The 144,179-nt window shown below is 42.5% G+C and overlaps 1 protein-coding gene across 3 annotated transcripts; it reads right to left on the bottom strand.

Moving 5' to 3' along the window:
• Positions 1–29,520: 29,520 nt before the first annotated feature.
• INSYN1 (inhibitory synaptic factor 1) lies at positions 29,521–141,031 on the bottom strand. 3 transcript variants are annotated; one of them, XM_042471620.1, is made up of 4 exons: positions 140,776–141,031; positions 139,843–140,625; positions 138,307–139,264; positions 29,521–30,204 (listed from the first exon to the last, which is right to left on the bottom strand). In XM_042471620.1, the coding sequence occupies exons 3-4, from the start codon at positions 138,466–138,468 to the stop codon at positions 29,530–29,532; spliced, it is 837 nt and encodes a 278-aa protein (XP_042327554.1). In that variant the 5' UTR covers positions 138,469–139,264; positions 139,843–140,625; positions 140,776–141,031; the 3' UTR covers positions 29,521–29,529. The 3 variants fall into 3 exon arrangements, with proteins under 3 accessions (XP_042327554.1, XP_042327555.1, XP_042327553.1); XM_042471621.1 differs by having other exon boundaries at positions 140,855–141,031; XM_042471619.1 differs by having other exon boundaries at positions 139,843–141,031.
• Positions 141,032–144,179: the final 3,148 nt, after the last annotated feature.

Here is a 144,179-nt window from a genome sequence, read left to right as displayed (position 1 = left end):
CGCTCTAGTCTGTCTCTGAGACGCAAGGCTTGGAAATCTCCTCTGGATTTGGTTCAGCAGCAGATCTCAGCATGTCCACTGCTTCAGTTCTTGAGTCAGAGACCATGTCCATGTTCTGGAAGCAGGGCACAACAGGTGACCATCAACAGAAGGAGGAAGCATGCCTCCTCAGCAGGTCCTCTGTTCTCTTATCTTCCTGCTTCTACATACTCTCCAACATGTCACAGATGAAAACCAGGACATATGTGGCCAAGCAACATGCGAACACAGTAAAGATGGCAAAAGTTACTAATCAGGATGCTCACACAAGCAAGGAGAGGCTACCACTGTTTGTATTTGCATGAAACTTGGGAAGTTTCTGCCAGATTATGTTCCCTTCTTTTACTTACTTACTTACCTGGTTTTGCACTTGGAATTCGGTTTACAGCAACTGAATTAAGACAAGAGGGAAAGTGAGAGGAAGAGAGAAACTGGGACATTTTAAAAGCACCTGAAAAAGCAGGATGATAGAGAATTAATGGGGATTCTGTCTGCCAGATTGAGACACTTGAAAGGTTTGTTCTGCTACATTTTCTTGGCATAACTATCCTTATTCACTGGAGAAAAAGAAGAGCTATTCTGCTTCTATCCCTAGATGTTATTACCAGCAGAAGTGATGCTGGATAGTCCATCTCTGCCATGGCTTCTAAACCAAGATCTTGCCCCATGAATGGTCCTTTGCAGGAGTTCCTTCTTTTTCCCCTGCAGCATTCAAAACCTTCTCAAGCGTTCTTCTTCACTGAACACTGAGAACTGCTATCCCATACCATGCAGAATAAAACAGTCTCCCCCCCCCCTGCACTTTCTCTCTATCCTGGAGAGAGATAACGGCTTTGAGATCCACAGCATCTTATTGCCTCCATCTCTCTTCCTCTCCTATTTTACCTTGCTACCAAAAATGGAAAAACAGACCTCCAAAATAAAATAAAATACCCCCCTCCCAATTCCCTAGCATTTTCCCTTTCCACCGGCAGCTCAGTACTGCCTAGATGTATGTGTATGTGTATTTTATGTTATTTTATATTATTTTACTTTTGGCCTTTAAAAAAGAGAGAGAAACTATTGATCTACACAAAGCTTGGGATTTTTTAATCATCAAAACTGCCTGGAGGGAAAATGCAACAGAAAGCTTAGAATGGGTGTTGTGTAGTTGCTGGTGAGCAGGACGGCAAAGGGGGTTGGTAGTACACGGTTTGTGCATTTCTGATGCAAGGGAGATGATGGATAGATGGACTAGACAGGTGGAAAAGGGCCCAGTAGAGGAGCTGAAATTCTGCTGAGGAGGACTGGGTTCCCTTAGTGAGTCTATGCAAAAAAGTCCTGCTAGCTGTTTAGAAGTGCTGTAAAGGGCGTATATATGTGTGTATGGGTTCTGTGCCTATGTTATATTGTTTCCATAGAATCACAGAATCTTCAAGTTGGAAGGGGGTCTCCAAGGCCTTATTGTCCAACTCCCTGCCACAAAGCAATAAACAACTAATGCACTCTTAAGAAATGCCCCTCCAGCCTCTATTTAAAGACCTTCAGAGAAACAAAGTCTAACCCCTCTGCCAGCAATCTGTTCTGCTGTCAAACACTGATTGCAATAAACGTTCTTCCTAACATTTAGGTGGACCTTCTTTTCTTGTAATTTTAACCTACAGTTGGCCCTCCTTATCCATGGATTTTTTCAATCCATGGATTCAAGTATGCACAAATTGAAAATATTTAAAAAAAAAGTATAAATTCCAAATAGCAAATCTTGATTTTCCACCTTATATAAAGAACACCATTTTGCTATGCCATTATATTTAATGGGACTTGTGCATTCACAGATTTTGTTATCCACAGTGGATCCTGGAACCAAACCCTAATGGAGGGCCCCCTGTTCATTCATGTTCAAGCCTTTAGAATAGCAGAAAACAAGCTTGCTCCATCTTCTACGTGACATCAGATAGTAATGATAGCCATCATGTCAACTCTTGATCTTTTCTTCTCCAAGATAAACATAGTTTTTGTTATGTGCCTTCAAGTCATTTCCTATTTATGGCCACCCAAAGGTGATCCTATCATGCTGTTTTCTTGGCAAGATTCTTCAGAGGGGGTTTATTATTGCCAACTCATGAGGCTGAGAGCATGTGACTTCCTTAAGGTCTCCCAGTGAGTTTCAAGGTGGAGTGGGGGATCAAATCCTGGTCTCCAGAGTTGTAGTCCAACACGCAAACTACTACTCCACACTAGCTCTCTCAGAGACTGAGGCTGATGTACTGTTTTAAAATGATCCGCTTTGAATATTATTTTATCTTGTTAATGGCATTTTATCTTTTTAAGTCCAAATTTTGGGAGAAATGGGGGGGTGCCAACAACAACAACAGTAGTAGTAGCAGCAGCAGTTGTAGTAATAGGCAATCCTCTTACAAGTAGGACTCATATTTTCCTCACTGTTTGTCAAAGAGCCCTTCATAGCTTGTTCTTAAAAATGCAGGTTGAAAAAAGAAATCACTGCATTGCACCACACTCTTTATAATTAGGTAACTAATTAAATATCAACACATTGTCCCCAGTGTATATCCCTGTCCTTCTGTATTTATTTTGGGTAAATGATATTGATTGTATTTACAAATGCAAACACAATTGTATTTACTGTGGATAAATACAATAGCAGCTGGCTTGCAACCACTGTATTTACCCAGTGAATGGATTCAATTCCTTATTTAGGAAGAGACTGGCAGGACTTGTAGTTGACTGTCTTTAAAAGAGAGATCAAGAAGGAGTCTGCCATTACATCTGGGGGCAGAGCTTGGAAAAGTACCTTTTTTGGATAGCCCCCCATCAACACCAATACGTCTGCAGCTATAGACATTCAAAGATGTTGACATGTTGTTGGATGACTTGTTGTTGTTGTGCTGTTGGACGACTAACAACACATTGTTAGACGTGTTGCTAGATGACTCTTGAACATCGTAGAACATCTCCCTGGATGGAGGCAGGTTTGACACAAGGCCATACATGAGTTACATTATATTAGGCTCAGTCTCAGTTTAGGATCTAGTTTATCACAGTGGGGAAATCCCAGGCAAAAATGGGATTTAAAAGGTAGAAAAAAAATCTGCAAAAGCAGGTTGATTTTTACACATATTGTTGTTTACTAATGGAAAGTAAACAAAAGCCACTCCTTTTTTACTTTCAGGATTTTCTGAAAGTAAAAAGGAGCAGTTTTTGTCTACTTTCCCTCCACTTTCCGTTTGGGTTAACATTAGTTTAACAATGATGTTGTGTGAAAATCGCAGCCCTGGTAGCGCAATGGTTAAATGCCTGTACTGCAGCCACTCACACACAAATTATAAGGTTGCGAGTTTAATACACCAGCAAAAGGGCTCAAGCTTGACTCAGGCTTGCATCCTTATCTAGGTCGCTAAAATGAGTACCCAGATTGTTGGGGACAATTAGCTTACACTTTGTAAACCGCATAGGGAGTGCTTAAGTGCACTGATAAGTGGTATAGAAATGTATTTGCTATTGCTAAAATCAACTCACGTTTGCAGTTTTTTTCCCAATTTAAACCCTCATTTTTGCATGGGATTTCCTCCATTTGATAAACTCCCCTGTTTAATTGCTGGACTACAACTTACCAAACCATACAGTCTCTGTTGAAAAACACTGGTTGTCATTTTCTGCCAACAGAGGACACTTTCTGTATATGTGTGCAGGTGCATGTCATCCAAGTGTCCCACCTTGTTAGCAAAATCATAATTAACCCTGTGCCATCCCACTTTTTCAGCTGCTTTTCAAATGCCCTAGCTTCTCACTGCCTCTCCCACTTCCCCCCTTTGTCCTCAGCTTCCTTAAATGCTGCAAATAGAGTTCAAAGTGAAAATGCAGGGCAGGAGGAAGGAAAAGGAGAGGGCAGAATCTTTGCCTTCCCAGTAGATTCAGGCAGAAGCAAACTGTTGCAGCCTCTCCTAGCTTGTTTGTTCTTCCTCATTAATAATTTTTCCCATCTTGATTGCACTCTGATGTTGTTTGGCTATTCATTCCCAGTTTGGGAATGTGTTGGGAAGTGTTGGAGGGTAGGTGTGTCTCTCTTTGCACATGTAAGTGTGTGTGTGTGTGTGTGTGTGTTAGGGAGGTGAAGCCACAAATTCTCAAGTTTCCAGAGATTTCTGTTTGCCCTTTTCAGAGACCCTATCATAATTCCATCAGACCAAAAAGGTTGCTTTTATTCATGGTATCAAACCAGTGAAGACCACAAACTACATTTACTCCATATAAAGTACAAAATTGATTCTTTTGTGTTATGATTAAATTGAGAACTTATCATCAAGACTTTTTTAAAAAGTCCTTTCATATAATTGTTTTTCCTGGTTCATATTTTTTCTTTTCTTTTTATTTCTTTGTTTCTTTTTATTATTTTAAAAAATCAGTTTTAAACCTGGTGGACTGATGCCTCCAGCAAAATGTTGGGTATTCCTTTTTCTCACTGCTGTTAGTTTCCAATTGTGAAAATTAATATTTAAATTGATTTAAGGCTCTCTCCTCCCTTAATCTGTTTTTCCTTTGCTTTTTAATTTCATTGCTTTCATTTTGGTTTGGATTCTATGTATGTTATTTTGTTTTTTAACAATTGTATTATGTTGTTAATAAAAAGAACACCCCATTCTGGCAGGGTTTTGTTTTTGTTTTGTTTTTGCTTGCTTGCTTGAACTGATTCATTTTTAACTTTCTTGTGAGGTGTGTGTGCATGTACTGGATTGCTCTTTTTAATGATGACCAAACAATTGGACCAAATTAAGTCTTACAGCAAACATGCTTAGAAACCAGCTTTTCCCATCCTGGTTTCTTCCTGATGTTTTAGACTAAGGAGGTTATGACATGAGTATGGGATAAGGATGGGATTGCTTCCCTGTTCTTATCCTATTTTTGACTGGGATCCTTGCAAAAGGCTTTCACTATTGTCCCATCTTTGAAGCAGCATTGCATTAACTCAAACTCCCATTAATGCAAAATGCTGGGCAATGCTGCTTCAATGAGAGAACAATGACAGGATCTGCACAACGTTGTTTGAAAGTCTTTCACATGATGGTCAATCAAGCTTTCCAGATGGGATCATGTCCGGATAAGCACGATGGCTTATGAAAATCTTCTCGTGATCATGCTATAAGAATGGGAAAAGGACAGGGCAAGGATATTTCATCCCCTGTCTGATAATCTCCTCTAACCCCCATCAATCCAGTCAGAATTTGGACAAGGAGCATGGGTGTTGAAATCGAGAGCATTTGGTTCATTTCTAAGTGCTCATGTTTGTCCTTGTGCACCGTTGTCACTATTGGCCACTGCAACACAATGTTGAATCATGTTTAGCTTGTGGTCTATTAACATCCCTCACCCCCCGATCCTTTTCACACATACTGTTTTCAAACCAGGTGTCATAATAATGTGCAAAATCTGAAATCCTCTGTCAAGATTTTGGGCTGATCCACCCACCTAAGACTCCAGAGATCATGGTTCTGATTCCTTGCTCAGCCATGAAACCCTCTAGGTGACCTCAGGCAAGTCATATGCCCTCAGGGGAAGGTAATAGCAAAACCTCCTCTGAACAAATTTTGCCAAGAAACCCCCATGATAGGTTCATCTTAGAGACGCTGTAAGCTGGAAATGGCTTGAAGGCACATGAGACACACAGTACCAGATACTGCTCCTAGGTTGCTCCCACAGGTTGCCAAATGAGGTGGCCTGACTATGGGAGCAACAGAGCTAGGCTACAGTCTATTCAGAAACCAGAGATTTTTCACTGTTTCCCTTATCCAAGACACAAAACCTCCATCTCACTCTTCCTCTTGTCCATCTGTCCACTTTCCTTGCCACTGAGAATGCTGCAGGTAAGCTACAAGAAGATGCCTTGGGCAGCCGGTCTCCAGAGGTGGACGTAGTGGAGGGAAAGGGGAAAAAAACAACATCTTTGGATCCCTCCTTGTTATGCACAGCTGGGAACCCTTTCCTATTTGGCCCAAAGCTACCTCCCTAACCCTTACTCTGCAAATTGGCCAGCTAGCAGTTACCCACTGGTGGCCCAAATCCATTGTGCAAAATCTGCTGGTGGTGGAGGACTGGGAGACCCACTCCCAACGTTTTATTACTGGGTCCTGAAGTCACTCTCAGTAGCCCTGGGAACTGAGGCTGTGTCTGCACTGAAAGGAAATCCTGGCTTACAGTTGGGGCATCTGGATTTTCACAATTGGCACCCAGAATGAGCCAATACTGGCAGCCTTGTCCCAGGAAACCTCTCTCCCTCTTTTCTCCCTCCATGTGGAACTAATGGCTATCCTAGAGAGCATCGGGTGCACTAGACTAATGCATTGTTGTGCTGATGTGCCCTTGTGCAATCAGTGTGCAACATCTGCAGAAGGAATGGTGCCAGAGGAACTGTGAGAACATGAAAGTGATGTGGCACGAAATTAGAAATTTTGAGTAGGAAGAGGTTTCTGGCTCGCTGGCTCCTCTCTCCATCTCCACACCAGCACATAGTCTGCATGTCCAGGGGATTCTCCAGAGTCTCTGCCCTGATCCAGAGCAAAGGATGATTCTTGTTACTCTGGAGAATTATTATGGAATGCAGTTTGGGCTTATTCTTTGCCTATTGTGGCACTGTGCATCATCTGAACAGGTTAGTGTTGGAACTGGGTGGGAATGTTTCTTTTTCTCCATGTGGGCACCACCTGTGGCACATCCAGAATGATGATGTGAGTTGTGCAACCTAGCAGAAGACTCGCATAAGATGGTCTCAAAGACTGCCTTATGCAAGCAGGCAAAATGTCCAGCAAGTTCTGTAACTGGCCAATTATTCAAGCCTAAATCTCCAGGAGGATTTCATCCAAAAAGAATGTTTGGGCAGACCAGCCATTCACAGAGAATGGCTGCGCATCCTGCATTGTCTCTGAAAGGTTTTATACTTTGTTGACATTAATTGGGGTGTACAGGTCATGACTTCACTGTGGCCAAGTCACTCATTAAAAGAACGCTGCAGAACTCTTCTATTATTTTGTTTGTTTGCTCTGTTGTAATAAGCAGCATGTTGTTGGTCTGCAGTTCCTTTTAGGGTCAAAATGTCATTTGCAGAGAAGTTCCACAAACAAAGGGAAGCCTCACAGCTTCAGGTCTGCTCAGACATCAGCCTGTGCTGGGTTCAATGGGATTTACTCCCCGGGAAAATGGTATAGGCCCGTAGCCTTTGAGGAGGAAAATAAGAAGATGGAGAAAACAGGACATACCTTCTCTAACAAACAAACAACACTCTTTCCCATATAGAACTGAAGTACAATAACTGGACCTCTGCCACTTTGCATGGGCCTGGATTTGCTCAAATTGAACAAACAAAACATCCTGTATGATGAAGACAGCCCCACACCGAGCCAAGCAGCCAAGGCAAACCCAATTGTTTATTTCAAGCATCCAAGTAATTCAGCTGTAGTATCCAGAGCAGCTTGTAAACACGACAACTACAATTACCACCACACATCTTTTGGAAAAGACAGCAAGCCAAAAGCCCAAACCACTTGTCAGTGTTAAAGATACTGTTTCACCCAACTGTAGTATCATTAGCTCGCTTGTTCCAGACTAACTGTTGTCTTAATTGTATTTTCTCTCATTCTGGTTGGGCTATTCAAATAAACATGGGGGTTTACTATTACAAAGACACAGCATCACAATTTAGGATTAGTTCACTGAGGGCCAACCAGTCAGCCTCAAAGCAATGATATTTGCACCCCCTCTTTAAAGTAAAAACTTTTGTAAAACCAAGAGCCAAATCATTATGATCATGATCATGACCATGACCACCACCACCACCACCATCATCATCATCAGTAATTTTGTAATTTTTTTCTTGTACTATTTCAGGTAGTTGCATGAGTGGGCCATAATCCATTTGGGCACTTACAGGCTCTTGGCCTGACCTCATGTTAGCCTACCCTACACCCAACCTGCTGGATATGTTCTAAGGCCACAATGACCTGCGGAAGCTAGGAAATAGACATGTCTAGTAGTAGTAGTAGTAGTAGTAATAATAATAATAATAATAATAATAATAATAATAATTTATTTATAGCCCATCCAATCACAAGGAACCTGGGTGAGTTACAGCAATAAAAATACACACAGAATACAATAAAAATTCAAAATTAGCCCCTTCCCACCCCCTCACTCCCTCTAGGCTGGACGATGTGTAGGAGTCACACTGACCTAAAGTGTGAGACCTAGATATGAGGAATTTTAAATGCCCTGTCCTAAACTATAAATTCCACAGGAGGCAGCCATAGCAGTAAAAGCAAAAGAATCGCACTGTAACAGGGTAGTTTGATATTTGACTCCAATAGATCAAGGTGCAAATCCTTGCTTAGCCTTGGAAACCCATTGGGTAACCTTACACAAGTCACACTCTCTCTGCCTCTGAGGAAGGCAAAGGCTAACCTTTTCTGAATCAACTTTGCCAAGGTAACCCTAGAATAGGGTAGCTTTAAATCAGAGTTAACTTGAAGGCACATACGATCCAAGAGCACATCTATTTTCTAAGTCTCTAAGCAGATATTTAAACCATGCTAATATTCTGGATCCCTCTGCATAGATGGCCCTTTCAGTGGCTGTTGGTGGCTTCCAGGACAGTGGGATGAAGGTGATTCCACTCTGAGTTTTAATCTAAACTTTCTAAAATATGTGTTACAGCTTCAGTTGAAGTTTAGACTAAAGCATATGGCAGATTCGCTGCTTGGTTCCTTTTCTGGCTGTTTCCCCACTACAGCAGTCTTTTGCCGATTGAGTATCTGCTGTTTTATGTAAACCTTTTGTTTTATCTGTGGTCTCTGCTTTGCTGCATTTTCCAAAGGTATTGGTGCTGTACTATATTGTACAGTATTTTAATGTATTGTGTTGCATTTTGGAATGTTGTGATTTTAAAGCTGCTCTGCATAGTGTCAAAACCCAGAACTCTTTCTGTAAATAAAATGAAGTAAAATAAAATATATATTTTTAAAAGATGAGAAATTTCCCATATAACCATGAACAGTTAATAATTGCTGCTTTTTTAGTATAAAGAAACCGGGCTCTGTTTTTTGCAAGAAGCAACAGATGAGGTGACACAAGAGGGATTCAATTGTTTGCGATGTGAAACCACAGCCATGTAGATTTGGAGTTCCAGTTTCATAAAATGTTTTGTTCCTCACATTGCTGGGCGATCGATAATGTGGCGGCAAAGTGCTGTGCAATTGTGATGTGACTATGACTCCATCGCACTGCTGAACAAACAGTAATTAAATTGGAAAAAGGGCAATGCAGAGGACTTAGTGGGTTCAATTTCCCCCCAGCCAAGAGAACCGGAGGGTGTCCTCTTAGGCCAACAGATATGATTCTCTATCCATCTCTGGAAGGACCTTTGTGCATTCATTCCCTCTGTTCCTGAATGATTTTGCTAGTCCTGGGAGTTAATAAAGGAATCCTTTATAGTCCATTACAAAGCCTGTTTTAATGGATCTGTTGGGAGGCCAGCCTGTGGCTTTCCTCAGGAGCAAATGCCCAAATGTTAGAGCCACTACGGAATAGCACAGAGCTTGCAGACATTTCCTTTTTGATTGCAACTCCCAGACAGCAATAGAAAGAATAATGAAAAATATCCCCCCTAAAATGTGTGAAAAATGCTTTTCTCAAGTGTTGGGAAATCCTGGCAAGGAGAATCCTATAAGGGCAAGAGATTTCACAGGTTGGGATCTATTCCGTGCCTCTTTGGGTCACATTACTGGGAGAAAGGGATATAAAAATTGAGATATATGTGAATAAAATAATAATATGACATAAATATGTATTTCGGTCAATGTGTAGCAAAGAAATTTGCTTTCGGCATAGAAATTTTGTTTTTGGTGCAGAAAACCTTTTTCCTGCTTCCCAACCTTAGGGACATAGCCAGATGCTTCTCTGATCCTCTCCATTCTCCATCTGCAATGGAATGGCCATGGAAGATGCTTTTGCATTGCAACAGTGAGTCTTGCGATTGGTGACAGGGAAGCCATTACAGCGTCCTGCATGTGGAACTGTTATGATATACTCAAACTTGTAGAGTCACTGTCCCTTTCCCCTTCTATCCTAGCACTATCTACTTTGACTGGGAGTGCATCCACACTGAACAATTATAGCAATTTGATTGCCATGGCACCATCTTGTGGAGTCCCAGGACTTGTAGTTTGGTAAGGGACTCAGAAGATTTTTCTTGCATGAGCCCTGTTCCCACAACAGTCATGCTGGGGGAAAAAAGTAGATAGTGCTAGGAACATACCAATTTCAAGTCAGCCATCACTGCATTTCCTCTCAATGACACAACCAGGGCGACTGCTCCCATTGAGCTCTGATTCTTTTTCTACATCACCTCCCTGCCTTATACCCTATCGAGCATGTGTTTCCCCTAGTTTTTTTCCAAGCAATTTCAGAGTTATGCTACTGTGATTGAAGTTAGGTCTTTGACAGGTTTCCCCCATCAATGGAAAGGCACAGGTTGGAGACAGAGCAGCTACAGATTGGAGGTATCGTCATGCAATTGCACTTCCTCCTAGTGCAATTGTGGTTTAAAAGCTGTGTGTAGTAATGTCTAGAGATGTAGTAATGTCTAGAGAGTGTGGATGCACCCAGGGTCTCAGGCAGAGAAGAGTCTTTCCCAGCACTTGCTTTCAGGTCCTTCTATAACTGGCAATGCCAGAGGTTAAACCTGTGGTCTCCTGGAAACAAAGCTGAGGCTCTGTCACTGTGCTAGGGCTTGTCTTTAAGAGACAAATAAAATGTTCCTTCCCTCCATCCTCACTGCAACCTGTCTGCACAATGCAGGGCCAAATCCCTCATTCTAGTGTGGACTGTCTATGACATGAAGCCAGTTCCACACCAAATCTGCCCTATTATTCCCTTTAACCACTGTAAAAAAACCTACCTTTTGCAGCAGATTTTTCAGGAAAACCAAGAGTAACCTGTAGCAATGCTGGGCAGCTGTCTACACACCTGTCCCACTGTGTTGCTGCAACCTCTGGTGCAAGTCGCTCCCTCTGAAGTCACAATAAAGCCCCCAGCCATGAGATCAACTGCAGCAAGTGCAGAAAAGTGGGAGGAGGAGAGAGAAACTGAGATGTTTTAAAAGCAACTGAATAAGTGGAAAGACAGAATTAAATAATACAGTCCCTGTCAGATATAGACAGTTGGGGGGTATGGAACTGTGGACAGAGAAAACTCACAAAAAAGTTGCTCTGGACTAGAGTGTAAGCAATTCTGTTCCCAGATCAACTCTCCTGGGTCATTCCCTAAAGTCTATCGGACAATGTTCACGTGCCAATTTCTTCATGAATTGTCCTGAGCCAAGGTTTTCTTTTATACCAACCATCTCTTCCTCCAGTTCACCTTGGGGTGGGGAAGGCACAGAGAACAGAGAGAAAACAGATGTTGGAAAAGAAATCTCCAAGGCTTGATTTATATCTGACTCCTGCCCAGAGGGCAGGGATGAATGAATGCACAAGGATAATAGTTCCTCCAGCATCCTTTCCCCCATGTTTCTATTAAGAACATATTTACAACTCTGTGAGCTTTATTTCATGCTCTCCAATAAATCCAGGCAATGGTGGCAGTAAGAGTGGTATTAACCTTTACGATCAGTGCAAGGAAAGCTGTCATAAGGCTGGGGTAAACAACTCAAAAGGAGAGGCAACAGCTCCTCTGCCATGTATAGACCACAGCTTCTGTGTGCACAGTTGGAGTGCCCGTCAGAAAAAAAGTGATGGCAACTGTCAGACCACACCATAAGCATAAGCAAGGGACTAACAGGCCAGTTTCTATGTCAAAGGATAAATTGACATAGATCTATACTCAAAAACCGGTTGCATAACATTTAGTTCTTCCTAAACATTCCATTCTAAAATATTCCAGGGAGGCCCAGAGACATATACTATACTGGTACAGACTAACATGGATGCGTTGTGACATAAGCATTGTCAGTAAACCTAGTCCAGTTGGGATGAATTAGCCAAAGGTACCTTGCAGGGCTGCACCTTTCACCATACCCCCTACTACTTCATTGACTTGGTTGCTTTTGGTTTTGCTTTTAGTTTGCTTTTGCCTGAGCCTGTGTGAAGCAAGGCTTCACACAGCCCCTTCTGTTTCTGTCTTCCCAGTTAAATGAGTGGAAATGACTTTTGCACTTTGAACTCAGTTTTCACCATGTGAAATAAGCCGAGGACAAAGGGAAAAAGTGGGAGGAGGAAAGGGAAACTGGGGCATTTTAAAAGCAGCTGAAAAACAGGACAGGCTTGTCAGTGACAACCTGAGAGAGTTGGGAAGGCATGCTTCTTGTTGGAGGAGAGCCTTCCCTGGGCCTAAACTGAGCGCGCAATACCAAAAATATGCTAAAAAGCTGACATCTGGATCACTTCCAAATTTTAAAAAAGGCTTCTCCTCTGCATGAAGTGGCCTAGCAGCAGAGCCCAAAACATGCAAAAATGCCTCCCAAAACTTGTATGGGCATTTCTATTGTGCTCTTTCCCCATCCTTTTGGCATTAATCTACAGTTTTACAGGGCAGGGAAAGAGCAGGACATCCTATCCTATAATCTCCCTTTCCCTTTCCCTTTCTGTATTCCTTCCCACCCCACTCTCCCTGGGAGTTGCGAACCATATTTTCTCATCACTTTTCTCAGCAGTGTTCAGCTGAGGCAGACACATCCCTCCGATGTACTTTTTGATAAGGTATCTGGAAGGGAAAGGAGAGGCAAAATTTATCCTCCAGCGTACACACAGGAGCTGTGAATTTCCTGCCCTTGCTGCATCTGTCATTCCAGTCTCACCTCCTCTTGCAAAGGGGAATTAAAACCTCAACATCACAAATACAAATAATTAACCAAAGACAAGAACTGGCTAAAAGCGGAACCAGCACTCAAATCCCAAATGCTGGGTGCGAGGGAAACATGAAATAAATCAATTACAACTTCTGCGAATGTATGCTGTGTATATGCCTATGTTCACTTATTATTTAATTTATCTATGTGCCATCTATTGCTGGGAGATGTTAGGCATTATTTGCTTCAAGTTCTTCTTTTCTTTTAAGAGGATGGATACAGAAGGGCCATGGACCAAGCAATGCACAGCAACTAATTTGGCAGGGACAGTCCCAACTAATGCTCTATCATCCTATTTTTTTTAACTGCTCTGAAAATGTCCAAGGTTCTCTGTCCTCCTCCCACTTTTTCCTTTTCTCCTTGGCTTACTTGAGTTGTAGCAAGTAGTAAATTCAAAGTGCAAAAGTAGTTCACACTCAGCTAACTCAGTGGGGAAGAGGAGATGAAGGGGAAGAATCCTGCCGTTCCCAGGAGGCTTGGGCAAAAGCAAACCTCTGCAGCCTCTCCTAGTTTGTGTGTTGTTGTTGTTTGCAAACATGGCCATATTCTGATGCTTCTTGACCTGGTTTATCTCTGTGAAATGTTGGAGGCTATGCTAGCAATGGAAAGCTATGCAAAACACTCACCGCACCATTTTACCCTTCAAAATCCCTACTGGGTCTTGAAATGGACAAGTGGATATGCCAGATGTTGAATTCAGTAAAGCGTGCCTGGTCCTCCCTGCTGATTGTTAAATATAAACCTCCAGACAGGAATGTAGAAAATAAAACCAGTGAAGATTTATTGTATAACAAACATACAGGTTGAGTCTCCCTTATCTCGAATTCTGAAATCTGAAGCATTCCCTCACCATTAGTGGTCTTTCAAAATGCATACCTTCCACCTGTTCTGATTTGTTAGAGAAATCTTCTTTGCTCCCACTTTTCAATCTTCTTTGAAAATGTCCCAGTTTTTCTCTCCTCCTCCCACTTTTGGTTTACGTCAGTCACTGCAAACTAAATTCAAAGGGCGAGTTAGTCTGGATTCATTTAACTCGGCAGAGGAAGAAGAGAGAAGGGGATGGGGTCTTGCCCTCCAGGGACGTAGCCAGGATTTTGGGAAGGGGGGGTCCAGACTAAGTGCCACCATTATAATGGGGCTTGGATGCGGTGGCACGGCAGCACACACCATTCATTTTATCTAACAGAAGGGGGAGGGGTCCTTGGGGTCCCCCTCTTGGCTACGTCCCTGTACCCTCCCTAAGCCCTTGGCATCTGCTGGGGTTTGGTTCCAGGACAACCAATTGGTACCAAAATCTGTGGATGCTCAAGTTAAATACAATGGTGTAGTAAAATGGTGTCACTTGTACGAAATGACAAAATCAAGGTTTGCTTTTTGTAATTTAAAAAAAAATCAAGCCATGGATGGTTGGATCTGTGGATGCAGAAACCATGGATACAGAGGGCTGACTACACATCATCTCTATAGTTTCTTTGCCTTTTCAAGTACTTTTGGGCATTCTTAATAACGTTTGTTTCTTGTTTTGCCTGGCTGCACTCCTTTGATGTAGCCCAGCCTTACATATTTTTTCTATGTGAAATGTTGGACAGTGTGTATTCGGGAGTGGGCTTGAACAAAACACTCAGTGGGATCTGTTTTTTTTCCTAACTAGGCCTCTTCTTCTGCCATTTTCATTGCCTGATGATGATGTCCTTTACCCCCAGGTTCAGCCTCCAATATAGCTTAGAACTGAAGTCAAGTTATATGTGGTTGCCCCACATCCCTTCCTTGTTCTCTTGCCATCATTCATACAGAAGTGTATATCACAGGAATACGCTCATCTCAGGAACCTCCTAACTTCATCTTGGGAGTATCATCCTGGCAGTATGAAGTACTCTGACTGTATCTGAACCACATTAGTTATAGATGTTTGATGTCACTTCAGCTGTCATGGCACCCTGTGATGGATCTCCTATCCATGTTGGACCTGCCATTCAATCCTTTGGGCTCCTATCACTCACCTTGCCCTTTCACTCTTCAAAACTGTTACTGGGTCTTGAAATGGACAAGAGGACATGCAGGTTATTGGATTTGGTAGCGTGTGCCTGGTCCTCCTTGATAATTCTTATATATAAATGCCCAGACAAGAACATAGAAAATAAAACCAGTAAAGATTTATTGTATAACAAACATACAGGTTGAGTCTCCCTTATCTGGAATTCTGAAATCTGAAACACACCAGGGGACGTTAAATGGGAAGACGTTATGAGGAATGCTGGGGACTCCCTGATTTGGAATGGAATTTGGGCCTGATTCCCACAGCTTTTAAACCGGATCGCAAATCGATTTGAACAGGTTCAAATGACCCTGGCTCCCACTTGAACCGAATCGCTAAAGTGATTCGAAGGGGGGGGGGGCATGTGCTACATCCATTTAGCCCGCATCTTTTTGATGATGATTTTTTCCCACGTCTTTTTGGATAAATCGATTCTGTGCAAGTGTGAACCAGATGTGGATCGGAATCGATTTAAATTTGGCCTTCGACCAGCTGGAGCAGCTCCATTTTGAATCCATTCATTCAGGAATGTGAATCACAAGTGGGTTATTTTACAGGTAAAAAATGCGATCAGGGCAAATGTAGTGTGAACCACGCTGCACTGTCGAATCGATCCATCGCTTCAGATCGCAAACCGATTTATTTGGAAGTGGGAATGTGGCCTTAGATAGCAATTTTAAATGTTATTAATATTGTAAAATTATTCAGTGTGAGGTGGCTTTTGATAGATTCATTAAGAGCCAGGAGAAAGGAAAATGAAGAAGAAAGACAGTGCGTAAGAAAATAAACAATAATGCAGCCAACAGCCAAGGGAAACAGCTCTGCCTTTAAGGCAGCAGTCCTAAATAAACATACTAGGGAATAACTTAAGGCCTATTAAACTCCGGGGGTCATGATTTGAGTAAACATGCATAGGATTTGGCTGTAAGGCAATCAATGATACTAGATTTTTTGAAATCTTCCTGACAGCCCTTTGGGCTTGTAAATCAATTTGAATGAGAAGGCAATGGGTCTATTGATTTAGGCATTGAACTGTATGATGTTAATCAGATTCATTACCTCCTCTCTGGAACTGTGATCCGCCCCAGGTGGAGCGCTTGGGAAAATATATTTTTATTTTGGACTAAACAGTTCAGAAAGCCTCCTGGGCCAGTGGCCATGATGGCTGGGAGATTCTGGGGCCTTGAGTCGCTATCATCTACTTAGTTATGAATGCATAAGTAAGGAACGTCTCTTGGCTTAACTCCCACACCCCCAAACCTACTTTTAAAGCAGCAGCCAACCAAGAGAAGGCGATCCATTCAGCTGGCAGGGACGTAGCCAAGGGGGGGGGTTCTTGGGGTCCGGACCCCCCCTTCCGTTAGATGAAATGAATGATGCGTGCTGCCGCGCCACTGCACCCAACTCCCATTATAATGGTGGCACTTAGTCTGGTCCCCCCCTTCCCAAAATCCTGGCTACATCCCTGCAGCTGGTGATCAGGGCATAGGAAGAGGATGTCTCCTACCCCCTCCAACCCATGGGCAAGACTGCAACAATCAGAAAGCAAGATCGCCGTCACAATTTCTTGCTGCAACTTTGCTCACTGATGCAAGGGATGGTGGTTGAAACACCTTCTTCTTCTACCCCGATTACCAGCTAAGCAGACCCTCATTCCTCGGTGTGGATGCTGCCTGGTAAAGTAGGCTTGGGAAGGCATTTATGATCATGGCAATAGTGGCATGATTGTATCTAAGCTGTCTCAGTGAGTATGCAGCAGTTACAGAACTGTGATTCTGAGTTATGAATCCATAACTGCAGTACAGAATGCGAATCACGGAGTTTAAATATTTGAAGGGATGTCATACTGAGGAGAGAGCAAGCTTGTTTTCTGCTGCTCCAGAGAATAGGACCAGGAACAATGGATGCAAGCTACAGGGAAAGAGATTCCACCTCAGCATTAGGAGGAACTTCCTGAGAGTAAGGGCTGTTTGACAGTGAAACACACTCTTTCCTCGGAGTATAGTGGAGTCAGTGGAGTCTCTTTCCTTAGAGTTGTTAAACAGGGGCTGGATGGCTATCTGTCGGGGATGCTTTGATTGAGAGTTCCTGCATGGCAGAATGGGGGCAGACTGGATGGCCTTTGTGGTCTCTTCCAACTCTATGATTCTATTAATTGGATTCCAAAAAACAAGCTTTCTCAAGCATCGCCTAGGAGGATGTAAAGAATAGCTTCTTTTCTGGGGTCCACAACAACTTTGTGATGAAAAATAGCAGCTAATGGCTTCCATGCCACTGTGGTGGTGAATCTGTTCTGAGGTTTCAGTCCAAACTTTCAAGATGTCAACCCAATTGAGGGCTGGGGGGATAGACTCTAGCATCTTGGGTTGCTTCTTTAAATCTCAGATGAAAACCCAGAGACAATTCATTTCCCCATTTACGTGGACGCTTGATAGAGGACATTATATTTTAAACAGGCAATGGGAGAGATACTATTGAATACCAAAGTCAGGATTGACTTAGCCATTGTACTTCCAGTTTCTATGTATGGTTAAGAAAGCTGGACAGTGAAGAAAACTGATAAGAAAAGAATAGACTCATGGAAGCTAAGCAGGGTCACTCCTGGTCAGTACTTAGATAGGAGATTCCCAATGAATATCAGGTGCTGATATTCTGGTTTTACCATCTCTGCATATTACTTGCCTAAGAAAACCCTATAAAATTCATGGGGTCACTATAAGTCAACAGACAACAGGAAGAAATACACACACACACACACACACACACACACACACACACACACACACAGAAATGTGATCATGGGTATAATACCTCCTCTGCTTTTATCCTTACTTTCTTGCAAAGGTGAAGCCGAAGGCTTTCATGGCTGGCATCCATCGTTTTTTGTGGGTTTTTTGGGCTATGTGGCCATGTTCTAGAATAGATTCTTCCTGATGTTTCGTCAGCTTCCTGAAGATGCTAGCCACAGATGCTGGTGAAACGTCAGGAAGAAACTCTTCTAGAACATGGACACATAGCCTGAAAAACCCACAAAAAACTTTGCTTGCAAAGGGTTTGCTTTGATCCTTTGACTTCTGTATATTCCTTGCTTAAGAAACCCTATGAAATTCATGGCATCTCCACAAGTCCAGCTGTGACTGGAAGGCACATTTCTCCCCGCATACACTATAAGAATACTTTGGGTTCTTTATCAATGCAGTAACGTAGCTTCCTGCAGGGCTTGATGCTCATGTTTAGTAGTTAACTCATTAATTGAGACTGATAAGAAGTCCTGGCAGTTTCCCAAAGTATCCTCCATACTGAACAGCACTTTCACTGCCAAAATCTAGCAGGGCCTTGGTTGATATCCCTGGCTGAGTATAGGATTAGTATCTGTCCAGATACTTTATGCTGCAAATAAAATGCTTGATTTAATATTGTGATCAATTGTAATGCCTTCCAGAGCTGAAGCCAAATGTTTCTTCTTCTGTTTCGGCTCCTGCGAAAGTTTGATTTTCTTCCTTTTCACGATAAAGTCTAGTCTCAGTTGCTACAGCTATATAACCTTGGTTTGCCATGGGGCTGAGCATTTAGAAGAGATACTTTCTCTTCTAAAGAAACTGAAAAATGAAAATAAATGTGGAATTGGAGGATATAAAGAAGTTTGGAAATTATTGATTAATGATAAATTAACATGTACACTGGAAGTAAAAAAAGGTTTCTGGAAAAGAAATGATTTTGACGAAATATGGAAAAAATGTATTGAAAAAGTATTAAGAAAAGAAGATGGGAAATTACCTTCACAAGATGAATTAAAATTTTGGATGGAGTATAAGGATGGAAATGGCTCCTGGTGAGGGGTGCACCAAGGTGATATTTAGTTATAGAACAAGAAGAATGTAAAAGTGTGTGTGTGTGTGTGTGTGTGTGTGTGTGTGTGTGTATATATATATATATATATATGAAGAAAATGTGATGGTTGTATTGTAAAACTTTGAAAATATTAATTAAAAAAAGAAGAAGAGATGTTTTCTTTTTGATCTGGATCCATGGGGAGAAAAACCTGTGTTTTCTCAGGGGTATAGTGATGGGGAAGGAGGAAAAGTGGTCATTGCCTCCAGTAATGATTCTGATCCCCCCCCCAAATGAAATTGTATTTCATTCCCCAAATTTCTAGCATTTCTGAGAGTAAGACACTGAAAATTGTTCACCCTTAAAACTCTCCTATTTGCGGTGTTCACATTCCTATAGTAACGTTACCTCCTCTTTTTATTGCATGGATAAACTGGATTTCTAAATGTTCATCTGAAGGTTTAAATGCCAGAAATTTGGGGGGGTGGGGGCGGGAAAAAAATCCATAAGGAACAGATTTTTTACTCTTATAGTTACACCTCATGGATCTCATTTATTCTTTACATTTTGTGGTAATGTGGAATGAATTGTTATATCATTGTTATATCATTTCATCACTTATTACCCTTCCATATGGTGGACATTTGGAACTTAACTTCACTGTCCTGTCCTCTGCATCCACAGTGCTTTCATGGATAGAAAGTATTAAACAATTAAATTAATCTACGGTGAGAAAGAATATTTAGAAATATTTGAACAATGAATGGGGAAAAATGTGTTTCTAGAGCCTCAAAAAAACCCCATGAGAAAAATCCTGATTGATGAAAAACCTGCACATGGAATTTTTTTTGAGCAGAAGTCAGCATTTTCTGCCCAGAAAATGTTATTTCCTGCACCGAAAATGCTGTTTTCTGAGAGAAAAAAATACAACATGCAAATTTTATGCAGAATAAGCAGTTAAGAGTGTGAATAATCTTCAAAAACTGTGAGGATTTCAGTGACCTTTCATTTAATGCAGCAGCAGATAGAAAATTGCTAAAATTCCTCACTGCTTCCTGTAGAACTAATATAGTGAAGAATTACATCTCTGTTTGGTGCAAGAGGGGGATATAGTCCTTTCTCTGTCAATTTCAATTGATATTGGGAGTTACTGTTGCTGTCTTTCAAATTAAAAATATGCCTCCTGGGGAGGGAAACACTTGTGGCCTTCTTTCCTTAATATTTTAAGCTGTGTAATGGGACATTGACAAGAGTTTCCCAAGGTGTATTGGTACTCTACTAATGTGCATTGGCACTCCCTACCTAGTGTCCCAATGGATAATGGAACTGATGTGCATTGGTCCTCTTGTGCATCGGTCACTTTGCCCACTCCCATACGTTAGTACCATAACAACAGCCCCTTCTTGGATAATGAAAATGTCCAAAATCCCCAAGACATAAGTCCACTTATGAAGATGTAAGTCCCCAACAGGATTCCAGCTAATGTTATTATTGTACCTGTTGTTAGTGGGGACAGGGACGTTATCCATCACCGCATCAGACTGCCCTGTTCTTTTTAAGCTTAGGTGCAACCCTTAAAAACTTGTTCCCTCTCCCATTGTCTCTCTGGCTTTTCCTAGAAAGATCACAGAGAGAAGATGGGGATCAATACAAGTGCAGTAAATGCATTTTTGGACTCTCCTTGGGAATGTGGACTATTACACTACTGTCCGTAAGTCTCTTTTTCCTTTACTTTCTTTTTTTTCTTCACACCTTGGCCCATTTTATTCCATCTGTTTTAGGTGAGGAAGGAACAGCTTCAAGCATGTTTCATTTTCATTGACATTATTTTTGATCTGTCAAATACCGCTGTCAGAAGCTCCTCTGCTAAGTGCTGAGGAAGGAAGGCTCTCCACCAATTTGTTCCTCTGACAAGCCAGCCTGCCAAGAGATGACTCTTTTGACATGTTAGTTGTTTGGAGACTGCATCTTTTTTAAAACTATAAAGACAATCACAGCCTTCAGCCCCATTCCATCAGCCTCTGCTTGTCAACATGGCTTTGCTTCAGCTGATTCCTTCCAGTCCCTCTCAAGGCACAGAGAGAACAGGGCTAGTTTCTTCAACCTTTCTCCTTGGGTCTTTCTTAACTTGCCTTAAAAATGCTCTGCCATACATCTTCACTGTCAGTAAACAATATTGGCTAGACTCCTGTTGGATTCTTACATTTTTGCAAGTGGACTTATGTCGGCGGGAATTAGAAGCAGAATCATGGAATTAGTTCATGAGCATTTATTCGGTTAAGCTGGAGTTTTGTGTGAATTTGCAGATAAGGTCAAGGAGGAATTTAGGGCAGAAGAGCAATTCAAGGTCTATATTTCATCTTTTGAGGAGCTCTCCCCAAAGCCACGCTTGCCAACTTCTGCAATTTTACTGTAGGTTGTGTAGGTTTATCGGTATTGGAAAAGCCACAATGGGAGAAAATTTGCATGTTCCTCATACTCTTAAGACATTCTCCAATTGCCAGTGTTGAGGAGAAAAGTCAATGGGGTCCGCCAAAACAAAACAAAACAACCACAACACAAAATCAAAATGGAAACTTTGCTTTTTTAAAACAACAACAAAGCACTCTAATTATTGTTGTACTATTGATGATTTTTTTTAAAGAGTTAAAATTAGATTTGGTTTAATTTGTGAGCATGTTTAATATACTTTTATGTAAAGAGATTTTGTAGCATCTTTGTGACCAATGGAAGAAGTCAGGCTGAAGAAGTAGACTTATGGTACCAACTTCTTTCATTCTCTCAGTTAGTCTCAAAGGTGCTACGAGACCCGTTTGAGTACTGATCCAGAATTAACATGGCTATGTCTTTGAATTCTACTACAGCCAGCCCTCTGTATCTATGGATTCTTTATCCACCGATTCTGCCATCCAAATATTCTAATAAGGTATAAATATTCTAATAAGACATAAATTTCAAAAAGCAAACCTCAGCTTTGCTATTTTATATAAGGGACACCATTTCACAATGCAAGTGTATTTAACGGGACTTGAGCATCCACAGATTTTGGTATCCATGGGAGGTCCTAGAAAGAAGTATCAGTGGATATCCAGAGCTCACTGTAGTATGCTTTCAGCCTATTTAAATGACTTTTATTGTTTTAAACAATTTAAAACAATTGAATAATTTAAAGTCGTTGAGAGATTCTGCACCTATGGATTCAACCATCCACAGCTTAAAAATACTAAAAAATAGCAGTTCCCCAAAGCAAATCTTGATTTTGCCATTTTACATAAGGGACACCATTTTACTGTGCCATTGCATTTAATGGGATTTGAGCATCCATGGATTTTGGTATCTATGGTGGATCCTGGAACCAAATCCCAGCAGATACCAAGGGCCCATTGTATTTAATTATATTCTAAACATTTGTATGATGTAATTTTTAAGCAGCTATATGTGCTTTCACTTTTGTAAGCCACCTGGAGTTCCAAATGGGAAAAAGGTGGGATATAAATTTACAGCACTTTATAAATAAAAGATAATAATAATAATAATAATAATAATAATAATAATATAAATAAAACATCAGCACCACCCTCAACAGAATCCCTATATAGTTTCCTGAGCTAGCCCCAATGGGTACATTAAGATTGATTTTAAAGGACAGGCCAACTGAAGATTTTTTTTTTGAAAGACTGGAACTCATTTATGTACTTTTTGAATAATAAGGCACTTAACAGATTTCAATAAAATCCAAAATTCTCTGCCTAACAAAGGGATTTGTATCCTCACAAAGGACAGAGACATCCTGGATCTCAAAGGAAGTACCTTTATGTGTTGCTGATGTTATCTGCTGGACTTTAATATTTACATGGCCAGAAGGAAAAGGGCCTACATGGATATCTCTCCATATCATCTTATCTGAGAACAACATCTTGACAAAGTGCAGGCCTGTGACTAACATTGTTACATTTTATTTCCTCCTGTATGATTTTTAACACCTTTACCTGATGAAGAAGCCAGTGGAACTTCAGGAGCTTGCGATTTGTATTTTTTGCATTTTTGGTTGGTCCAATAAAGGCATCTCTGTTTTGTGGATTTTAGATGTTATTGTACTAGTGTGGCGGAGTGGCTTGAGCACTGGACTATGACTCCCGAGAATGGGGTTCAAATCCCCGTTTGGCCATGAAACCTGCTGAGTGACCCTGGGCAAGGCACACTCTCTCAACCTCATAGGATGGCAATGGCAAACCCTCTCTGTAGAAACTTGCCAAGAAAACCTCTTGATAGGTTCATCATAGAGTTACCTTAAGTCGGAGTAAAGGCACACAACAGCAACACCAACATATTTTCTTTGACTCATCTTGCATCGACCAGCATATAGGTTCTCTGAAAGGCCTCTGTAATGAAGAGAAGCAGTTGGTGTCTTCCATGTCTGCTTAGATGGTGAATCCAGTCCAGGTTTTCAGCTCTAAAGGAGTTCTCCAAAGTGCTGATCTTACTATTACTATTATTAATTGCATTTATACCCACTCTTTAGAAATGCTCTTTGGAAATGCCGATAGGGCTGGGTAGAGTTCAGGTACCCTGGACAGCTCCTTTTAAGGTGAAAATAAAACATGGAATGGATTCACTGCCCCACAGACATAGAAGCCACCATTTTCTATGGATCTGAGGAAGAAGAGTGAAAGTCTTTACACAATGAACGACATAATACAATCCATTTTTGGGTCTCCGTACACTGCAATAACTGAATTGCATCCAGAACATGAAAATGTCTCTCTATCACTGTATATGTGTGTGATGATCCCAGTAAAAACTGGCTGGAGGATTCTAGGAGTTGCAGTCCAATAAAGTAACTTTTCCAAGCTCTGTTTCTGTTCCCCCGTCATCTTTAATGGGAGCTCCACTGTACTGCAACACATAACCAAGATAGTTCATTTGATCCTGGAACTTGGAGATTTCTTTTTGCTCAATGTATTTTTTTTTTTAATGGCCGTTTTTCTAATCTCCAAAATAGGGATAAAAACTTTATTGGTTTTTTATGGGAATGACAGGAACAAAAAAAAGTTTGGCAGAGGTGTGGAGAAAATTAAGTACTGCTTTTCTTAATTACTAGCTGCACTCCTGTTGTCCTGTGTTTTCCCTTTAGGGTTTCTCTACCTGGCTCATTTTAAACCAGCCTCTTTTTATGATTCTTTTCCTCCTCCCACCACCTGGAAAGGTTTTGTTTTGGGTCAGCTGCAAATAAATATGCCAGATGTCCTTATTTATTTATACGTATTAAAAACGGAGAACATTTGTTGTCTAAAAGGATTGCCATTTCTTGAAGATCATTGCATCTTTCATCTTGGCTCGTCTTAAAACTGTGATTTCTGTGTATCACATTAAACGGTGATAGTACTTGCAACCCATGGTGACTGGTGATACCTGGTGGATTCTGTATTACAGTGCACCCGCGCCATACATGGGCGCGCCATACGCGGACTTGAGCGTATGTGCTTAAGCCGCGGCACGCGTGCGGGACGGAAGGGGCAGCGCGTCCCATTCAATTGAATGGGCGCTTGCGCCCCGCGCGCACCTGCGCTGCCACGCCGCTGCGCATGAGCCCCATTGTTTCCAATCGGGCTCGAGCATACGCGGAATTCGCCTTACGCGGCGGGATCCAGAACGGATTCCCCGCGTAAGGCGAGGACGCACTGTAGTGGTGGAGTGATTCTGTTCTGGGTTTTAATCCAGACTTTAGAAGAGCTATCCACACGTGACACTAAATTTGGTAGCTAATACCCCAGAGGAGAGGATCAGAATTCAAAATGACCTTAAGAGATTAGGAAACTGGGTCAAAACTAACAAAATGAATTTCAACAGGAAGAAATGTAAGGTATGTATTTAGGCAGAAAAAAAACCAAAATGCATAGACATAGGATGGGGTTCACCTGGCTTAACAAAACTACACGTGAAAGGGATCTAGGAGTCCTTGTAGACCACAATTTGAACATGAGTCAACAGTATGACACAGCAGCTAAAAAAGCGAATGTGATTGTAGGCTGCATCAATAGGAATGTAATGTCTAGATCAAGGGAAATAATAATACCACTCTCTACTGCTTTGGTCAGACCTCACCTGGAATACTGTGTTTAGTTCTGTGCACTACAATCCAAAAAAGACAAGCTGGAGAATGTCCAGAGGAGGGTGACCAAAATGGCGAAAGGTCTGGAAACCATGCCCTATGAGAAGCATCTTAGGGAGCCGGGTATGTTTAGAGATGAGAAGGTTAAAAGGTGGCATGATATAACTTTTAAATATTTGAAAGGATGTCATATTGAGGATGGAGCAAGCTTGTTTTCTGCTGATCCAGAGATGAGGACATGGAGCAATGGATTCAAGCTACCGGTAAAGAGATTCCACCTTAGAAAGAACGTCTTGAGTGTAAGCTGTTCGACAGTGGAACATGCTGACTTGGTGTGTGGTGGAGCCTCCATCTTTGGAGGTCTTTAAACAGAGGCTGGATGGCCATCTGTCTGGGGTGCTTTGATGGTATGTTTCTGCCTGGCAGAATGGAGTTGGACTGAATGGGCCTGAGGCCTCTTCCAATTCTATGATTCTATGATTTGTTTTAATCTCAACCCCCCCCCCCCCCCCAAAAAATGATTCAACACCCTGGATAGTGTCTTCAGACTGGATTGATCAGACCACTAACATGGAAACCACCTGCTGTCTCTGATGGCGTCCTTCCTTCACATCTTGTAGTCTCAGAAACATATGAAGGAAACTTCTGGAGGAACGATCTGGAAGGAAATAGGTTTCATGGAGTCAATCTGATGGATTTTGCTGTATACAGCAGTGTCAGTCTTTCTGCTCTCCATGCTTATAGCCATTGTTGCAGATGATTGGTCATGAGATGAGAAAAATGTTAACTCTACGGTTAGTGGACCAAATGGTAGTGAGGATCTCCACCCATCATTCTGAGGGGAGTCTATTTAGTTCTTTCCCAGGAAAACCACTCAAAATGGACTCTTGGGCTGCACCTGCACTGCAGAAATAGTGCATTTTGACCGCACTTTAAGTGTCATGGCTCAGTGCTACAGAATCCTGGGATTTGTAGTTTGTTGTGGCACTGAGGGAGAAGGCTAAGTATTTCACAAAATTGCAAATTGTGAAATTCCATAGCATTGAGCCATGGCAGCTTGGACCCGAGGTGTCAAACTGCACTATTTCTGCAATGTAGATGCAAATGTTGCAGATGCATCTCCCTACTCGGTTATCCCAGCTTACTTTAGAGGGCTCTTGTGAGATAAATCCATGTAAGACAGAGGCACCATCCCAACAATAGCAGCCAGGTCTATGCAGCCCTGCAGGCTTTGACATGAGAGCGCTTCAGATCACTTCCTACAGCCCCAAATCAATTCCTGTATACGAAAAGCCTGACAAGAAACATTGCTTTATTATTGCTGTTTTATGGTTGTTATTAGAAAAGCCAGAATCATCTCTCTTGTGAGATTTCCCTTCCTCTTTCTTTCTCCCAATTTGTTCTTTACAGCATTTGAGAATGATGCAAGCACTTTAGCTATTTCAGAAACAGATAATAGGAATAAAATTCACTTTGGCAAGCTGGGATGGCTAAGGATGTTTCTATTCCAGTCTCCCAGCCCCACCTGTTCTGAGATAAAAATTCCACTGCAGATGTAAATATAATGGCTTGTTCTCTTCTTTGAGATATGAGATGAGAAGAACTGGTGTCCTTTGGTGAAAGAAAAAGGTTGTTTTATGTAAGTTTTAGCTTTGTGTCCTGGATGGAAGGTGAAAACATACATTGGAGCCCACATTGTACAGGTTGAGTCTCCCTTACCTAGAATTCTGAAATCCAAAGTACTCCAAAATCCAAAACATTTTTCATGGGTGGCTGAGATAGTAACACCTTTGTTACCTAATGGTTCAGTGTATACAAACTTTGTTTCATCAACAAAATTATTAAAAATAATATGCATAAAATTACTTTCAGGCTAAATCTACCAGAAAATGTACATGAAACATACATGAATGTTGTGTTTAGATTTGGGTCCCACTCCCACTTCCAAGATTTCTTATTATATATGAGTGCAAATATTACAAAATGTGAAACAATTCCAAAATCCAAAACACTTGTAGTCCTAAGCATTTTGGATAACGGAGACTCAGCCAGTATTGGAGTCATTGTGACTGGTCTTCTGAATTCTCTATCCTTTGTCCTGGGGACCATTCACACTACAGAATTATAACACTGTGATTCCATTTTAACTGCCATAGCACTCTTCTATTCTGGGATTGGATGTTTAGGGAGGGACACTTAGAATTCTCATCCAGAGAGTTCTAGTGCTTCACCAAACTACAAATCCCAGAATTCCAGAGAATAGAACCATGGCAGTTAAAATGGAATCATAGTGCTATAACTGAATAGTGTATATATGCCTCAGCTCTGAACCTGGAAAAGTTTTGGGTTCTTTTTTGTTTGTTTGTTTGTTTTGCTACAGCTCCCAGAATCCATCTGTCCCCATGGCCATGGTTGCTGAGTGGCGGTGTTGGTGTTCTGAGTTCTAGTCCACAAAAAGCAATTTCCATGCTGTGTTTGAGATCCTTGAATGACCTAGACCATAAAAGTTTCCAACTATGCATTAAATTTGCTTCTCCCTATCTGTTTTGGGGAGAAGGTAATTATTCTGCCATGCATGAGCCTTCCCAAGGGTTGAGGTGGCCTTCCTATTGGGAATGGTGAGGATGCAGATTTGGGGCATCATGCAAAGGTGTCTGGTGAAAATCATTCCAGAGCTAGTGATTCCTTTCTGAGGTCTGAACTTTAAAGGAGCTGAACCCTACCACTCCAAATAGGTTCAGAAGTATCTTATCAAAATCCATGGTGACCAGTGATGTTGGTGTTAGACATGTTGGAGAAGTGGTGGGTCTGCCCTGGCTTTTCGACCACATTTTAAAGGTGCCATCCAAGGTGCTGAATGCTGCCAAAGAGGTTCAGGTCAGTCACTCACTTTTGTTGGCCCTCAATAAGAATTCTGCCCTCCCACAATTTTTTTCCCTTCAGTCCCCAAATTGCTAGCATTGCAGAAATTTAAAATGTCAGTTGAACATTTATAAATATAGGACAAGGTCTTGCATCACATCCATTACTACATAAATGGAGCAATGCATGACTTGGCCCCTGAAACCCACCTTAAACTCGTGGGTTGCTCCGACTGACAGAGATCTATAGTACAGGTAAGTGTAGTGCTTTGGATGATACAGCAAGTACAATTCTGCCCCACTCCCTGAGCCATAGACATCTGTTGCTTGGAGTGGTTGCTTGGAGTTTAAGGTGGCTTTGGGAGGATTTATAATCATGGCAATAGTGCCACTATCATGCATAAGGAGTATATAGTGGACCATCCATACCAATGGGTTGGCAATCTGAAGATCTGACCACCTGCAGATTGCCACAATCCACATTATTCAAAGGAGGTGCATGCTCATAGATGTGCTTATGTATCTGCATGCATGTTGCTGCCAGTAAATAATATGCACCATGGTTGTCTGCACTTTTTGCTATCCATGAGGTGAGAGGACTGGATCCACACACATACCACTATAGCTGAAGAAGGAGTAGTTATGAATTAATCTAGGTTATGAATTTGTAAGTGCAATGTAGGAATCATAGAATCATAGAGTTGGAAGAGACCACAGTCCAATCTTCTGCCATGCAGGAACACAGAATCAAAGCACTCCCACCAGATGGTCATGCAGCCTCTGTTTAAAAGCCTCCAAAGAAGGAGACTCTACCATACTCTGAGGCAGCATCTTCCATTGTCAAACAGCTCTGACCATCAGGAAGTTCCTCTTGAGATTTAGGTGGAATCTCTTTTCCTGTAGTTTGAAACCATTGTTCTTTGTCCTAGTCTCTGGAGCCATGGAAACCAAGCTTGTTCCCTCTTCAATATGACATCCCTTCAAATATTTAAATATGATTATCATGTCCCCTCTTAACCTTCTTTTCATCAGGCTAAACATTCCCAGCTCCCCAAGCCACTCCTCATAGGGCAAGGTTTCCAGACCTATGGCGGAAGCCATCCATCATTTAGACAACCAAAGAAAAGGGGTCGATAAAGTTCCCAATGGAATGCAAACAAAGAAAAGTCAGACTTCTATTCCCTGAATGCTAGAAATTGGTGTACAGAACAAAAATTGAGGAGGGAAGAATTTCTATTGGGTGGCCTTCACTGTGTCCCCCTTTAGCTATACCTTCCCTCTGCCCCATGGGAGGGCCAGTACTGGTTGGTCTGGTCTCACTTCTCCAATACCAGCTTTCTCCCCACCACCCTGAGATAAACCTTGTTCCCCAAGATGCTTTGGGAAAGGTTGCTTCACTTTGTCAACATCCCCCCTCCAGATAATTTCATGAAACAAGTTCTCTTTTTAAACTCCCCATATTTTTCTCAGGCAAGAGGTGGGGTATGTGTTTCTTTGTATTTCTGGCTGAGCACGGCATTTATTAAGCTAGAAAACAAAGCGCCATTCAGTAAAACAAAACAATTGAAATTCCCTGAGTCTTGACAATTATGGATAGGTAGTTTCATGATGATATCTTGTCACCATGGTGGGATTTTTTTTCAATCATATCATTATTATTTATTGACTTAAATATATAGAGAGATTTATATATTTATATATATCTGAAGCTTTCCCCCCCTGCTGTTCCCACCCGACCCCAAGCACACCCCCACCCCGTTAGTCCTCAGTTTTTGCTCTTGATTTTCTGTTTGCTCGAGATATAAGGCAGCACTGTCTGAGTGCTTTTGTCCGACACTGTCTGGGTGCTGCTGTTCCTCATCAGCTTTTGTTGCTGAGCACTACTGAGGTGAGGGGACCGCCGTGGCATTGTCTTGCTGACAGGTCCCATTTTGTGTGCCGTCTCACTGGGTTCCTCTGGAGGGTCCTCTGGGAGTGGGCTGTTGTCTACTTCCTCATCATCATCACAACACAAAGCATGGTAGAGGACTTTGTCACTGAACCGCACCCGCTCCCTGGTGCCCGGCGTCCGCGAGTGCTGGGCTTTGTGGCTTGGGACTGAACTGAAGGCCTCCTCGCTGGAAGAATCTGGCGTTCCCACCCGGGGTCCATTGGGGATCAGCACCCCACCGTTCATGAGTCGGTAGTCGGGCTGGCGTCCCTGTTGTTGCTGCTGTTCTGAGCCATCGCCGGAGTCTGATGGCGTGGAGGCCTCCAGAAAGGAACAGAACTCCCAGCTGTCAGAGAGAATATCTGAGGTCATGAAATCCAGGTTCCCAAGGTCAAACATGCCACCTCCTTTATCGCTACTGGATGTGCTGCTCACCGTCGCTGTTGTCCAATCATCTGGCTCCAGCTCAAACTCAAAGTCTGAAGTCAACTTGTCAATCTGGCTGACCACCTGGGGAAAAAAGAAAGAGCCAGTGAGACAGAGACCTGAGGCAATGTTGGTTGTCTCCACTAGAATTTCTCCATTCTTTGGAGGACATGTCATGAATCCATCCATGAATGGGAAGATGAGGAAATGGTCAGGGAGAGGTGTAGACTGGTCTCCTCAAGCTTGGTGGCCTCTTGTGGTGTTGAGCTACAATGGCTAGCATCACACTAAGGCCCCCTACCTCTTATTCCATGTCATTCCATGTTAATGGTGGAAAAAGGGGAGCTGGACACCTCTGAAAGTGAAGATATTGAGTATTACTAGAAAGACATGGCACAATGTTTAGAGGTCCCTCTGAAGGACAGAATCCCTCAGGTGGCCTGGTCAGTGGCTTTTGGTAGCTGAGATTTTTTTTTTGGGGGGGGGGGGGTTGTAGTATATATAAAAAAGAATTTTCTCAAACTCTGGTTGAAGTTAGGGTACATCGAGAGGTCATATAATCAAAGCCTTTATTAATGCTACAATTGCCCATCGACTAGCTTCTAACAAAAACCACAGTCTTTCCAATCCAAAATTTAGTGTATTACCATGAAAGAGCAAATAGCGCCATGTAATTCAGACAAACAACCTCAACCTCAATGAACAATGATCTCTTTACCTAACTTATGGTTCTAGTTGGATTAGAATTTGTCTGGACTGGTTGAGTGTTGAACTAGGACTTGAATATGCTCTGCCAGGAAGCTAATTCCATGTTTTTGGGTCAGTTACTACCTCTTTAGTCTAACTCACTTAATGTGACAATTCTGAAGACAGAAAGAGGTACTTGTGGCAGTAACTATGAACACCACCTTGACTTCTTTGGAGGAAATTTAGAAAACGAAAACAATCACCTTCATTATTTCTAAATTTATTAATCATGAATAAAAATAGTTTACAGTAGCATTGGTTAAACTGTGGCCCTCCAGATACTGTTGGGCTGAAATTGCTATCAGTCCCAGCCATTATAGGCAGTGGTTGGGGTGATGGAAGCTGTGGTTCAGCAACGTCTGGAATACCACACCTTCTCTGTCCATGGTTTGGTGAAACAGATGCTTTACTAAGATCTTATAATCAAATGATGGTCACAATGCAAATATTGCACAGGCATCAGGGGTGCACTAGAGAGAACAGCAATGATCGGGCTTAACCCTGTCACTTATTTCTCATGTCATCACAATCCCCTTATGACCTGCTGTAACTGTTACTTTTATAAAAGATAGATTGACAAAAGAAACAAAACAAAATTAAACAAACAAACAAAAAACAAGCCCAGAAACCACAGATGCATATCAGTCCTCAGGACAACTTCTAAACAACATTCCTTAAAATGCCCAGTAGATGGAGACATGGTTATGACAAGTCAAGCAATGCTGATGATGGCTTCCTGAAGAGGAACAAAAGCTTTCTAAACCCAAATCAAGTACACTTTGAACAAATCCATTTGGGCGGTGAAGCATTCCTTTCACACGTCATGTATCCTGTAAAAGGAAGATCATGGAGCAGGCCTGCAGTCTGAGCATCCTGATCAGTGTTCTTAATGTGGTGAAATTGAACCCCTCACCACAGGGATTTATGGGAAAGGCAGAGGTACAAGTTCAATGTAATGAAGAAAACTGCAAATGAATCCTATAATCAGGAGAAGGGGCATATCTTTCTGCACTTGGAGTTACACAGCAGTTGCAAGACAACTGATGAACTGCAATGTTGCACAGCCAATGTGTAACTGAATCTATGTGTGCATGTATGTGTACCTATGTGCACCCATGCACAATTGCACCACATGCAGAACTCATACTTCTGTGACCCTGAGCCAGTAGAACATTGAACCCTGAACTTGTGGAACAACCATTCAGCAAAAATGTCCACCGGTTTCCATAGAGGAACTTACATATACCAAAGATACTAGTCACAGTTGTTGGCCTGTTCTATGGGTGATATTCAGAGCCAGCCCAAAACATATTTCTGCCTGAGGTGGAGGAGCAAATCATGTCATTCCCTACACAAGCCACCTAAGTTATTTTGCCACATGAGGCAAAAAAAGCCCACAAACGTCTCTTCAGGTTCCCAGCAGTAAAAATATAATAGCATACTAAATAATGAGCCAGTTGCTTTTATGACACTCAGGTTGGTGTCCTGCTGGCTATCCCAAGTACAGTGGACCAATTCATTCAATTGTTCAACCATGAGTCAACATGTAGATGAATCCAGCTGATTCAATGGGTCTACTTCTGTTGTTGTGTGTCTTCAAGTCATTCCCAACCAATGGCAACCCTAAAGTGAACCTTTCTTGGCAAGATTTGTTCAGATGGGATTGGCCTCTGCCATCCTATGGGTCTGAGAGAGTACAACTTGCCCAAGGTCACCCAGTGGGTTTCCATGGCCAAGCGGGGATTCAAACCCTGGACTCCAGAGTCCAGCACTCAAACCATTACACCACTTTGGCTGTCTCTACTTTATTTAGGACCAAAAAAGGATTGAGGCCCCAGTCTACTACCTTAATTTTGTTCTCTAAGGAAGCAGCAATGGGTAATTTTAGCAAATTTCTCTTAGTGGCAAGAAAGTCTTCAAAAACCATTGTTTCCAGAGACTATTCAGTTTGCGACTTATTCTGTGCAAAAACAAAAATAGCCTACTTCTTCTTTTTTTTTTTTTTTTTTTTTGCACAGAAAACAGCACGGACATATAATATGTGAAATTTGCACAAAATTAGTCATGATTTGCAAATATTCCCCTTAGTCTAGGATGCTCCTTGTGAGAGTTTCCTGATGCTTGAGAAAGATATTTTAAAACCATTTTTTGGACTATTTCCCCTATCCTTACAAATCACACTGTCTAATGGTAGAGCTGGCCCCAGATATTTATTCAGAAAAGCTCAGAGGCACTGATGCATCCAGAGGCACCATATCTTCAAGAAAAGCTAAAAAGAACGCACAGGAAAATCAATTGCATCCGATCTGCCACACAATGAGTGCACTAGGGTTCCATGTTAACTGGCACAATTGCATTCTATGGAATCCTGGGACCTGAAGGGAGTTAGACTTGTCATCCAGAGAGCTCTAGTGCTTCACCAGACTACAAGCCCCCAGGACTGTGCAGAGTGTAGCTATTGCAGAGAAAGTGGGATCAAGTCCCTGTAATTGTGTAGTCTGAATGGGCCCGTGGTGACTAGCTTCTAATAGACAGTCTCTCTCTTTCTCTCTTGTATTGCTACAAGATGAAAGGGAGATGAGCACGGGAGATGCAGTTTATGAGTTTTTGCTCTTATGCAGAATGCATGGTTATGCAATTAACTGAGCAGGCAATCCATGGTAATTTAAATCAAACAGCGCACAAGTCAATGAGGAGCATGCTGACAAGATGGAGTTTAATGAGAGTTACTCCCTAGCCATTACGGTCTCTACCAGAGTAGACAGTTGTTCCCGTGGCAAGTTTCCCAAAGCTACTATGAACAGTCCTCTTATTTATTGCACCAGTTCTGAACTGGTGGGTAGGAACCACATGTGATCCACACAGTGGCAGTTGGTGGCTTCTGTCTCAAAGGGGCAAACCTTCTCTGGCTTTTAGTCTGAACATTAAAGGGGGTAGACAATTTGTAGGGGGAGATGGACCAATTTATCCTCTGGCCCACCCTCCCAATGGGTGACACCCAGCCGTTCACTTAATCAAAATTTCTTTTTATCATTCATATATTGGTCAAACTGGAAGCAGCAAAATATTGCTATTTGGGCTGATATATGGTCAAAAGGAGGCAAAGGGTGGTGATGGATCTGGGGATCTGTCGGAGGGTATTTGCACATGCCCCCCCCCCTTTGAAGAAATCTTTTGATGTGTTTTTCTGGAAAAATAGCAAAAATAAAAAATAAAATAAAAAAGAGGGTAGGGACTTGTAGGGGGAATCAGGAGCCACAGAACCCAGCTTTGGGGCCTTCACTTTCCCCACTCCTTTATGCAAGGAATTCTCCACGATGCTGAAGCTATTAGGGAAATGTGCCCCTTATTATTTTGCTCCAGTACAAGCAGACAAATGCATGGGAAAGAATGGGTACAAAGTATATAAATAGCTGCTTTTCAGGGTTGCAGTGTCTAGATCAGCTTGTGTGCTTCCCCCTTACCATGCATCTATACTGTCATCCTTTCTTCTATTTCAGTATTCAGGCTACAAGGACAATTATATTACTTGCATTATCAAAATAGTACCAGATGCACACAGACATGCATACATACACACACAAGAGGGAGTTATATGTAGCCAAAGCGATATCTCATGCTTTTTAGAGGTACAAAACATTTTTTTTGGGGGGGGGGAAGAGGGAGGATAATTCTTGCTAGAAGAGGATTATTGCCTCTGTGTAATCTTGGCTGTATGTGTGAGCACTGGGAAGCAGAAAATAGGGATAGTGGCCAAATGGAGTCACTGGAATCCCAAGCATCAGCATTTTACCCTGCAATATTCCCTGCAGGAGTTTCCCAGTGGAATTCCAGTTTGGGAGGTGTATCAGGGCCACATTTCAAAAGCTGGTGAGGCCAAAGGTGGAGGATAAGGCTAAAGTAAAATTAGTGCAGCCAGGTGTACATCTTACAACAGATTTCAGACATTCAGAGCATTGCCAGTCTGCAAACTTGAACTGCTATTGCAGTGGACAATCTCCAAACCAGTGCTCCTGTGTCATGTGAAACTTTGCTAGGCTTCAAAGCTGAGTTCCTATGCCATGAAAGAAACATTATCAATACAGTTCAGTAGACCCTTGGGTCTACTGGGGTTTGGTTCCAAGATCCCCTCTGTATGTTCAAGTCCCATTAAATATTATGACATAGCAAAATGGTGTCCCTTATAAAAATTGGAAAATCAAGGTTTGATATTTGAAATTTATACTTTTTTGGAACATTTTCAAACCGTGGATGCTTGAATCCATGTATAAAAAAAATCTGTGTATAAGAATGGCCGACTTTAATACAATAAACATTATTTGTATCCCACCTACTCCAGTTAGGATCAGTCTTATCAGTCTGCAGATTTGAGCACCTGTGCCACATAAAACATTATCAGTCTGCAATCTGCAAACCTGAGGTCTTGGGGCATGAAGAGCTTTGCTAATCTGCAAACCTGAGTTTCTTGACCTTGTACAGACTTCCCTCTCAGCTTGGTGCAGATACACACCACCAGATACGGAAAACTTGCAGTGTCACAGTATAGCACTGCAATCCTGGAAGAGTCAGTCCAGATGTTCAAGGGGCAGTTGGAGGGTCTAATGCCAGTGGGGTACTGAATCCACTCTGGGTTTTAACCCAGACTTTAATGGGGTTCTCCAAGAGGCTAAGCCCTATCCACCAAATAAGCTCAGCATCTTGGGTAGTACCTTTAAAATTTGGACTAAAAACTTGGAGCTGTGGCATTTACATCAGACCCACCAGCTCTCACTGGCTCAAGGAGAAAGGCAATGGTAAAATAACAGCGCTATTAGACAGCCCTCCAGAAGTCACTTCCCTTTTGTGACTCTTTGAGATTTAGTAGGGCCATGTTTGGCTTGAGGATAAACCTTTGGAACACCCTGGCTAATAACCATCCAAGGGTGATTGCTTGTCCTCCATGAACGTGACTAATCCTCTTTGAAAACTCAATTATCCTGTTGGCCTTCATAGCATGGCACTGAGCACTGCAGGTATGTGCGGCTGTGTGAGCACAATATGAAAATGCAGTAGAGTAACTTATAGGTGCCTTGTGAATTCTGCTCCTCCTTGTATATTTTACTGAGTTATTCATAAGTCTATTTTTATGGAAGGAAGGAAATACCAGCTCCCTTTTCGCCAACTAGCAGTACCACTAATGATATTCTTATACCTCCAAAAGCATCCTTATTTTACATGTAACCTTTCAAAGGAACAATTGTTCTTATCTATCTATCTATCTATCTATCTATCTATCTATCATCTATCTATCAATCATCTTTTCCTTCTTTCTTTCTTTTCTTTCTTTATGAAAGCTGTGCCACTTCTACAATCATTTTTGTCTCTCCCATCTTCACACCACTCCTATAGTCTTCTAGAAAACTGCTGAAGTTTAGGATTGCTGGATTTCAAGCATCATTCACCTTTGTCCAGGGCTACTGCCATGCTCCAGAATTAATGCAGTTTGACATTGCTTTAACTGTCATGGCTCTATCCTATGGGATGCTGGGGTTTGCAGTTTATTGTGGCTCCAGAGCTCTTTGACAAGAGGAGGCTAAATATCTCACAAACTACACATCCCAGAATTCCACAGTGTTTAGCCATGGCCATTAAAGGGATGTCAAAGCACATTAATTCTGCACTGTAGATGCACTCCACTAGCTTCAAGCAAGCAATGATTATCTCAAGCATTAAGATACAGAAAGGTTCTCTTCATAGGATCTGTCCCTTGATTTGCCATCACAGCAAACCAGAGCCTTCATATTCAAAAGCAGTTGACCCCCTAAATATCAGTTGTGTCAAGGGGAAAGCAGAGGAAAGGTTATAATCTTAAAGCAGTGATTCCCAAAGTAATCCTCCCCAGGGGGTAGTTAGTGGAAACGTCCAAGGGGGCTTTGAGGGGAAAGGGGGCAGCTGGGAGACAGTGAGAGAGAGAAAGTGGGGGGGGTCTTCAGTCAAAGTATTGGTGTGCAAGAAAGACAAGGGAACTAGGGGCCTTAAGGACCATGATGAGGGTGAGAGCTCTATGAAACATCCTTCCTTTAAAATCACCACACAGCCTTGCAGATCATTTGTGTGGTGGTGTCTCTCACTCTTCACCTTCTGACACAAGCTCACTCTCTGAGCCGTATCTTTTGCTAGCAGTGGTGGTTGGGTGCAGGGCATGGTTTCTGCAGCTATAAGCAGCACTATTTTGGGACAGACACACTGATTGACTGGAGCAAGGAGTTAGAGCACATTGTGCAAATCAGTGCTATATAAATAAAGAACAACAACAACAACAACAACAATAATTGTGGCATGGGAGGAGTGAAAAAAAGGAATGGCTTTCAAATATGGGACCCTGTTTAAGCTTTGTGAGGTTTGCCAGGATTTGGCTGGCAAGTTGGAGGTGGTGCTGCTCAGTGGTGTCCCTGCTCCCAGTGTCACCCACTGTGAGGAGTGGGGCTTGCAAGCAGGGGTTGGGGCTCCAGGTGGGGCAGGGTTTTCAGGGGGCAGCTGTGCCTTCGCCCCGTCTCCACTGCTGCTGCTGCCATGGGCTGCTCTCCTCAGGAGGACAATGACGCCACAGCAGCGAGGTAGAAGGGTTGTGCCCAGCCCTATCCTTCAGTGCTGTGGCATTGTTCTCCTCAGGAGGAAAGTGGAGCTGTGGCAGAGTGGTGCATGGCAGTTAGGTCCAGAAAGCCATGGTGCCGCGGTGCCATGACAGTGAGGTCCAGAGGGACAGACTGACTGACAGTGAGGTTTGGAGGGCTGGGCTGCTGTGGTGCCACAACAGCAAGGTTTGGAAGGCTGTGCCCAGCCTTGTCCTTTGCTGCTGTGGACTGCTTAGGAGGAAAGTGGCACTACAGCAGTGTGGCACCATGACAGTGACTGGGTGGCAAAGGGAGCAGTGACCCAAATTAGCTGCTTTGAATTTGCAGTAGAACAGTAGACTTAATATCTAAAGATGGGGGCATGCTAAGGTTGTCACTAAAGAGGAAAGGGGGTGGTAGCCCAAAAAAGTTTGGGGACCACTTTCTTAAAGCCTTAAAACCTGCATAGTGGTTTTAGAGTTGGACTGTGATTCTGAAGACCAGGGTTTGAATCAGACATGGAAACCAACTGGGTGAACTTGGGCAAGTCACACTCTCTTAGCCTTAGGGGAAGGCAATGGCAAAATCCCTCTGAACAAATCTTGCCAGGAAAACCCTATGGTGGGTTTGCCTTACGCTCGCCATAAGTTGGAAACAACGTGAAGGCACACAACAACAACATAGCTAGAATCCCAGTAACCATACTGGTTGGGCAATTCTGGGAACTGTAGTCCAAACTCTGTGAGGCTCTTGGAATCTCCCAATCTGAATTGGCAGGGCTCATAGCTTTTCACATTTAGGTGCTGAAGATTCACACACCCACATAAATCCATGAGTGGGGAGACACAAGAAAAGAGATACGAGCCACCTAGGAATGGCTTTTGATTACAAGCAATTGCACGCTGGCCCTATTACTTTGACACGCATTCCCTAGTGCAGACTGAACCTTTCAAACCACTCAGCCACTTCTTACTGCTGTTCAGCCAGTCTCTTCTCAAAACACAAGGACTCTGATAATGAGACCTGAGTGTGCTTGACTTCTATTTCAGCAATAAGTGGGAAGCTGAATCTTTGTTTAAAGTGACCAGGCATAGTGCTGATGCATTGCTCATAATGGGTCAGATCAAAGGTCTGTGCAGTCCAGCAACCTGATTCTTGGCTAATTTCCAAGCCAACTCCAGCAGACAAAGAGATGGTGCTAGGGAGTTTGCAAGTGCAACATGAAGACAATAGCCCATCTCTTATTATGTCTCCTCCCCTATGTCTGTTTTTAGTTACAGCACATATCACACTTTCTCAGCCCCAGGAACCCTTAAGTTACAAATGACCTGAAGGCACACAACAATAACAGCTGTATCAAAGATACATCAGAAATGCTACCTCTGAAGCTGGAGGTTTCAACAACAACAATATGACCATCATCAGCATGTATATTTCATATTTCCACCAAATGAGCTCATGTGTGACTCTCCTCACCTCTCACTCTATCCTCATAACACAAGGGAAAGACTCAAAACCACCCTGTGAGGTAGGCCAGGCTGACAAAGTGACTGGCTCCAGGTGGCTCCATGTGTGTTGTGGCTCAGCGTGAATTTTAGGCTGGATGTTCCAAGTCTTAGAGTTCATCTACACTCTGGAAATCTACACTATTATGCATCTAAGGAAGTAGACTTTAGTCTACGAAAGCTCATGCTGACAATTTCTTTCAATTAGTCTCAAAGGTGCTACAAGATCTCTCTACATACTGTAGAGATAATAGTTTGACACCACTTTAATTGTCCTGGCTCCATCCTACAGAATCCTGGGATTTGTAGCTTGGTGAGGCACAAGCCCTTTTTGGCAGAGAAGACTCAAGACGTTGCAAAATGACAAATCCCAGGATGCCATAAGATGGAGCTGCAGCCCTGAAAGTTGTTCAAAGTGCATTACCTCTACAGGATAGACTGACCCTCAGTTCAGTTGCGTAGCACAAAAAGGACTGAGATACTAAATGACTGAGTGTAGCATAAGAATTCCACATGTGGGAATTCTACTATGGCTCCCCTGGACTCACCATTGGAGGTGAGGGAATTGACGAAGCATCTGCTCATACAGGTGGCTCTTTCTACCCATGGGTTTTTTGTTCTAGATCCCCCTCCCACACACAGATAGCAAAATCCATGGGACATGAAGTCCTGTTGTTCCCGTTGTGAGCATGTGACACTGGGAACAATGGAGCGGGGCAATCCACGGATGCTCCAATCCACAGATGGCAAGGCTATGGAAGGGGAGAGTCAACTGTATCCCCATATTTAGTTAAAGTATTTCTGTATTGCATCCCAGTCCATAAGGGCTCCTAAGGTTACTACAAAAGGCTTCGGACCTGCCCCACATATCCATTCTGTGCTTTGTGGCATTAAGCAGGCACCCCTAAAACACTGACTGAGCAGACTAATGCTCAGAATTATTCCCACATGTGGAATTCTTATGATTCCAGGACCCCCCGTGGATATCAAAATCCAAGGATGCTCAAGTCCCATTAATTACAATGGCACAGTAAAATGGAACTCCCACATGTGGAATTATTGATGGAACTAATGCACCATCAATGTAGGTGTGCACTTGTGAGCAACACAGAATGCACATCTGTATGAAGTGCCTTCTGTGTGCCTCTATGTGCTACATACAATGTACCTTGTACATGTGTAATGGCACTGCATGCCCAACTCTGCTCCCACAACCTTGCAATGAGTGTGGTTGTTTTGCATCCAATAAAAATGTCCAATTGTTTATGTAGGGGAATTTACTCATGCATAAGATACCAAAAGGATTCTAGCATCTGACTCCCTGTCCAAAAGCTTCAGCCCATTATATCTGGATGACAACTCCCAGAACCCATTAGCCAGCACCATTCTCTTTCCTTTCTCCTTTCTGATGACATGTTCCACCCATTGAGGCTATCAAATCTCAGAAAGAAGCAATGTTCTTTCAATCCCAACTTATCCCGTATTCTGTGCAGGAGGGCTTGGTTTGACCTTCCTGTACAGAGCTGCAAGACAAATCACAATGTGTAAAAGGTTGGCAGGGATTTAATTTCCTGTTCTTTAATAAGCAAAGTGATTAGAAGGCACAAGGACAGTCTCCTGGGGACAGATAAGGGAGATCGGTTTCATCCTCTTCTTTCAGAACAGCGAGCTCAAAAGGTGCTGGACAAGATCTTGCAGAGATCACATGGCAATGAGGATCCAGCTTAAGGGAAGCTCCTTCCACGGCTTCATCCACACTGCAGAAATAATCCAGTCTGACAGCACTTTAACTGCTCAATGCTATGGGATCCTGGAAATTGTAGTCTTGTGAGACATTTAGCCGTCTCTGTCAGAGAGCTCTGGTGCCACAACAAATCCAAGTCTCCAAAATTCCATAGCATTGAGCCATGACAGTTAAAGTAGTGTGAAACTGGATTATTTCTGCAGTGCAGATGCAGCCCAAGTAGCCAAGGCTGAGTTAAAAGAGGGCAGGACTCAAGGTAGTCTCCCAAGGTGTGATGCAAGTTGCTTTGGCAAAGGTCTGAGATCAATAGAGCACTCATATTATGAAGCACCCATATTATGAATTCATCAAACGTTCACCTTAGGGTGTATGTACCTTAAACAGTTATAGCATATTGATACCTCATCAGCTGTCAAGGCTATATCTTATGAACTCTTGGGAATGTAGTTTGGTGAGACACCTAGAATTCCGTTAGGGAGCTAGGGTGCACTCTCCTAAACTACAGGACTAAGGTCTCTGACAAAGAACTCTTAAGTATATCACCAAACTACAAATTCCAAGGTTCCATAGGATGGATGGATGGATGGATGGATGGATGGATGGATTTATTTATTTATTTATTTATTTCCATACCTTATTCATGATGGCTCAGAACATAGATTAAAACAAAATGCCACTTTAAAAAATCATCATAGTGAAAAGAAGTTTTAAAATAATTAAAGAAACCTATTAAAGGCAGCACTGATTTAAAACAGATTAAAGGTTAGAGTCAGCCCTCCATATTTACTGATTTTTTAAAATCCAAGATTCAAGCATCCCCAGCTTGAAAATATATATATTTTCCAAAAAGCAAACCTTGATTTTGCCATTTTATATACAGGACATCACTTTACTATGTCATTATATGTAATGGGACTTGAGCATCCATGGATTTTGGCAGCCATGGGGGCTCCTGGAACCAAACCCCAGTGGATACCAAGGACCCACTGTATTTAAAATATAATGAAAATAAAAGTAGAACCTCCCCATTAAAAATCCCTTCCTCAGCAACCAGTTATTACCCCAAAGCCCATCTACCTGCTGGTAAAATGAGACCAGGGAGGGAGCCAGGTTAGCTTCCCATAGGAGGAAGTTCCACAACCTCACCCCGTTCCATGGTCTCTACGCATGGTGAGGGCTGAACATCCATACGCTTGAAGCCCTTACCGAGCCGCCTGGACACCATTTTGGTGCATGCCTGTCCACACGGCATGCGCTATGATGATGGCACAGCTTGGAAGAGGTGTCATCATGGTGCATTGGCTTCTTTTTGCTTCTTCCAGAGGCCGCAGTGTGTGGTTGCCACGACATGAATCTGGGGCAAATAGGGGCAGCATCCAGGTGCCCGTCTGTACAGCCTCATAGTCTGGCAGTAAGCCATGCAGATCTTTATAGTTCACAACCAGCACTTTGAACTGTGCCCAGAAATGGAGTGCAGCTGTTACAGTTACAGTTATCATCCTGTTAAAACCATGTAATGTATATAGATGCATTCATGGTTTTGGTTAGCATGCTCTGCTGCAGAGCCCAGCAGATATAGTTCAGGAGGATAAAGTAGAACTCACTAGAAAAGAATTCTAATAACTGCATGAAAACTACAAATCCTAGGATTTCCACAGGACAGAACCATGATCAGGTGGTATCAAAGAGTATTAACTATGCAGTGCAAGTATATTCTTCTAATCCATTTTCATAGGATACTGGGTTCTATGTTTTCAGCAGAAAGTTTAGATGTGGGCAAAACTCAGAAGAATCCTGCCATACCTGAAGCTGCCATATTTATTACACCATGAAGCTCCAGGGGAAAAACGGGGGTATTTGATATAGACATGTTCCAAAGGATGGAGAATACAGTGGCTTCCAACAAGTGATACAATTTCCATGCTAGAATGAGCCTAGGTATGAAGTAGTGCCATGATGAAGCCCTTGAAATGCACCCCTCTCTTAAGACTAATCCAGGCAGAACATTTTGTAGCGTTACAAATGGGGTTGTGAAATTGAAAGAGCTATGTTCACTCAGATTTAATTTTTAGTACAAGAATTCCTGAAACAATGTGAAATAATGCAGAAAAGGAAGAGCCAGTGTGCTGCAGTGGCTTGAGTGTTGGCTTAAGACTCTAAGGATCAGGATTTGAATCCTTGCTTGGCCAAGGAAACCCAGTGAGTGGCCTTGGGCAAGTCACACATTCTCAGCTTCAGAGGAAGGCAATGGCAACTCCCTTCTGAACCAATCTCACCAAGATAGCCCCATGATAAGGTCTCCTTAGAGTCACCAAAAGCAGAAATGACTTGAAAGCAATGCAGAAAAGGATCTCTGGGCCTGTGCAGTTCTGTTGTGAGCAGTTGTCTTGTTCCTATCCCCACTGCCAGTTTCCTGAATTATTGGACTCAACCTTAAAAAAAGCATCCTTATTTCTGTCCATGAAATGTGGGATGATCTTTAACAACCATCTGAATGTTGCATAAATTATAATGCATGTGCGTGTGTATGTGTATCCCTGCTGTACATTCCCCATTAATTCTCCATTGTGTTTTCACTTTAGTAGTACAACATTTACTGCCAATCACATTACTGTCAAAGTGCTTTATTGGAGTGTATCTGTTTTATTGCAGAAATTTAAGGTAGGGAAGGGTTTGGCAATTCAGAAGCGCAGAATCTGAATGTGACTAGAAATGCTTAGAGAATGTTTGGAAGCATTCTCTGCTGAACTGGTGCATGACTGTAGCCCTCCAGATGTTGCTTAACATCAGCTCCTATGATTGCTGTCAAGATCATGGATCCTGCCATGCTTGATTGGCATATGCTTTGTATGTGCTTTATAATATTGGATGATCTGTTATACAGATGGTGATGCTGGGTAGAAGTACTGTTTATTGTTCAGGTGTAATAAGGTAGAGGTGAATGAGGAGAGAGTTGGGGGAGGAGAGAGCGATCAGGTGGAGGAAATAAGGGAAAGAAGCCCAGGGGTGGAACCAGAAGAAAGGAAGGAGGAGCCATGGGAAAGTATAAAGAGGCAGGAGCAGCCGTGTGCGAGAAGAGGGTCGACGTGGAAGAGGTGGGTGTGGTGAGGCGGTCGAGTTAGGGACGCTAGGGATCCATAGCCTCAGCGGGTTGGGGACCCGTGTCCCTACAGACTAAACCAAGCCCTAGACCTCCAGGCCCCCATGAGGCTCTGAGTTAAGAGACCCAAGGGAGGAGGTGACTTCCCTTATCCAGAGGAGGACGTTGGGGAAAGGCTGATACGAAGGGTTTGGTGAGTGAATGGTGGGACAGTAAAGGCAGAGGTGGGGCAAGGGCCCGAACCCAAGGATTGGGAGAAGCGGGACCGGGAGCCCCTGGAGAAACATTCGGGCAGAAGAGCCCCGAATCTAATTGGACTCACAGGTCTCCAGACCTAACTTTCTCGGACGGAGGAATTGGACAGAGTCTTCAGTTATTCGAGACTGAGCTGTGGTCTGTTAGACCTTGTTGGTTAACTGTTGCCAATAAAGGCACCATGTTGCAGCATTGCGGTTGGAGAAAGTTTGTTACACCACGTGTTTAAGGGCAGTAGGGAACTACAACTCCCATCATGCAACCCGCTGCCCCGGCTCTGCCCACATCAGGGCATTGGATAATGAACAGATGTGTAGGGAGGAAACACAGAGCTATGAGCTATCAAGGTTAGTTCCATGAGAATATCTGGCATGAAAGAGAAAGGAAGGATAGTACTAGGCTGCATCTGCACTGCAGAAGTAATGCAGATTGACACCATTGTAATTATCACGGCCGAGTGCTATAGAGTTCTGGGATTTGTAGTTTGTTGTGGCCCCAGAGCTCACAGACAAAGAAGGCCACATAGTTCACAAAACTACAAACCCCAGAATTCCATAGCATTGAGCTATGGCAGTTAAAGTGATGTCAAACGGCATTAATTTGGTAGTGCAGATGCAGGCCTAGAAAAAGAAAATGTTTTGGTTTGTTGGCAAATAGATTATAAGCCTGCAGAAATGTTTAAATTGCTATGTGCTTCTAATATACTATGGCGCGTTACAGACGGCCCAGAAGGGGCAGTCTCGCGCCGCTGCTGGTTGCTGCATCCAGGAACCGCACCATCCAAACCGCGCGGTTCCCGGACGCAGCAAAGAAGGAGCGCAAAAATCGCGCTCCTCCCTCGGCCCCAGAAGAGACGCTGCGAGGCGCTAGTCGTGCACTCGCGGTGTCACTTCCGCCACACAACGTGCGGACGCAGAGCATCCGCTACATCAAAATGGCGGCACCGTGTGGAAAGGCCACTGCCATTTTGACGTAGTCATTACGTGCGAGGGGCAAGGCGTGTCAGGAAGCACCGCCCCTCGCGCGTAATGACAGTGCAATGACGGCGCCTCATGGGCCCGTCTGTAATGCGCCCCAATAACCCAAAATGCTTTAGTCCTGACAACATTGTTATGCTGTGAATAACTCAGCTTTCTCAGTAAAGCTTTCTGATTCTGATGTGGAGTTGAAGGCTTTCATGGCCGACATCCATAGTTTTTTGTGGGTTTTTGGGACTAGAACAGTTTCTTCCTGACGTTTCGACAGCATCTGTGGCTGGCATCTTTCTGATTCTGTTGAGGCTTATACTTCTGAACCCAAGCTAGCCAGTACATGACAATTCCACTGGTTCTGATAGCTGGGGCTGATGGGAGTTAAGGCTCTGCCTGCAGGGACAAAATAAAGCGTCTTCCCCCATCCTCTCAATGGGGAACCCAAATGTCACAAATCATGTTTCTGACATGAACAGGTGCTTTGAGTTGTGTGGCATCCTGTCGCCCATCCAGACAGGGCTTTAAACCATCCATTGAGCATTATAAATACAGTTTTTATCAGCACTAGAACTGGGATATACCTGCCTTATAACAGAGTAAAACAATTTTTGCTCCAGATCTTCTTAGCAGATCCAGAGCTCTCTGTTCTGATGCCAGGTACTTGTTTAAAACGTGTCTAACTGAGCTGCCCAATGCCACTGCTGCTGCTGCCAATCACTTACTATGATATCTGAATGAGATGCCCAGCCTTGTGACCATAACTGGGTGCCTTGTTCTGACCTCAGAGTGAAGCGACTCATGGTGGCAGCAGATGGGCTGGGCAACACAGTGGGACACCCATGCAAATAACTGGCCAGAGTTGGAACAGAGGGCCTTTGTAACAGGAGAGGTTTGAGGTAGCTCTGGGGCTAGGAATACTCTGGGCTGCCCTCAGAGTATCCTTGCCCATGTAGACAGGGCCCTGGTTACTGCAATGCTGTCCTGTTCCCATACTGCAACAGAATGCAGAGAATGCCAAAGGTGCAGTAGCTGAAGGAACAAGCGGCATCAGTATCTGATAACAAACAGAGTCAGGAGCCGTAAATCAAAGCAGCGGAGTAGCAAGATATCAGAGTTAAGAAACAGTCCAGGGTGATAAATCATAGGGCTGTATCTCACAATAGATGCAGGCTGAGAGAGGAACCAAGTTTGTTCCCAGCAGAAGAAATGGGGAAAGGCTTCTGACTTATAAAGCCTACTGACTCAGTCCCACACCACCTTGCAGAGCATATTTCAAGAGGGCATTTCCCAGCTGCGTGTGTTCCTCGCCCGTAGTGGGGAGGAACTGGGGTTGTGCCAAATGCTGATGCCTTCACCTTTCCTGAGGACTTGGAGCTCTCTCTCTCCTACCTTCTCCTCTGGAGAATTCAGATGGCTGTCAGGCTGAGCTGGAGGAGGGCCAAGATGCGGTAGGTCTGTTTTGTCTTCTGAAACTGAACTCTCAGGGTGTGGTGGGGGCATGACAAATGCTAGAAATTTGGAGATTGAAATTTTTTCAGGGGGGGAGCAGAATTCTTATTTGAGGAGCCAATGTCCTCATTCCTGCCCTTGTAGCAAAAATCAGCCAGATGTTGCTCTTCCCTCCTCTCCTGTCAATATAGCCTTATTCTCTGTTTTGTGTTTCCTGACTGCATCATGCTGAGCATCAGATTGTGCAAAGTCCCCGTGAGTTACATCTATGTGGAGGCAAAGTTTTAAAATTTCACACTTAGGGTCAAACTACATGTGATATTAAATGTGCAGGCAATGGCGTGTTAAATGTGCAGGCTTAGTGTCACTTTTTAGAAGGGATGTCCCTTATCTGAGGGTTGGAAAGTTTGTCCCTTATAGGACTGCAGGAGTGCCTTATTATGAAGGATGTCCCCAGTTTTTACCATTTTTATACACTAAACAAGATGCCAAAAATCTCATATTTTTTGTACATGGATCCTTCATAAAGACTGAACACGTTTGCAATATATAATGTGGAGAATATGGTAATTTTACAGAGAAACACATGGCTACATTAACTAAAACCAATACTTTGATTTGGTATTTACACAGAGCATCAACTTGCTAACATCTCCTTTCTAATTGTCATGAATTTCAACTGTCCTTTATTGCTGTTTTGAAAACCTGAGGACACTATCTCCACATCAATCAGCAGCTTGAGGAGGCAAAAGAGAAGATAGGAATCACACAGACTTCCAGAGTTGCTGTTGGCCTGTAAAACCAAGCATCCTTAGTCATCATGGCCAATGGCAAGAAATGATGGAAGGTGCAGTCTAAATGTCTCGTATATATCAATGAACTGCATCTTTAACAGCATACCTATTGGGATTTCTGTGAATTCCATTACAATGACTCCATTTCAGTCAAAGTACTCTACACAGAATAGATGGGAGATGAATTGCTGTTGTTGTTGTTGTTGTTTTGAGTATTTATATCCCACTCTTCAGCAAAAAGTCTCTGACAAAGACCTGTGAAAGAGATGACCAGATGTCACTGGACTATAGCTCCCATTAGCCACAACCTATGGTATGGCTGGAGTTGTAGTTGATCAGCTCCTGGGGAAAGGCTCACATTCCCCATTGCTAGCACAGATCATGCAACTAGGAATTCTGATTTAACTTCGTTTTGGGATCAAAACAGGTGGGGGCTCACTTGAGCATCCTAAATTCAGGAGCAATGGCAGTTTCATTGCCTAGGAGAAGACAGACAGAAGGGAACAGCTGGAGTCTTCAACACTTCTGAATGAAGTCAAGAATCTTTTGCCTGCCAGTTGGAGAGTCTCTCTGGGCCTTAGAGCAACGTTCAAAACAGATTAACAACAATAAACAAAATGTTGGCACATGGAAGGCTCTTATTCAGGGTTCCAGCCCTTCCACCAGCCAGCCAATCCTTTTTTCAGAGCACTCCATTCCACCCCCCTTTTTTCTCAGAGCACTGTTTCCCTCTTCTAAATAGACAGCATTTTATGTCCGAGAGCTTCATCCATTTTTACTGGAATGGTTTTGAGACTTTATCACATTCCCCCCTATAATTTTTTCTTTTTAAATTTCTGTAGGCTTTAGTGATTTCCCTTAGGTCTGTTAAGAACATAGGAGAGAGCCCTGACTGGGATTCCCTTGCCAGTTTGAGTGTTGGAATAGCACTCTGGGAGACTGGGGTTCAGTCCTCACTCATTCCATGGAAACTGTCAGAGTGCCCCTCAGCCAGTCACACTCTCTGAGCCTCTGTACAAATGCTGCCAAGAAAGCCCTGTGATAAGTTCCTTAGGGTGAATGACTTGAAAATGAAAGCACACAACAACCAACTTTTATATCAACAGGATTTGAGCTCTGTCTTGTTCTAACCTTGTTGTAAGCCACCTTGGCCTCCATGTCAGGATGCTGATGCTGATGATGCTGATGATGATGATGATGATGATGATGATGATGATGATGATAATAATAATAATAATAATAATAATAATAATAATATCCTATAGGTGTGCAAAAGATTGGCACTTGGAGAACTAAGGTAGTAATATAATGGGGTGGTTAACTATCTTGGGCCCAGGAGGGGATCACATTTTTGCTCTGGGACCTTTTGAGAGCCACAGTATCTGCCCAAAATGCCCCAAAGGAAGTGTCTGGGGGGGGGTGTCCATTCCTGAGGACCACTTCTGGGTTTGACATTGAGTGTTTTGTTATATGAAACAGTGCAGGCTCACCCCTGCAACCTAATTCAAAAGTGAATTGCTGCTTCAAGCAGCTTCCAGGAAAGGCAGTCCAGCATTTTTTTTAAAAAAGAGATTTTTTGCCTGGTGGAAAGACAGTTTTTGATTTCTGGATGGGTCATGGTGAGATTTGGCCCAGCCCTGCTATATGGGTAATGTGATGATATTGTATCATACTGCTGTATAGGAAATGTGATGAATCTGTACTGACTGACAGAAGGAGAGAGTGTGTTTATAGTGATAATATTTTAGTAGTGGATAGAGCCTGGAGCCAGCATAGCCTGGTGGTTTGAGTACCAGACCAGGTTTTGAACTTCACTCAGCTATGGATGACCTTAGGCAAGTCACACTCTTTCAGCCTTAGAGGAAAGACATTGCAAACTCCTCTGAATAAATCTTGCTAAGAAATCCCTATAATAGGGATTTAATGTCATCTTGAAGTCACACAACAACAACAGCAACAACAACGAGAGCTACCATGCAACAGCTTCCTAGATTGCAAACCAGAGATCAGTTCCATGCAACTGAATTCCAAGCATTTAAATAGCTTCTTATATACAATCACAGCCAAAGCAGATTGGAGGCCAGCTGGGAAAACTGTGTGGGCCACATCTGGCCCACGGGCTAGAGATTTCTCATCTTAACTCTATGTCTTAAAATATGGCATTATAGCACCTCAATGTTCTTCAGGAGTGCAGCACAGAATACCAATTGTGGGGATTAACAAGGAAAGGGTTCAATTCCCTCTGTGCCCCAGTTGACCTTTCTGGAAGCATCTGTTCAGCCACTGTGGGAAACAGAATGCAAGATTAGAGGGACTTTTGATCTGATCCAGAGGGCCTCTTCCTTCTGTTCCCATTCTGGCCTTGATGCTTTTTCGGTTTTGTTGTTTTCAATACCTGTAAACTCAAAACGACACCCTACCTCTGCTTATTTTTAAAATAACACATAGAGGGCAATTGGTGACAGAAAAAAGGTCCTCCCTCTGGAATCAGCAGCTTGAAGCAAGCACTTCATCTCACTTCAAGGTAAGGCAAGGTCAATGTTGCTGGCAGGCTGTCTCAGGCCATTTGCAGGTGACTTCTAAAGTTTAGAGGGCTTCTAAAGAACCTCACACTTTACCCTCTCAGCTGCATAGCAGAGATGACAACAATACTTTGGTTTAGTTTGATTTGTTTTGGTACCCCCTGCAGCTCCTTCCAAGTTCAGATTTACCGTTTGCCTTTATTAAATGCTACATCCAGCCCTCTCCAAATCATACATTTTACCGCAAGGTTGTGGGTGGAGCTCATGGCCTTCTAGATGTTGTTCGACTGTAGCTTCTATATGCTAAGGGTGGATGAACTGATGCCCAATGACTTTATGTGCCCTCCTGTTCCCCCCTGGACCGCTCTTCCCAATATCTTGACAACTCTCCGATTTTGGTTGTGAATCTGAAAATTGCGCCTCCAGAGCAGCAATTGCCACTCCTGGAGACCTTTAAGAGTGGCACAGTGGTAGTGGTACAAGGGACAAAGTAATGTCTGTCTGTCTGTCTGTGCAAAGGGATTATGTTAGCGCCTTTGAGACTAACTGTGCAAAAGACGTTGTAGCTTATGCTTTCGAAGACTTAGTCTACTTGCTCAGATGCATGCTTCTGGGGATGTAGACCAAGTCTATGAAAGCTTATGCTACAACTTCTTTTGCACAGTTAGTCTCAAAAGTGCTACAAGATCCTTTGCATACTGATATTCCCGACTAAAATGGCCATGTCTCTGAATTCTGTGTCTCCCTGTGTCACCAACAGGATGGCAGCCATTTGTGATTTCTCCCCAAAACAACCCGAAACAAATTTTTTGCCACTGTTGGCTGGGATGCCGGGAAAAGCAAACCCCAAATTTCTGTAGCACTCTTCACTCAGTCTGCAAATGATTTCCCTACCCAACCAGGTCTAAAACTCTTCTTTCCAAGACCATTCAGCTCCATTTCTGATAAAAACAAGTCCAATCACACAGCTTCAAACCCTCCCGGCAATCCATAAGCAGCCAATAAGACCTTCCTTTTCTCTCCCTCCCATCTACAAGTTCTCCCTGATCAGCCAAAATGTATTAACTGCCTCCACTCTTTGACTTTCTAGTTTAATGAGTTTTGCAGCCTGGGCTCCATATGCTGCCACTCATCCCCATTTCAGGGAGTCTATGGTGGAGTTCACATTAAAGGTTCCCAATTAAAAAGAAGGTTGAGTCTCCCTTATCTGAAATGCCTGGAACCGGAAGTGTTTTGGATTTCAGAGTTTTTCAGGTTTTAGAATATTTGCATATACATATAGAGATAGTTTGGAGATGGGACCCAAGTCTAAACATGAAATTCATGTTTGATTCTTCTTATACACATTAGCCTGAAGATAATTTTATACACATTATTTTTAATGATTTTGTGCAGGAAACATAGTTTGTGTACACTGAACCATCAGAAAGCAAAGGTGTCACTAGCTGCATCTGCATTGCAGAAATAATGCAGTTTGACACTATTTTAACTGTCATGGCTCAATGCAATGGAATTCTGGGATATGTAGTTTCGTGAGCTATTTAGCCTTCTTTGCCAGAGTAGTCTGGTGCAACAACAAGCTATAAATCCAATAGCACTGAGTCATGGCAGTTAAAATGGTGTCAAATTGGATTATTTCTGCAGTAGCCACTGTTTTAGCACTGTGGACAATTTTGGATTTTGGAATATTTAGGATTTCAGAAATCTGGATAAGAGAGATTTACTAAACCTATAGTGTACATTTTATGCCTGTGTTTTGTTTTGTTTTTAAGGGTGAAGGCCCAGTCATATTTTGCAAATTTGCAGTAAAGCTTGGCATTTGGTTTGAAACAAGGGTTTGTAATTTGGCTTTTTTTTCTGAAAAAGAAGAAGAAAAAGGAAGGGGTGCAGGGCTTAAGGATGGGATGAGCAAAGTGGGGAGACTGGTGAAGCATCCAAAGGAGCATTGAAAGGAGTATCCATTTGGGTGATATGGCTGTGCTTGTGTGCACAGGCTAATGGGACGAAAGGCTGGAATCCTGTTGGGAACTATACTGGTGTATATTGGTGTAACTAATGACAAATGACAGCCAATCTGTGCCCAGGGATTAAAGCTATTCTGGGAGCTGATCAGCTGCTGTAGTTTAGCTGAGAGGGGGGGAAGCATTGCACAAGGAGGCACTGAATACCTCTTTGCACAACAACACCCCCCCCCCAAAGTGCTTACACTGGTATAACCAGCACAACTGGCACACATTGGCATAACCCCAAAGTGCTTACACTTGCATACAGTTTTAATTGTAAATTGCCAATAGGATTCTGGCTCTATTTGGCCTCTAGGAAGCAGTGCTTCCAGCTGCAAAAGGCAGGCCAGCATTTACAGTCCTAACAACAGGGCATGGTAACATTATGGTCACGAAAGCTATTGAGAAGCCTACAAGCTGCTGGTGTTGGCAGCTCACCAGTCAGTTCTCCAAGCACAAACACATTTAGCCGCCCTTGTCATATTGAATAATGGATGCCTACTTATGTCCTTACACATCTTGTTTGGTTAATAAATATTCATGCCTCCTCTGCACTGTGCTACATACATCAAGCGACGTGGCTGTTGAATATTAGCAGGGCTGTGGGTAGTACAGGTGACCAAGCACCTTGATTAAACAGGAATTTATTGTTGGGGGCCTGATACAGGGATGGAAACTGACAGAGAGTGATCCTCCCCTTTTGGCACAAGGTGCTTTGGCAAAGGGAAATTAATAGCCAATAGCCAAGTGGAAGTGCAGAGATGTCATCATTATCCCAAGAATGCAAGTAGAACTAGGGAAAATAACCTTTTGGAACAACAGCCAGCCAGCATGGACATTGACCCCCCCCCCTCAAATAACTTGACTTAAAGTAATACATTTTAAAGGCTGAGCACTATCATACCAATCCCCACTATCATACAACTGTCCTAAGAAAATTGGAGCTAAAAAAAAATAACTTCTAATTTTCAGATGTATCAGGTATAAGTCTTTTGTAAAGTTAATGGCTCTTAACTGGTATTTCAAGATCAAGCCACCACAAAATACTTTGCCATGTAGTAGGGGTAGCACATAAAAGCATATTACAATTGGTACCACCTAAGATTCCTTGTAGAATAAAGCACACCATAACTGAGAGATCTGCACTTTTTGGATGTTTTCTAGCCTCTTGTACACACAAAAGCATGCCCACATTGTAAAAGGGTGAGTGCATAAAAACTTAAATAATTAGAGAATGCATGGAAACAGTGTAAGATAGTGCCTTCTAATCCTCAGAATATTCCTAAATTGTGGCCTGTTCAACTACAACTCTGGAGACTAGGGTCTGAATCTCTGTTCAGCCATGAAACCGACTGGGTGACCTTTGGCAAGTAATATATTTTCAGAGTCAGGGGAAGGCAATGCCAAACCTCTTCTGAACACATCTTGCCAAGAAAACCCCATGATAGGATCACCTTGGGTTGCCATAAATCAGAAATGACTTGACCTCACAACAACAAGAACATAGTGATGGAAACAAAGATCCTATATCAAGGACATGGAGCATAACTTTATGCTCACAGAATTATATGGTGGCTGCACAATACTGTCTCCTTAGTGCACACAATCAAATGCATGCAGTCTCCAATGTTCATTAATACAAAATGTGTTTGTGGATCCTATAGCATCTATCATTTTACAGTTGAAAACTGGGACCAGTGTGGCCAGTCAACATTCGAATGTAGTTAATATGACAAAAGATATTCATGAGGAAGATCAGGCAAGTTAGGAGAGGCTGCAGCAGTTTGATTTTGCCTGATCTATTGGGAATGGTGACATTTTGCCCCTCCTCTCCTCTCCCCCCTGGTGAGTTAATGGAGTGAAAACTACTTTAGAACTCAGTTTGCAGCAATTGAAATAAGCTTAAATAAGCTGGGAAGGGAGAGAGTGGGAGGAGGAAGAGAGAGAAACCAGGACATTGATAGAGGATTAATTTGGCAGGGACTGTTCCTGCCAAAATGGGATAATATGGCATACATAGGCAATGCACATCCACGCACAATGCTGCCATTTGCATGACTCTGTTTCTGCAGCCTTGAATCGAATATTGCTATTCTGCATTAAAAAAGAAAGAAAAGAAATATCCATTTACTTCTGTAGGGCAATTTGTGTAAGAAGCCAACAGGATTCCGGACAATGATGAATCTCATCCCATGCTCCGTTGTTGCGGGGAATCAAACCCAGCTCTCCAGAATTGTAGTTCAGCATTCAAACCACTACAGCACACTGGCTCTCAAGATTTGGTTATGCAGGTAGAATTTAAACTTTTCTTACATTTTTATGTTATTGGGAAGCATTCTGAAGAGGATTGTTCAAAAAGGGAAAGGCTTTGAAGCCCAAATTTAAAACAGATTTGTAGTTTAATCAGTGAAGAAAAGCTAGTGGGGGATCTGTGTCCCAGCAGCCCAACCCACTAATGTCCCCCATGTTATTGAATGCTTTTTGTATATCCTGTTTTCATTGATGCTGCAGTTGGTTGCCTTGAACCAATTTGAAAGCCAGGAGGCTCTTTGTTCTCTTGGTTAAAGATAGTCGGAGGTTGGAGGGAGAAGATAAGTGTCCCACAGTGGATGATCAATTGCTCAGAAATACTTTGGCAACTGCTGCATCCCTGCAAAATGGCAGGCTCTGCATAGTGAGCATGGACTCTGGGGATGATGCATCTTCTCCTGTTGCCACAACTGAACTTTTGAGAGACTCTAGGGAAGGATCGAACCCTGGAGAATATAAACACCAGCCATTTGCACATCTCTCTTCCTCTCTTACTCTCTTTTATTTTAAAGTCAGAGGAAGAACTTTTCTTATTTGCTTTGGTGGCTACGATTATCTCTAAAGACAAAGCTAGAGAGTGTATGGGAAGGAGAGAGAGGGAACAGAATGATGTACTAGAGACAAACCTCAGGAGGGGGGAAATGGACATTGAGAACATCATTCCCACTAATAGCAAACTGAAGCGGATGAGAGCCAAAATAAGGTCACCATGAAGCGCAAGGGAGAGATTAGCATGCTCAGGTGGATGTGAACGGACAAAATTACAAAACAACCTTTTATGAAAAGAATCCAAAGGGAGTAGCTGCAAAACCAAACAGTCTAGTGAGAACTAAGCACTGGTTTAGTATTCTAAGAGGCTTTTGAAAAGCTCCGGGTGTTTTGTGCCAATCGGGAAAGGATAATGGCAGACTGGGTGTGATGCATCCTCTCTCCAGGCTGGCCCTGCAGTTCCAATCCCTTAGGCTCCTGACACTCACCTTGCCCCCTCGCCCCTCAGGATCCCTCCCTGATCTCATACTTGTGGCTCAAGATGATCACTATATGTACAAATGGATGAGTTCTTCAGCACCGTGGTGAGTGTGACCAGAATTCTCTACTAAAACCTAACACAAACAGCTAGACACAGGCCTCATTCCCACTACCTTTTAAACCGGATTGCAATTTGGTTTGAACCGGTTCAAATGACCCTGGTTCCCACTTAAATCGAAACACTGAAGTGCACCAGACCCATTTAATCCACATCTTTTTGATGCTGATTTTTTCCACGTCTTTTTTGATAAATTGATTCCGCACAAGTGTGAACCAGATGCGGATCGGAATCAATTTAAATTTGCCCTTTGACTGGCTGGATCCATTTTGAATCGATTCATGCCTGAATGTGAAGCACAAGTGGATTATTTTAGAGGAAAAAAATGCGATCAGGGCAAATGTAGTGGGAACCACACTTTGCTGTCGAATAAATCCATCGATTCGTATCGCACACCGATTTATCTGTAAGTGGGACTGAGGCCACAGTGGTAAAACAGAATAAACAAGTCAAAGTTTTTAAATACACAATTAAATCACACATGAACCCCTGCACTATTTAATCATCCACAGATTCCCAAAATCCTATTTAGTTCTTCCACCAGCTGATTGTCTCATCTCTGAGCTATATTTCCCCTATCTCTCTGCAATCCTTTCCCTCTCTCCATACCATTTTCTGCCTATCTCTATACAATCCTCTCTCTATCTCTAGGCCATCTTCCCCATTCTCCCAGGAATCCTTTCTCTCCATCTAAACCATCTTTCCCTTATGTCCCCGCAATCCTTTCCCTGTCTGTCCACCACCTCTCTCTCTGCAGCCTTTCCCCTTATTTTGCTTCAAGGATTCAGATGCTTGTATGGCTTTGGAGAGCATTTCAGGGGAATAAAATGTACACAAAAAATTCATGGTCTTTGAAATAGGGTGGGCAACTGTGGGTTGCAGGTGGCATGTGGCTCCTGATGCCCCCCTTTGTGACCCCTGGATCCCAAAGCTCTCAACTTCTCAAACCATCAAAAAAGTCACACCAAACATGTAAAAATGTGGAAATACACCCAACTCATCTCTGCAAGTACTCCAGAACCCCCTACAAAACAGAGATATTTGGGCTTACTATTTGGGAGTGCAGCCTGCTAAGGGGAACTGGGAAGAAAAATTGGCCAACTCTGGCTTTAAAATATGAAGAGCAATCATGCAAAGTGTTGTGGGCAGGAAGAAAATGCAGCAGCAAGTTGTGAGAAACATGACAAGACTGATTTTTTACACTGTTCCTTGAGCTCATTATGCAGTGACTGGAATCCTGTTAGTGTCTTACACATGTGTTAAGTTCCCTTAGAGAAGCAGCTGGACATTTTGGTCTGACGCAAAACATCTGCATTCTCCTCAAGAGGCACAACAGCATGAGCATCCAAATGCACAGCAGAATAAGCAATGAAATGCATGACCCAAAGTTGACTCTATCCTGTGGAATCCTGGGATTTGTAGTTTGGTGAGGTATTTAGCTTAGTTTGTCAGCGAACTCTGGTACATCACCAAACTGTAAATCCCAACATTCCCCAGGATGGAGTTATGGCAGTTAAAGTGGTGTCAAACTGCTTTATTTCTGCAGTTTGGCTACACCCTGAGAAAACCCTATGGAATCTATGGGGCTGCCATAAGGAACTTGAAGGCATACACACACAAGTAAGTGAAAGCATTTAAATACTCCAAAGGTGCCAGATCTGGTCCGATCTTAAAAGCTAAGCAGGGTCAGCCCTGATTAGTACTTGGATGAGAGACCAATTACTGTATGCTCTATTTCAGAAGAAGGAACTGGCAAAATCACCTCTGAATATTCTTTGTCTAAGAGGACCCTATGAAAGTCATGGGTGCACCATAAATTGATGAGCAATTTATGTGTGTATTTTAAGAAAGCAGATGTTAGTTGCTTTTTCACAACGAACATTACATGCAGTTTGACCCTTTGTTCCCTTCAACACCCAGAAGATTGGAAATGCCAGGGCACTCAAAACTCAGCCAGGAGGTGTAGCAGATTTCCGAAAAGCAGCAGGCAGTCCTACCTACTCATAGGCTTAAAACAGTATGCACAAACTATTATTATCTCTAATCACACAGGACAGCAAGCAAACTCTGAGTAAAGTACTGAGTAGGTTAGCATGTTTTAGTAGCACGGATGAGAGGGAAGGAGATGGAAAATCTGCATTTGCTCATACAAAGTGACAAGTCAAGAGGTGGGGAGCTGCTCTGCATACATTCACAATGGCTCAGAAAAGCCATTTGATCCTTGCTGTGCTCTTGCAGAGAAGGAAAGGGAGAACTATTAATGGTGCTCAAATCCCCTTTGCACTCTAAGGTAGAGTTCCAGTATTCGCCGTTCAAAAGGGCTAAAAGTAAGCTTCAGAGAACTGGCTGGAAAATCATTGAGTAGAGAAACAGGATAGAACACATGGAAATGTATAAGCAAACACAGGGTTCCCAGATGGAGGAGGAATCTCAGGGTGAGTGCTGTCTTGAAAAATTGTGTGCGTGTTTTGTTCCATGCCCTTCAACTATCCTAATTTGGCTGGGAGAGTCCCAGTGAATTTCTGTCATCCCACTTTCTCAGCTGCCTTTTAAGTGTCCCAGTTCCTTCCTTCCTCTTCCCATTTTCCCACTTTGTTCTCGGCTTACTTCAGTTACTGCAAACTCCATTTGAAGTGCAAAGGGAGTTTGCACTCAGCTTTTGCAAAGGGAGTTTGCACCAGGGGTGAGAGGGGAGGGACAAATCTTGCCCTTTGTTGTAGAGGAGGACCTAGTGATTTGTAGAGACAACACTTCTCTAAGTGGCATCACTAGGGGGGTGCAGGGATTGCTGATGACACTGGGTGACACCTCAGAAGAGAAATGACACCCAGTCAGACCCTCCTCCTGTTCCACCTCTTCTGACATTGCCACACTGACAGAGGCTTCCTCACAAGGAGACCTCTGCCACAGCAGCAAAGGAGAGGGCTAAGTAACCCTCTCCTGGTTTGGTGCACTGGAATTAGAGTGGAATCATAGAACTATAATTCTATAGTGTAAAGGGCCCTCAGACTAATACAACCAGAGATCCTGTGCTGCCCCATACCTGACTTTGAATTTAGGTTTATTTTTTGGGATGGGGAACTGAACACACATTCCTGAGTCCATCCTCAAAGGTAAAACAATACAGGTGTATTTAAAATGATGCTGCTTATTGCAACTGTATCTCGATGAAAGAGGTTTTGCAGACACTTAAATTCAGAACTGGGACTGAACCTCCTCTTCCTCCCCAAAGACTGTTTGAACATTTTAGCATCCCATTCGAAGCTGATGGCTTACGGGCCACTAATGTTACCTGTTGGTTTGGGCTCTTATAACAAATATAATTTTAAAAGACCTGGATTTTTGGTATGTCTGACAAGCCTCTGTGTTTGCTTGCACACACCCCAGCCCATCCAGAATCAGCTGGAAGTGGAATTAAAATGTAGGTTCTAGGCAAACATTTGCTATAGTTATATTATTCAGCAATTCACTTTCTTTTAGATACTTTTTTTTGCAGTGCAATTTTGCTACAGAACAAAGAAAAGGAGAGCCAGTGTGGTGTTGTGGTTTGAACATTGGCCTATGACTCTGGAGAGTAGGATTCAAATTCTCACTTGGTAATGATATATTCTTTTACTCTTTTACTCCAAGTCTCAAGTGTCAAGTCTCTACCTTCAAGTCTCAAATCGAGTTTCAAGTCCTTGCAAGATACAGTACTTTCAAATCGAATCTCAAGTCTAGGAGCCAACTTTTAACAGAAAAAAAAAGATGGTGGGGATGAAGAGGGTTTGAAATGGAAGGATCTTCCTAAAGCTTTTCAAAAGCTTTAGAAGGCTCCCCCAAGGTGCAGCAGGGACAAGCTCCTGAGTAGACGGTAACACTGATCTCAAAGCTGTTTGCTGTTTCTGGATGAAGGTAGGCCAGCAAATCGGTTGCTAAAAATATAGAAGTCATGCAGTAAGTCAAGTCATGACTGATTTATTGCTGAGCCAAGTCTAAGTTGAGTCATTGAAGCGACTTGAGTCTGAGTCAATCGGCTCAAGTCTACATCACAGCCATTCGGCTATGGAAACCCACTGGGTGACACTGGGCAAAGCACATTCTCTCAGAGTATTACTTAACAAGTTGTATTCTCACTGCAGTCAAGGGTCACACAGTATATATACCCCACTCACTTCCATGCCAGCATTCTCTGAAGATGCCAGCCACAGATGCTGGCGAAAAGTCAGGAATAAACTCTTCTAGAACATGGCCACATAGCCTGAAAACTCCACAAAAAAACTATTGATGTCTTCGACTTCATATTGCAATCAAGTTAGTTAAAAAAAAATGGAAACATACTCTATCGCATGTCTCCACAATAGCACAACAGGGGTTGTTTCTGGCATTACACTCTCTTCTGCAATCCCCCTTAATCCTGCCTCCTTCCCTTTGCCTTAAGCAGCATGCCCTTTTAAAGAAAGTATTTACACTTTTTCATGCAGTTCTAGAACTCTGCTACTGCAATTTAAAATTTAAAAAAGGAGGAAAGAAATAGGGGGGAAAGGCACTATTCCTGCTTAGGAATAGTGAGGTAAGGGGGGACAGGGGAAAAGGAGGGAACTCTGGCACCATATGCCTGTTAATATCCCACCTGCACCAGCAGTGATGTTTCCAATGGACTAGTGCAACTCCAAACTCATTCACAGGTTTCCTCCATCAATGAAAACAGGTGCCCTAACCATGCTTGGTGACATGCAGCATCTACATGTTGGAGGTGGCATCGTTTGATAGGTATCACCAAAGCCCCTTTTTTCTGGATGTAATCACAGTTTAAAAGTTCTGTGTCAGGCTCTCCTTAGCCTCAGAGGAAGGAAAAGGAAAACCCCATCTGAAGAAATCTTGCCAAGAAAATTCCCTGATAGATTCACCTTAGGGTCATCATAAATTGGGGTTTTTTTTGCAAATTGATTTTATCCAGTTTAGAAAATAAGGCCCGATTCCCATTCGACTCATAACTTTTATCATCAATTCCCAGTTTACACTATCAAATACTTTTTCAATATCAAGCAAAATCAAAGCTATTTTTTTCATTATGAAAATCAAAATATTCAATTACATTGATTACATGTCAAATGTTATCTCTTAAATTTCTTCCACAAATTATGCAGTCGAGTTGCCCGCATTTGGGGACATTGCAAGGTTGTCATAAATTGGCAATGACTTGAAGGCACAGAACCACAACAGCAAAGAAAAGAAGGAAATCAGTAAGATGACACTCCCATCCCTTAGTCTGCCAGCTCAAATGAAATTCATCAGGAATCTTCAGCTCTGTGATCAGGAGCTATGAACAGGAAACTTTCAATCCAAGCAAAGAAGCTGTCCATGCTGGCTGGGTGATTCTGGGAGATCTGGAAAAGGAACTTTTCCAAGCCAGTGAGCATATAGTTCATGCACTGCTTGGCCAAGTCTCTATGTATCCACTTAAGAATGATAAAATCATACAATTAGAGATTGAAGAGATTCCCTAGTGCAGTAACCTGCAGTTGAAATATCTCTGGGAGGTGGCCACCAGCCTCTGCTTAGAAACCTCCAGCAAATTTGAGTCCACCTTCCCAGGGCACTTCATTTCACCCTTGAACCGATCTCATTATGAGAAATGTCTTCCTTATGGTTAGATGAAATCTCTCTCAAAGTTGTAGTTTGACTCCAAGAAGCCATCATAGTGTAGTGGTTTGAGTGTTGGACTGTGACCGACCGGAGATCAAGGCTCAAATCCTGGCTCAGCCATATAAATCCACTGTGTGACTTTGGGCAAGTCACACACTCTCAGCCTCAGAAGATGGCAATGGCAAACCTCTTTTGAAGAGTGCTAAGAGAACCCCTTAGGGTCACCATAAATAAGAAATGTCATGAAGGGACACAACAATAACAACAACAACAACAAGTTTGATTCTTTTGGTTTGCATCTGATCCTCTGGAGCAGTAGAAAACTAGTTGGCTCCATCTTTCATATTAGGGCTTTTTAGATATTTGAAGCTGCCTATCAAATAATCTCTCAACCTTCTCCTTTCCAGGTTATCCATACACAATATGTATCAGGCTTGTTTCCCTGACTTTTACCATCTTGGTACCATTTTTATCATCTGGTTTATCATAGGCAAGAAGGATGGGTTGGGCATTTGATGGACTCTTTCTCTTTTCTTGACCGACCGTAATTCAAAGCAAGGGACCTTAACTCCAGCTCCTATCCTATTTCCATCATGTTGAGCACTGGGTCAGAAAATACTTTGATGATCAAGACTGTTGTCGTAACCCAGGAGTTCACTTTCTCAATTTTAAACTGCTGCCCTTTGCCTGTATCCAGGTTCTGAATTTTAATTCCCAGGCATGATTTATAAAGGACAAATTTCCACCCACTTATCCATAGCTGCTAAAATTAAATCTGTGCAACACCTCTAGGCGACGTGGCTAGGGATGGAAATTCAGAACCTTGCTTGCAGCAAAGGGCAGTGGGTTAAACAGAGAACTCCGGGACTATCTGATGAGACTAGAAGTATTAGCACTTGCTGTGCTCTCTTATACGCATGCATACTCTTTTTGTATGCATGTTACAATGTCACAGCCACCTCAGCACATACATTTTAGCAGTTATTTGTCCAGGGCTTGACCTGCCACTAAGCAGAGTGAGGGAACTATCTCAGGTGGCAGATCTGGGGTGTCATTAGGAGTAGCAAGTTCTTTGATATTTAATTATGTCATGAATTATTTGATTTGTTCTCATTGTATCTGCACTGTTAGGTGCTTGTGTGATTTTCTGCTTTATGTCATAGGCCAGAATAATTTGGATGATTTTGGAGATTTTGCACCTCAATTTGGATTGGCAGAGAAATGCAATGTACTATACCTAACTCAGGGTGCTGAAAGCAAATCAGATTATTTTGCCCAGGAAATGCCCTGGATCCAACCGATTAGCACCATATGCACTGGTGAGAAAGTGATCCAGGGTTTTTTTTCTTGTCCCAGGCCAAAGCTGAATTGGCTATGCTCTGTTTTCTCCTTTCCCTGGGGACTGCCACCAGCACTATTGTCCCAGTAAAGCACTTCTCTAGATCCACTGTTGACACACTGGTGGCCCTGGCATCAGATTGATCACTTCCCCCGCACCATTGATCACATGGCTGGGTACCTTGTTCTGATGCCCCGCAAGTGATATGTCAGTTGTGGGGCTCTGCTGAAAGGGGAATGCAGCAGCATCAAGAAGAAAGGAACTTTTTGTTTGGCAACAAGTGGCTGGGCTTGGAGTGGGTAGGCAATTAGCACAGATCCTTTAAAAAATAGCAACTGTTGCCACCCACCCAAATTCAGCCTGATCCAAGTGTTCACATGTCTGCGAAATCTGGAGCAACCTGCAACTTTATTAAACTTGGTTTAAAACCCCAAAGCACTGGTTTCATTTTGGAAAGGATTGCACGTCATGTTGCTGGATTGAGATGGCTATGGGGTAGGTTCAGATAATTTTTTTGACATTGTATACAAGCCCTAGGCAGCTGATACAGAATTCTAGCCAATGTAAACATCTGGTCAGGCATGTTAGTTGGATGGAGACTTACTGTGCAATGTAAGGTAACCTGGCACCTTCTATATTAGACTCCATGGGTTCTGAATTCAGGTCCTCCACTCTGTTCTGATTCTGGTCTTTCAGAATGAGAGACAGAAATGAATTTCTTTCAGTAATGTTGGATCCTTGCTCCACCAATATGGTCCTGTAATCTCTCCTGGAGTTACTGTGGGAGACAATTTCTCTTCCCTACCAGTAAACTTCTCTAAATCTAAATTTGGACTTTGGCCTGAAAGAGTTTTCTCATTCCTGTTCTGGCATAAAGCTAACATCTGTTTCCTTGCAATTCCCACCCATTGTTTCTATGTCCTGCCCTCTGGGACAACAGAGAGCCAAGCCTGATACATCTTCTTCATGGATTTCATACATTTGCTTAACTTAGCAACTCATAGCGCAGTTGTTTTCACTGCAACAGACAAAGACGGCTACATTGCTGGGAATAATTTGTATGGTAAGAGCCACCGTTACTTAAACATTGACATCACATTGAGCCGCGCATCAGAAAGCATCACACGAACATGCACGCAGGCATAAAATATTTTTGCAACTCTTTTACAAACCCCAACTCCCCAAACTGGTTTGCATTTGAATTCATGCTTTGGAAAAAGAAGGGGAAAAAAAGCTCTAAGAAATTCATCTCATTTCAATGTTGTTTTGAATATTCATTTCAGCGAAAGGAAGTGATGAGAAGGATGATCAGGGCTATGAAAATGAGCAGGATGGACTTGGAACCAATGAGATTATTTCCTATGGGAAATTGAACACGTTTTCCTGCCTGGGGCTGTTAAAAGTTACAGTCAGGTGGTCTGTAATAAAAACTGTTGGCAGGGCAATTAAAACATGTTCCACTCACTTTAGTCATTGCTGATGAACAGGGGAAATGGTGCTGCATTTGTAAATGGGTGAGAGAATTTAGGCACAGAAGAGGTTCAGCTCTTGATAGTTCAATGCCTGTTTCTGAACTGTTAAATTTCAAGTAGTTCTACACAAAATACGTAGTTTCATGGGCAGAGTTCCTGCTTTCATTGCAATTGGTGTCAGCTTCAATCCTCATCATTTCTGTCCTGGGCTGGGAAAGCTCTCTGAAAGTCAATATCACCACCCAGAGACCAGGCTTGTCCAACCTTGGGACTCTCTGGGAATACACAAAACTAGATGAAGGTTCATGTCTTTCCAGACAAAACTACTCTTCCTCCAGAATTTTTCAGGCATTTTTTTAGGGTGGGGAGGTTCCATGGGCACAAAAACTACTGTCAAGAATTGGATTGCAATTTGCTCTCCTTCCAGTGATGGCAAAACTATGGCACACATGCCAGAGGTGGCACTCAGAGCCCTCTCTGTGGGAACATGTGCTGTTGCCTCAGCACAGAGTTTGCCAGAGTCTGTTACTAGAAAGCCAGAGGGACACGGCACTTTGCTATAAATAAGTGGGGTCTGGGTTGCAGTTTGGGCACTTGGCCTCTAAAAGGTTCACCATCACGGGATATACAATGAAAAGACAGATGCAACTGCTGGGGTTCATAAATTATTTTCAGTATCTAACTGTAATGAAAATAAATGGACAGAGGCCAATAGCCAACTAAAAGGGACCTAGGCAGAATCCTATTCTTAGTTCAGGCTAGAGCAGGCCCATTGAATCAGTGGGATTTGCCTGTGTGTTGACTCATCCTTCAGCAGTGGATTCTATGGGGTCTCCTCTAACTAAAAGCTAACCCACAGGCTTTCCATCCTGCATCTTTCACTATTTGTACATCTTTCTGCTAACTGACCTGCAGATGATCTTTTGCAAAGCTTATTTTGCTTTCCACATCATATATTGGAGCTGTGTCTTGTCAAGGATCTGTTGTCAATGTTGTTTAATTGTCAATAATATTATTTGCTGTGAGGTAACCAGCCAGATTCTGGAAATTCTCTCCTCTGTGAGATTAACATGGCAGTGCTTCTTCCAAGGTCATGGCACCAGGGGATTTCCCGCATCCACAAATTGGACTAGACAACCGTTGAGGTCATTCAAACTTTATGATTCTATGACAGCTATGATGTAACCTGCCAGGGGTGCATCAATTAAAAATAAATAAATTTTAGACACATTTCTTCAGAGCTGTTTCCCCCCATCATTTGCAAAGATATACAGATTTAACAGGTTAATTAACTGATGGCTTTTTCAAAAACCCACCCAGCCAATCAATGACGGTCTCTTTAATTGCATGTGGCAGCCTTGATTCGAAACCATAACCTATCCCTCTGTTCCAGTCCCAGAATCCAGTCCTTGCATCTCAGCCAAGAGTCACTATGTCGGATGAGAGAGTTGCCACCTTGTTGCCTGATTTTATTCAGGGCGAAGCCAAACTGCACATTATGTGGGACATCTGTGATTAGATCTGTCATTTTTTAACAAATATATATAAATATAATAACACTAAAAGAGAGCAGAGGGGAGGCTGCCAATTTCTCCAGAACTGCAGGGGGGAGGAAATGAACCATTCCCCCAGATAACCCTTTCCCCATCAGGAGTGTGCATGTGTGTGTCTACGTGTGTGCAGAAGGAAATGGGGTAATACTGGTGGGTGTTATGTTTCTTTTCTCCTCCTGTGATTCCGGCAACAGCTGAAGGGGTGGTTGATTCATGAAAAATAGTGTGGGGGAAAAGGATGATGTGCTAGCTCTCTGTGCCTGTTTTTCCAAAGAAAGAAAGAAAGAAAGAAAGAGCGCGAGAGAGAGAATCAATCATGAATGTCCTACATAACATTAGATAGGGGCAGGATGTAAACAAAAATAGATCCTCTTGAAGGTGACAAGAGGAGAAAATGTTTGATGCCACCTCTGCATGCCTTCCACTCTTCCAGCTTGCCTATAATTCTTACACACCACATTTGTGGGTGTCTGCCAGCAAGCTGTTGTTATGATTATTATCACTTTCCAGATGACAGCCCTGTGACTAGATTTCTTGGCTGGTTAGTTATCTTCTCCATCTTCCCATAAAGACAGACTAACTCTTTGCACCTTCTCCCTTTGGTGGGAACCTGTGATTTGATGCCGTTACATCATTTTCTCCCCCTCCCTTCTCTCTTTATTGATTCTGTGAAGATTGTACACCGAGAGTGTCCCCAACTCTTCCTGCGCCATAAGTGACTGAGCAGATTCTTTGGGGACAGTCATGGTTATTAGAGTGTGTTTACTGGAAGAGAAATTAGAATTAGTGGTGTATGAATTGTGAACCCCTGATGGCTTGCCTTGCAAACTATTTGGGCTTTCCAAAGATCCCTGTCAAGTGTTCAATGAGAACATTTAAAGGAACCAAAATGGACGAGGGACACTTTTGCCTTATTGAGATCCTACCTTGGGCTTGCATACCCTCTGACATTTCACAGAGGAAAACTGGATTATGGATGGCTGAGCAACATGAAGATGCTAAAAGTTATTAATGAGGAAGAACACACAATCTAGGACATTCTGCAGTAGTTTTCTTATTCCTGAGCCTGATAAAGGCAAGATTCTCCCTTTCGCTTGCCCCTGCCAAGTTAAATGAATGCAAACTACTTTTGCCCTGTGAGCAGTTTGCAGAAATTGAGGTACACCAAAGGCAAAGGAGGAAAGTTGGAGAAGGAGAGAGAGAAACTGGAACATTATAAAAACAGCTGAAAAGTAGGAGCATAGAGGATTACTCAGGATAGTTGGATGGTATAGGGATTCATAGAACCAACCTTTGTATGTGCGGTTATTCATTGACTACAATATGTGACCCTTGGGTGGAGTGGCAACACTGTGCAACAGAATATACATTCAAATGTTCAAGTGAATGTATAACTGAATGTGCTTCTCATGCAGATCTAGAAGCACAGTTGGCACCATATGGGCATCCTCACCTTTGCAACCTTGGACTGCATACAGACATTCAATATCAGACAAAAATGTCTAACCATTTCCTTGCAGGAACAAATACAGATGTAAGAAACCAACAGGATTCCTCCCTCTCTTACCTTTCACCCGATCTTCCTCAAAATATATATTTTTTAAATAAAATAACGTCTTGTCTTGAGAAAGCGGAGTTGCAGGTAGAACGAGATAAGAGATGGTGGAAGAAGGTTCCCCTGAATTGTTGCAAGAAGTTGGTTGGGGGTTCTTACAAAAACAAGCCCACATCTTTGATTTCTCACAAATGGGTTCATCTGAAGCCATTCCTGTTTTGAACCTATCAAAACAGGTGTTGCTGTTTGAAGTGTATGTTATTACATTTATCAAATTTGCAGATGACACCAAGTTAGGAGGCATAGCTACTACCTCAGATGACAAAATCAGAATTCAAAATGATCTTAACAGATTAGAGAGTTGGGCCAAAACTGACAAAATGAATTTCAATAGGGAGAAATGTAAGGTACTATACTTAAGCAGACAAAATGAAATGCACATGAATAGGATGGCTTGACAACAGTGCATACAAAAGGGATCTAGGAGTCTTGGGGCCCGAACAGACAGGCCAAAATAAAGCTGCTTCAGGTCACTTTGGAGGTATGCTATTTAAATTACACACGCATCTTAAGAGGCCAGAAGCTGAGCCAAAGCTGCGCTCCAGTCCTTAGAGGATGGCTTTGGTGTGGCTTCCGGCCTCTTAGGACGCATGCAGCATTTAAACAGCATACCTCCAAAGTCACCTGAAGCAGTTTTATTTTGGCCTGTCTGTTCGGGTCCTTAGTAGACCATGAGCTAAAAATGAATGAACAGTGTGATGTGGCAGCTAAAAAAATCCAGTATGATCCTAGGCTGCATCATCAATAGGAGTGCTGTGTCTAAACTGAGGAAAGTAATAGTGCCACTTTATTCTGCTTTGGTCAGGCCTGATCTGGAATAATGTGTCTCGTTCTGGGCATCACAATTCAAAAGGGATACTGGCAAACTGGAATGTATCCAGTGGAAGGTGACCAAAATGGTGAAAGGTCTGAAAATCATGTCCTATGAGGAGTGGCTTAAAGAGCTGGGTAGGTTTAGCCTGGAATAGAGAAGGTTAAAGGGTGACATGATAACATGTTGAAATATTTAAAGGATGCCATACTGAAAATGAAGCAATGGATTCAAGCTACATAAAAAGAAAGTCCACCTCAACATTAGGAAGAACGTCCTAACAATAACAACAGACATTTATTTGCCTTAATGTCAAACCTGTCATTGTGTTGTTTGTATAGGGATGCAGTGTATAATTTAGTCTTGTATTTTGCATGCCTTTTCTAAGTACATAGTAAAAAAAAACACCAACATAAGTGGATCTCTCTCTCTCTCTCTCTCTCATAAATGTGCCACTAAAGTAGGCTTTTACTGCAATGTTTCTCAAACTCTTGGGTTGTTCTGGAAAGGTATGAAGTTTATATTGTGCTGGGGATGGGGTGAGGAAGTTCTCTCATCATGCTGTTTCCCCTCCCATGTAAGTTTCTTGAGAGGTTGGAAACTCCATATTCAACCTCGGTTGGGAAAGTGGTGGATTTCCATTCCATCTCTTGCATCCCAACTTTGATTGCTGGCATTTCTGGCTAAAATTGATCAGGTTAGATGTGACATATAAGACCCTGCATAGTTAAACTGTGGAACTTTAATGTCACAAGAGGTAGCATGACACCTGCCAATTGGAATGCTTTAAAGTAGTAGTAGTAGTAGTAGTAATAATAATAAAGTTTATTTATATTTCCTGGTTCTCCCATGGATCGAGGCGGGATTATTATTATTATTATTATTATTATTATTATTATTATTATTATTAACCTTTATTTATAAAGCGCTGTAAATTTACATAATTTACATAATTACATAATTAATATGATACACAGTACAAAATACAATCAATAAAACACTAATACTGAATTCACCAACATTCCTATTAGTTCTCTAAAATTAATTAATTAAAATTAACAATTAGCCAACAATCATAGGAGTGGGGCGATCATCATAACCTTTTATATGGAGTCCAGTGGATAAGCCCACCGGAAGAGATCTCTTCCAGTAGGCCAGTCCATAATTTTGGGACTGTGGCAGTGAACGCTCTATGGGACATTGTCATTAACCTGGTATTATGATGTTCTAATAAAAACTTCCCAGATTTCTAAGAGTGCGGGGCGGATTATGTAGAGAGAGGCATTCCCGAAAGTAACTCAGGGCCAAGCCATGTAGGGCTTTAAAAGTAATAACCAACACCTTGTACTGCACTGAGAAGCTAATCGTCAGTCAGTGAAGAAATTTCAATACTGGTGTTGTATGGTCAAACCTAGGTGTCCTGGTGACCAATCTGGCTGCTGCATTTTGAACCAATTGAAGCTTCTGAACTTGGTACAAGGGTAACCTCAAGTAGAGCGCATTACAGAAATCTAAACAAGAGATTACCAGTGCAGTACCACTGCTTCAAGGTCCTTCCAGTCCAGGTAGGGATGCAGTTGGCGTATCAACTGAAGCTGATACCAAGCACTCCTGTCCGTCGCATCTATATGAGATGACAGCTGCAGAGACGAATCAAAGAGTACTCCCAAACTGTGGACCTCATCCTTTAGGGTAAGTAGGATTGGGCAAAATCTTGGAAGTCTGGGCATCAGTGGTAGTCAGGAAACACACACACACACACCAATACCAGAGGCAATATGTCTCTGTGTGTCAGTTGCTGAGAAATACGAGAGAAATGCACGAAGGAGGGTGCATTTGCACTTTTGACCTGTTAGTGGCTTTCCCATCAGCAACTTTTTGACCACTAAGTGACCAGAACACTGGACCAAATCAGTCTTGGGGTCTGATTCCACAGGTGACTTACATTTTTGCCCTCTGCCTGAGATCCTAAATATGCATAGTCAGTTGGAGCAGGTAATAATGAATTGGACAGGCAAATAATTAGATTTGGCATAAACAGACCTCCTGCTCCCTTATTTCTGAAGCCCTGTGCAAATCATCATGGTAGCATCTGGCACTGTAACCCTTGATCAGCTACAGGATTTAATTTCCACCCGTTCTGGCAGGCCAACATCATATAGCTCAGTCAGGCTGGGTGCCAGGACATTAAGAGCTCCCTGGGCATTGTACAAGGACATTTTATTGGTATTCCTCCCGTCTGTTATAGCCCACATTCCTTCTGGAAATGTGAGTGGTTATTAGGTAATCTCAAACAATGTTTTTTTTTCTCACTAACAAATTCAGACCACTATTGACCACTATTTTATTTTTATTTCTTTTTTTTTTAAATCTGTTGTGTGTGTTTCTGTTGCACCCTTCTTTTCTTCTGATCTTCTTGTATGTCTACCAGCACAAAGTGTGTGTGTGTGTGTGTGTGTGTGTGTGTGTGTGTGTGTGTGTGTGTGATTCTTTGACATGATTGAAACACTATGCAGCCATATGAATATTCTGAGTGCAAATATGAGACTGTCTAGATCAGTGATTCCCAAACTTTGGTACTCCAGGTGTTTGGACTTCAACTTCCAGAAGCCCTAGCCAGCTTGGTCAACCATCAAGAATTCAGGGAGCTGAAGTTCAAAACATTTTAGAGGACTAAAGTTTGGGAATCACTGGTCTAGGTGGCGTGGGACTCCAGTCCCCATCAGCCAGAGTCAACATAGCCAGCAATGCTGTGGGTTGCGCTCTGGCAGCATGTGGAAGCCCATCAACCCTAGTGTTTCTATTAGTGCTGGTCTGTGCTACAGCTTAGATACAAGAACATAAAAAGAGCCCAGTGGACTGGTTAAAAGGCTTGTCCAGTTTGTTGGTTTGTTTATTTATTAATTAAAATTATTGCCCAATATTTACTAAGGCACTTACAAATGCATATGCTAGAGTTATGCCTTTATGACTAGTATACATTCACAATCCCTATATATCCACTGGGAAATGGTGGATTACTGGTTAAGATGCCAGTTCTAATTATCATAAGGTTGGCAGTTTGAGGCTGAAGTTCTGCATGGTGCAGTAAGCTCCCATCACTACTCCCAGCTTCTGCCAACCTAGCAGTTTGAAAGCATGGAAATGCAAGTAGATAAATAGGTACCACTTTGGTGGAAAGGTAACAGCCTTCCATGCAGTCATGCTGGCCACATGATCACAGAGTTGTCTTTGACAACTCCACACAGCAGCCAACTGAATACCTATGTGGAGTTCATAATCAGGACATGAGTGCATTTGCAACTTTCTACTAATGCTCCTCATACTTCACACAGACATAGTAAACAAAGCCTCTCACAAATAAGTTCCTTCTTACAACGTCTTTTTAAGCCCACCTAGTCTCCATTTTCCCCTTCTCTTTCTGTTTACATGGAAAGTTCATTGTTTTAGCAGCATTGACAATGAAAGGATAGTGAAGGGTGGTTGGAGAAATACAGACATTTGGTGTCAGATTATAGAAGTGTGTCAGAGAGCTCTAGTGCCACAATGAACTACTAAGCCCAGGATTCCATAGCAATGAGCCAGGGCAGTTAAAGTGATGTCAACCTGGATTATGTCTGCGGTGAGCATGAAGTCTAGAAGGTCCAAAAATACATTATGCAAGGCTTACCTGACCTGGTTGTGTCACTTCATGTACTGCATATTGTTAGTTCTGAATTTTAAAAAAATTGCTGAACAATATTGAACTGCTGTAATTTTTTGTGGTGTAAAAACCTATCTCTGTTCTTTCCATGTTATGCCTGCCTCTAGTATCAGATTTTCTGTTAAAGAAGAAATGTCCAGGAACACAATAACTTTGTCAACTGAGGTATACCCATCTTCAGCTATCCTAACCAGTAGCCACTACTGAAAGCCCTGTCCGCCATGAATTTGTCCCGTTCAAAGTGGTCTGAGTTGACAGCCATCCCTAAATCTTCTGGTAGTGCTTTGTGAAGAGCAGGGGTGAAAATCCAAATGTAGCTAGACTGCAGCTCCCAACATTATCACTAGCAATACTGGAAAGGGCTGATGGGAATTGCAGTCAAACAACATCTAGAGGATACAGATTAATGCTGTATTGTGTGAAAAAGTATTTCCTTTTCCTGTCCTGAATCTCACACATTGTTTCATGGATAACTCCATTTGGTTCAAGTATACGAGAGAGAGAGAGAGAGAGAGAGAGAGAGAGGATGGCTTCCCTATCAATTTCCTTCCTCTGCAACCTGCATAATTTTATACACTTCTGTCATGTCTCCTTGAATTGCATTTTTTTCTGAGTTGAGCAATCCCAAAAATTGTAACCAGCAACCAAGTATTACTGCTCAGGAATGTGTATTTAGTAGAGAGCTTGAAAAAGTGACTCTTTAGAAATACAAGTTCCAGAATTCCCCGACAGCATGACCTTTGCCAGCATGGAGAGTCTGCAAATCCAAAAAAAGCCACTTTTTGAAGCTGTAATTCAGTGGCAGACTGCTTCTGAATGTGGAGGTTGCTCATGATACATAGACACCGGTTGGTTAATCCTTTCTTGTTCAACCTGAACTGCCCACCCATTTGCAAGCTGCATCCAACTTTCTAATGAAGTGAAGCCAGTTGTTGATAAAAGGGCAGCTCTCTGTCCAGTTTTTTCCTCCCATCACCTCTTTCACCCTTCGTCTTTACAAATGTGGTTCTTCCTCAGTTTGATCCCTACAGGCTTCACCCTCTGTGCAGAAGCTGAGCCAAAATCCAGTAAATGTCACCAGCATCAGTTGTCTCTGTACTCAGCATCCTACATCCCCACCTGTTTCTGTTATGTATGAGTAGCACATTTAATTCATTTGAGCCCTCTGTTTCCCCCCTTGCATGTAGGTTGTTCAAACGCAGAAGGACAAGAGCTCAGAACATCAGTTCCTGCAGATTGGCAGGTGTCTTTACCTTTCCAGTGAAAAGGACTCGCACCTTTCCTGTTATATTTCTGCAAGCAGGTTAAGACGTTCTGTACAGAGGTTATGTCTTTCTACGTGAACTTAAATCTACAGGAATTAGAATTGGGCAGTTTTGAAATGTCTGTGTCCAGCAGAGGGCTGCTGTTACATCGCTACACAGCAAAGCCAGCAAACTGACCATTGTGCAATGTATGGGACCAATGTAGCATGGGACTGGTACACATTGGGCATCAAATGCACATCAAGCATTCTTGCTATTGTCCTAATACACATTTTAGGAATTCACTAACAAGGTTTCTTAGCAGCTTTGCTACTTATGATGCATCTGCATTGCAGAAATAACCCAGTCTGACATGACTTTAACTGCCATGGATCAATGCTATGGAATTCTGGGAATTTTAGTTTGTTGTGGCACCAGAGCTCTCTGACAGAAAAGGCTAAATATCTCACAAAAACTACAATTCCCAGAATTCCATAGCACTGAGCCATGGTAGTTGCCATGATCCACTGCTCCAGTCATCAACTGGGACCTACAGAGGTACATAAATTCAATCTAGGCAATGGGGAAATGGCAATAGTAAAAGAGTACCTTTATCTTGGATCATACATTGATCAGAATCGAGACTGCAGTCAAGCAATCTGAAGAAGACTAGGAATGGGAAGGGCAGCTATGAAAGAAATAGAAAGAATCCTAAAGAGTAAAGATATACATTTGAGAGCCATTGTAGTCCTCATCACCAAATATGAGTGTGAGAGCTGGACAGTGAAAAAGGTAAGAAGAAAATAAATTCATTTCAGATGTGGTGCTCAGGACAAACAAATGGGTTCTAGAGCAGATCAAGCCTGAAATCCCCCTGGAAGCCAAGATTAAAATGAAGCTGAGGCTGCAATATTTTGGCTGCATCATGACAAGGCACAACTCATTGGAAAAGGCAACAATGCTAGGAAAAGTGGAGGGAAGTACTGTAGAAAGAGAGGAAAACCATATGCTAGATAGATGGATTCCATTAAGAAGGTCACAGATACGAATTTGCAGAATCTAAGCAGAGCAGTGGAGGACAGAAATTCTTGGAGGTGTCTCATCCACAGGGTTGTCAACTCAAAGGCAATTAACAACAGAAACAACAGCAGCAGCAACAACAACAACAACAGGGCTTTCAGCACCTTGGGCAGAGTTGGCTACCACAAGAATGGCCACACTCTTGAGTCCTTGACTCCTCTTGCTTCCCAGGCCAATCCTGAAATTCCAACCATTTGCCTATTCCCATTTCCCCACTTGCCCTCTCTTTTTACTGCATGGAAAAATCAGTTAGCCTGCCTTTGCTGGAAATGTTTAAACTGAGGCTGGATGTCCATCTGATAGAGCTGTTTTAGCTGCTTCCCATACTGCAGACTCTACATTTTGCTTCTTTGTTTGTTTGCTGTCCTCCTCTCCCTCATAAAAAACTTGTGATGTAGGTTAGGCTGAAAGATTGTGATGGTCCAATGTCACCCAGTGAGGTTCACAGCTTCATCAAGACTTGAACCTGGAACTCCCAAGTCACAAGCCAGTGCTCTAAGCACTATGCAACCTTGGCTAGGGCCTGAACTAGTTAATCTCCAAGATTCTTTTGAGCACAGTGGAAAGGATCCTTATTTACATAAAAGATGCACTTGCAGAACTGCAGGTGTAACTCTTTCAGCTTTGATGCACTGTCATTATCAGAGCATTCTAGGTCCCAGCAGGTTGTCCATTGCACAATATACCACGTCATTACATTTCAACTTTCAGTGTGTTTGATCAGTGCCACGCACTAAGTGGCATGGTTAAGTGTGCTGGAATGTGTTTGAAGCAGCTGACTTGGGGGGGTATGTTCAAAGAGATTTAGTTTACTCCCACTCCAAATGCACCAGAAAGATGCTTTCCCTATGTAAAATTCATGTACACAGAGAGCCAGTTCCATAACGACTAAATTACTGCTCTCTCTTTGAGCTTTGTACCTCTTCTAGCCCCACCTTACTGAGAATATGGCGATGGGGGTGGGGAAATAATCAATTTAGTGATTCACTGATTTCTAGTGCATCGACTCCGGAGGAGGCTGGCTTTGAAAATGACACAGTACCCGACTCTTTATGCCCAGAAGGAATAAAGTAGACAGACTTGAGTCTGGAAAACATCTCTTTCAAATGTCCCTGGGGAAAACAGCTGATGATCCAGCAGTAAATTAATGCCAAACTAGCGCTTGTCAAATGCAAAGCCTTGTAGCCAGCTTCTCAGCAGTCGCAAAAGCAACAGGCAATAGCGGTTTTCGTTCTGGGGTAAACCCCAAACCATCTTCCCTTGAATTGCATGGTTCTGGATGCCAATTGCTGGAGTACATAAGCTGCCAGCGGTTCAGTTGCATTGGTGTGGTGAAGCCACACTGGGTTTTATAAGAGCCACTTCAGGTTTTATGGGAAATATCCAAGGTCCTGAACCTATTTTGGGTTGGGGAGGCAAAACCTAGGACAGCTCATATAAAACCAGGAGGCCTTTACACAGTACAGGATTGGAGCATTTTGATACCTCTTTAACAGCCCAAGCTCCATCTTACAGAATCCTGGGATTTGTAGTTTTAGAGGAGTACTGAGAATTCTGTGCTAAGAGATCTACTACTTCACATCCCAGGAGTCCATAAGAAGCAGTTATGACTGTTAAGGTGGAATCAAAGTACTATAACTGTTTAGTGTAAAACAGTCTGTGGACCAGAACAGGGGTGTGCTTTAGATGAATGTATGTACTTTTTTGAACCAGCTGCAAGATGGTATTTGGTAGCCCCTTCTGATCTGTCCAAAAACAGCTGCTAAGTCCAGGAAGCCACTATTATTGTGAACGTTGGGTGGAAGCAACTGGGCAGGATGACCCATCATTCATCCTCCTGCAGTATGCTAGAAAGAGGGTCAGAGGATCAACTACATCACCTTTCCTCTGTATCTTTCAAGCACACCACAAGGGGACAACAGTGGTCCCCAATGTCCAACTGCTTCCCTCCCTGCCTCCCCCTCCATGGCCATTTAACAGCTGTCACAGTACAGTCTCACATGTCTTTGCAACTGCTGTGAGAAGACAGACACAGAACTGCATGAACAAAAAATTACTTTCCATTCTACCTTCTAGGATCTTGGCTCTGGAGCACATTGCATAAACTCCACTGTGGTTCCACTGCTTCGAAACCATCTCTGGTGTTGTACTTATGCTATGGCGGGTTACAGACCGCCAAATAGTACGTATACAATACGTACTAGGGTTAGGAAGGGGCGGTGCTTCCGCACCCCCCTAACCCTAGTACGTATTGAATACGTACAAGATGGCGGCGCCCTGTTCATACAGGCGCCGCCATCTTTACGTATCGGACGCTGAGCGTCCGTACGTGTCACAGCCTTTATGACGTAGCGAGTGCGCCCCTGGCGCCTCGCTACGTCACAAACGAGACTCAAAAAGAAGCTCCATTTTGGAGCTTCTTTTTCGGTCCGCGCGGGAGCCGCGCCATCTGAAGGCTCTGGCTTCCCCGCGGACCTACCGGCGGCAGTGGTCTGTACCCCGCCTATGTTTTCCTATAGGCAATTGTTTGGCCTATAGGAATGCTGGACCAGACAGACCTCAGATCTGATCCAAGAGGGCACACTGCCTGGTCTGGAGTGGGATGAGAAGGTGCTGGCATGGTTGCCAGATCCTCCCCACTTGCATTTGGAGTGTAATTTGGGGGCCATGTTTTTGACTGATAACTAAAAATATGGAATTTTTGATGTTCCCCTTTGATTCTCATACAGTACAAGCTTCCTGGTCCTTAAATAAGGGACATTACTTAAGACAAAGGACACCTGGCAATGCTACTAGAACCTTTAAAACACCCAGAGTAGAAACACAGATTGCATATGCACTGCAGAAATAATTTAGTTTGACACCACTTTAACTGCCAAGGCTCCTTGCCATGGGATTCTGGGAACTGTACTTTTGTGAGACATTTAGCCTCCTCTGGTACTACTGCAAACTATAATTCCCAGGATTCCATAGCATGGAGCCATGGCGGTTAAAGTGGTGCCAAAATGGATTTCTGTAGTGTGGATGCAGCCATAGTGAGCAAACAAATTCCTCCTCCTCCCATCTTTTCCCTCAAGACTGGGACTCAAGGTGGCTTACACATTAAAAAGATTACAATTAAAAGCATGCAAAAAGTCAGCATTAGAAACCAAATTAAGCTATTAACCGTAATTTTTTTAAAAAAACATTCATTCTAAAAAGCTTTAAAAAGTGAAACAATATAGTGTAAAACAATTCAGTATTTATAGCCCTTTGCTAGAAGCTTCTCATTCTAAAAACCTGCTTGCCAATGCAAGGACAAGGAAGGACTAGGGAGGGAGTTTCAAAACCTAGGGCAGTGGTTGCCAAACTGTGGTCCTTCAGGTATTTTGGACCACAACTCCCAGAAGCCCTAGCCAACTTGACTAACAGACAGGAATTCTGGGAGCTGAAGTCCAAAACACTTGGAGGACTGCAGTTTGGGAACCACTGGTCTCAGGGCAGCCACTGAGAAGGCCATGCATGTCTCATATTCCCACCAGCCGAACCTGTGAAGGTGGTGGGTCAGAGAGAAGAACCTCTCCTGTGGATTTTCAGGGTCTGAATAGGCTCATCCCATAATAACAGTGTTCAAGTGTTTTGTCACTAAGAACAAGAATATGCAGAAGAACCTTCCTCTGATTTATCTTTGTACTCATTTCCAGTTCATAAAGCTATGTATAACTGAGCTGATTCTCATAAATCATTGTCATCACAAATATTACATTCACATGAGAAGCAGTTATTTTTTAAACAGCATCTCGAATCACTGAAAGGGACTGGAATGCCCGGAATTCTCTTTCAAACTTCTACAGATCATTTGCACATGCCAAATATGATCTAGTGGTTAGAGTACTGCACTGGAGATTGGACTATCTGGGTTTGAGACTCTTTTAGCTACAACATTCATTCAGTGACCCTGGGCCATTTACTCTTTCTCAGCCAGACTTACCTTCCCAAATAGTTGGGGAGAAAAGTAGGGAGAAGGAGAGATGTGGGGCACTGTCTCAAGGACATTAGGAAAAAGTGGGATATAAATGAAACTGATCACTAAATTAAAAAAGCCATAATTTCAGCAGTATGCTTTCTCTTTTACATCGTACTAACACGGCAAGTTGATTCGTCTTCTCAATGCCCAATATCATCTGGATCATTAAGCAGCATTTCTCTGCAGAACTCTTCCCAAATTGTGCAATTAACATTTTTTTGGTGCAACTGATAAACAGCGTCTATTTATATAGACATCTTCAAGTTGCAAAGCAGGAAATGTATGTTCCACAAAGCCTAAGGTGCTGCACATGGATTTAGTTAGTTGAGTATCTCATATCCTGAGTATCTCATACAGTTATTTAAGAACCTTGTATCAAACTCTCTCTGTGTATGTGCCTTCAAGTCACCTGTTGACTTATGGTGAATTTTGCATAAGGTTTTCTTAGGCAAGGAATAGACAGAAGTGGTTTGCCCATTCCTTCTGAAATATAGCCTGCAGCACCTGGTATTCCTTGATGGTTTCCCCATCCATGGCCTGACCTCTACTTGGCATCCAAGATCAGAAGGAACCTAATACTTTCAGAATTTTGTTGTTGTGTGCTTTCAAGTCATTTCTGACTTATAGGCAACCTTATTGTGGGGTTTTCTTGCCAAGATTTGTTTAGAGGAGATTTGCCATTGCTGGAGGCTGAGAGCATGTGACTTGCCCAGGGTCAACCAGTGGGTTTCATTATCTGAACTGGGAATCAAACCCTGGTCTTCAGAGTCCCACACTCAGACCACTATACCATACTGATGGAAAAAATAGAACCATTTGTCATAGACCCCCCCAATGCCAGCTGGAAATGGGTTGAGATGGATGCAAGATCCTAAAGAGTGAAGATATATGACTGAGCAGTAAAGTTAGAATCATCGAAGTCTTTATATTCCCTGTCATCTTGTAAGGATGTGAGAGCTGAACAGTGAAAAAAGCAGAGAAGAATAAATTCATTTGAGATGTGGTTCCACAGAAGAGTGCTGAGGATACCACAGACAGCCAAAAAGACAAATAAATGGGTCCTAGAACAGACCAAGCCTGAAATTTCCCTGGAATCCAAGATGATCAAATTGAGGCTGCCGTACTTTGGCCACATCATGAGAAGGCAGGGCTCATTAGAAAAGATGGATAACAGTGATCTATTTATTTAACTGATATTTATAATATTTTCTTAAACTGATAATTTATATGTTATTTACTACTAGACAGCCTGTCATCTTCCTCTTTCACAGTAGCCAACAACACGTTTCTGGCAAGTGCAAGTCCACAGAGAAGCCATGAAGGCACAAGTGTTCTCCCATTTATATTCTCCTTCTTGCAAAGGTAGGCCATTCTTGTGCATGGATGTTACATTCTCAATTGTGATTCCTATAAGAGATGGGCAGACTTATTCTCCTATGGGTTTGTCCAATCTACTTCTGGAAGCCATCCAAATAAAAGTTCCTTTCTGCAGAGATGAAAGACCGGGTTTTAGGACAAGGCTGGGACAAAACCTTTTGCTCCATAAAGGAAAGAACAAGTTGCAGGCCTCTCTCATTCCATCTGAAAAATTGCCTGGGCTATCAGTTGAATTTTACTCCAGTATTAGTGATGGGACCTAAAGGGCGCAGGCTAGCTTAGGTGGTACAGAGAAAGGTGTGTTGCAACCAGCTCTCTTCACCAAGAAGTGCCAGCTCCCAGCATCTGCTACCCGAGGCAAGTATCCCATTCTTCCTTGCTGTAGAAAGAAAATCATTCACTCTAATCTCTAAGCCTACCCTCTTCCTTCTTTTCCCTTGCCTGCCCACAGGGATGTAGCCAAGGGGGGGTTCTTGGGGTCCAGACCCACCCCTTCCATTAGAAAAATGAATGGTGTGTACTGCTGCACCGCCGCACCCAAGCCCCATTATAATGGTTGGACCCCCCCTTCCTAAAATCCTAGCTACATCCCTGCTGCCCACATTTTGGTAAAGTCCCTTGTTGGAGTACAGCTGCTAGAATCCCCCATCCAACATGGCCACAATTCTGGAAATTGTAGTCCAAAAAAGCCTCCTCCCTGCTCCCCTGTACCTTTTTCTTCCCCTGAATCTGCAAGCTAGGGGAATCCGTTTTGGATCTGAAAGTGGAATGGATCATGCAAGGAAAGACACCAGACACCACTTTTCTTTAAGCTGTGGTATATGTTCTGTGCGTGGATTTTAGCTTATCTTTGCATCTCTCTCTGTGTGTATATGTGTACATATGCTTGCAGAGCTGTTGCCCTGATTTACAGTAGCATCCAAGTTCCTCCATTCTGTCTCTGAGCTGCTGCCTGTCCTCTGGACACAATTATGCAACCAGCTCCTTAGCCAGAGGCTGCAGACAGAAACAAAAGGTGGGGGGGGGGGGTCTAAATTGCAGCTTTCCTGACCTCATTTGGAATGAGTAACAAGAGGTGAAATGGAACAGGGGCACCAGAGAGTTTCACAATCGTGGGGCTAAGGAGACACAAATGTTAACTGCTCCAGCTCTCCCCCACTCCCTCCTGAGATGGAGCTACTTCTTGATTCCTTAATATTTCCTACTGGATTCGTCTGCATAATCGGATAATAATAAACTCTGTGATCATCCAAATAACAGTGCATTACAGCTAGGGATTAAGGAGGGTGAAGATTCGCGCACAGCCAGATTCCAGTTGGAATTTGACACAAGGGAAATGGAATCTGTGTCTGCCTGTCTGCCACTCTACTATCCACTCTGTCTGTCTGTCTATCTAGGTTCTAAATCAGGAGTGAGCAACCACTGCATTAGCCCCCAGGGGAATTTGCAGGACTGCCATAGAAGCCAGCTGGTGTAATGGCTTAAGTGTTGGACTATGACTCTGGAGACCGAGATTCAAATCCCAGCTCAGTCACGTAAACCCTGAGCTTCGGCAAGTCACACACTCTCAGCCTTAGAGGATGGCAATGGTAAACCCCCTCTGAAGAAACTTGCTAAGAAAACCCCATGATTGATTCACCTTAGGGATGCCATAAGTCAGAGGTTACTTGAAGGCACACAGCAACAAACAAACAAACCCTTGCCATACCCTTCTCCTGTAAAAGATATCACTTTTTACCTCCTTAAAATACACTCTAGGTGATATGGGGCATTTTCACAAGGTTTTAGCTCTACTGGATCATTTTAAGTCCAAGAGATATTTTTTTCACTATCCCCTTTTAAAAAATAAAAAGCCTCTCCTGGGCTGTAAATGTGGTAAAATGCTCCAGTTTTCCCCATGACATTTTGCAGCATTCCCTCCTCACCTCTTTCGTGCCCTGGGTGTCACAGAAACAGTCCTAGGGTAGCATATGAAGCCCATGGGGCCTTTCAATTGTCTTCATTTGGGAGGGACAATTCTGATAAATCCTCTGTCATCTCACTTTTTCAGCTGCTTCCAAAATGTTCCAGTTTTGTTCTCTTCCTCCTACTTTCCCCCTTTGCTTATTTCAGTTGCTGCAAAGTAAATTCAAAGTGCAATTTGCACAGCAGGAGAAAGAGGAGAGGAGGCAGCAGAATCTTTCACCCCCGCTTTCCCCCCTTTATGGGCATGGGAAGGGGATGCTCGTGGGTGCATGAGACCGAGAAAAAACGGATTTTATTGCACACCAAAGCATCCTCAAAAAGGCTCTATTCCGGCGCCCAGCACCAGGCCGTCCCCATTCAGTGCTGAGGAGTGCTATTTTTGTCTGATGGAAGTTTTCCACAGCCTCTTCTAGCTTGTGTGTTCTTCAAAAATATATTTTGCCATTTTGACCACATTCTGATGTTCATTGGCCATGTGCCCCAGTTTTCATCTGTGAAATGCTGGAGGGTAGGCATCCTTAGTCTAATCTATTATTATTCCTGATTATAGTAGTGCCAATGAATCAGTTGGATATTCCCACATGTTGACTCAACAATTGATTCAATGGGTCTACTCTACTTGAGGCTAAGAAACAGGATTCTGAATACACACTCGCTTTATATGTTACACAGATGGCTAGGCAGCTTGTTAGATATATAGACAGAGAGATGTGTCTTGGCCCTTAGAATGCCCAAATCACAGAATTAAAGAACTGGAAAAGACCCCAAAGTCAGGTGCTGCACAGTCTTTGGTCCTGTATCTGTTTTGGACTTCTGCTCCAAATTCTAGACCATAAGCTGCATTGTAAAGTTGAAGGCTTTCATGGCTGGCATCCATAGTTTTTTGAGGGGTTTTCAGTCTATGTGACCATGTTCCAGAAAAGTTTCTTCCTGATGTTTCTTCTCTGAAGATGCCAGCCACAGGTGCTGGCGAAACATCAGGAAGAAACTTTTCTGGAACATGGCCACATAGCCTGAAAAACCCACAAAAAAACTATAAGCTGCATTGCCTTGGGCTTTTGGGAATCCTGGAGAAACCAGAGGATGGTGAGTGATCACCAAGCTACTCCCTCCTCACATGTTCAGTGCAAGATCTACAATGTAGGCTTCCACTTAGTTATTTTAAAAATGATACCCTTATATTTGAAGCTTTTGGGAAAGGAGTACATTTAACAGCACAGTGTCAAACAATTTCAAACAAGCAGAATCAAAATAGAATCCACTGTCCAACAGAACAAAAGCTAAGCCATGAACATTCAGGCTCAGAAGTCCAGATGAACAGCTAAGTTTTAACATGGTGCTAAAATGAGGCAGACACCAAGGGCTTGTAGAAAATCAGGGGTCTATGACCATGAAAATCCTCTTCTGTGTCTCCATAAGGTTTACTGCTCCCACTGGGGAACAGACCAAATGTCAGTGAGAAGATTATCTAGCCTCTTTTTAAATACCGCCAACGATGAAAAGGACACTATACATTAAAACAGCTTGTTATTCTAGCACAGGGGTAGGCCAGCTCTCATGGTGGGGCTCTGCATGGAGCTCCCCCCTACTCCCCCCTGCGCAGGCCATGGTGATATCCCTCCCCACAACTGCTATTGTTGTTGCTTATTTATGGTAGTCATGTTCTTTGATGCATATGGATACTAGCTTTCCTGCATCTATAAAACTGTGCAGAATGACCAGGGCAGAACATCTTCTTCTGTTGTGGAGGAAAATGGAGTAAGGGAAAGGGTGCTAGCAAAATTCAAGACAACACTTCTTGTAAGGGCCAATAGGGACAACATTGCCAGTCTGAGGGGTAGTGGCCCAAAAGAAAGTATTGTGTGTTTTGATGTGCCTTCAAATCACCTGTCAGCCCATAGGGACCTCATGGCTTTCACACGGTTTTCTTTGGCAAGGAATATTCAGAGATGGTTTTGCCAGTTTCTTCCTTTGAAATTTTGGCCTGTTACAGACTGCCCAAATAAAGCTGCTTCGGGTCTCTTTGGAGGTATGCTATTTAAATGATGCATGGGTCTTAAGAGTCCGGAGGTCACGCCAAAGCCACACTCCATTCCTAAGCACTGGATTGCAGCTTTGGTGCAGCTTCCAGATTCTTAGGATGCATGCATCATTTAAACAGCATACCTCCAAAGAGACCCGAAGCAGCTTTATTTTGGCAGTCTGTAACAGGCCATAGTCTACAGCACCTGGATGTTCATAGGCAGCCTCCCATCCAAGTACCAAACAAGTCTGCCCCTGCTTGGTTTTCATAATCAGACAGCATCTGGTGACTTGGCCTGCTAAATCTACCAGGTTGGGTGCACCTGTGTTTTGCATTTGTGTGGGAGAGGTGTGTGTTACCATGGTCTTCACCTTCATATGTTGGTCTTTTATGTGTATGAAGTACAATCTATAAAGTGAGACCTTGCTTAAAGTTTGAAAAAGTCCTGACCAGAAAGAGGTTTCCCATCTCTTCTGGGGAGAGAGGTGTATGAGACATCAGACTTTGGTTTCTGCTAGACTCCTGTGCTTTCTTCAGCATACAAGTACACTATATTCCAAATCCCATCTGTCTCTCAGGAAATAAGACTGACTCCTTTTACCTCCTGGCAGTAATTCAAAGAAAGTAGCTAGGAATGGAACAGAAATCTTCTGAGTCACCAAAATAGTATGGAATAGACATTGAATTGGACCAGTGCTTGGAAAAGTAAATTATTTGACTGCATCAGTAGCATTTTTTCAATGATATATTGGTCTGGGCCACAGCTTGGGAAATCTATTTGTTTGGACTATGCTGGTAGTGCTTTTCCTTTTTGGGGAGAAGGGGGACTATATTGGTCTTGATATGAATTTGGAACAGTTACATCTTATACTCCTATGTTCCTCCAGTTACCATGGCTAACATGTTGTTTGTTTGAGAACTGTAGCCCGAAAGTAACTGTTCCAAACTGCAGTCTGGATAGGTTCTGCTAGAATTGTGGCCACAGAGAACCATAGAGCATTAGTGATATTTAACTGCCTGAGATAAAGCACAAGTTAGCACTCACTGACATGGAGTTCAACACTGGCAAAGCAAGAACATCATCTACAACATCTATCAATCAAGAAGTGGTGGCCTGATGTTCTCCACTCCTGTGAGTAATCTCTGGTACGACAGGCTGATAAATGACCCCTGTTACAAATCCCCCTTGACCTGAAGATCACTCACATGATGGAGTGGCTGGGTACATCGGGCAGCTACTTCTTGATCAGATGAATTGTTTTAATTTTGCTAGTTGCGTAAGTCACAACAATTGCCTTTACAAGTAACTTTAGTCCAAAACACATTACTAAATATTCTGTATGGTGTAGTATGGGAGGAGGTCAATCAGGGAGTGACATCAATCCTAGTGACGCCACTGATCTTGAGCATGGCTCGCCATGCTCAATAGTCATAATCAGAACAATGGTTCATATTATCTTTCAACAGTCCTCTTTCCAAACCTTGTAGAGATATTCATCATTTCTCTGTCATGTTCCCACCAGAAAGCCCCTGCCACAGATTATTCCCGGTGATATGAAACTTTTGTTTCATGCAAGTTGGAGCTCATCAGGGCTTAGCCTTAATCATATACCCAATTCATTATGTATAATTTCCTCATCATCTTTATCTTCATTGCTGTCATCCAGTAAAGTGTCATCAGCATATTTCTCCAGCCTGAGCAAATCATCATCATCAATACAGTTATGAAGTAACTTCAGTATTTGCCAAGGAATAGGGGCAACTTTGTTATACATTTTAAAAAACTAAAGCAATTGGCTTAAGCAGAAATTGCAGTATTTCCCCCCCAAAATTCACTAACTAAATAAGCTACAGTGCAAAAGAGCCAGCACATTTTACATTGCCAAACTGATTCTTTACCTAGTAACTAGTTCTTTTGACACTTTGCATACTACTTCCTCTACTTTGTTAATTCACCAGCACTGAAGAAATGTGGTGCAGTGGTTTGAGGTTTGGACTACAGCTCTGGAGATCAGGGTTAGAATCCCTGCTTAATCATGGAAAACACATGTGGTGATCTTGGGCAAGTCACACTCTCTCAGCCTCAGAGGAAGGCAATGGCAAATTCCCCAAATCTTGCCAATAAAACCCTGTGATAGGTTCACTTTAGGGTGAAGGCACAGAACAGCAACTGAAGAAATTCCAGAGTTAGGTGACCAGACACAAATCATTTATTCAAAAATAGTTCCAATAGCTTTAATTGTTTTATGCAGGATTTTTCATCAAAGTTAATTGTTTAATTTACTCATTCCCACCAACCTTATTTCTAAATTCATAAAGATAAAGATGGCCATCCTGCTAATGATTTATGCATACATATGTTCCCTAATGAAAATCATTGTCGTTTTTGGGGCATGGCATAATGTCTTTATTCAGCCAAACAGAGTTGAACATATGGTGTCATTGAGCATGTAGTGCCTTTATACATTGCACATACATTGAGCATCGCAATTGTGCATTTTACATCTGTTTTCACATTCAGGTGACCAGAGTTTCAATTCACTTGTGTGCAATTATCACGTAATTCTAAATATAAAGTTACACTTGATATCCTTCTTGTATGATCTCAGCCAATTACTATAAACACCAACCTAAAATTAGCTTAATTGTTCAAATGCACTTTTCCAACATAAACACCATTGAATTAGATATCTGAGAATATTAATGATTAACCTAATGGCCAGAAACGGTGTATTATGCCTAGATATGTCCCCTTATGGAAGCATTTGAACTTTTTTTTTTGCCCAGTGCAAAACATCTGCATTCCACATTCAACACTGTAGAAGCAGAATTGTGCATAGCTTTTTGTGGGGTTTTGGGGCACCGTTGCACTTGCAGATGCATACTGTCTACGCATGTTTACTCACATTGTGTTTGGATAACATGCCCAAATGGTTTTGCATTCAGTTGCACACTTAGTGTCTTGGCTGAGTTGCACAGTGTTGCCATTCAACACAAAGACTGTGTAGCACCATTAACTTGTTGCCAATTGCCTTTGAGTCAACCCCAGTTCATGGCAATCCTGTGGATGAGACATCTCCAAGATTTTTTGTGGGTTTTTTGGGCTATGTGGCCATGTTCTAGAAGAGTTTCTTCCTGACGTTTCGCCAGCATCTGTGGCTGGCTGAAGATGTCAGGAAGAAACTCTTCTAGAACATGGCCACATAGCCCTAAAAACCCACAAAAAATATGGATGCCGGCCATGAAAGCCTTCGATCTCCAAGATTCTTTGTCTTCCACTGTTCTGCTCAGGTCTTGTAAATTCATACTTGTGACCTCCTAAATAGAGTCTATCCATTTAGCATGCATCCAAAAGCAAAGAGTTTGTAATACACAACCAGTAGAATCTTTTGGCTGCTTCCCCACAGCAAATGATGCTACGCCAACCAAAAACATGACTCTGTCACAATTCTTCATTGCAGCCTTGCTCATTGGTGGGAGCGGAAGAGAAAGCTAATTCCCCCTTGAGCTCCAGTCAGCAGCTGAATTTGCTCATTCTGGCTGCTGGATGTTAAGGTGAGCTTGCAGGAGAACTTACAAAGTCCTAAGTCGCAAAAGCCCTGTTCTTGCAGCAACTACGTTGGTGTTTGGGAAAAAAAATTGGAAACATACTGGTTTCAGAGAAACCATTATCTTTGCAATCGCATGACTGGAGCTGCTCTTTTCTGGACTCCTCTGTAATCCCATCTCCCTGACCTATGACCTACCCAGCATGCCTTTCAGTTTTTAAATTTTATTTGTTATTTTCATTTTTTCACCCAATTCTGCAGCTCTACTATTGCAATTTAAGTTTGTTTAAAAAAAGAAAGAAAGAAAAAGAAATTGAAAAATAATAATAAAAGTGTGGGAGTAGCAAGACGGGAAGGGAAACTGGGGAGAGAAGGCAACACTAACACTACATGACAGCCAATATCACAACTGTCCTGGCAACCACATCTCACACTTGAGGACTAGTGTGATTACAAAGGCACTGGTTTTCCCCATCAAAGGTGCTTTTCTCTGGCTGTAACCACTTCAAAACTGTACTAATCTCCTTACTGAATACAAAAGAGTTACAGATCTGGAACCCTTGGTTACAAATCCATAGTTGCAATACAGAATGCCAGCCCAGCTTTTTAGCACCCTGAGATGTGTCTCCTTTTTTCTTTGTGTTACCCTTTAACACAACTGGATGTGCTTTCCCTGTAATCAGCTGAATATCACCATTATGCATTCTCTACAAAAGCCACACCAAAAGTAGCACAAGTTACATCTGTGGATGTCACTAACAATATGGCCTGTATCCCATTGGTCTTCTCAGTCAGAGTACACCCACTGCACCAGTTATCAAATGTAAGTCAACACTGGTGTAAATCTCATAGATCCAATGGGTATCATTTAGTTGGAACTCTCATTAGTATTCAAGCCAAGTTCAACTTCTTTTTTTATTATTCTTTGAGACCCCAGTTAGTTTTATCAGGACAAACTCTTAGGCAGGGTGAAATGGCTGCCTTAAGCTTTTAAGTCTTCCAACTTATGAAGACCTCAGGTGAACCTATCACAGGGTTTTCTTGGCACAATTTGTACTGGGTTTTTTTTGTCTTTGCCTTCCTGAGAGAGTATGACTTCCCCAAGGTTATCCAATGGTTTTGTGTGGGTTTTTTGAGCTATGTGGCCATGTTCTAGAAAAGTTTATTCCTGACTTTTCATCAGCATCTGAAGATGCCAGCCACAGATGCTGGCAAAATGTCAGGAATAAACTCTTCTAGAACATGGCCACAGAGCCTTAGAGCAAATCAAGCCTGAACTTTTCACTAAACATGAAGATGACTAAACTGAGGCTGGCTTATTTTGGACATATTTTGGAAAAGACGATGATGCTTGGTAAACTGGAAGACAGTAGGAAAAGAGGGAGACCACATTACAGATGGATTGGTTCAATGAAGGAAGCTACAGTCTTGAGTTTGCAAGGCCTGAACTGGACAGTTGATGACAGGGATCATCATAAATTGAAGTTGTGTTGATGGCAAATTATTGTGTTGTACTATAAATTGATCAGCTTTGGGTACCACACACCGTGAATGGGATTGATATGTGAAGGCATCATTTTCTGTTCTGCAAAACGGTTGGGGCCAGCCTTGGCTCTCACATTTAAAAAGGTAGCACTGACTTTGGAAATGATAGCATTGGTGGTAAACCATCAATTAAGTTAACATTAAACCATTAAGAGATAGCTATAAACATAATTTGTTAATCTGTTGGCTAAATTGTTGAATTAAGACTCTTTATATGCTACTAAATGTGGCCACCACCATCCCCTCAAAAATCACTTGAAGAAAACTGACAAATTAAACTAATGGAAAACATTAATCAGCCCTTGAAAATAACATTCTTGGCATTTTGTGATTAAAATCATGCATTTTTAAATTGTTGTTGAAAAATCTGAATGAAGTGGGGAGGGGGGGAGTTAACACATTAACACATTATTAATCATTAACACATTATTTCCAGGCTGGGTATGCATGGAAAGTACTTGAACAGTACTAGCTCAATGAATTACGTAGCACAGAATTCATTCAGTGAATGAATGGTTCATTCAGAAGATAGGAGCACAAAAAAGATAACCTACCCTACAGGGCGAAGGAAAGTGAGGCAGCAAGGACTGGGTAAGTTCAGAAGGGATTTTACGAACAAAGGTAGTGGCCAAGTGTATTTTCATTCAAAAACATGATTTCAATGACCATGTTGCATAATTGAACACAGCGTGAAATATATATCGGATCTCACCACAAAGCAAAAAATGATGCTCTAAAATCCTATGATTCGTTTTTATCACAGGACATCCACTGAATTTTGTAACCTTTGAGACTAGGGAGATGATCAGACAGGGGACGAAACTTCCTTGTCCTGTCCTTTGCCTGTTCTTTTAGCATGATCCCGAGAAGATTTTCATACAACACTGAGCTTATTTGGACATTATGCCATCCGGAGAGTGCCATTGACTGCGATTGCATGAAAGACTTTCAAATGACATCATACAAATTCAATCATTGTCCCATCATTGTCCTGTCATTGCAGTAGCATTGCCTGGCATTTTCCATCAATGAGAGCTCACGTTAATGCAATGCCATTTCAATGACGGGACAATAGTGCTACGATCTGAAAGCCTTTTAATAATAATAATAATAATAATAATAATAATAATAATAATAATTACTTCTAGCTCGCCTCGCCCTATGTATTGAGGCAGGTTACAATACAGAGTAAAATTACATAATTCAATAGATCATAAATTATTACAATCCCCAACCCTCCAGCCACATAAATATTAGCATATTAATTATAATTTCAAAAACACACTCAAAAACAGTTTTGACTTAAAATTAATTATTAAACAGTTAAAATTAAGCAGATGATGAGAGTAACTGTGGCAGACGGGGTTATCTTTTTAATGGGAGGTCAGTCAGGGAAGGCCTGCCGGAAGAGTTCCATCTTGACTGCCTTCTTAAAGGTGTCAAGAGTGGTAATCTGACGGATCTCCTCCGGCAGGTCATTCCATAATTTTGGGGCAGCCGATGAGAAGGTCCTCTGGGAATCCTTTTGTGGGATTGCAATTAAAGGACTGCAGAGATAAGGATGGGGGAGCAATCCGGTCCATATAATTTCCCCATGTGATGATCTCCTAACAGAAAGAAAGAAGTTGGCAGCATCAGCTTTCGTAGACTTACATCTACTTTCTCAGATGCATTTGGGGACAAGTATTTACTCTAGTTGGGATTAATCTGCAGGATTCCAGCCAATATTCTATATTAAGGGTGGGCAATTGTGTGTTTAGGGGCCAATTTCCCCCTGCCTCCTACAGACTGCACCCTCACAGCAAAATGTATGTATGTATCTATGTATTTTCCTATCTTTCTCCCAAAACAAAGATTGTCCCAACATTTCTGTTTTTCTCACCTCCTGTCACCATTTTGAGAGGGACTCCAGGGGAAACCAAAGGTTTTGGGGCTGATGCATATTTCTGGGGTGCTTTTGGAGGTGGAATAGGGATATTTTCATGTGTTTTGTGGATTTTCAGTCTTGTTTGGGGGCAAAAATTGCTGAAAACAGTGGCAAATTTTAAGAATCATTTAGTGAGTGGGTGGGGAGACTTCAGGGGCCACAAAAGTGGGATCCAGGATCTGCACCTGAAACACAGGCTTCCCTAGACTCACAGAATCATAGAACTGGAGGTTAAAAGTTTCATAGTATCATAGAATCACAGAGTTGGAAGAGTCCACTAGGGCCATCTAATCCGACCCCCTGCCTTGCAGGAATGCACAAACCTGACAGATGGCCATCCAGCCTCTGTTTAAAAACCCCCAAAAAGGAGACTCCACCAAATTCTGAGACAGTGCATTCCAATATCAAACAGTTCTTAGCAGTCGGCATCACACCCCTTCTTCAGTGCAGTGTTTAGACATGCTGCACCAAAGAAACAGCAAAAAGTCGCCACCATGGCAGCAAGGGCGGCTTTTCACTGTTTTAAGAAAGAGAGGCATTTTTCCGGCCCTTTTTGGGCCAGCAAAGCACCGGATCAGGTCCATGGAGCCACTCTATCAGGGTGGTGTGTACAGCTCCTTAGACCTGCATATGTAACTAACAAGATGCCTGCCAAAGGCTGCTCTGGAAAAGCATCAGTGCTGAACACATATACTGAGATAAATTGTGTATTCTTATGAGATATCACCCATCTGCTAACCTGAATGAAGCATGCTACTCAGAAGTGCACAGACAGAGAAGATGGAGCAGGCTTGTTCTCTGTGGCTTGAGGGGCTGGATTAAAACCAATGGGTAAAAATTATAGGGTAAATTTTGGCTAAGCATTAGGGGAAACTGCCTAAGGTTGAGAGAAGATTAACTGTGCCTTGGAAAATGATAGGCATCATCCTAAAGCCTAGCCTCATGGCATGGTGTGATATGTATCAGAGCCTCCACTGATGATCTTAGATTTTTGGGGAGGCTCATATGAAGGAGCTGCTCTTCCAGATATCCTGGCCCCAAGGCATTTCAGTATATAGAAGATAGCCATCTGTCTGGGGCTCTGTGGTGGCATCTTGCACCGGAAAACCTGGTGCAAACCTGGTATGGACTAGGTGACCTTTGATATCATTTCCAACTGTATAATTCTCTAATTCTCTGAATATAAGACCCAAGAGACCCTAACACTCTATGATAGCATGTAATTATTTTACTTCTTTGCACAATGCACAAATAAACTATGAAACCCACTGCATTGATTAATCAATCTGAAGCCTTTTTATTAACTTAAAAGGTGCCCTCTATTAACTGGGCAGCAGATTTTGTTTAAAATACTCGTTTTATTATTCACATTTGAGCCAAGCATTACAAGCTTCTACCCTGCACTCTTCAAGTACCCATGGGGTGGATAAAAGATATCCATTTCAGCTTCAATTGCACCACAGAATGAAATAGTGGGAAGGGATCGTAGAGGTCATTAAATCCAACTACTCTACAGAATGCAAGATCAGCAATACAGAATGAAGTTAGAGAATTTCATCTGCACGGAGCTGCCCAACCTCTGCCTAAATACCTCCAGTGAATGAGAACCAACCAACACTTCTTGAGACAATCTGTTCCATGATCTAATAACTTCACCATCAGGGAGTTTCTCCTAATGTTTATCCAAAACTTCTTTCCCTCTTTACCTTTTGGAGCAATGGAGAACACACTTGATTCATCTTTTGTGTTAGATATTCTATTTCAGTGACATTTAGTGCACTTATGGCGGAAAAATGAAATGCACAGATATAGGATGGGGGATACCTGGCTGAATGAAACTACGTGTGAAAGGGATCTAGGAGTCCAAGTAGACCACAAGTTGAACATGAGTCAACAGTGTGATGCGGCAGCTAACAAGGCCAATGCGATTTTAAGCTGCATCAACAGAAGTATAGTGTCTAGATCAAGGGAAGTAACCGTGCCACTCTATTCTGCTTTGGTCAGGCCCCACCTGGAATATTGAGTCCAGTTCTGGGCACCACAATTCAAAAAGGATGTTGAGAAAGTGGAGACTACATGTGAAAGAGATCTAGGAGCCCAACTAGACCACAAGTGGAACATGAGACAACAGTGTGATGAGACAGCTAATAAGGCCAATGCAATTTTAGGATGTATCAATAGAAGTACAATGTCTAGATCAAGGGAAGTAATATTGCCAGTCTATTCTGCTTTGGTCAGGTCCACAATTCAAAAAGGACATTGAGAAACTGGAGCGTGTCCAAAGGAGGGTGACTAAAATGGTGAAGGGTCTGTAAACCATGCCCAATGAGGAACGACTTAGGGAGCTGTGTATGTTTAGTTTGGAGAAGAGAAGGTTAAGACGTGATATGATAGCCCTGTTAAAATATTTGAAGGGATGTCATATTGAGGAGGGAGTTAACTTGTTTTCTGCTGCTCCAGAGAACAGGACCCAGAATAATGGATGCAAGCTCCAGGAAAAGAGGTTCCACCTCAACTTCTGAGGAACTTCCTGATTTTAAGACAGTGGAACAAACTCCCTCGGAGTGTAGTGGAGTCTTCTTCCTTGGAGGTCTTTAAACAGAGGCTGGATGGCCATCTGTCAGGGTTGCTTTGACTGAGAGTTCCTGTATGGCAGAAAGGGGTTGGACTGAATGGCCCTTGTGGTCTCTTCCAACTCTCCGATTCTATGATTCTATGACATAATAATAATAATAATAATAATAATAATAATAATAATAATAGAGTTTATTTATATCTTCCCACCTCTCCCAATTGGAGGCGGGATCACAGCAGTTTAAAAAATACAATTAAAACATTACAATATTATTACCACACAAGTTAAAACCACGGTTAAAAAAATAAAATCAACAATGATGCTCTCGTTCCATACAGAAACAATCTGTAATTCATAGAAGGTCAGGTGGGTAACATGGTGAATCCACAATGATTTTCAGTCGGAACGTCAAGGTAACTGCCCAGAGTGTTGAGTCCAAACTTCTAAATGGGTTCGGTACCTTAGAAAGCTCCTTTATAGTTCTGACAAAAATCCAGAGCAGATTACCCTTTCCCCCAACATAAGCCACCAGATGCGATTGGTTGAGTGTCAGCGTATGGTAGAGGTGGAAGAAGGTTCAATGTTGCAATATTCAAACACACTTAAATGTGCCCCATTGCAAATTCCAGAGAGCTGGAAAAACCACTGACTTAAGAATTTGGCGAACTGTAGTCCAAAAAAAGAAACTTTTCCAAACTTTAGCAAATGTAACTTTCCAGGGGTGGTGGGCTGCACTGGAACCTCAGCCCACACATTGATGCCCCTGAAAATTGTCAGCCATCACATTTTCCGTCAAATTTTGCAGCAAATACGAATGTTTTCCATAGTAGAGAACTATAAAGGTGTTACTAGGGAAAATACTAATTCAAAGAACAGCTAATCAGGGGAAAAAAACACCAAAAAGTGAAGTTGTTTTTAAAATGCTGCATCAGAAGTTCTGCATAAATATGTAAACCCTAATTATAACTCTGAGGAAAGGGAGGGTAGAATAACAACATTTGGTAAGCAATGTTAAGGAAGATATTAAAGGGGGAAAGAGGGGGGAGAGATAAAGGCTTACGTTATGTTAAAAGAAGAAGAAACTGTAATCCATATGGGTAGAATCAAAGAGACAGTGGATTCTGGCACGTTAATTATAAGAACGTAATAAGGCAGGAAATGAAGGATTTTCTGGAACAGCTAGATAGAAACATAAAACAAAAATAAGAGCCTAGCACTGAGAACTTCTATTGGCACCTTAAGAGCTTCTACTTATCTCCACCTCTGCCACTGTGAAGACCTCCTTGTGTCTCACCGCAATGACATCAAATGTGGAGACCTTCTAGATGTCCTGATGGTCCCTATGTGAGAGTTTATTCGTTTATTCCACTACTGGACACCACGTCTCTTGAATAATTGCTCCTGCCACCTGTATCTGAACTCCAGCATTCCAATGACATTTATGTAGCATTGTCAGAAATGAATAATAAAAGTTATAATTTATTAAACATAAATGCAACCTACAGTTAAATACCCCACCTAACTCTAACTCACATTTCTCACCCCTATGCCTAACTTGCACACTCATCTCTCTTCTCTAGGCATTTGTAGGTTCTACAGTGTGATTCTATGTTCACCTCTGGCAGACGATAACCATAGAATTGTGTTGGAGGACTTAGAGATTCCTATAGAGGTGTTCTCTTAGGTTAAAAAAATAGCATTTTTTAAAATTTATGGTTTTACCATTTTCACAGGGATCCTGTGCCCCTAACCCCAGCAAAAGTGTAGAGACCACTTTAATATACATGACACCCATAACCATAACATAATGAATTTCAACACGGAGGTACTGCACTTAGGGTGGAAAAATGAAATGCAGAGATATAGGATGGGGGACACCTGGCTGAACGAGACTTATAAGTGTGAAAGGGATCTAGGAGTCCTAGTAGACCACAAGTTGAACACGAGTCAACAGTGTGATGCAGTACCTAAAAAGGCCAATGGAATTCTAGGCTGGATCAATACAAGTATAGTGTCTAGATCAAGTGAAGTAATAGTGCCACTTATTCTGCTTTGATCAGGCCCCACTTGGAATACTGTATCCAGTTCCAGACACCACAATTCAAAAAGGATGTTGAGAAACTGGAGTGTGTCCAAATGAGGGTGACTAAAATGGTGAAGGGTCTGGAAACCATGCCTTATGAGCAAACACTTAGGAAGCTGGGTATCTTTAGCCCAGAGAAAAGATGGTTAAGAGGGGATATGATAGCCCTGTTTAAGTATTTGAAGGGCTGTTACATTGAGGATGGAACAAGCTTGTTTTCTGCTGCTCCAGAGACTAGAACATGGAACAATGGATACAAGCTCCAGGAAAAGAGATTCCATCTCAACATTAGGAGGAACTTCCTGACAGTAAGGGCTGTTCGACAGTGGGACACACTCCTTTGGAGTATGGTAGGGTTTCCTTCCTCGGAGATCTTTAAATAGAGTCTGGATGGCCAACTTTTAGGGATGCATTGATTGTGATTTCCTGCATGGCTGGGTTGGCCTGGATCACCCTTGTGGTCTCTTCCAACTCTATGATTCTATGATATTTCACCTTAATTTACTTTAGTAAGCACAACATGTTGTTGCTATTGTTTATTACATTGCAGATTGCTGGCAGAAGGGCCCTGAAAACATCATCCCGCTGAAATCAAATCACCAGTAGTATAGACTTTAATCACTTGAAATGGCTTCTGTCTGTTAAGGTATGTTTGTGTATTAGTCCAGGTGATTATACTTAGTTATACATTCATAACTAAATTGGTGATGTAGGGTGTAATTAAAAAGGATTGTCTTAAAGACATCATTGGTGTCACACACTAACAAGGCTGTTTTCTCATCTGAGATGGAAATGTCAGTATAGGGAATCTGCAAGGGGACTTTGGGAGGGCTGCAAATGTAAGGTGTAAAAGCTGTATTTTCTCCATCCCTATACAACTGGCTTTATTCATATTTGGCAACCAGCAGAGATGAGGAACATGTCATTCTAGATGTTGTTGGACTGCAACACCCATCCCCCCCTTTGCGGGGAGAGCACATGGAAGCTACACTCCACTATCTGGAAAGCCACAAGTTGACTATCCTGGCTTAGGGAGAGCATGGGAGATTTGTGGAATCTTCAGATGTTAAAAGCTTGCAACTCCCATCCTCCCTCAACATCTGCTAAGCTACAATTGCTTATCCTTTCTCTAATTCAGCCTAAGGCTCAGTGCAGGTTCTGCAATGCAGGATGCAGCTAGATCATCCTTAGAAGAAGGTCATCCAGGTTCTGCTTATATACCTCCAGTAAAAGAGAACGCACCATTTCCCAGTCCACCAACATACTCCAGAAACCTGAAAGGGTGTAAACTCTCCAGTCTGGGTGTAAATGCACTATGGCTAAATAATAATAATAATAATAATAATAATAATAATAATAATAATGTCATCGAGAGTATATTTGGTATTGATTCTTCAAGAGTGCCTTGTTAGATGATTTGCATGGTGATATTACAGTGGTGACTGGTGACTTTCAAGTCAGCGTGATGGTGACTCCATATTTTAACCTGAATTTTCTACGATCTGTCTCAGCTGCTGATCCCTACCCCAAAAACATCTTCAGTAGCTTGGACAACCTCCTTTTAAATTCATCGTCTGCCCAGGTTTTAGTTTTTGTCACTGGAGTGAATGCCCACCTCTGGTATATTAAAAAGACGTATGCAGCTTGTAAACAGCAACAAGAGGGGCTATAGCAACAACAAGGAAATACAAAACAAACCATAACGTCAAAAGATGAATGGCTGCAAGGACTAGGAGAAAACCCAAATTTGTTTGTTTGCAAGAAGGAGAATCTTACATCCCATAAAGCCTTGGCCTTGCTACTGGCAGGTGTCCAAGCTCTTCTAACAACAACATAATTAAAACCCAACCCCAACAGCAGAGGGAGCAGCAGCAGGCTATTAGCAAAAAACTAGATTCCAAGCTGGCAGTTGATTTGTTTAACTTATAAAACAGCTTTGAAGCTAAATTGTGCTGGGTAAGTGCACCATAGTCAGCCAGGCAAAACAATCATGCAAATGAGCAAACAACAGCTCACGGAATCCCACGGATAGAATCCCAGGGTCTAAGAAGAGCTGATGCTGGAAGACAAAGAATTCTCATATTTTCAGGCATACAGTTTGTGAGTGGCATTGCTGATCTTAAACACCAGGAATCCAATCCCCTGCCTGTTGAATTACAAAAGTCTAGACTGGTTTTAAAATCATGAGGATTTGTTTAGCTTGGAGGGTTGGGTTCTAACTATGTCTTTTCATTTCAATCAGAAAAACACAATTTTGCTATAAACTGTATGATTTCAAAAAGTTGCAAGCAATAATCAAGCACCACACAACTATTCATCAAACATGCAGAGCTGCCAGCCCTTGAGAGGCTGATCTGATTATGTCAGGTACTATTCATTGTGGAGGGAGAAGCCAAAAACTTGTATTCTCCTACCTTTCCACAAAAGAGATGAATGCTGTGACCACCAAAATACTCCATTGAGCAGGTGAGAGGAATCCTACAGAGAGATGTATTTCATGCATCCTTTGAGATCCAGTGGGACCATGAGAAGTGTGATCAGGGATTTTCTCAATCCAGAGAGAGAGAGAGAGAGAGAGGTACTGGTCTCTGCTCTTTTCTCTGTAAGGAGAAAAAGTAGATGGACACAGAAGGATGGTGTAGGGCCAGTTGACACCAGAAGATGAGCAAAGATGGCATACCATCTATCTGATTTCCCCAGGGGGGATTAATTTCTCAAGATCAAGCCAGTTCTCCATCTCTGCTCTAAAAATGGATCAAGGCTGCTGACAAGATTGGAAACAAAACCAGTTCAGGCGGTCTAAACATAACCATAGGAAATAATCACAGCAGAATCGAGAGGTTTCCAGATAAGCACATCCACCTATAATTTAATGAGAGTAAAACCAGTAAATAACTTATTGGCAAAGCCAGGCCATTTCTGGCATAGAGGTCTAAACTAGCATTTTGCAGATGTATTGCACTGCATCTTCCATCAGTGCCAGCTAACAAGGCCAATGGTGAGGGATCATTCCTGAGTAGGATGGTCACATATCCTGTTATTGAAGAGAATGAAGGGTTGACAAAGGCCATTTCTCCATATGAAGGGATTCTCTGTTTGAAGGGTTGGTCAGCTTAAGTCCTATAATGTATGTGGTATCATCCCTGGAATGGCATGATACTCATATAGAGACATTCTATTAGTGAACATGAGTCAAGAAGATCTACTTCAACCCTGCTTCTTATTCTTCCATTCTTGCTTGTTCCCTGCAAACCTGGTCAGGAGGCACACTTTATTCTGGTCAAGTGGCACACTTTTATCACATTAACTGGAAAACCTAGGTCCTCTAGGTGTTGTTGGGCTCCAATTTACTTACCTCTCGGACACCATAACTAATGGATGGAGAAGAAGGAATGAAAGACCAACAACATCTGGAGGTCTGCAGTTTGCTAAGTACATGACCTTCCAGTAGGTCACAATATTGGTGTATCCTACTCAGAATTGACTATTCCACTTGACTCCACAGATGTTGTTGAACAACAAGTTGCAGATATATTGATCACTAGCCAAGGTGGATAGAATTTCAGGGAGCTGACATCCAGGAACATTTGGGAATCCAAATCTGGGAACTATTGGTGTACAGTGGTACCCCAGGTTACGAAAATAATTCGTTCCGCCGCCGCGTTCGTAACCCGAAATCCTTCGTAAGCCGAAAAAGCCATAGGCGCTAATGGGGAAAAGCCGCGATTTCGTGCGAAATAGCGCCGAAAAGCACCAATTTTTTTTCGTAACCCGAAATAACCTTCGTAACCCGGAACAGTTTTTTCCTATTGATTTTTTTCGTAACCCGGAAATTTCGTAAGGCGGTGCTTTCGTATCCCGGGGTACCACTGTATACTGACTGGTAGTAGCCATTCCCTTATACCTCATACAGTGGGCTTTCGCCTCTTCTACTTCTTGATCCTTTTAACTGGAAGAACTGAGCCTGAAACCTTCTGCTTGCAAATACTTTTTCTGCAATTGGTCAGTGCCTATCCCCTTCACTTTCCTTCAGAGGTCAAAGCCTTGCGCTGCTTGAGGCAAAGGACAAGATGACATTTCTTATCTTCCAATGTGCAAAAGTCAACTGGAGTGATAGGTGAACTTTTCTTTCACTTAGGTAATGGAAGAACGAGAGCCAACATGGTGTAGTGGTTTGAGTGTTGGACTCTGGAGAGCAGGATTCAATTCCCCACTTGGCCATGGAAACCCATTGGTATCTTTTGGTGAGCCATATACTCTCAGCCCCTGAGAATGCTGTGATAGATTTACCTTAAGGGCACCATAAGTCAAAAATGGCTTGAAGGCACACAACAACAACAAAAGGGAAGGAAATCTTCCACTGCACCTGAAGCCAGCAGGTTAGCAAATGTAAAGCAGGCTACATGGCCCATAACTCCCTCCTTGATCACCTTCCTACATGCCCCAACATCTGCCAACTGAGGGGACTGCCTCACTCTGTCTAATGGTAGGGCTGGCCTTATTCTCACAGCATGAAAACTGATGCTCCATGAATTGCAATGTCTGGAATTATCTGGCTATGCTCAACATGCAGATGTCCCACTGTCTATTGGGCAGATTGCTGGCAAGGTGTGAACAGCATTTATTTTTCAGTGGATTACATAGGCTGGAAACACCTCCATCAGCATACCAACCTAGATTTTTGCAAAGTGAAATTGCTTCTTCCCTGTGCATTTGGCAGATGTGTCATGTCAGGGAGGGGCACAGCTGCTGTAGGACTGACATCCTTAGGTAGGCTTGGGTATGCCAACCTGGCATTTGTGGCAGCCCAGGTGCAGCAAGCACAAATCAACCAACCAGTGATTTTCCTCCTTGCTGAAACTGGCTCTCTACACTCATTGTAATACAGACCTCATCATGTTCTTGTTTTGGGAACATTTGTTCAGTAGTAAGTATTAAAGTTCTGGCCTTGAGTGACCTTCCTTATCAAACAGCTCCTGTCCTTGTGTTTTGAGAACAAAAAGCAGATTGTAAAGGAACCAAAGCATATCGTATCCCTACGTTAACCATACCGCCAGAGGGAAGGAACACCAAATAAGACCTTAGGGTAATATTCTGTCATGGAATATGCATTAGCCCTGATGTCACTGGAGAAAGATGCAGTCCCATTAGACTGGATATAATAAAAATCACCCAAGTCCAGAGAAACGAGAGAGTGAAGGAAATCAGTCTCCTTGAGACTGCCAAGAATTTCGCCTGACCTTCCTAGTTTCACAGGAGACTCAATTAGGAAACAATGGGAAATGTATTGAGGCAGACAGGTATATAATACAGAAAGCATGTATTTGCTGGCACACTGTCAATGTGTCAGCAACCACAAGTATCAGATTGGAACCAAATCTGGCAGCAAGGCGCTGTGTGTATGTGAAAGCCAGTATAGTGTAGTGGGTCTGAGTATAGAACTATGACTCTGGAGATGTAAGGTTGTGCAAATACAACCTGAAAATAAGACATATCCATAAAATAGGCCGTAGCAGGATTTCTAAGCATTTGCGCAATATAAGCCATACCCCAAAAATAAGACATAGTGATAGGTCCAGTGTGGAACGGAAGGGGGCAGGTAGGGAGTGGAAAGATTGGGGCCAGTGGTTCTAAAGGAAATGGAGTAGCAAGCAATTCAAGAATTCCGGGTTTGGAGAGTAATGACAATGTTCCAGGAGAAGACGACTTAACTATATTTGAATAAATGTAGATTGGTGTACCATACTTAATAAAAATAAGACATCCCCTGAAAATAAGCCATAGTGTTTCTACTTGAGGGAAAATAAATATAAGATGGTGTCTTATTTTCGGGGAAAGGCGGTATGTCAGCGGTATTAATTACATGTGACAAGTTATTTGCAACAAGTTATTTCCACACTCATGTCTCAGGCTTTACGACAGAAAAGAGGATGTCCTATAACTATTTTACATGTTGTTGTTTTTGTGTGCATCAAGTTGTTTCTGACATACAGTGGTCTTAAATCACTGGTCATCTTGGGAAATTTTATTCAGATGGGGTTTGATAGTGCCTTTATCTAAGACAGAAAGCGTGAGACTTGCCGAAGATCACCCAGTGGGTTCCCATGGCTAAGCAGGGATTTGAACTCCAGTTTCCCAGGTTCCTAGTTCAGTACTCAAACCGGTATACTACACTGGCTCCATCTACATGTATGGGTATGTGCCTTCAAGTTGACTTATAGTGACTCCATGAAATTCATAGGGTTTTCTTAGGAAAAGAATACTCAAGAGGATTTTCTGCCAGTTCTTCCCCTGAAATCGAGCCTATATGTTTTCCTCTGTTGCTTAATGTGTGCTTGCACATATTTTCTGAAATTTTTTCAGATATACATTACATTTCCAGACATACATTAGGAGCCCTGATGGCGTATTGCAGCCACAAGGTTGTGATTTCAATCCCAGGACTCCAAGGTTGACTCAGCCTTCCATTCTTTTGTAAGTCGGTAGAATGAGTGCCCAGCTTGTTGGGAGCAATTGGCTTACAGATTGTAAACCGCTTAGAGTGTGCTGAGTTCACCGAGAAGTGGTATAGAAATGTAAATGCTATTGCTACACATTATCCAAATGGCACACAATGGCTTTTGTGTGCATTTCCTCACCCCACCCTACACATACTGAAATACATAATGGACTTCAGACATATGTGCAGTTTTGAGACATGACACACTTAGGCGGGTTACAGACGGGCAAAAAGGGATGTACTCATGACGTCATGAAGGTAGAGCCTTCAGACGGGCTTTACCTGAATGCCGTCATGAACACGCCCCCCGCACGCCCCAAGTGGGAAGAAGCGGCATTAAAAAGGTGCTGCTTTTTTCTGCTTCTTTTCTGTTTGATGCGTACCTGCGCAGCTCCGTCTGTAAGCCCCTGCACCGATACGTCAGAATTGCTACGCCGCAAATATAAGTTGCCGGTTTAAAAGCTCCGTGTCAGCTGCGTCGCATAATGGGTCGGGTTCCCGGGACATGCGTGGTTTGCAGTCAAGCTTTAATTGCAATGTCCGCTGCCATGGAGCTGTGGAAGCTGAGGCACAGCTGCGGCGCATTTTAAGCCTCGTAACCCTAACCCTAGAGCCACTTGTGCGCATGCGTTGCTAGAACCGCGGGAAGTTGTAACTTTTGCCGGCTGATGTTTTGGTTGTAGAAAGTGAAAAGGGAAAGTTTGGGATTTAAAGTGACCCCCTACACACATTCCTGCGCCATTCTCACCTGGGAACAGGCACAGTTCGGCTGCTCCTGGCACAGCTGTGTGGCGGCTCCCCTTTGCCACCAGGCAGGATGGCACAGCCATCCACCAGCACCCCGAAAAAAGGCAGGGGGACATCTTGGTCTCATACTGAGACGGCTGACCTGATAGCTATATGGTCCCAGAAACTGGAGTAACTGCAGAAACTGGAGCAGTCCTACCTGAATGGTGACACATATCGAGAAGGGGAAGAAGCCATGAGAGCTGCTGCACCGGTACACCAGAATTGCTACGCCGCTACTTTAAGTTGCCCATTTAAAAGCTCCGTCGCATAGTGAGTTGGGGTCTTGGAACATGCGCAGTTTGCAGTCAGGCTTTAATTGCAACGTCCGCTGCCATGCAGCTGTGGAAGCTGAGGCACAGCTGCGGCGCATTTTAAGCCTCGTAATCCTAACCCTAACCCTAACCCTAGAGCAACATGTATGCATGCGCTGCTTGGAAAGTTTGGACTTTAAAGTGCACCCCTACACACATTCCTGTGCCATTTTCACCTAACAATAAAAAACGCTAAAACTGTAAATATTGACATATGTACAAAAGAGGTGAGGGGAGATGGCAGGGGGACAGCGGTGGCAGCGGAGACAGCTGTGGCTGCGCATTGCAGATTCAGCAGGAGCGCGGGGACCAAAGGAGAGGAGGCATCTATGATGCTGCTGACACTGGCAAAGTGCAAACGGACAAGGATGCCAACACCAGCTGATCACCAGCTGGCAGGAGACCACCTTTGTTTTAAAGGGGCTTGGGCACTTTAAATGTGCCCATAGGCTTTCTGCCGTCGCTGCTTAGCCCTGCGCAGCTGCGCATTCGCCAGCCGGCAAAGGAAAAAAAAAAGAGACCCCGGAGCTTGAATGTGCCCAAGACCTTTTGATGCCCTCTAAACTTGCCCCCAAAGGCAAAGGGCAACTACAGGGGGCCTGGGCCTGGGATCAAGGGGCAGGGAGCACTGACAAGGCACTAGGTCCCATGATGTCCCATAAAGACATCATTTCGCCTCCCAGGACATGTGTTCCCTCCCAGCCCTATCTACTCTATTCTACCCTTCCTGTTCTCTCCTCCCACCATGCCTGGCTCACTGGTCCCCAAACCAGCAATGTCCAAACTCTGTCCTTCCAGGCATTTGGACTTCATCTCCCAGAATCCCCAGCCACCTTGCCCTGTGGTCTAGGATTCTGGGAGATGAAGTCCAAACGCCTGGAAGGACAGAGTTTGGACATTGCTACCTCACATCACTCCTGCCTAGCTTTAAAGTCACAGGGAAAAAGTTTAAAGGGGCTTGGGTGCTTTAAATGCGCAGACAGGCTTTCTGCCGCCGCTGCTTAGCACTGCAGCTGCGAAGCTGCGCACTTCTCATGTGGCAAAAGAAAAAAAAGCCGCGGTTTGGGCCGCCCGTGCGGAAGCTGCCTCTCTCTTTGCAGCGTCCTCCGAGGCGGCGGTTTGGAAACTCCGGGTCCGAAACTGACCCAGGTGAGGCGTCTTCACTGCCCCCCGTGTGGAAGCTCCAACACCTGAAGCATGCCCCCGGGGCGGGCCGTCTGGAGGCTCCGCATTCAGCTAAATACACCTCCAAGACGTCCTCCCCTGCCCGTCTGTAACCCGCCTTAGAATCATAGAATCGTAGAGACCGCAAGGGCCATCCAGTCCAACCCCATTCTGCCATGCAGGAAATCTCAATCAAAGCATCCCTGACAGATGGCCATCCAGCCTCTGCTTAAATACCTCCACTACTCTCCGAGGGAGTGTGTTCCACTGTCGAACAGTCCTTACTGTCAGGAAGTTCCTCCTAATGTTGAGGTGGAATCTCTTTTCCTGAAGCTTACATCCATTGTTCTGTGTTCTAGTCTCTGGAGCAGCAGAAAACAAGCTTGCTCCCCCCTCGATATGACATCCCTTCAAGTATTTAAACAGGGCTATCATATGACCTCTTAACTTTCTCTTCTCCAAGCTAAACATCCCCAGATCCCTAAGGCGTTTCTCATAGGGCTTCATGGTTTCCAGACCCTTCATCGTTTTAGTCACCCTCCTTTGGACACACTCCAGTTTCTCAATGTCCTTTGTGAATTGTGATGCCCAGAACTGGACACAATATTCCAGATGGGGCCTGACCAAAGCAGAACAGAGTGGCACTATTACTTCTCTTGATCTAGACACTATACTTTATTGATGCAGCCTAAAATTGCATTGGCCTTTTTAGCTGTCACATCACACTGTTGACTCATGTTCAACTTGTGGTCCACCTGGACTCCTAGATCCCTTTCACACGTAGTTTCGTTCAGCCAGGTGTCCCTCATCCTATATCTGTGCATTTCATTTTTCCGCCCTCAGTGCAGTACCTTACATTTCTCCATGTCGAATTTCATTTTGTTAGCTTTGGCCCAGCTTTCTAGTCTATTCAGGTCATTTTGAATTTTGATCCTGTCCTCTGAAGTATTAGCTACTCCTAATTTGGTGTCATCTGCAAATTTGATGAGTATGTTCCCAATTCTGTCATCCAAGTCATAGATTATAACTTATTCCTATCAGTGTAGAACTGATATTTCTATTTATAGTGAATAAAGTCTGAGGTGTGTAGGGACATGCAAACCCAGTGAATTTCTTTGCTCTCCAGGCTAGAGACATTTATCAGAGGTGAAGCTATAATGGCAGAGGAATTAAATGAGAAGTTGGGATCTTCTCGAGTGGTCAATAAAATCTGAAAAAGGCTATGTGTGATTTTGGCAATAGTATATTCTGGTCCTTGTTAATCTACTGAAGCTTTTATAATATCACTCACTGTATTCCTCATTAAGGAGGCTCTTTATGTTCCTATAATGACTTTTAAAAAATAATTAGAAAAGCAACAAGTGTTTGGGGAAGTCTCACAACCATGTTAGTTAATAGCCACAGGTATTTCTTTGTTTTATGAAATTCTCTGGTTTCCATCTTAATAGAGTTGTGGTACTGGTTACTAAGTCATTATACAACATGCTGCCCTCAAAATAAATTATAGTCAGCCCTCCACCTTTGTGGCTTTGACTTTAGATTATTTTCATTGATTTGATTATTCATGGATTTGATCCATTGGATCAAATATGGTCATAATTGTTTTATAAGACTGCATTGTCATCTTGTTTATGTAACATTACTCCATCACATGTTATTTAACATTGTATACCTGTTTGTCTAGTATTTTCTGTGGTTATTAAGGGACCAAGGTAGTTTTCCTTTGGTAGGTCTGTCACTTGTCAGTGAAGAACAACTAGTTTGAACATCCAGAAGAGTTTATGCTACATTTGGAGACTTTCCATGCATGGGGAAACCTGATATTTTGTGGTCCTAATCATGTAGAAAGCCTCTGTGTGTAACAAAAAGTCTCTTGTTCATTCCATCCTCTGAGGCTGAGAGAGTGTGATTTACTCAAGTTCACCCATGGGACATGTAAGGTTTAGGTTTTTACCTCTAGGGAGACCTGAGGACCACATAATGCATCTAGGGAGGCTACATGCAGCCCATGAACTAGTAGCACTGAGCAGTCTATTTCTCCAGTGCTTTACTTAGTTCATTGTAGGAATATTGGGTAACCAGATTTAGCGAAGCTGGTAAAAACAGTTTGTGCTAGAACAGGAATAATTTACTCAGGATGTTCTAGTAAGGTTTAAAAAAGAATAGAGCTTACATTTCTTGTCTCAGGATATTCATCTTTGCCTAGGAATATAGACATACAAAAGAAGTTGACCTAGCCTACATTTACAGTGCAGAAATGATACAGCTTGATTCCGCTTTAATTGCTCAGTGCCATGGAACTCTGGGATTTCACAGAAGCATAGATTTGTAGTTTTGTATTTGACCTTCTCTGCCAGATAGCTCTGATGCCACAACAAACTACAAATCCCAGGATTCCACAGGATGGAGCCATGGTAGTTAAAGCACTGTCATACTGTGTTAATTCTGTAGAATTGGTTTTATACGTATTATGTATTTTATTGTTACTTTTGTGTTATTGTAACCCACCTCGATCCGTAGGGAGAGGAGGGATATAAATAAAATTTATTATTAATAATAATAATAATAATAATAATAATAATAATAATAATAATAATCCTGCAGTGTGGATGCAGCCCTAGACCTGGTTAAAAAAAGCTCCCAAACAGCACTCTCTCTCTTATTCATGGGGATAAGCTAGCCACCGTTATTGGAACTGAAGCCCTACAGCTGCTCCCATCTCAAACAAAGGGAACAAAGAGGCTCACTTCTTGAGGAAGAGAGAAGTGTCCTCAACAGGTAAGAAGGAAGCAAAAAGCTTGAGTACCGAGATCAAAGAAAGAAACAGATAAGTGAAACAAAAAGCAGGTGTTATCTAGGCTTCCCCCTCCCACCAGCCATTTAATACAAATCTTGATGCTTCTTTGCCTCCAATGTTCAAAACAGATTACAGTTTAAATCCAGGAGAAGTTGCCCCCATGCTAGGGAATGGTAGGTGGAAATAAATTTTCATTTACAGGAGCAGCAGTCCTGGAAACAGGTGTGTAATCTGTTCCTGCTGAACGTGTCTTGATGGTGAAGATGGCAAAATCGACTAAGGGAATGGAAATGGAGAAAATGCAGAGAGCCGTTCTTTTAAATATTTCCCTGCCTGCCTGTATGGCCCTAATGCAGTCAAGGTTAAGCACTTTTCAGTTCCAGGGGAGGAGGAGAAATTAAAGGTTCATGGGTTATGTCCCATCTTCCTATCCATTCTAATACACAGCCATTGGAACACTGTCCTTTTCTTGACTACATGCTGTTCTCTAGCCATCCTTTGGATGGAGATGAAACAACGTGTCCCTTTGCTGGACAGGCAGTTGGCAATCTTCCTAGCTAATATAATAACATTTCACCATTGCTCCCACATTTCTGGCCAGAAAGATGGTTTCAGTAGCATAAGGTATGCACAGATTTCAACATTTCCAAGCAGTGGGTCATTGCCAGGGATGCCATTCTTCAGTTAAGTTTCCTCTTGAAAGAAGCAATGAGCTATTTTTTCAATTTTCTTCCCACTGTGAGAAAGTCTTCGAAAACCACACCGTTTTCAAGGACTATTCACAATTTGGAACTGATTTTGCACAAAAGTACAGATACCATTGTTTTGCATAGAAAACAGCATTTTCTCCATAGGAAACAGCATTACATGTACAGGAAATATTCTTTCTGCAGAGAATTATCATTTTCTGAACATGAAATGCTGTTTTATGTACAAAACATCCAAATGTGAGTTTTGCACAGAATAAGTCGTGAACTGTAATGTTTCTCATCAGGTCAGGATTCTTCTCAAGGAAATTTCTTGACACTTGAAAAAACATATTTTTCTACCATTGATTCCCCCCCCCCCAAATATTCTTTCCATCCCAGTCATTGCAATATAGAATTGGTATATTCAAATGATATGTTTAGCTGTTTCTGTATATACAGTACAATTTTAAAAAATATATATTAAGATACTTGGTCCTAATATGCTGGAAAACCAACATTATGCTTGGAATAGGATGTGGGAGGACTAGATCACACTTGGAACTTGGAAAAGTTATTTTTTAGAACAATAATTCTATACCCTTTGACATTTCACAAAATGGCTGCAGGAGGTGGTGTTGGAAACCTTAGGATGGCCTTTGAATAGAGGGTCCCATGTGGATGGTGAGGTGTAATTTCTACACTCCTAGTCTACAATGACCGTCGCTGCTTCTCCAGACTTTCAAAGATGTTGTTTCCCAGCTCTGTCTGGAAATTACAGGGATTGAACCTAGCTGGGACCATCTATATATGAAATTTGCAAAAGTAGCATGTAAGATTGTGATCAAAACGTGAAAACAAACCAGCTAAGATCCTGCATCAAAGAGATGGTAGCATGAATTTACATGCACTGAGGTATGTATTGGTTGCATTATACCACTTTGTCACAAAATGTTGTTCAAACATGTGCAACCATGCAACTAAGGCACAGTGCAAAACAGTGTGAAACACACAGTGGCTGGCATCTTGTTAATGATACACGCAGGGATAAATACACCTTAGAGTTGCATATGTTTTTGTTATCAAAGATCCCCTAAGACTTATTGTTTCACTAAAATGCCATCCATCCTGCCCCCCCCCCCCCCCCATTCCTTTGCCATTGGAGAGCTGAGGGTTTGGAGAAGTGTCTGGCTATAAATGCAGACCAGTGACATCAACTTCTGAAATCACCAGAGGACCCCAGCAGTTCTTGGTGGAAGATGTCCTTGGGAAATAGATGTGTCTATGATCCCTCTCCAGCTCTCCACCAGCAATGGAATGACCAGGGGAACATTGCAGCAGAACGGTGACTCTTCAGGCTGGTTACAGATGAACCATAACAAAGTTCTCCACGAGGAACAGCTATGCATGTAGGGTCTTAGCTAATGATGTGCAATGGCACTGCACATTCATCTTCACTTTCAGAACCTTCTGCTTTCAGGATGTTGTGCACTGGCCAAAAATTAACACACAGATGCAACCAGATGACAACCGTCATTTCAAAATGCGTACTTTTTAAAAAAGAAAAAAAGACACCCTTGCTAAAACTACTGGAAACATCTCTCCCAATCACATTCATTCCCTTTACGTTAACTGGTGATCCTCCAGATGTGCTTCTATTTTCTGTCATCCTTGGCTATGTTGAGTAGGTCTGATGTGTATTCAACTTCTGTACATGCTTTATCTATCCACCCCTTCTTGTTTTCAGCACTATATAGGAGGGAGTGGGGAATTAAGCAGGAGGCGGGGCAATTTCCCAACCCTATTAAGCCCTTGTGGACCACATCATCACATGACATCACATCATTTCTGCTATGTTGTCTGAATTTTGAACAGTTCGAGGGCCTTTGCAAATCTTTTGGCTGGGTTGTGAGTGAAAAATCACCCCTAAGTGGTGCACACATATTTTTAAAGATGGAGGAGGTTTGGGGAGGCCTTTGAGGTCTCCAGAAGCTGCAAAAGCAGGGTTTGGGTGTTGTTTCCCTACCTGTAGTGTAGGATGTTTCAAAGCCTGTCCATCTCCATGGAACGTACTCCCTAGTACATGTAAATAGCTGCAGCCTGAGATGCATTTCTACTGTACTGAGGTAGTGAATTCACACTGGGTTTTAAACTGTCTGCTGGGTTTTTCCACAGTGCCAAACCTTATTGCCAATATAGGTTTGGCACAATGGATGGTTCCTATAAATGCTGAAAAACCTGGAGTGAGTTTACTGCTCCAGCATCATAAAGACACTGGCCATTAACACTTCTAGAAGAACCAACATTAGTTTTCCGACAGCTACTGATTCCAGCTGAAGCCCTTCTACTCAAGGCTGGTGGGCCCCCCTTTGGAAGAAGCAATCTTCCCTAGCTCAGGCTGCAGTCCCTTAATGTCCTTTTGCGATTGCAATTTCAAGTCACTTCCTTATTTTACCTCCCCTACCATGCTCATCAAAGACAAAATTCTGGCATTAAAAAAATCCACCTGTCTCCTTTGTTTTCTGTTCCCTGCAGCTACTGCAAATATGCCCAGAGTTCTTTTTCAGCAGTGTGGATGCCACAGCGCTGGCATGTTGGCAACAGCCCTTCGTTTGACTGAAGCCTCTGAGCAAAACTGCGAAACTGTCAGAGCGAGACGTGGTCTGCTTGTCCAGTATGAATGAAACTGGTACTGAGGTTTTTCAACACATTGCCCCATTAATATGAATTAAAATTAATGAATGTGTGTTTAAATATTAAGAACCCCCCATATGCACACTTATGGGGCCCATTTGTATACACGGCAAGTTTGAATTGACTAGTTTTCATAGTTTGGGAACTATGGTATGGAAAAAATCCAAAGATATAGCTGTGTTAGTCTATAAAATCAAGAGATCTTGTAGCATCTTTGAGACTAACTGAAAGACAAAGTTGGTATCTAAGGAAGTAGACTGAGCAAATGCAATTGAGGAAGTAGACTGAAGTCTATGGAAACTCATACTGCCAACTTCTTTCAGTCTCAAAGGTACTACTAGATCTCTTTACATATGGTACAGACAGACATAGGCATAATGGTAGCTGATGGTTTCCATATCTGTAGGGTAGTTCATCCACTTTGTCTGAACTTTTAAAGAAATATCCAACTTTAAAAGAACTATCCACCTGCCCTGCCAAAATAGGTCCAGCACTTCAGATCATTTGTCTAAGGTTGAAACAAACCCAGAGTGAATTCACAATCCCATTGACATGGAAACTACTGGCTGCCACTGCATACCCAAAGATATTCTTTGGCCTAAGTCCTATTTGTAGTCCCAACCAGAGTAGAAACATTGAATCAGTCAGATTTATCTATGGGTTGGCTCACTATTTGACAATTGTTTGAGTAGGTTTACTCTAGAATTCAAAGCTATAGCTGTGTTAATCTGTCGAACCAGAGATGTAGAGAGATCTTGCAGTATCTTTGAGACTACTTCCTCAGATGCATTTGGGTTTACTCCAGTTTGCACTAACCAACAGTATCCCAGACTTTGTGTGTATTTGTCCATTTATGGTCGTGTGCCTTCAGGTTTTCCTGCACTTATGGTGACCCTAAAGCAGGCCTATCAAGGGGTTTTCTGGGGCTGAGAGTGTGTGACTCACCCAAGGTTACCCAATGGATTTCCATGGCTGAAAGGGGAATCAAACCCTGATCTCCAGCGCTGTAGGCCAATGCTCAAACCACTACATCACACTGGCTCTCGTATATGTCCATACTGTATCTAATATAGAGAGTGGGTTGTAGGAAGGGAGGGAGATATGGGAAGATATTGGTCATACTTTAAACATGGTTTTAGTTTATTTGTGAGGAAAATTAGACCATGACTTTCGAAGGCCCTGACCTTTCTCAAGTGTAAGAGACCCTGTAACATTATCAAAGAACAGCTGCATCATTCTAGCAGACAGGACAACAAAAATAGATACCATAAATCTGTTTTAGAATCTGTTTTCCTTGTTTTCTTAAAATATTTTTAGCAAGTTATGGGAAACCTAGGCTCAGATCCAACCTGTCTCTTCCGCTTCCCATGGTGAAACAACTTGGCTGTTTCTTGCCCAGCATTCTTGTTCCCGATACCTGCTTCTAGACTCCTGCATTTGCTACTTCAGACTTCCCAACTTTTTCGACCCTTGATCTGTGTTGACCTTGATTCCTGTTGCCTCCCTTGACTCGGACTGTTTGACCAACACCTTTTTCTTAATGGACTCCCACAGGCAAGGATGTTTTGTAGCCACTTGTAATTCAGTGTCTCTGCCTGTGTTATCAGTGGGTAGTTCCTTCCCAGCCAGTCTGTGTGGGTATTTGGTGAACCAGGACCAACTTTAGAGTTAATGGAGTGGACACTACTTTTGCATTTTGGAGTCAGTCTGCAGCAATTGAAATAAGCTGAGGACAAAGGGGGAACGTGGGAGGAGGAAAGAGAAACCAGGACATTTTAAAAGCAACTGAAAAAGTAGGAAGACAGAGGATTAATTGGGAGCTGGTTGAGGGAAATGCATAAATCCAGCACTCATTGTAAGCCACCTTGGGGAATTTTTTGAGGCTTTGTGAAATGGCACAGGCATTTTTAAAACAAAATAGCATAAACTAAAATCTTGCAGTAACAGCTTTACCACCTAGAGCAACTTTTAGTAAAAAGCAGAGCAGCTGGGCTACTACTACCAGCCTTCCCCCAAGAAAGGAGCTCTGCCAGATTCTGCTGCTGAGAAGAACACAGGCAGCTGGCTAGTGTACGAGTTGTTTTATCAGCTCTCCTCCTCCCATTAATCTTCCCAATTGAGGCCCATTAAAAAGATCCCAATGAAGAGGTGCTGAAATACTGGGGGAATGGGATCGATCTGGAGGTAGCAGGAAAGACTACAATGGCCAAAGTACGTGCTGTTGAATGTCTCTCTCCAAAAGCTGTCCGAGGCTGCATCTGCACTGAAGAAATAATCTAGTTTTATGCCTCTAACTGCCATGGCTCAATGCTATGGAATTCTGGAAACTGTAATTTTGTGAGACGTTTAGCATTTTCTGTTAGAGAACTCTGGTGCCAGAACAAACTACACTTCCCAGGATTCCACAGCATTGAGCCATGGCACTTTAAGTGGTGTGAAAGGGACCATTTCTGCAGTGTGAATGCAACCTTAGCTGTAACTGATCTCCTTTCATTTCACCTTTAAGTAGAACAAGCATTAGGTTTAGCCCATATACAGCCCAAACATGGGTTTATAATATAATATAAATTGTTATATGTTCTGGTCGGAAGTTTTCCAACCAAGGAAAATGGTGCCCCTCAGCACTAAATGGGGACGGCTTGGTGCCAGGGGATGTAACAGGGCCCTTTTGAGGACGATTCGCTGTGCAATAAAATCCTTTTTTTCCCAGGTTGTGCACAGCCCCGAGAGTCCTCTTCCAGTTCCCATAAAGGGGCGGGGGGGGGGGGGGAAGGTGTGCGATAAACTTCTGTGAAATACTGAAGAGCATGAAGATACAAGCTGAACAATTTCTCAATTTTTGTCTGCCCCATCCAGCTCAGTCTATGTTTGATCCCAATATGATAACCGCAGGATGGGGGTTCACTCCTGTCAGATTAGCATGCATTTGAATTTTTCAAGGTGCCTACCATGGCTGCCTGCATGATTGATCTTTCTCCCTTTCTGTCTTGTAGATACAGCACAACCTCACGTCTCTGTCTTTCCTAAGTTACTCTGCCCGAAGCCAAATGAAAAGGAAATTGAAGTCCAAGCTATCAATGCAGTCTGCTAATTAGTCTCTCCTGTTTGTTATGACTTCAGTGATTGCCAAGACCAAGGCAAGGAAGCAATCACTCCTGGTTAGAGAAGTTGGGTCCATTATCTTCTTCTTCCCAGCCTGTAACCATACAGAGCCTTGCCTTCCAGCTTGAATCTTGCATTAGGAGCAAAAGAACTCAAATCAACCACGGTGAGCGGTTCAAGTGATAGAAAGGCTCACACCTTGGACTGTACTCAGCAGGGGCAGCCAGATTGCCAGTCTGGTTCTATTGACCAGAACATTCATTTTAAGATCCTCTATTTTGGAGAATGGAGGGAATAAAGCTGAACTTGGACTGAGTACAGAAACATACCCTCTAACTGTGCTGATCTGACAGGGACAATCCTGGGAGCATATTGCATGAACTTTAAAACTTTAAAACCCTCCCTCCTTCCAACTGTCATCTTTTGGCCAAGAGCTGCAGGCCCAATGCCATCCGGCCTGAAGAGGAAGAGCCCTCCCCTCCCTCCTTCCAACTGTCATCTTCTGGCCTGGGAGGGAGTGAAAGGACAGGCCCAGTGCCATCAGGCCCAGCCTCGATTAAGAAAAAGAGCCCTCCCTCGAGTCCATCTGCCTTGGTCCAGGCCTCAGAGGGAGAGAAGAATGCTGGACCTGATCCCCTCCCCCCCACTATTCCCTTTTCCTTTTGTGTCATGTCTTTTTAGATGTAAGCCTGAGCACAGGGAACCATTTATTCCCCTCTGTTGTAAGCTGCCCGGATTCCCAGTGATTGGGTGGCATATATAAATCCTATCATCATCATCATCTCATCATCATCATCATCATCATCATCATCCCAGGCTGCAGCCAGGCTGCAGGATAGAGGCGGGAATTATTGCATGTTAAATTGCCACCTAATCGCCACCCACACCATCATCCCATGTCTCAGCTGCACTCCAGGAGCACTTTTTCAAAGCCGGAAAGCTTCCAACTTTGAAAAAGTGCTTGGAGAAGCATGGCTGGGATCTGACTTGGACCTGGGCTGATGGCAGGCGGCGATTAGGGGGTGATTTAGCATGCAATAATCCCTACCTCCATCCTGGGTCCCAGCTGCAGCCCAGGACCCTTATCCGGTTTTAAAGGTTATGTGATAAGCTCCCTGGTTAAGCCTCTGCCATCTCACCTTTTCAGTTGCTTTCAAAATGTTCCAGTTTCTTTCTCCTCCTTCCACTTTCCTCCTTTATCCTCAGCTTGTTTCAGCTGCTGCAAACTGAGTTCAAAGTCCAAAAGGAGTTTGCACTCAGCACGGTCAGTTCTAAGGGGTGCAGGGGGTGCAGAGCACACTGAGTGACCCCTTATAGGAGGATTGTCTACCTTCCAGTGTGGAGTGTATGTGTATTTATTTACTGTCTTTGACCAAAACACAGTGTAGTGTGTACCTCCATGTCTCTTTGCAGGTAGACCAGGATGCTTGGAGACTGAAGGTCCTGGGAAGGACCCAGCCCACCCATTTGAAGGCAGCAAGGAGGCCGGATGGGACACCAAATGGCAAACAAGGCTGGTAGACTAGAACAACCAAGGATATGGACAGTCCCTTTGAGTGCCCTAATCTGTCACTAGGCAGTGGCAGGTAAAGATAAAGGTCTTCCCTTGACAAGATTGTCTGGTCATGTCTGACTGTAAGGGATGGTTCTCAAAGACAATTCTGTGATCATGTGGCTAGTATGACTGAACAGAATGCTGTTATCTTCCCACCGAAGTGGTACTTATTTATCTACTTGTACTTTCACATGCTTTTGAACTGCTAGTTTGGGAGAAGTTGGGACTAGTGACAGGCCCTCACCCCGTCATGAACCACTTGGCCCTTGAACTGCTGACCTGACGATCTTGCAGAGTCAGCTTTTTAACTGCTGAGCCACTGTGTTCACTGCTGAACCACTCCAAGTAAACCACATTTTATCTTTGATAGCTGCTTGATCTACTCCTGCGGGACCACTGGCCTGATGGCTCTGAGCCTGGGAGTGGCAGCATGAGTTACCACACTGGTTAAAAATGGCAGCAGGGAGGTGCAGTGGATGGCTATTGTACCATCTAAGGTGCTACAGAAGGCCATCCTGTTCCTATAACCCACCAAAGTCACTCATGCTGGCATTAACCATGCCCGCTGTAAAAACAAAAACCACTATAACAGGACAGAAATCAAACCTGCTCACAAAAAGAAAGAGGGAAAAAAGTCACTGAGAGAGAAAAAAGCCTGATGTTCATGTACCCCCTCCCTTTTCTTAGAAAAGCAGTCCGACCCCATTCCCAAAAGCCTGCCAGCAGAAAGCAACATGTGTAAATAATTGATAAGGCCCTCTGTGATGAACTGGAGCAGGTTTCTGAGTAAATGCCTGGATGGCGGCAGTAAAGGCCTCGCTTTGGAGGCGATTATATAAAAAAAATTATGGCGCTCCATTGTCTATGCTGGCACATGCCTTAGATCATTGGCGGCATAATCATCTGTTAAACCATCTCAAATCGTTTACACAGATCTCAATAAAGCACCATTAGAATAATAACCCTTCTCTCTAACTGTTCATCTTCCAAGGCAATTTCTTCTCATCATCTATTGATTGCGAGAATATTAAGGTATTTCTTTGTCACAACTCTTGAAATCAAAGCAAGGACAGGAAACAATAGAATCATTTGTATTGTAAGAGGGATGTTGGATGGAATTAGAATTTTGATCTTGGGAAATTTGGATTACAACTCCCAGAATCCCTCTGACAGCACTGGCAGCGTCCAGGATGACCCCAGAAGATTCTAGCAGTCATAGTCCCCAAAGTAACTTGTTTGCAAGCTCTGATTTGGTTCAAGAAAGTACAGAAAATAATCTAACTGTATCCACATTTTTTCTTGGTTGTGACCAATTCGGTATGAAAGGACGGCACTGCACACTTTCCTTAACTGCTCCAAGATATCTCAATTCTAATACGAGAATGAGATTCAAAGCTTTTCTGATTTTGAGGAAATATGTGTTCTTTTTATAATTTCTACAAATTGTGAATGTAGTTTGCATAAAACTCCTGATCACTGCAACTAGGAATAGGCTATTTTTAAAAAATTAATGTTATGCTTTTTCTATATTCTAGACAATTATATGCAAAACATAATTTTATTTTGCATTATATGCACAATATAATTTTGCCTAGTTATCATATGTTCCAATAGAGTAAATTTACTAAATTTATATCACTAAATTTATTCAGAAGCCACCCTGGGATCTTTTGATATAGGTTGGGGCTTTGGGGTTACTGTAAGCTGGAAAAGACTTGAAGACACAACAACAACAACAACAACAACAACAAAATAAATATTCCAATAAATAATTGATAAAAATAATAGTAATTTTATGCCATTTAAAGAAATGTTGTTAATTTATTTAAGAATCCTTAATTTTTCTTCCATTAAATATGGTTATACTGAGTGCTCAACTTCATGTTAAACATCTTCTAATTAAATGGTAAACTATTCTACACTGATTAGTTTAATGTTTAATTACAGTCAATAGTTTGTTCCTTATTCAATAAGAATAATGTTTCCTTCCTTCTAACAGCAACAGCTTACCTAATATCTTTCTCTTCCTTCCTCTCTCCCTCTCTTGATCTTTGTAATCGTCATTGTTTGTTTGTTTCGAAAGTTCTACCAGAGCATTGGAACCATTCTTAGCATATATCATTGACTCTCCATATCCATGGAGTCTGCATCCATCAATTTAACCATCCATGACTTGAAAGTACTTATATATATATTTTTCAAAAAGCAAATTTGATTTTGCCATTTTATATAAGGGACACCAATTTGCTATGCCATTCTATATAATTAGACTTGAGCATCCATGGATTTTGATAGGCTGGAACCAAACCCCAATGGATACCAAAGAGCCCCTTTAACTGAATGATGTCCTGTCTCAACCAGGGTCTAGAAATGTCCTTATATGCTTGAAATCCTAAGAATCCCTACACTACAGTGGTTCTCAATTGTTGGTCCCCCAGCTGTTTTGGATTTCAACCTCCAGAAGCCAGGGTCAGCTTGGTCAGGAATTCTAGGAACTGAAGAGGGCCAAACATTGGAATCAATCCTTGGAGGATTCTGGGAAGTTACAGTGCAAAATAGTAATTGTCATAACTCTATTGGCATGGTCAGTTCCATTGGGTTACAAGAGCTTGCAAAAGTCTTTGATTGCTGCTAATGTGGATTAGGTCACATCTGCTCAAAACATATATATAGGTTAAGAAATGGTCTAATTTGGGGGCATGTTCCCTCCTCCTCCTCTATTTCCACTGCCACCTCTTGGGATTGTAATTGAGAGAGAATGCTGTGAATTCATCAGCAGAGATCACGGGGCCATATATGCAGATCTGCAATTCTTGCAACACAGCTTACTCAGGGTGCACAATTATAGACGCAGAAGCAAAGGCAAGGGAGGAGAGAGATGGTAACAGTCAAGCAAGGAATAACAAGGAAAACTCTATGGACCTAGGCTGGCACCTAGGTTGCATGACATGACAAGTGACACCTGCTGAAATTGACTTGATCAAGGTCACCCAGCGGGTGGGCTTGAAACCTTGGTCTCCAATGCTGAAAGAACTACACCATGCTGACTCCATAACAGATTTAACTTGGAAATAAATGAAACCCTAGGATCAATTATATGTTAAGTGATGCAAATACTGTTTCTTCCCCTAAGAAGACAATCTTTGGTCCAGACCCACATTTCCAGCAAGGCTTTCCCATCATGTTCTGCTTTTGAGAAGATTTAAACAAGAAGCACAACGACTGCATCTGCATGGGAGAAATCATCCAGTTTGACCCTGCTTTAACTGCCACGGCTCCATGCGATGAAATTTGGGAAACTGTAGTTTTGCAAGACACTTAGCCTTCCCTGCCAGAGAGCTCTAGTGCCACAACAAGCTACACATCCCAGGATTCCATAGCATGGAGCCAGGGCAATTAAAGCGGTGTCAAACTGAATGATTTCTGCTGTGCGGATGCAGCCAAGGATGTATGACAGTTTCCTTAGACTTCTAAAGAGAAACCATATATTTTCTTGGGGGAAAAGAGAAAAGACGAAGAAGAAAAGGGGAAAGCGGGGGAACCGTCTTGCCAGTTTGGAAACCCTGTGTATTTTTTAATTAATTTGACCTGACTTCTGAGGAAAGAGTCAATTAAGATGCTGTATTTAACACATTTTTGAGGAATACTGGGAATATAAATCATACAGTTCAAAAGACTTGATATTTGCTTTAGGCTGGATGCCATGGTCACTCTGATCGCCATGGCAACCGGAGGAAGAGATGCTAGGCCCTCCATTTTTAAAGAGATAGGCCTTGTCAGACCGTCAGGGAAGCAAACGGAGAAATTGAATTTATGCTCTCAGCCGTCAAGGATTTGGGGGGATACGGCTGAGAAATCCTGACAGCCATCAGCAGAGGGCAGCAAGCCAAGGTGGCTCCCTTTTTCTTTGACACCTGTCAATAAAAGACCAAAATAGGTGCCAGTCTGGAGATGCCCAGGTGAGCGGATGTTTTTTTTTTTTTGCAGAGCAAAGATTAATATTTAAAAATCATTGGGATGCTAAGCCCTTGCTGGCATTTCTCATCCATTCCATGGCGACCAGATGTCCGAAGTGCAAAGGAAGACAAGGCACCACAAAGGGTAGGACCTTCAAGAAACACAGAGGACATGACCAAATAAAAGCTAAAAACATCCATATAAATATGGGTCCAAGGTTGACTCAGCCTTCCATCCTTTCGTAGGCTTACAGATTGTAAACCATGCAGAGATGCAGAGTTCACTATTAAAATTCACTATTAAAGTATAGAAATATAAATGCTAAATATCAATTCATGCTTCTTAGTCATGCTCAAAATGGAGGACATTTTTGAATTCCTCCTGGACAGGAGGTTGAAACAGAGGACATGGCTTGGAAAAAGAGGATGTCTGGTTGCCCTACATCCATTCACTTAGCTGGTCCAAGCCTCTTTTCAGGACCTGCCATTTGCCCGGGAACCTTTGGGCCTCAGTGTGCATAATTTCCTTTTAATGAAGATTTACTTTTCATCTAAACAAGCCCCCCGGATGGGACGAAGCCGCTTGGCAAGGGATTGTGGCGAGGGCATCATGGATTTCAGTGAGTGATGTGTGCCATTTGGAAGGGAGCCCAGCTCACGGTGTCATTCGACAATCCTGGCGCTCTAGGGCAATGGGACTCAGGAAGAGATGCATCAGCAGAAAGCAGTCCGGCTTTGTACCAAGGGAATACATGCAGTGAGAAACCAAGAGACAGCAAGGAAGGAAGGATGGAAAGAAGGAAGGAAAAAAAAGAAGGAAGAAGAAAGGAAGGAAGGGCAGAGGGAAGGTAGATAGAGGGAGGGAGGGAGTTAGGAAAAAGAAGGAAGGAAGAAAGGAAGGAAGGAAGGGGAAAGGAAGTGATCACCCTAAATTCTGACACAGGCACATTGTATTTCAGAGAGAAAACATGTAAGCATTTTTAATGCATAGAAAATACGTTTCTAGTGCAGAGAAAAATGTATAAAGTGAACTCTTGCTGTCCACTTGATTTGGCTCCCTGGATATCAAAATCCGTGAATGCTCAAGGTTCATGATACACAATGGGGTAGTATACTAGCGACCTTCTGTATCTCAACAAGAATGAGAAAATCTCATTACTTGCATCTCTATGCAGTATATTACAAAGACTGAGTCTTAGCATGATTGTATTACAAGTCCAAAGCATGCATTGGAAAGCTCTGTCTAGCACAGTGATGGCGAACCTATGGCACGCGTGCCAGAGGTGGCACTCAGAGCCCTCTCTGTGGGCACATGTGCCATTGTCCCAGCACAGAGTCTGCCAGAGTTTGTTACTAGAAAGCCAGAGAGACATGGCACTTTGCAATAAATAAGTGGGCTTTGGCTTGCAGTTTGGGCACTTGGCCTCGAAAAGGTTCACATTCACTGGTCTAGCAGGTCTCAGGCTATTCCTCCACTTAGCTCAATATTGTTGACTGCCTGGCAGCAGTGTTTCAGGCTGGCGGAAAAAGAAAAACTCTATATTCCTATTACCTGCTCTCTGATTCTTTTCAATGGAGTTGCCAGGGATTGAACATGTGACATTACACATACAGAGCAAGTGGGCTACCACTAGGCTATGGTGCCCATAAATTGATTGTTTCACCCTGTGGGGTATGTTGGCGTATTGTTATCAGATCATCCCTTCCCAACTCAGAAAGCGCTAAGGGAGTTTAGATCTCTGTATTCATCCATGGCATCCCAAGGCTTCTCTGGTATTAATTTTGAGAACTGAAATACAAGCGGATTAAAGAAGCAGAGAGGTTTGAGGGAATCAGGAAAGACTGCTCTCTCATGACCTTTTCCACATGACCTCTCATTTGATTTAATCTTTTTTTTACCTGTTCGACTCCATTTCTCCCTCCCCTTCTCCTTCAGCTTTCTCTGTGCCTTGACTATTTCATTTGCCTCATTGCTTTTCCTTAATATTCTCCCATAGCATGACATGATCTTGAATTGCAGACACATACCATGGCTATACACATTGCTTTGGCTTTCTTTTATATATATATAAAAAATGACAAACTCTTTGGATGGGTGGCTGCGTGAGTAGCATCATCATTATGACAAATAGCTGACAAATAATTTTGGAAATAGGACAAAATGCCAGTCATTTCCCAGCAAATTCCGTTGTGATCCACTTATCATGACTGCTAAGAGAGACAGCATTAAGCAGTTGGATACTACAAAGGAATGCATTCATCTAAAAACCAAACTCCTTAGATAAAGTAAATTAAAGTATACATTCCAGGCATGCATTTAAATGTAGGCTGGGATTAGAGATCTATGAATCAGTCTTTATCTGGTCCATGTCAGCTTCTTATACGTTCACACATAAGTCTCCTCTGTCCACTTTTCAAATCATTCTGTAATTTCACTTAAACAAACACCCACACATAAATATATATTTCCTTTCATAGGCAGCTTTCCTAAGAGGCATTTGGTATACATCTTCCCCAAACACAGACTGTTTATTACATAGCTTTCCTTAAAATACACTTTTTCACACTAAACTCTCCCTAAAATAAACATTTTTACAGAGTTTTTGAGCTAGGGATGGGATTACAACATTGGGTTGACTGCAGAATCCAGTAATCCACTCTATTCTAACTCCTATATTAGAATGTGGAAATTAGATCAGTTAAGCTTAAAATATGAACAGTCACCAGAATGCTGAAATAAGATATGCATTTTAGAGGGCCTCTATTGGCTGTTCTTAGGGTTTTCCTCCTCCTCCTCCTCCTCCTCCTCTCCAAGGCTGCATCTCCACAGCAGAAATAACCCAGTTTGATACCACTTTAACTGCCAAGGCTCAGTGCTTTCCAATTTTTGGAGCTGTAGCTTGTTGTGGCACCAGAGCTCTCTGATAGAGAAGGCTAAATGTCACACATAATGACAGTTTCCAGAATTTCACAGCATCGAGCCATGGCAGTTAAAGTAGTGTCAAACTGGGTTGATGCAGCCCAAGTGGCTTACAAAAGTTAAAAAAACAACTAAAAATCCCCCCTCCAATATTTCAAGATATATTTTAATACTACTGTACAAAATAAAACGTGTATACACTGTTATATGCAATATTAGGGAAACAAAAGACTATCTTTATATTACAGTAGTGGAAGCATTGCATTTATTAGTGCATCTTGTTTCTCTTTTAAATTTTTTTATTGATTTTAACACCCAAAATAAACACAAACAAAACAAACTAGCACATACCACGTGAATCCATCTGTCAAAATATCAACTGATACATATTATCTCCCTATAATTGTTCTACCTACAACTAAAAGTTCTCATCATGTAAAAGTTTCTGTAAAATGTAGTTAAACCATCGATAAAATTAAAACTAGCAACGAGCCAGCATCAAGTGCTCTTTTATTCTGTGCTGTACGGTATGATATTATGCAGCTGGTGGTTTTTAGTTGATAGTACAATTTACTTTATTTCGTTCTTCTTGAATATGTACAGTGCCTAGAGAAATTCCAGTCTGTGAAGCATTTAAGGAATCCAATAAATAAATAAAACACACATTTACTTTGGAGTAAACAGAGTTAAGTGGAGTCTTCCTGGACATTTTCTAAGTATGCTGCAGTAGCCTTCTAGAGATATTTGCATGCAAAGCGAGCAGTAAAATATCCTTGATATGAATGCAGTTAGGGCCAGGCAGTTAGAAGAGATGTGGAACTGCTATCCAAAATGTTATTCCTAAATCTAATTCTCTCCCTTCTCTGGGAAAGTAGCTATCAGGAGGGGGAAATGAAAGAATTGCCTCCAATAAGAATGATGTTTTCCTTCAGTCCCCACATTTCTATTATTCCAGTAACTTAAAACTTCAGTCGAGCCTTTATAAATACAGTTTAGGCACCCAAAGGAAAGGGACAGGCAACGATACCAAGGGAATGTGGACACAGCAAACCAAAGAGTTCTAGGTGTGAATGATTTTCAATATCTCACTCTCTGCAGTGCTGGAAACTGAAAAAGAAAATGTCATCAGGGGACACAGAATTCTTATTTGGAGGGGCAATGCTTTCACTTTCTCATCCACACAGTGACACCCCTGATGGGATGTGATGGTAGGGTGGCACGCAGTGAGATAGTAATCTCTCATATTACTACAGCTTAAGATCATGCAAGAAAATTGATTAGCTGCCAGGCTGGCAGACAGTGGGGGAAAAGTGTGTCTTCACACATGACATATCTATCTATGGCACCAGGGTGAAACTGACAAGCAGTGATAAGTTGGGGGTAAGAGCCAGCCTGCCTAGTTAATACTATTTTGAGGCCCCCTCTGTTTAGCCATTTTATTTGTGTCAGCTTCAAAGGAAAAAAAAATAGAAATAGCTAAAAAATATTTTCACATTGTACTTTATCTGTATAATGGAGTATAGCTTTTCCCCTAAGCCATCTGCTAAATGCATGTTCTGAAAAAGATATTCATTTTAATAAATATTCAGTTCTACTCATTCTCCCTCACACAGGCATTCTTAATAAGGATCACTGTGATCAGGTTAGAGGTTTTAGCTTCACCCATCACCAGCAATTCTGATCAAGATTTGTTCCCCCTTGTTGCCAATTGTCGCTAATATGGTCACTGCTTTGGTGAGAGGATTAGACTAGTGAACAGGGGATGGCAGAACTATAAATGACTATTAGCCATCATAGGGATGCCTTTTTATGGAAACTCCATGTTCATGATTAATATGACACTGAGCAGAGATATGCCACAGTTTTAAAGCAACAGTGGGATTCCTGCCTTCTTGTCCTACATATGGGCTTCTTGGAGAACATCTCATTGGGCACTGGAAGAAATAATGACTAGATGGCCCTTTGATTTGACCCCACAGAGCTCTTCTTAAGAAGTGACATTATGTGTTATTGTTGTGTGCCTTCAAGGTGACTTATGACAACCCTAAGGTAAACCTATCAATCTGGGTCTCTCAGGAAGATTTGCCTTCCTCGGAGCCTGAGAATGTATGACTTACTCAAGATCAAAAATCAATGATGGATTTTTGTTTGCATTTGTTAAATGGCCAACACAGCTGCCCCTGAATGTTTTCTGTATTGTGAGATAGTAGCTGCAACAGGGGGACCATGAAGAGTAGCCTGTGGACTGGGACTTCAACCAAGGTGAAACAATTTTTTTCTTCTAAAATTTGGACTGAATTTGCATGTTTTACTTCAACATCAACTAAATGTTCCTGATGCAAAAACATGGAGACCTCTCGAGGAATCCATTGTTCTCTGCCTACAAAGAGGCCTGTGATCTTACTGGAATGGAGACATATTGGATTGCAAAAGAGGGGCCCCTGTTGAGATGCAAATGGACTCTAAATTTCCTGAACTCTGAAAATCTCCCTGTTGCCACATAGCCAGAAGGAGGAGGAACCTGCCTGCAAAAGATATCTTCTTCATCATAATAACTTTACTAAGGACTGAAACAACATGAAGGCATCTGACTAACATCTCCAATTTTTCCCCTCCTGTTTGGTTTGTAACATCTTGACTGATGAAGAAGCCCACGAAGCTTCGAAAGTTTGCAACAAGTAAATTGTGCATTTCGGTTGGCCAATAAAGGTATCAATAATGGAGTGATGTTCAGTGAGGTTTCATGGCCAAACAGAGGTTCAAACCCTGGTCTCCTGAAATCATAATCCAACACTCAAACCACTACACCATGCTGGTTCTCTCATAAGTGTGTGCTTTTAGTGACAGAATCAAGCTTTTTCAGGTTAACAGGCATTTCCAAAATGTAGTCAACTGCACTGCAAGTTATGTGGAGCTTTAAATGACAACTAAGTATGGTTTCATGCCAACATGTTGTACCTGCCAGCTCTGTTGTTGTGCAAGGTTTTATGCAAGACTATATAAATGGTCTGAATTGTCATAAAGTTATACAGGCATAATATAACAGTTGTTTAGCAGTTGTTAGACTTTAGAAATAGACCTATATGGATTGGAAGGAGGACAGCAAGGGGAATTCAGGTGGCAAAAGACATCAGTAGCTAATCCATCCTAGTCATGCAATAATAATATTAATGGAGAGCCTATGAACTACAACCTGAAGCAGGAGGGTGTTGTTCAAAATGACACGTGAACTGGGAGGGATTTGAAGAAAGGGAACAGAAGTAAAAAAATTAAATAACTAAGAACAACACATCATGCATGAGAAAAGGTACCAGCCCCACATACTGTTGGGAGAGAGTTACAGATCAGGAGGGGGAAAGATGTGATGTTCCAGATAAGAGCTAGTTTAAGATGGTGAGGTAGCATGGAAATTGTGGTCCAACATCTGGAGGACTGCATTGGCTGCACCACTGGTGCTGATTCTCTATCACTGAATAAACTGCACAGTGCATCTTTCTCCGGATCCTCAGGAGCAAGCCAGTCCTCCATGGTAAAAACAATATCTTTCTGTAGTGTCAGAGTTTTGAACAAAATCATAATAGGGATGGAGAAATCTAAATAGACAGATTTCTCCATCCGTGCTTTGATTTTGTTGGAAAGTCCATACCACTTTCATTTGTGTTCAATCATTAGTCCATTGACTTAAACCCACTCATTATTTCTAAGTAGATAGACCCATTGAGTCAATGGGATTTAGATAAGTGTTGACTGTTCATTCAGCAATTGATTGGATGGGTCCAATCTACTTGGGATGGCAATTTGTATTTAAATCATTCTTCCTTCTTCTAATTACTTAGTTTTCTAAAAATACAAAAATTTGCATCCACACTTTTTGTTTCTCCCCATTTTTGTATGCTCTTCTTGAGCTATTTTTAAATGCATTTCTTGAGAATGGGAACTGCATTGCAAGTTCAGAGGACTGTACAAGTTGAAGGATAACCATGTTCTGATCCACATATTCATTTGGGAATTCCGAATTAGGTCAGTTTGCTTCAAAATGCAAACTGAACAATATTCTCCACCCTGCCTGTGCCTGAAAGAGATCCTAATTTAGCTGGGACTCATCCTTTCCAACCTCATTTTGTGAGGCTTATGGGAATTCTGTGATCCCTTGAGCTATCAATGTGTACAGATCTTAGACAGAAAATAGCGGAGACTGGCAATACTGATACACACTATGGTTGGTCTTGCTTGGCCCCTCTGCCCCCAGTGCTGTTTTCTGTCTTATCTATGTCAAATATGGGAATCTTGTGACATCACAAGGCATCATCCCTGACTTTGTCCCTAAAATCTTAGGGTTTGGGATAACCCTGATCTGACAAACCTAACCATGGTTCCCGGGCAATAGCTGCAAAGAGGAGAAATGGCATTTGTGCAGTAGTCCCAATTCCCAGATGGTGGTGGTGGTTGTGATGATGATGAAGATGATGATGATGATTAAAGAACCCGGGAATTGCAAGGTGTCCATGAATGACAATTCTCCATTTTGCAACCAATGCCCAAGTTGCATTATTATTATTATATGAGGGTTGGTGCAGCCAGAAGCGGAAATTTGGTTACTTTTGGTTTTGTTTTCTTTCATTTTCATTTTCTTTTCAGTTGTCTGTGCAGCCCCCAGATGGTTCCAGCAGAAGAAAACTGGTACACAAATCTACTATGGGTGCCCACCTCTGAAGTATGCAAAGGGGTCTTGTAGCAGCTTTAGAGACTAAGGATTTTATAACGCCAGGCTTGTCAAGTGCCACAATCACATCAGTCTAAGAAAAGATACCAGGTTAGGGACACTCATTATTGCATAGCTTTTCCAAATTGTCATGGTGCTGCTTCAGTCCCTCCTCTATCTTTCTTGCATTGGCTTCCATAGCCTCTCTCTGCCCTAACCCCTTCGCAGCATGCCTCTCAGTCTCTATTTATTTTTTACTTTTACTGCAATTGGAGGAGGGAGAGGAGCAGGATCATGCTCACTCACACCACATGACTGCCAGTTTATCGGAACCACTTTGGGAGGAACTTATCATATGTGTATCAACAGTGAGAAAGCAGAGTGATTGGGAGCCATTGATGGTTTTTGCCCATCAATAAAAAGGAGTGCTTTAGCAATGGATGAACTATAGACAAGTTACTGACAGACACAGTGTCATGCGATAAGGTACATCCACGGCTGTTACTGTCCTGCTCTAATTCCACTTTTCTAGCCTCATGTGATAAAATCCTAACTGAGAAAAAGAAATTGTAGCACAAGCAACTTCCTCAGGTGGTCCATGCATCTGAGAAAGCGGACTAAGTCTATAAAAGATTATGCTACAACTTCTTTCCCTCAGTTACTTTCAAAGGTACTATGAGATCCACTTGCATACTTATATTGCAGACTGTCATGGCTAAGTCTTTGAATTCCACCTCTGAACTAGTTCAATGTGCCAACAGTTGACTATGCAAGTAAAAAATCATAACACTATTCAAATGTGCAGCACTGGAGTTAAATAAATGTGAGAGGGAGGAGTACCCAAGCCATAGTCTCTTTGCTCACATGAAGATCGAATTCACATGAAAGCAGCAAGCAGGGCACATTTTTTCTGTGCAAGACAGAATGGGATTCTCTAGGGTTCTTGCTTACACATAGATCACCCATGCATAGAGGAGATGCTTGTATTCAGAACCTTTGCTCTTCGTGTGAGCAAAGAGATAACAAGAGGAGTGAGGCAAGTATATAATTTCTTTTGCATGTTTATTTAATCCTAACGCTGAATGCCCAAAAGGTTTTCCTGTCTGTCTGTCTAAACATTTGCATGTATGCATGTGCACACATATTCTGTCCTTACTGCAAATCTAGTGGTACATCTAGACACACAGGCAAGAACATCCTGTTATCCCAAGATACTTCTGCCACTGTGAGCATTACTTCCCAAGTCTCTTGGGAATTTAATTTTGCAAAAGAGATTCAAGGGGCACAAAAGCTTTCTGCAGTTAGCGTCCAGCCTTGCAAATATCCACAGAATGGCACTTGGAAGGGAAAGAAAAACACTATCTTTATGTTCAGAAGGCCAGTAAAAGAACTCACAGTAGCTTGGGTACTCCTCCCTGAGTTGTCCTCCCCCCTCCTCCACTTCAGAAGGAAAATGTCAGCAAGGATGCTGAAGGCACTTTGAGCCCAGGGAGAAAGGGCAAGGGAGCACGATGACACTGGAGGGCAGATGAGCCAGCAGTGAGCAAAAAGAACGAAAGGGTTGCAAGCCAGAGAAAAATGAGCTGGAAGATCTAGTCTAGCTGGAAGGTCTGATAGGAATGGTTGCACACCCATAGCCAGTAGGACTTTCTAGAGCCTCTTCTAGACTACAGGTCCAAAAAAAATTGACTTCAATGGGGAGGATTCTGGGACTTCCAAAAGTCTAGCCACAAGCCCTCCAGTATGTTACAGATGAAAACCAATACTCATCTGGCCAAGCAACATCCATGTGCGGTTAAGACAGCAAAATATATCAATGAGGAAAAATACAGGAGAGGCTGTAGCAGTTTGCTTTTGCCTGAGCTTTCTGGGAAGAGCAAGGCCCTGCCTCCTCCTTTCCTTTCCTCCCACTGAGTTAATTGAGTGAAAGGGAGAATGTGCCCTGGAACCAGGCAGGTTTATGGAACCAGCCCCCTCTTCTCTCTCTCTCTCTCTCTCTCTCTCTAGTGTGTGTGTGTGTGTGTGTGTGTGTGTGTGGTTTTAGGAGTTTGTAAAGAGCAGCCTCATTCTGTGTGTATATGTGTGTGTGTGTGCGCGCACGCGCGCACTTGTGGAAATGACACTTTGGAGCATGCCCAGAAAATGTATTTATAAGCTTGCAATGGGGATTTGTTTGTCTCCTTTTGATAGCCCAATTTGCACTGGGCCCACTTTAATGTGCTTTTAACCCCTTGTTGTGCTCTCTGTGTGATAACCAATAGCAAATGAGCTTGCTTTTCTGGGATGCCACCACTTTAACCATTTTTGGTATGGAAGCCCAGAGGACCTATATGTGAAACAGCCCCTAGTAAGTGACATGGCTCAATGAGGACCTGAATGTGAATCTCCCAGTCCAACACTTTAACTGCTACACTGGCAATGTCATGCTCATCACTTAGAAACTAAGTTTCCTGTGAAACTGAAGGCTCTGTTTAGCTTCCATGGCCAATATCTGTAACTCTTCTAGATTTGGGCTCTCTTCTGATATGAAAAAAAACACAAAACTAAATCTTCAATGGGGTGGGGTGAATTGCCGTTTTTGAACGCTTCCATGAGTTACAGTTCCCTCCACCCTTTTGTACTTTTTTGTCCATGAAAGTGTAGGTTTCTGCACAAAATCTGGAATAGTCAAGGGTCACAAAACAACCTTGTGCGATTCGGGGGCATAAAATGCCAAAAATTCCCACCCATTTAAAAAAAAAATGGGTGGGGGGGGAGTTGGGATGCTTTGTAGGCTTCAGGGGCCACAAATATAGAGTTTGGGGGCCAGATGTGGCCTGTATCCTGCTCTTTGCTTGCCCCTGAACTCCAGGAATGGAAGTGGAACAAGTCACATCCAGTTCTCCGTAATGGAACCAATAGTCTTCTGACCTTCTGTGAACAAATTCAGAGTCCGCTCCCTGCTTTAGCAAGAAAGAGAAATCTTCCCACAAAGTTCAAACTGCACTTAGGAGTTGAACCACCAAACCCTCAGCAGGCCTGATAAATAATCTATGGGCATTTGGTCGTGTCTCCAAGGAACAATGGGCAGAGAGCAGCTTCATTGCTAATAAATATTGCTGCTGATTTCTGGGTCTCTGACTTTGTGTTTCATTCACAGCATTCAGCCTTCTCTCAAGGAGATTTGCAGGCAACACAGACAGACCACCGTCCCTGACATGCACCCTTGCTCCCTTGTGAACTGGCACTGGGGGAACTGTTTAGCAAGGCAAAGGCAGCAGCAATGGGAAGAGAGCAGGGCATGAAAGGAAAAGGAGGTAAAGGAATGCCCCTGATTAATACTGGGGTGGTTTGTCCCCAGGAATAATCTGTTGGGGCTGCAGGCTGGAGAGGTCAAAAACAAATGCTAGGCAGGGCCTGACCAGTCCAGGTCCTGGGGCTGGACAAATGGATAGATTTGTCCAGTCTTTTAGGCACAACTACTACTTTTCTATCTTATCTTTTTGACACTCCAGGGGCAAGCCTCCCGGTGATTGAGACCTTGGATCCACCTAGTCCAGTATTGTTAGCTCTGACTGGCAGCAATAGCTTTGCAGGATTCAGGATTATTTCCTAACCTTGCCTGGAAATCCCTGGTATTTTCCAGTGGTTCCATATCCAAGTACTAACCAGGCTTAACCCTGCTTAGCTTCCAAAACCAGACAAGGAAATGTTTCCTGACACCCCCTTTCCTCTCTTGCTGACATCCCTTTCTTTTCTCTTTCCTTACACTTTCTTTCTGCTCTCTTTTCCCCCCCTGAAACCTCCTTTTCTTTTTCTGAAATCTCTTCCTTTTCTCTTTCAGACACCCATTCTTCTTCTTTCCCACAACCCCTCTCTTTTCTCTTTTTCTGACAGCATCTCTCTCTCACAGGACTTGTTTACATTTGCTAGAATTCTCTGGGCCGCCTCCGGAATATTCTGGTCCTAAATTCCACCCAAATCCCTCCCTTGCCTGCTGCAGGTTTTTGGCAATGGATGGAAGACCTCCTATGTGGTCCCTGAGAAATGCCACTGTGGGCACAAGTCACTTTGGGGTCAGTATGAGGTGCCCAGTCTTAGGGTTTCCACTTCTTGTCTTGCATTAAAAAGACCCACCTTTTACTCTGAGTTTTCCAAAAAACCGAGAGCAAATATGGTAATGGCAGGTGGCTTCCTTCCCATTCTGTTCCTGCAAGTGTCCCTACCAATGGGCACATCCTTCTGACCACAGAGCAACTTGGTAAGGACACTTGCAAGGACCGAATGGGAAGGAAGCCACCTGTTGTTACTATGTTTTGCTCTGGGTTTTCTGGAAAACCGAGAGTAAAAGGTAGGTCTTTTTAATGCAAGACAAGAAGTGGAAACCCTGAGTCAGATCCAGACATTGTGAAAACAGCCTGGTCTCAATTCAGCGTTTGAGGGCTGCATAGTGCAAACCACATGCAGCCAGCCCAAGAGGAATTTGGGGTTTATAGGTAATGTAGGTAACATAGGTAATGTTGGAATTTTCTCATTCTGTTTTTCTTCCCTGCTTAGTAGGTTGCAAGAGGGAGAGATTACATTTACCATTGATCTGAATGGATTACTCCCTGAAAGCTTTTGTATTAGGATAAGGGCCAAATGAAGCCCTTTGGGCACAGATTCACCCAGCCAGACCTCAGATAAATAGAATCAGGGGAACTCCTTAACATTGATTAGTCATTCTGGTATTTGGTTGAGAGATGAGAATCTCCAAGGAATAATCTTTTTCATGTTGTATATCTTTGGATGACGCTCAGAGATCTTCCCTTCAGTCTGGAAAGGAAGTGTCACATCTGGATATTGTGAAGGTAGGAGAGTCACACATTTTAGATATTGCTACCTTCTCATCCCCTGTACTTTGCAAACCTCACTCATGACAGCCTCAGCCAAAACTCAATAAATGAGAAGGAAATCAATAGATCTGTCATGGCAGAAAATTTTGTTAGACAGGTGGGGTATTTCATTCCCGTTATCTTTGCTTTTGTAAATTTTCATTTTGTCCAGTCTATCAGATACAAAGTCTGTTGAATACAGTGACTCACCCTGATCCACTAATTAGCCTTTGAAATCTCTGATATGTAGCCAAGAGCTTAATCGGATGTAAAAACAAAGGAAGGTTATGATAGGCCCAAACTCCCCTCCTTTAAAAAAAATAAAATAAACAGCTTCTTGAAGTCTGTTTTGAAAGGACTATACAAAATGCTGAAAGCTCTTGAAATTTTAATTACAAGTATCTTTTTGTGAATGTAACATTTTTCATTCTTTCCATTCTATATCAATCACTGCTTCACATGATTGTTTCCATCATTGACCAGAAAGTGATCTCAAGACCATGCTAATGCAGAAAATCTATGGTTTAACTCCAATGGGAATTTGGTAAGTCAACCGTTCTGCACATTCTATTGATTCAATGAGCCTAATTCACTTGGAATGACCAATCGGATTTGGACCTATGTCTACAACACACGGTTGTCTACAACGTGCAGTGGCTTAGTGGTTAAGGCGCCAATTCTGACGATCCAAACTGCTAGGTTGGCAGTTCGAGGCCTCAGTGCTGCATGATGGAGTGAGCTCCTGTCACTAGTTCCAGCTTCTGCCAACTTAGCAGTGCAAAAGCATGCAAATGCAAGGAGATAAATAGGTACCACTTCTCAGTGGTAAGGTAACAGCATTCAGTATAGTCATGCTGGCCACATGACTACCAGAGCAGTCCTCGGACAATGCTGGCTCTTCGGCTTAGAAACGGAGATGAGCACCACCCCCTACAGTTGGTTATGACTAGACATTCATGCCAAGGGATTATCTTTACCTTTACCTACTATTCTGCCTTGAGGCCCATTTTGGAAGAAAGGTGGGATATAAATATCATAAACAAACAAACATATATGGACATCCAGCCACTTATTAAAAGGCCTCTTAACTAAGGAGAGTCTATCATTTCTCAATGTAGTCCATCTCATAACTGGTTAACCTATTCTGTCAATAAATTCTGTTAATGTTTGGTTAAATTCCTTCTTCTTGTACAGTTTATATGATCTGAAGGGAAACCAGATGCTTTCATTCCAGTCCTATGTTCTGGTGAAACAGAAATCAAATTTTCTTCATCATCTCCATGACAGCCTTTCAAAGATTTGAAAATGCCTATTATGACACCACTTAATCATCTCTGCTCCAGGATAAACATACTCCTACAACTTTTCATCACAGGACTTGGTCTCTAGGTTACTTGTGATATGTGACGTCCTTCCCTGGACGTGTTCCAGTTTGTTTTAAGCTGCCATGCCTAGATCATATCCCTCTAACCGGACACAGAATTCTCAACTGAGTTGTGGCAAAAACAAAATAGATTGGTGTCATTACCTCTTGTGATCTGGACACTTTAATTCTATTTATGCAGCCCATTTGTCCCTGTGCCACACTGCATGATTAGCACATTACATGATTAGCACATAATCTACTAAAAACCCAGATCCTTTCCCCATGTGTTGCTCTTAAGCCAAGTGTCACCCACCTGCTGCACTATGAGTGTGACATTGGGAGCAGAGCCATAGAAGCAGTCTCACTCCTTATTCATATATTAGTGCAAACAGGTTCCTGAACATGTGAATAGAACATGTGCATATGTGTGTGTATGTGTGTGAGTGTGTTTGTGGAGCAGGTCTGTCCATTATATTTTGAAGGGTGGACAGAGGATCCATTGACATGGGCATCTGAATGTGTGACTTGTGTTCCAGAGGAATTCAAGCATAGTAAACAATTATTGACTTGGAGGTAGGAGGTACATCTTTATGATTCAGAAGTAGACTGAAATTCAGTAAATCCTTAAAGTAAGAGGATCTGGAAACTGATAGTGAGAGGAGGGATGAGGAAAGGCAATAGGAGCCAGGAGAAAGGAGGTCAGCTTCACTGGTAGGACATATAAATTGCATCTGTGGCTGTGAATTAGGAATGCTGAGGGTTGTTTTTATGCAACACTTGGATATGTCACTTTTGGATTGTGGTGAATGGAAGAATTCAGTACCTCCATCCACTATGGTTCTCTCCTCCCAAGCTGCCTACCTGTTTTCTGTCTGGGAACACCATCCATTCAGTGGCCAGATGAGAACAGGTGGGGAGGACACAAACAGCCTGCCAGCTCTACTCTTATAGGCACATTCAGGAAGGCATAAGTATCCATCTGGACCTTCCATGGCTCCTCCAGAGATCCAGGGGGCGGTCTCTTTTTCTTGTTATTAGCTTCAGGAACAGAGATTGGCTGCCCCTCCTTCCCACCTCATCCTTGTCTTGCCACAGAACAGTCATGAGGAAGTGCCCAGCCAACAAACAGGTAGGCTGAATGTTCAGAAAGGGAGGAAGACTGGTAACTATGCCTGGTGGAACTATGCCAGAGTGATATAGCAACCTGACCTGCATTTATCTAGACTGATATGCAGTTTCTACTCCTTTTTGAATTCTGCAATACAGTTCTCAGCTAACATATCAGAATGTGATGCTTACTTTAGATTACAATGCATTAAAGCATATTTTTAAAATTACAAATGCATTTAAAATACAATGGAGCTTTTATTATCCTCAGGCATTCCATCTGTGGATTTAACCATCCATGGACAACAATCCTCATTGCCCCCAATGGCATGTCACACTACCATTAGGTACAATGGGACTTGAGGTTCACACTTTTTTTGGTATTCACAGAGTGGTAGTGGGGTCTGGAACAAATCTCCCACAGATACCAAGGTCTGACGGAAGCATATTTTTGGATTAAATGGATATTTTATCCAAAATGTATTTAAAAGAATTGCCATTTTTATGTCCTTTGCAAGACAGCAATGAAGCAGCTTGATGCAGAAACAGAATGGAACACATTTGAGCATGAACACATGTCACACATATAGTGATCCTAAATGAACTGATCCATCCAATCCATCCAAAATAGACTGAGAGGATGCCATTTGATATAATAGTGATAAGGTTGGCCAGCCAGACTCACCTAGGCATCTGTTTGTATCCTGCCAATGGAAACAGGACCACAGTAAGCTGCCATCCTTTTAATAGCCCATAGGCACCAGATCCCATCTGCTTTTGGAAGTTAAGCAGGGTCAGCCTGAGTTAGTACTTGGATTGGAAACCACCAATGAATCCTAGTTGCCATAGGCTATATTTCAGGGGAAGGAACTGGCAAACCTACCTCTGAGTATTGTTCAGAAAACCCTATGAAATTGCTGGGGTCACAATAAGTCAACAGGAAGGCAAAGTCAACTTGAAGGCACACACACACACACACACACACACACAGATCTCTCTTCCCAGGGGCTCATGTTGTGTGTTTTTTCCTGTGGCACCCATGTCAACACTTAGATGGAAGGCCAACTTGGGAAGATGAGGGGAAAGACTCTTCAGTCAGATGCAGACTGATGTATTCAGTACTCATGAGGATGGAAAATCCTTTCTGCATTTTAGTATAAATACTGAAGGAGGTATCCAAAGTATTAAGCCTCCTTTGGAAGCGTTAGGCTGAGACCCTTGGATAGCTCTTCTAAGCAGTAGTAGCAGCTAGTGGATTCTCTGCCTGTGTGGTGGTGACATCTCTCCAGCTCCAAGGCTTTTAATTCAACTTTTAAAAGAGATATCCAGAGTGCTGAAACGATTTTGGGATGATAACAAATTATAACTGAAAAACATCATTAACACAAAACCATTCTAAAGGGTGTTGTGTATTGTACTGTATTTGAAGAACTGGCCTCTACTTCAGTCAAACAAGACTGGGAACTGAGCTGTTTTGTTCAAACTCTTGGCTATGGTTACGTGACTGGGGAGGAATAAGTGCTCTGTACAACCTCAGAGGCACTCTATCATAGAAGTGGGAATTGGGTGGCCCACTGGCCATATTTTGTTCTCCTAAGAACACCCCCAGTCACAATTTTAACAAAAAATACTGGGAAAGATGTATGGTTTTTTTTTCCAGTTGAAAAGAGCATTGGGGAGTGGTATTGTTTGGACTGTATATCACTTCTGGTATATTACTGAATGTGCCACTGCAAACCTGGAGGTGCTAAATGTGGCCCTCCAGCCTTTAGGACATGGCCATCCCTCCTCTGGAACAAGGGTTGGAAACCTCTGCCAGTTGGATTCATTTGCTGGGGAGAGGATGACTGAAAGCATCAGGAGATTTTATTGTCAGTAACTAAGCTTTAGGAGAGCCATTGCAATCATTTAGAATTATATAAACCAAACAACATTTAATGCAGTATCATTGGAAATGTGGTATAATCATCAAGGAAGACCCAGACGTTTTCATTGGGATTCCAAGTGGGTCAGATTTAGCTCAAGGGGTTGAAGTTCCCCGTGTCTGCTTTACAGTATTACTTCCTGGGCTCACCCTTGGTTTTGAAATCTACAGGTTTGGAACTGTGTTCAGCTAGAATTCATATTAAACCCTTTGCCTTCCTGTACTTTGTTGTCACTAGGATTTCCAAATCTCTTGTCCTTAGGTGGAGGGAGAAAAAATCTCAGGGCAAGAGTGTTGCTTTAAACATATGTGTGCATGTATAAATATTATCCTTCATCCAACTTGCTTCTTAGAACAACTATGGTTGATGCTTAACCTGTTCTGCTGAAAAACATCACCAAGGGACCTTTCATATTACATAATTATAGTGCTTTGATTCCACTTTAACTTTCATGGATTCACCTATGGAATGGTGGGATGCATAGTTTGAATTCCAGTTCTGGGAAAAGAGCAGGATATAAATAAATTTAATAATAATAATAATAATACTTACAATTTTCAGTTCAAATACTTCATCAGACTACAAACCCTGGATTCCATAGAATACAGCTGTGGCAATTCAAATGGAATCATAGCGTTATAATTGTATGGTGAGAAAACACTCCAGGGCCTGCCTCCTGTGATACCACCAGAAGCTATCCTTTGGTCTCAGGTTTTGCCTTGAAATCTCTGGGCCTGTGAAAGTGAACATGATTTTGGATTTGGCGTAATGTGTCTCAGCATCTTGTACTATTAAACAAGTCTGATGCCAGGGATAGTTGCAGTTGTTGTTACTCTTCTTATGTTTATTTATTTCCTTTTGCTCAAAACTGAAACTCACGGCAGCTTAAAATTCAAACAATATAGTTAAAACATACAAAAGGTTGACATCAAAATGGAATTAAGCTATCAATAACATTAAAATAAATGTACTATGAAAGAAATAATAAAAAGCAATATAAAAGCAGTAAAAGAAAAACAGTACAGAACCTTATTAAAAGCCCTTTCTTTTAGTTTAGTTGTTGGAATAAAAAAAGTCTTTGCATCCCAATTGAATGACAGCAGAAGAAGGGAGCATTCACAGAAGCATAAAGCTGGAAGGGGATCATAGGTCACAGAGCCTAACCCTCTGCTCATTGCTGGAACTCCATCTAGAGCATTCCCAGTAGGTAGCTGTCCAGCTTTTCATAGAATCATAGAGTTGGAAGAGACTGCAAGGACCATCCATTCCAACCCCATTCTGCCATGCAGGAACTCACAATCAAAGCACCCCCGACTAATGGCCATCTAGCCTCTATTTAAAGATCTCCAAGGAAGGAGACTCTACTACACTCCGAGGGAATGTGTTCCACTGTCGAACAGCCCTTACTGTGAGGAAGTTCCTCCTAATGTTGAAGATATCTAGCAAAAGAGATCCTACCATCTCTCTAGACAATTAGTTCCATTACTGACCTGCTCTTATTGTCAAGAAGTTCTTTCTAATGTTCAATCAAAATCTACCCTTCTGTAACTTCAAACCATTAGATTTGGCCCTATCCTCTGTGGCTGCAGAGAACAAACCAACCTGCACCATCCTCTCCCTGACAACTCTTTAGATACAATTCAAAGATATATCCATGTTAGTTTGCAGAATCATGTATGTAGAGAGATCTTGTAGCACCTTGGAGACTAACTGAAAGAAAGAAGTTGGCAGCATGAGTTTTCGTAGACTGCAGTCTACTTCCTCCACTAAATGCATCTGGACTCCACTAAATGCATCTGAAGTCTACGAAAGCTTGAGCTGCCATCTTCTTTCTTTCAGCTCTTTAGATATTTAGAGTTCCATCACTTCACCTCTCAGCCTTCTCTTCTTCAGGCTAAACATGTCCAACTCCCTCAACCTTTTCCAAATATATTTTGTTCTCCAAAGTTGTTGTCATCCTTGTTGCTCTTCTATGAACCTCTCTAAGAAGGGAGTTCCATATCCTAGGACCAGTCACCAAGAAAACCCACCATACATATCTATGAAAATTATATAGTTTACTAGCTTCCAAGGCCCATGCCCTAATAGGAGACGGGGCCACCACAAATTCCTGGCTCTTCCATGTTGTCGGATTACCCACTTTCTCAGAGAAGAATCACAAAGAAGGAATGCCACCCCATATATGCCTTATCTTCCCTGCTTCTAGGAAGTAATATCTCTTGGTTAGTCAAGAGAATCCAAAATGGGGAAGAGAAGAAGGTGGACCCATCTTTCAGGGGAAGCCCATATGTGCACTCAGAGTTTATTTATTAGTATCTGAAACATTTTATACCACTTTTAACTATCATTAAAAGGGGGTTGATAAAATATTGACATAATTAAAATAAATAATGCAAATAAAACCAAACATCATAAGAATGGCACCTTATTACTCTATTTTTCAGAATATATGTCAAATAACATAATTATGGCACTTTTAGCTTCTGCTTTCCAAAAATATGGCCTCACTTTTCATATTGCTGGACATTCATCTTGAACCAGGATATTTTCTTATTTATATCACAGATGATTATGTATAATATAATATATAGTATGTATGATATTTGCTAGCTGACCAAGCAGTTGTATTCTTGCAATTATTTCAATAACTTCTAGCTAAACCATCTCCTGTAATCACAAAATATCCTGTGACATCAATGGCAACATAGGATGAAACACACATACCCAACTCAAGCAAATAAAATTTACATAGCTTTCAGATGACAAAACCCATGATGCAGTGTGACCACGGGTGACACTCACAACTGCAGAAGATTTACGCAACCTTAAAAATTCCAGTTCCCATTCTACAGTGCACTTATTAGGATAAAAACATGCATGCAGACAACTAGGACCTTCAAAAGAAGCAAGCTAGTATTAAAGAGTGCCAGAGAACCGAGTCTGGATTTTCAAAAAAGAAGTAAGAATAAATTAGTACTACATATTTTCATTATTCATATGCGCACACTCTCTTACTACTTGCTACCTTCTATAAATTCCTCTGCATTTTCTTATAACCTAATTTATGCGCGTCCAGTTTACCATAACTGCTTTGACCAGGCCTTTGTCCTAGATCTGGTTCCTCTCCTACCTCTGACTCTCAGTGCCCCATCACACCCTCCCACTTGCATTCTGAGCCACACTTACTTCACGGAGTTCCTTGGCCACCTCCTTAAGTTCTTGCAGGATGCCTTCTAGCTGTCCGATCACCATTTTCATGCGCCCCCTGATGCGTTCCCTCTCGCTGGTGTTGCTGCTGTTGGTCGCGTTGTCAGTTGGCTGCCTATCCTGCAAGCCCCGGGAGTTCATCCTTCACAGGGTGCCAGGGAGCTGGGGCAGAGCTGCGTTGTGCATTCTGCTTTTGCCCAGCCAGACTGTGCCTCCACGGAACGCCTCTTGGCTGGGGAGATCTCCACATTTTAACGCTCCCCCACCCTGCCCCAGAAAGTCTCAGGGCACGTTCACCTGCCACCCCTTGATCTCCCCGCCCTAGCTGAATCAGGGCAACCAAGCAGGGACCATTGGGATGAGATCAAGGCAAGGATCATTGCAGTACACACCATCCATTCTTGCTGGATAACAAACCTTATAGGTCTAGAAGACTTAGAATCACCACTGGGTTGCAAAGCCAGTTGAGATGCATTAACCAGGAATGGCCAACTTATGGGGTTAAGGCTTTGCATTTGTGCTCCAATCTGCCAGCTCTGAAATGCCAGGATCTAGAAAAAAAAGTTGCAGAAAGAAAGCACCAGTCTATATCATGTATGCTTAGGGCAACCCCACTCATTAGTTCATCATTGTCTTTTTGGAGGTATTCCCTGGGGTGATCCTGAAGGCAATGTCTTCTTCTGGTCCTCTTCCTCAGGCTGTTCAACACAAAACTCCTTCAGCAAAAGGGTTCCTCACCGAACAGCATAACTTTGGTGCCACTGCCATCTGCCTTGCCTTGGAAGGCTTCATTAAGGGAGATGTCCACCTTGACTGAGGTTTGGAGAGTCTATACAGGGTTCACAGGAAGCTCCTTAAAATGACAGATGTGTGATTTTAAAACATAAAAAATGGGCATCCATGGGATACTGGAAGCACTGATGTTTCACCTCACATCCTGCATAAAGTGAGAGAGGAAGAGGAGAGGGGGAAAACAAAACAAAGAGAGAATCCACATAAGATTAAGAGGGTTCTTTAGGACAATACCACATATTGATGACATTACTTCATTTCACTTTGACTGCGTATTCATGTGGTGGCTTCCCATACCTTTGAGAGCAGAGCCACACGGATAAGGTTGTACTCTACTTCAGTGTGAGCCCTTCCTCTCCAGGATTGCCCATGCTCTGAGACCAACACATCTCATTTTCCACCTCCATCCCTTCCCGAGCAGGAAACTCTCGGAAGAACCCCCACAGACAGTGAGATGTCAGCATCTCACAGGAACACACACATGAACAGAAGACACAGAGATGAGTCAATGTGTTCTGCATGCTGACTTTTGCACACTGTCCAATGTAAACTTTAATCTCTCCTCCCTTTCCTTCCGAGCCATATTCTTCTGAGCCTTTAAATAGCATGGATTTGGCAATGTTTTCTGTTAAAATAACAAACCAAAACCCCCCCCAAATCCTCTGCAAAAGAAAAGAGCCGCTTATTTTTAATCCATTAAGACAATTTAAAGAGCCAACTTACGAGCAAGGCAGCTGCTCCAGAACACTGTAGAATCAAGGAATGTCTGGTCCTTTCCCCCCTCCAGCAGCTTTGAATGTTAGAAAAAAACAGATTCTTCAGTCCTCTTCAGCTGTGTGAGTCTGAACATTCATGAAGAGCCGTCAGGTACATAAAAATAAATTAAAATAGAAATAAAAATGGTGTGTGTGTTGCGGGAGGGGGGGGAGAAAAAATAATCCAGGTTATTCTGAGCTCCTGTTTTTCAGATTAACCCTTTGGTCCCATGTGGATAAATTGTGATTATTGCCCTTCTGGTTTCCTTCAAGACTACTGGAGAGAAGTGAGGGGGAAAGGGGGTGGACATGAATAGAGAGAGCACCCCCCTCTGCTCCTGCTTTCCCTGCAACCAGCTAGCCAACCAGCTAGGAAGAATGATCAATTCAGTCCAGAAGCTCTGGCTTTGCAGCCTTTCCATCTGCATAGCAGAAGGGTGCAAACCCACCGGTCCACGGGCCTTGGTCTCCAGTCCACAGGTGACATGGTCCCAGTTGGAGAGCTCTTGGGGAAAAGGAGAAGGAGGAGGAAGGAGAAGATGAAGACAATGTCCTTCTCAACAGCTCATCTCCCTTGTGCATAGGATGCTGCTAGGTCAGCTTCTCTTCAGCAGCTCCCCAGGAAGAGGAAAAGCCCAGTCCTGTGTTGTTCTGCTGGACGCCTTTGCTGGACCCAGAAGTCACTGAGCCTGGATGCAGCTCACATCCTGATGGAGAAGTCCTTTAAGCCAAAGTGGCTAGAAGACCGAGGCTGAAAAAAGAGAGAGGAGGGATGTTTTTAAAGGGAAATAGCAAAAGAATGCACATCTTCAGGGAACCCTGGTTCTGCCTTGGCTGACAGCAGTTGGGAGACAGCTAGCACTGGGCTTCAAAAGCCCCTGGCTCTATCCAAAAGGCATACCATACAGACAAGCAGAGTGAGGCAAAAGCAGAGGCACAGAAAACCCCAGTCACTTCTTCTCCTTTGCCGGGGCAAGTACCCTGGTCCAGTGCATGCTCCTGTTTCTTGGCTGGCTGCTCAGCATGGGATGTATGTATGTATGGATGTGTCTATGAGTGTAAGAGCACTGCAGCTGCTTCCTCCTCCTCCTCCTCTTCCTCCTTGCTGCCAAAGAGCTGTGGAGAGCTGCAGCCCTTCTCCTCACAGCCTGCCAGCTTGAAGGCTATGGCTCAGCTTAAAGATGCTCAGCTTATGCGCTGTGTCAGAAAAGGGGGTGGGAATTGCTCTGAACAAGAGGATTTAAAGAGCCAGAGCATCCTGGGCTTACCTGTCTGCTGGTTGAGAGTAGAGGAATTCTGTTTGCTTCATTTTTTTAAAAAAAGAAATCTGGACCTTTTTTCATAAATGGGAACTAGACACTTTTTAAAAATAATAAACCCTCTGTCTTAATGTCCTGATCCAAGAAGCCACCTTGAAGCCTCATTGGGTCGAATGGAGAGTCATATTAAAACTGGGGCTGTCTCTAACCATAATGAACAAGGTTCACGTGTATGCGTTCCAGCCTCAAGAATATTCTCATGAGGCTCATTCCACACATACTCTTCTTTTGCAGTGCACTTTTGCAATGCACCAAAAAAACCCACACCAAAAAACGAAGGTTTGCACCAGTCGCTTGAAAAGCAAATATGCCAAAGGACCTGGGCCCAGTCCCCTGGCATCTGCAGTTGAAAAATGACCCAGAGGTCCACTATGGTGAGTTTGGGGGCCAGTTTTCTCCCCCCTCCCAAAGTCCTCCGGCGGGCTCCAGAGATTGCAAAAAATAAAGCTCCCCAATGCAAAAAATAAAAATGTCAGTGGCTTAAAGCGTATCAGTTTTGTACATACTGACGTGTGCCTTTCTATAAAGGTGCAAATTTCAAACTGCACTAAATGGCTAGTGGTCTGGACTATTGCATGGACTGTTTAAAAGCAGCAGCATTGGATGGGTTGTTTGCATCTTTTTTTCCCATCAGCCTGTCTTTATCGCTTTACTGTGTGTATGTGCATTCAAGTTGCCTCTTGACTTATGGTGACCCCATGAATTTCACTGGGTTTTCTTAGGCAAGGAATACTCAGAGGTGTTTTGCCAATTCCTTCCTCTAAAATATAACATACAGCACCTGTTTGGGAGGAGGGAGACTCCCATCCAAGTATTAACCCGGGCTGCCCTGCTTAGCTGCCAAGATCAGACATGATCTGGTGCCTTTAGGGGATTTAGGTTGTTAGCTACAGAAAGGGAAAAAAACACTAGTTACACACTTAGACGTTTTTGCAGAAATTGATAGAAATACAATTCTGTAGATTTAAAAGGGGTTCAAATAGCTCTTGAAAAATTAAAGTGTTTTAAAAGCTGCAACTCCCAGAACCTGTATGCAGATAACATAGGCATTTCCCAGCAGTATGGGGATTCTGGGAGTTGTTATCTGAAAAGACGCTAGCTGCTCACTTAGACATTTTGCAGAAATCATAGAAAATACAATTCTGTATATTTAGATGGGATTTAAATAGCGCTTGAAAAGATAGGGTGTTTTTAAAACTACAACAGAATCCCCCATCTGTATGAGGATTCTGGGAGTTGTAGTCTGAGAATTAATTTCCCTAGGCCTTGCATTTATGTAATCTGTATTTCAACTGTCGGATGCCTCCTTGAAACCTTGATCTTGAACTAAATGTCTGCATGGAGTGAGTGGAGCCCTCTTGCTTCTTGTAGGGGTAGACAAATCTATTGCTTGCTTCTGTATTCTTTCATATTTAGTGTTCTATATATATTTTAAAGGAGCCAGAAAGGTGTAGTGGGTTTAGGGTTGAACTATGACTTTGGAGATCAGGGTTTGATTCCCTCCTTGGGAATGGAAACCCACTGAGTGATCTTGAGCAAGTCACACTCTCTCAGCCTCAGAAGATAGCAGTGGCAAGCTGAAGGAAGTTCCAAGTGGATGAGGTGCACTCTCTCAGCCCCAGATAGAGTCCCCGTAAGGTCATCATCAGTCAGAAACAACTTGAAGGTACACAACAACGATATTTTTTAAAAAACTTAATTTTTCCCCTTCAAATGTATGGATTGATGAATTTGGCTCTTACCCCAAAATGAACTGAGTGAAATTCATGACTACCTGCATCAGCCAAAATTCAACAGGAACAGCTATGGAGAAGATGATGTCTGCCTGCCATGTAAGTGTTAAAGATGATGAAGAACAAAAGACAAGCTGGTTGCTCTAATTTAGCACTACAAACATAGTTAAAGTTAGATGGGTTCAAACTAAAGACAGTCTTCAAAAAACTATACCCTCAAATTCCTACTCTCACACTCATTTTTTTTTAATCTCAGCATTTTTCATCAAATTTATTGATTCTGGAAAGCTCTTATCACAAAATCATACTTTCTGGAATCCTCTTAATGTCTTATGCATGTCTAAGTTCTCCTACGAAGTGGTTGGACATTTTTGCCCAATGCACAACATCTGCCTTCAGTTCAAGGGTATGGAAGTGAAATTAAGTAAGTCGTGCAATTGTGCACGCAGAGGCACTATGTGTACATTTTGCATGGGATGGGCCTGCACATTGGTGGTACGTTTCATTGCTTCAGTTGTGCAAAGTTGCCATTCGGCACAAAGTTTGTGTAGCAAAATTGATGCGTAACTCTGCATGTGGGGATTTATATTTTTCAATCTGATGCAGTTTCTTGGCCAGAGAGTGAAAAATCTTAACTCATTCCCTGGTTCCTGATCACTTGTATTCAAGTAATGTGTCAGGGCATGGACAGTGTTGAAGTGAGTTTATTTTGTGTGCTTTCAAGTCGTTTCATTCATTTCATTTTTTTCATTTATTTATTAATGCTTAGACCAAAGGCCATTTGCATTTAAGTTGCTTTATTAAAATTGTATGTTCTTTTATTGCTGTAATCTGCTTTGATTCCTTTGAGAAAAAGTGGAATATCAATTATTATTATTATTATTATTATTATTATTATTATTATGGCAACCCTAAAACAAACCTCTCATGGGGTTTTCTTGGCAAGTTTCTTCAGAAGAGGTTTGCCATTGCCATCCCTTGAGGCTGAGAGAGTGTAACTTGCCCTAGATCACTCAGGAATCAAATCTTGGTTTCCAGCGTCATATGCCATACACTGTAGTCCTATAGGAAGAATAACAGTGTGCCTGCTTCCACCACATTCATCTGCATCAGAAGGCATAAAAAACTACCCAAGTATTGGCTGAAAGAGCTGTGTGCAAACCCAGGGAGGTAATGTGATATTTGTCTTCATTCAGTTCATATTCCTAATAGAAAAATTACAGAGATGGTTAATGGCCAAACGTATGCTGAAG

Source organism: Sceloporus undulatus, chromosome 6 (genome assembly GCF_019175285.1).
Source record: "Sceloporus undulatus isolate JIND9_A2432 ecotype Alabama chromosome 6, SceUnd_v1.1, whole genome shotgun sequence".
NCBI lineage: Eukaryota > Metazoa > Chordata > Lepidosauria > Squamata > Phrynosomatidae > Sceloporus > Sceloporus undulatus.
This window is presented reverse-complemented; position numbering and strand designations above follow the sequence as displayed.

Coding starts and splice junctions, on each gene's coding strand:
- INSYN1 (XM_042471619.1), bottom strand. CDS start 138,468: ATGAACTCCCGGGGCTTGCAGGATAGGCAGCCAACTGACAACGCGACC. Junction 30,205..138,306: donor TGGCCAAGGAACTCCGTGAA/GTAAGTGTGGCT, acceptor TTTTTTCCCCAG/GTGGTCAGCCAGATTGACAA.